The sequence below is a fragment of the Pleurodeles waltl genome, chromosome 12 (assembly GCF_031143425.1).
Source record: "Pleurodeles waltl isolate 20211129_DDA chromosome 12, aPleWal1.hap1.20221129, whole genome shotgun sequence".
NCBI lineage: Eukaryota > Metazoa > Chordata > Amphibia > Caudata > Salamandridae > Pleurodeles > Pleurodeles waltl.
Window position 1 is genome coordinate 697,770,731 of NC_090451.1, and position 118,689 is coordinate 697,889,419.

Genomic DNA, 118,689 nt, shown 5'->3' on the forward strand with positions numbered 1-118,689 from the left:
TCCCTTGAGAGGGGTGAAACATAGGCCCCTGAACTGTAACCACCCTTCAAGAGCGTCATAATGCAGACCACATGGTGGACCCACCCTTTAAGGGCACACATTGAGAGGGGTGTAAGGTAGACCCTGTGGTATACTCAACCTTGAAGGGCGCCCTATTGAGAGGGGCAATTCGCAGGTCCCTCCGGTGGACCCAACCTTCAACAGCACCTTTTGAGAGGGGCGCAACGCAGGCCCCCGCGGTGGACACACCCGTCAAGAGCGCCCAGTGACTGGGGCATAACGCAGGCCACCGCAGTGGACCTAGCCTTCAAGGCTCCCAATGATAGGCGTGTAACACAGGCCCCTGCAGCGGACCCAACCTTTAAGGGCGGCCGTTGACAGGGGCATAAAGCAGACCCTGTGGCAGACCTACCCTTCAAGGGTGCCCATTGAGAGAGGCGTAATGCAGGCCCGTGCAGCAGACCCACCCTTCAAGGGCCCCCACTGAGAGGGGCATAACCCAGGCCCAGTGGTGGACCCACCCTTCAAGAGTACCCATTGAGAGAGGCATAACACCGGCCTCGCAATGGACCCACCCTTCAGGGGTGTCCATCAAGAGAGGCGTAATGTAGGCCCCTGAAGCGGACCCACCCTTCAAGGGCCCCTACAGAGAGGGGCATAACCCAGGCCCCGCGGTGGACCCAACCTTCAAGAGTACCCATTGAGAGAGGCTTAACACAGGCCTCGCAATGAACCCACCCTTCAAGGGCGTCCATTGAGAGAGGCGTAATGCAGGCCCCTGCAGCAGGCCCACCCTTCAAGGGCCCCCACTGAGAGGTAAATAACCCAGCCCCTGCGCGCTGGACCCACCCTTCAAGAGCACCCATTGAGAGAGGTGCAGGTCCCGCGATGGACCCACCATTCACGGGCGTCTATTGAGAGAGGCGTAATGCAGGCCCCTGCAGAGGACCCACCCTTCAAGGGCCCCACTGAGAGGGGCATAACCCATGCCCATGGTGGACCCACCCTTCAAGAGCACCCATTGAGAGAGGCGTAACATAGGTCTGCGATGGACCCACCGTTCAGGGGCGTCCATCGAGAGAGGCGTAATGCAGGTCCACCTTAGCGTGCCACTGACTCTGAGACAGCTCTAGAAGCCTTTCCAAGGAAAGTGACTGTTAAGATTTTTTCTTCCCCTATCTCTGATGGCCGGTCAGGGTCTATTACAAAGGTTTAAAAGTGTCTTAGGCTGAGAGCCATGTGGGCCACCTCTCCACCCTAACAATCCAAAGCAGCCCACAGCCTTCTTCTTATCCAGACCTCTTCATGCACATAGACATTGGGGTGGAATCAGAGCACCATGCAGGTTGTGTGCATGTCCTTGCGTTTATTTTAAAAGTTAATGCAATAAATAACTCTTCTTTAGCATGTACATTCTCATAGAATGTGATAAATGTGTTATTTCATAGCTGTGCAGAAACGCAGAACGGATGGTACTGCCTCAAAGCCACGACAATAGCACTTGTAAGAATAACATTTCCCAAGAGTCAGTTTTAAGGATAAATACTTGAAATTCGGAGACACTTCTCAAAGTGTTTATTCCCAAAATATATTGAAATAGGACAATACGAATGGGGTAATGGTGTTGCACTCAGGGGCGCCCATCGAGAGAGGCGTAATGCAGGCCCCTGCAGCGGACCCACCCTTCAAGGGCCCCCACTGAGAGAGGCATAACACAGGCCCCGCGGTGGACCCACCCCTCAAGGGCATCCATCGAGAGAGGCGTAATGCAGGCCCCTGCAGCAGGCCCACCCTTCAAGGGCCCCACTGAGAGGGGAATAACCCAGCCCCTGCGCTGGACCCACCCTTCAAGAGCACCCATTGAGAGAGGCGTAATGCAGGCCCCTGCAGAGGACACACCCTTCAAGGGCCCCCACTGAGAGGGGCATAACCCAGGCCCTGCGGTGGACCCATCCTTCACGAGCACCGATCGAGAGAAGCGTAACAAGGCTTCGCAATGGACCCACCCTTGAAGGGCATCCATTGTGAGAGGCGTAATGCAGGCCCCTGCAGAGGACCTACCCTTCAAGGGCCCCACTGAGAGGGGCATAACCCATGCCTCTCGGTGGACCCACCCTTTAAGAGCACCCATTGAGAGAGGCGTTTCATAGGTTCCGTGATGGACCCACCCCCTTCAAGGGCGCCCATTGAGCCTTTGGCCTATGAATATCTGTGAGATATGCTAGCCTCAGGGGCTCCACACAACATTCTGCATGGGAGCCTCATATTTTTTTTTATGCCACTGGCAGCCGGACAGTGGAATCTTCGGGCCCAATGCTACGCTTCCATACAAAGTAATCCTGGCAGAATTATCAGAACCTGCGGATGGCTTTTTTAAATAGTTGGATTTTTAGCTTGCTGAACTTAGTTTTCTACTGTTGCAAAACTGTTGGTACAAGAATTCTTATTCTTGCTACATAAGGTTTTCAGGAGGGTGACCCCCAGTGTCCTCAACAAAGAAGGGGCAAATATGTGTCATTGGAGGAACAAGAACCTCCCGCCTTAATATAAAGTTTTAAATTACCTTCACAAGTTTTAGAGCAGCAGGACAGGTTGTTAAGACGTAACAGAAGTTATTCATAATTTTGGGAATAAATAATTTGTTAATTATAAAAATAAACATGTTGAAAGATTCAGGTTTCTTTTCTTAAAATGTTTATTAATAATAATAATAATGTAATGTTTATTTTATAACCTTTGGTACTATAACACACAAATATGAAAAAGTCACAACTGAGTCATCAAATCTTTCAGGACAAGCTTTAAACAAACATTTCTACAGCTTTTAGTAGTGCACTTTGCTAAACCACATTTAAAGCAGTTATATTTCAAAGCTCCTCATTTTTACAAAAAAACGTGTTCAGATTAAAATTTCAAAATAGAATCAGTCTGTAGTCTCAATAAAAAAGTTCTATCAGAGCTAAATACAACCCACATAACAGCTCAATCTGTTCTCTCTTGCAATTATACAAACCCCTTTACCATAAAACCAAGAAAGCAAGTCTCTGTCTTAGCCTCACTAAACGGTACCAACTTTTTAAAAGTTATTTTGTCAATTCAATCCGAGTTTTCCCCAAAATCCTAATAAACTTTATAACTTTTGCCTCTGTGATAAAGTGCAAAGCAGGAATTGTCTCCCCACTTTTGAGAATTCACACACAACAGACGTGGGAAATTTAACTTGGGTCCACCTTAGCGTGCCACTGACTCTGAGACAGCTCTAAAAGCCTTTCCAAGGAAAGTGACTGTTAAGATGTTTTCTTCCCCGTCTCTGATGGCCGGTCATGGTCTATTACAAAGGTTTAAAAGTGTCTTAGGCTGAGAGCCATGTGGGCCACGTCTCCACACAACCAATCCAAAGCAGCCCACAGCCTTCTTCTTATCCAGACCTCTTCATGCACATAGACATTTGGGTGGAATCAGAGCACCATGCAGGTTGTGGGTAATGTCCTTGCATTTATTAAGAGTTAATGCAATAAATAACTCTTCTTTAGCATGTACGTTCTCATAGAATGTGATAAATGTGTTATTTCATAGCTGTGCAGGAGCTCAGCACAGATGGTACTGCATCAAAGCCACCACAATACCACTTGTAAGAATAACATTTCCAAAGAGTCAGTTTTAAGGACAAATACTTGAAATTCGGAGACACTTCTCAAAGTGTTTATTCCCAAAATATATTGAAATAGGACAATACGAGTGGGTAATGGGGTTGCACTTAAGGGTATAAGATATAAGGCACAGGGTTTCAGAATATGGGATTAGCAAGTATGTTTTGAAATATGCAGTTAAGGAAATAGGGTTAGGGTCTTGGGGTGTAGGGGATTACGGTACAGGGTATTAGTTTAGGGTGTAGAGGACAGTGATATAGGTTCAGAAATTAAAAGTTAGGGTTTGGTGTATAGGGTTAAGGTTCAGGATTAAAGGTATAGGGTTAAAGGCACGGTGGCAAGGGGTAGGGCATACAAGTGAAGGATAAAGGGGTTAAGGTGTTAATTGTTAGGGCGTTAGGACATAGGTGTTAGGGGTAAGGAGTTACGGATTAGGGGTATGCGGTTAAGGGTACAGAGGTGAAGTTTAGGAGGTTGGGTACAGGGTTAGGCGGTTGTGGTATAGGTTAAGGGTTTTAGGGCATGGATTAAGGGTATGGGGACAACCTTGTAGGGTTATGGTTAAGGATAGAGGGTTTGGGGGTTGGGGTAAAAGGTAACCCACTATGATTAAGCTATTTCGTGTCACCGTCTGAAATGTGTTTAAGGTGTTTTGAAGAATGCTTCAGTTATTTTCAGTCTTTCTGTCCAAAATAAAAAAAAAAACAGAAAGCGTTGCGTTTTATACTATTACTACACTTAACCCATTTCAATGGGATCCACTACAGTTTTGTAGTGATGGATTAGAATTGGTAAAGAGAAATGTTATTTCTTAGTGAACATTTTGAATTAGTAAGGTACAATCAAACAGAACTTTTACCAGATGCATAACACAGAAAATGGCTTATGAATGTTTAACAGCAGATAATAGATACATTGCTGATGCACAGAAACCTGTTATCGTATTTCTTAATGAGTACATACCGGATAACATGCATATTAGTACAGAATGTGGTACATGATCATTGCATGTCTGTATAGCATCACAAAACACATCTTGTGTACAGGAGACACAGTGTGGTAAATATTTATATATCTTAATAGGATCAGAGAATAGATATGGTGAGGAAATGCAGTGTTAATTAGGACTTGTCTATTTTTATATGTGCTAAGATTGACAACTTCCATATTAGCGCAGACTATGATGAAGGCAAACTGCATACCAGTATAGAAACACAGAAACGGTATTTTGTAGAGTAGAGTAGAATATATTTCATATATGTAGATCCTGACAGCAGCCACGGATAACTATTGTGCAGATAAGCAAAGTGTGTACTAAATAAATATTGTATATACCAGATAGCTCACCTCTGGTACATAAGCAGAACATTTTGCAAATCCCTCTGGTGTGTCTGAAGAGCAGCAGAGAGGAGATATCTTGTACACTGATTTATTACATGAAAATCACATCCTATGTACAGAAGGACTATGATTTTCCTAAAAATAAAGGTATTAGACGGTTAGCGATGCGGGGAGCAACGTTTATCAGACTGTTAGTGAAATCTCAAGTGCCGTAAAGATCTCGAAGATGTGTATAAAAATCCTAAGATATCTCGAAAATATGTTTAGGAGAATGAGAGAGACCTCAAAGATATGTGCATTAGACTACTGGTGGGATCTTGAAGGTGTGTGCATGAGAGTACTGAAGAGACCTTAAACATATGGGTATTAGAGGGATGGCAAGACCTCATATTTGTGTATTACAGTGTTGAAGAGTCGCCTCATATACGTATTGTTCTGGAGAAGTTTGGCAGTCTGCATTTACAAAATGATGGGGACATCTCATAAACATGTCCACGCGTATAAGAATGATGGAGAGATTTATTTGTGTATAGGAGGGGTTCTTGGAATCCCTTGACAAGGTCTCAATTATGAGTTTCAGTGCTTCGAGGGACTTTAACTCGTAGGAAATAACTGCAGTGACAGGACCAGCTGCATGAACATGAGCAATTAGACCACAAGTTTGTAAGAACACTGAGGCCCCGACTGAGAGGCAGGAGGGGCGATATTCCAGTGTGAAAATCCACTTCTCATGGTTACGACTGGTGTTCCCACACCCGGACTCTTCTGGAAGTGTGCACAGTGGACCCAATACTAACTAATAATCAACTTTGTCCATTATATCCAGTCCTGCACAGTGAATCCCTGTACTCTAGGGTTTAACTAATAGCTGCATGGACCTGGTGAGGTGTTAACAGCACTGTACTGATTTTGATGCTGCAGGTCTGTCATCCCACCAGTACTGTACAACTCATAATCATGGCCTTAGCGGACATCAGATGGTCACAGGAGCAGAAACACATGTGTGTAGGTGTGCAAGAGAGACCTGTATGTTGATACAGGACTGCTGAAGAGGTGGGGGTTTGTGAAGGAGTGCTGATGAGACTGTGTATGTGTGCACATGTGTGTGTGTGGGGTCAGTAGAAAAACTGAAGAGATGTGTGTCTGTGATCTGTGTGGAAGGATGTGTCAAAATACTTCAGGGACCCGTGTATACGTTCATGGGAGGGTGTGGAGAGATACTGAAGAAACCTCTGTGTGTATGTCTGTGTGTAGAAATGCTGAGGAGACCTGTATATGTGTGTGTGTGTGGGGGGGAGGAGGGGGTATGCATGAGCACTGAAGAAACTTGTGTGTATGTATCCAAGTGTGGGGGTTGTGGGAAGGCAGACGAGACCTGTGTGTGTGTATACATTTGTGAGGGAGGTTTTAAAGGAGTGCTGGTGAGAATACTGGGAAGAGCCGTGTGTGTGTGTGTGTGTGTGTATACATGTGTAGGAAAGGGTGGAGGGTGTACAGGAGTGCTGAAGAAAACTGCATGTGTCCACAAAGTCACTGAGACTTTTACAGACTCCTCTCTGCTGCTGGGCCACAGGATGTCAGTCACTGAAATGGCACGGAGGAAATCAGGTCTGCGTCTTTGGCCAGAAGATAAAGTTATATCACCAAGCTCTCCAACTCTGCCTTAGGGTTGGTATTCAGCGCCCACACATATAGGAACATTTCTTGTTAGACACCTACGCCTATGGATCAGGGAGGGTAGAAGGGATGAAAGGAGGGGAAGCAAGAGTCAGTGTCTGTGGGCACCAGGATCCAGTCTTCTCCAGTCCTCGCTCCTTCCCCAAGCTAGAGAGAGCTTGGGGTCAGTTTAGTTATGGTGGTGTCGTGCGTCTCGCAACATCTTCATTCTCCGACTGTAAATTTCCGCATCCTGAGAAATAACAAGAGGAGAAGGTGAGATACAGGAGTATGCAGAGATGACAGTGGGATCCGCTCCAGCGAGTGTCTGCCTGCTGCACTCTTAGAGCTACTGTCCGGGGCTTGACATCACTGTCCTCTGATATAAGTGTGAAGCTGTGGTAAACTGAGCACACAGAAATATAAGAAGGGTTGTGTCAGTCCAGAGAAGTTTTAGGTGATGGGGGCCAGCCTGAGTGCTGTGATCAAAGTCAACTTTCCTGAAGAACCTAGTTGAAATGCTGCAGATGCTTTGCTTCTTGAAGCAGTAGTCAACCCACACAAGCAGAATTCAGAGCCACCCACATTCCATGCCAACCTAGAGGCAAGCTGAAGCATCACCTGCTGGAGAACAGAGTTTACATGCCTGAGGCCTAGTTCTTCTCCTGTGCTTGAAGCTATGGGCCACGCTGAGTCAGAAAGTGGTACTTCCTTGCCAACCATGTCATTCTCACCAGTGCAGACCATCCACATAAGTTGGGGGACAGAGGTCTAAAAGCTGAAGGGTCTCGCCATCCCTTAGTAAAGTACCGGCGTATGGGTTTTAAAGTTTCTATATGCTCAGGACCTCTTAGAGTCTGCCTTGCCAGATGCCAAAAGGCAAGCATTAAAATTAACCAGAGCTGGCACAGAAAGATGTTGACATGGAGAAGATGAGTACATCCAAAGTGCTGTTCCTAGAAGTCTGAGTCTCCTGCTGGCTGGCAGATTTCTCCCCAGACCTCACACCATATGTGAGCTTCTTGCCCTATGGAGGTTCTCTGATAGACACCATCGGTGTTACAGCAGAATTGCCTTAACTATATCAATAGCCTGGAAGAAATAATTCAGCGTTCGGCTTCTCCGCCAGCGAATAATCACCACAAAGCATAGTGGGCCAGATGTACTAAAGCTTTTAGCTCTCGCAAACACTCATATTTGCAAAATCAGAGTGTTTGTGACAGCTAAAAAGTTATTTTTATGGACTAAACTCCTTTCAGGACACAGCAAAGGTTTACACACTTCTAAAATCGCTTCAGAAATGGATAATAAATCCCAATTTAGAAGGGATGTATGGTGGGCATTCCTTCCAAATTGTGATTTGGTATCCTAAGTATCAATGGTTTGAGACTGGAATTTCGGTCACAAACCAGAGATAATTTTCTAACTCCCAAGGAAGGGTGGTAACATTCGCAAAAGAGGAAGTGGTCCTATTTGAACCCTTTAAGCATTAGTAAATTGGCGTGGCTGCTTCAGGGGGAGGAGGCAGTGGTCCAGGGGACGGCAGCAGAACTCTCACTAATGTTTTGACATATTTTTTTAAAGCAGTCCCATTTTCTTTAAGGAAACAGGGCTGCAAAAAAAAAAAAAGTTTTCAGTTTTGAAAAGCAGTCACAAGGATGGTGGTCTGCCGCCTCTTGTAAGCCACCTTTTATGTAGGTGTAGCCCGTCACAGTGGGTCAAAAATTACAGACTGCCTCGTTAATATTCACTAGGTAGATCGGTCTGCAATCCACTATGATTTTTTATTTTTCAAATCGACCTATTAGTATATAGGTAGTTCCGCACATTCAATCAATGGTTGAAAAAAAGGTCAGTGTGCAATATTCAACCAGGTTTTTAGTACACCTGGTCCAGTATTTTCTAATACCCTAAACCAACTCATTACCACTTTTAAAGGCCATTCAAGGTATTTGGACCAGGCCAGAACACGACCACATAAGTGGAAGCCATGACTTACTGTCGAGATTTTCACCTGCCTGGCATGGGGCTCTCAGCCTACATCTGAACACCCGGTGCAGAGCTCCACTGCAGACTCAATCAAACACTCAGAAGTTACCACGCTGTTTTCGCCCGCTCTGCATTTCTGTTGTTTTAACACAAACTTCCAAAGCATTTATTTTTTTGTTTAAACAGTCAATCATTGTCTCTGATGCAAGGGAGTTTTTTCCTCCTGTGCAGTGCATCTATTAGATTGCCTGGTGCTCCCAAGCAGGGGATGGTCACCCTATCCGAAGTAGTTGGAGTAGGACATACTCATGGTGAATAATAAGCTAGGTTAGTTTTTAAAAGAAATTTATAATTCTAACGAGACTTAGCCAGACATCCTTTGAAGGATCTTCAAAGGTTTCATTATTCTTTCATACTCTAAGCTGTCCCTTCACAAACCTTTCATAGAAAAGCAACGTGAGATCCATTAGAGCAGTAAAGTTGAGCAGATGGTTGCATCGGAGACACGGCTTATCCAATCGAGTTATTAATGGGTGATCTCCTCTTAGGGATGTCTACCCTCAGGGTTTTAAGCCGTAGGCCTTCTCTGACTCTTACACTATCACAGCCACCACCTATAATCATTTAGTCTCATCTCTTAGCAACCAACCATCCCTGATCTCACCACAAAGTCATATCCCTTCCCAGATGGAGGATACTCACCAAGAAGAAAGATGACCCAATGAGGACAGCCTTGATATTTACATCCAGATCAAGGGGGAAGTGGACGGTGAACTGGCCGCTCTCCCGGCGGATCATTCCCACAGTCTGGGTTTCATCGTTGGACTTCACCTGTAGGCCAACAGGGTGGAGAAGAGTCTTATCAAAAAGCAAACCTTTGCCTGTAGCGCCTACCACACCACCACCTTGTTTACATCTGACCCAAAGCAATTTCTGTACAGAACTGGTTGACTTTTGAGCTCATAGGACAAGATGGCCCTTCTAACACTGCCACTAATTTGACTGAGGAACAACATCAATTTTTCTCGAAAGCCAAGACAAATGCTCAGGAAAATGTTGTCAGCCAAGCAACAATCTCTCGTAAAGATGTAAAACAATCATAGATGTTTTTGTTGAACAGTGGCTTAGTATAAATACTTACACATCATAATATTCATGAGTTAAAGTGCCACCTTCACCTCTTGAACCCAAACTTTTCATACTAAGTCCCACCCTAGTTACAACTTGAGAACGCTTGAAAGATGATGTGTTTCAGAGACTTATTGATTATGCTTGTAAGTTTGTAAAAGGCTGCAAGGTGGTGTTGTGATGTTCTTGGAGTAACTCTGTAGAGCATTTAGCAAATGGTAGCTCTTGGGGTGAATGATAATCAGTCAGTTGGCATATGCTGGTGGGTTTGTGCTTGTATGTTGGTGACTGACTGTATGATGGTTAGTGTTTTGGGGTATAAACATGGTGCGAGTGTATGATGATGGCCCTGCAGGCATTTGGTGGTTTGTACATGAACGTATTCTTGGTGGGTGTGGGTATGTGGACGTGGCTTTATGGTAGTCTGATCAGGGATGTGTGGGCATATTCTGGTGGTTGTTTGGTCATATAATAATGGGTGTATGGTCGTATAATATTGGGTGGGTGGCCATATAATGGTGGTTGGATGCATGTACAAAAGTGGGTGTATTGGCATAACATGGTGGATTTGTTGCAATATGATGTTGGATGTGCAAACAGGTTGGTGGATGGGCTGCTTTATATTGTGTATTAATATTGTGTAGTGTGTTTTTTTTTGTTTGAAAAGTTTTGTCACACTCCAACACTGTGTGTAGGAGTTAAGGCTGGCTAAGTACGGTGGAGTTGACACACCAGGTGAACTCTGTACTTTAACAGAAAAATCTTATGACTGCTTCCTTTTTGTGATGAAGCTATTTAACAGATTAGTCAACGTATCTCCCTGGGTCAACTATAGTTGTTGTAGGGAATTTCACTGTCTTCTATTATGTTGACAACTGGTGCTGGTTGTGTGGATGTAAGATAGTTGGTATACTGGTATGCTGGTTGTGTGGAAGTTTGATGAGGAGTGTGCTGGCATGTGATATTGGGTGTGTTGGTGTATGATGTTGATTGTGTCAACACATGATTGTTGGTATATTGAAATAAGATGTTGGTTTTGTGGACATATGATAGCGACAGTGTTTGCGTATCATTATGGATGTGCTGGCATATGATGGTGGTGTGCTTGGTGTGTGTGTGTGATGTGTCGGCCCATTATTTGTGTTGTGTGAATGTGTGGTGTAAATTGTTTTGGCATATAGGGGGTTATTACAACTTTGGAGGAGGTGTTAATCCGTCCCAAAAGTGACGGATTTACCACCAGCCATATTACGAGTTCCATAGGATATAATGGACTCGTAATACGGCTGGTGGTATTTCCGTCACTTTACCGTCACTTTTGAGACGGATTAACACCTCCTCCAAAGTTGTAATAACCCCCATAATGTTGGTTGTTGTGCCATACAAGTTTGACTGTGAAAACATACGATGATGGGTGTGTTAGCTTATAATGTTGGTTGTTTAGATGCATGATGGTGAGTGTGTTGATGTGTGATACCATGTGTGGTGGTAGTGATAATGATGATAACTGCAGTATTAGTGGTGGTGATACTGGTGTGGCTGGTGGTACTGGTGGTGATAGTAGCAACAAGGTCACACTAATGATGGTGGTAACAATGGTGTTGGTGATGGGAACTGCGGTGGTAACGCTGACAGTAATAGTAGTGCTGGCGGTAATGGTGGTGGTGTTACTGGTGATAATAACAGTGGGACTTGCAGTGGTGGTGGTGCTGCATCTGGGGATGGTGCTGGTAATGTTATTGTGGGGCAATGGTGATAATGGTAATGCAGTAATTGTGGTAATAATGCTAGTGCTGGGGTAATGGTGGTTGTGGTAATAGAATTGACGTAACTGTGGTGATTGTAATATTGTTGGTAGTAATGGTGGAGGGGATGATGGTGCATCTGGTGGTAATTTTGGTGGTGCTGGTAGTGGTGGTAGTTGTAATGGTTGTGTTGTTGGTAACAGCTCAGGGATGTGGAATTCCTATCGCCCGACGCCCGGGAGGACATCTTGTTTGGGGTCAAGGGCAACAAGTTTTCATGTTTACTTTGTCCTTGGGACAAGTAGGCCCAACCCCCTGCAGCACAAACCCTTTGGCTGCCTGTTTACAGAGAGTTGAACTCTCTGCAGTTGAGGTAATGTGTTTCCAAAAGATAATGCTGTTGGAACTTGTATTTATGGTTCATTATTTGAAAGCCTTCATTATTAGGGTGCGTGCTGTAAATAAATGTTTTAAGGTCACACTTCACTACTGACGTTGGTTCCAGTACAAAAAAAAAAAACGTGTACACACGTTAAAAAAGTTTAGGCTAAGAGGCTAAGTATAATGCTCCCAGAATGCTCTCTGATTATATGCAAATGAAGTGTCATTTAGTAAAATGTGTTGATGCATGCTAGTATTTCCCAAAAATATTTCTAATGGAAAATCAGTGTAACCATTTTCAACACGATTATGGGAAGCATGAAAATAAACAAACACTGACAAAGTAAACTGATCTGACATACTTTTATAAGTCTTTTAGTTTCATCAATGCGTGTCTTGTTTTGACATGGCTTTTGTAACACTTTATTGTTGTGGGAGCTACCAGGCCCTCAACATTGTAACAAACATTGGCAAAACCCCCCCAAAAAGTTTTTGAACTCTTAAAGCACACGTTGCCACCAGCGGCATAACAAAGGCCCCGCAGCCGCCCTCAAGGGGGCCCCGTCAGCACAGCACCTGCCCTGAGTGAGTCTGGAGAGGAGGCTCCTCCATGTTCTTTGCAAAGGGGCACCCTCCAGTTTCGTTACGTCACTGATTGCCACTGTAGTTCCTGACACTGAACAAAACTACTTTGTGTGGCAATATGCTCCTTGTGGAAGAGCAGAATGCGATCACTCACAGTAAAGCCAGCCGAAAGAGAGAGAAATAGAAGTTTAATAAAAACAAAATGTCTTTGTTAACACCAGACCTAATTAGGGACCAAGACCCACATGTAGGTAGCTTTTTGCATGTCGCAAACAGCGACTTTTGCTGTTTGCGACATGCAAAAAGCACATTGCGATGCACAAACCCAGTTTTGCGATTCAGTAACCTGGTTACCGAATCACAAAACGGGTTTGCGACTCGCAATTAGTAAGGGGTGTTCCCTTCCTAATTGCAACTCGCAGTGCAATGTACCGCGAACGCGGGCGCAAACCAATCGCAGTTTGCACCCATTTCAAATGGGTGCTAACACTTTCGCAAAGGGGAAGGGATCGCCATGGGACCCCTTCCCCATTGTGAATGTCACTGTAAACATTTTTTCAGAGCAGGCAGTGGTCCTGCGGACCACTGCCTGCTCTGAAAAAATGAAACGAAAACGTTTCATTTTTCATTTTTGTTATGCATCTCGTTTTCCTTTAAGGAAAACTGGCTGCATTACAAAAAAAAACCAAAAAAACTGCTTTATTGAAAAGCAGTCACAGACATGGTGGTCTGCTGTCTCCAGCAGGCCACCATTCGTGAGGGGGTCGCAAATTGCGACCCACCTCATGATTATTCATGATGTGGGCATTTGCGAAGCCCTTGCGAATCACAGATGGTGTCAAGGACACCATCCTACATTCGGATTTGCGACTCGCAATTTGCAGGTCACAAATCTGAACCTACCTACTTGTGGCCCCAAATTCTTAAAGAAAGTCACAAAAGTGCACCCATGGTATATGTCGTACCCCTATAAAATATTTGTGAACTGTATTTTAGCGTGGGTAAATACGATGTGTAGATGTGCTCATGTGAAAATCTATTGAGCATTTGCAAGTTCATTTTGCCTCCAGCCACTTTCTTCCCAACCCTGGAAGAAGTTCTAATTCTGCCATTGTCAGGAGTAAATGTCCAACCTTTTTTATTATGGGAAAATATTAGAGAGAAGCTGGTAAAAATCTTTAAAACATGCAGGTTAGTAGGTTTGCAGACTCAAAGGTATTCCAGCCCTGGAACTATTGCTTACTGCTTCCTCCAGCCCCAGTATGCAGATCTGCAGAAAGGTGGCAAAATAAAGAAATTGCTACAGTAGGGATTGAAACTCCAAGTATTCAAGCCCTACTATGGTAGTAGCCCTGGCATAATCAGAGAGGCTATTAATTGCTGCCATAATTTGTCGCCACACTACATGGCACCAAAGGGACAAGTAGATCTTTTTACAGGACAAGTAGATTTGAGAAGCAACCTGTCCCCTGGACAAGTAGATATTTTAATAAATTCCACACCCCTGCAGCTGTCATGGTGGTAATGCAGTGCTGGTGGTAGTCATGGTAAGGAGGTAATGGTGGCTGTAATGGTAGTGCTGGTGGTGATGGCGGTGACGTTAATAGTGGCAGTACTGGTAACGGTGGTGGTGCATCTTCAGGTGATAGCTGTGGTAATAGTGCTGCTAACTTTGAAGTAATTGTGGTAATGTCATTAACTGTGCTGGTAACCTTGGTGTTTGTGGTAGTACTGGCGGTGTTAATGTTGGTGGTACTAATGGTGACAGTGTTAATAGTGTTGGTGATGGTTATTGTGGTGGTAATGATATTAGCAGTAATGGGGGTGGGGAGGTAATATATTAGCTCTACTGTTGGAATTTATGGTGGCAATGGTACTGGTGACAGCGGTAATAGCTGTTGTGGTGGCAATGGGGGTAAATAATGGTGATGGCAATGATAGCAATGGTGTGGTACTAATTGTGTCAGTGTAACAGTAGTGGTGGAACTGTTGTTACTGTGGGTCCTGGTGATGGTAATGGTGAAAATGGTGACGCGGTAACAGTGGCTGTTATGGTAATGGTGGTGGCAGTAGTAATGCTGATGGTAATGGAATTGATAGTAATAATGGTGCCTTTAAAACTGTAACCCTAACATTTTTTTATTTCTCTGGGTTTGGCCGGATGAGGGGATTCTGAGAGATAAGAACATTTTAACTTGACACCGCTTACTTTCATCTCTGCGGTATCTGAATGACATGGGAATAACTTTGCCCCCAAACTTACCGCCATACAGAGGCATCAATCAGAAATGTGACTGGCTACACAAAAGCCATTTCAGCCTTCCACGGGCACCAACTGAAAATCCAACTAAAAGTATCCCAGCCCTACCAGTAGTCCTGAGGCACTGACCCTTCGTGTGGTCTGCACATTCCCTCACTACCGAGCTCCACACATACTGGCTTCATAAACAACTGACACCATCTAGGCCCCATCAACCTTCCATAAGCAACGTGGTTCAGGTGACTGACTGACGTTAACCCTGCTGACCTTCTTTGAGTCACCATCTTGTGTGAGACTCACACTGGCCCAGCCTGACCCACCTCTTTGCGTGTCTGACATGTGGGATCCTAGCACGTAACAAATTTTGTGCCACAACTGCTGGCCTTTCAGTAGCACTGAACTGAAATGACTGATTCCACTCCAGAAAGCCTTCCAGAAGGGAAAGCAACAAGGCATCAACCTGTGTCTCTCTCTCTTTCTACCTAAACCCTCCCATCTCAGACCTCGTGCATGCCGTGAAAGGTGGAAGTTCTCAAGTGGTGCATGGAGCTCAAGCACATGATGTAAAAATTTGTTTTAACATCTTTTAGAAATGGGGTCTTTGGTTGGCAGTCAGGTTACCCCCTGTCCAAGCAAGGACCCTCACTCTAGTCAGGGTCAAGGAGAATCACCCTTAGTTTACCCCCGCTCACCTCCTTGGTAGCTTGGCACGAGCAGGGAGGCTTAACTTCAGAAGCAAGGTGTAAAGTATTTGTACCAACACACACAGTAACACAGTGAAAACACTACAAAATGACACAACACAGGTTTAGAAAAATAGATAATATTTATATAAACAAAACAAGACCAAATACAATACAAATACACAATATACAGTTAAAAATATGAATCTAGCACCTAAAAGTAAGAAAACAGTGATCTGAGGTGAAAACACTGCAAGTTGGTAAAACACGGCATCGTAACAGAGTTGTTTCCTACAATGTGACGCCAATGGCGCCGGTTCGACCCCCAGGTACAGTACCTTGAGAACAAGTAGAAAACAGGCCGGTGAACGGAGTCAGGGAAAGCGGCGTCGTGAGGTCCAATGCAGCGTCGGTTACGGTGCCCCAGGGCAGGACAGCGGTGTCGCGCAGCGGACTCAGGTCCTTACCGCAGGGCGGTGGAGGTGAAGCTGCGTCAGATACGAAGTCGGTCTCTTCGTTACGGCAGATGCGAAGTCCAGCGGAGTCACGATGCTGTGAGGCGACCTCACAGGGTTGCGATGACGTCACAGGGCCGCAGGCGCTGCAATGGCATTGGGTAGTCATGGACGTTGGACTTACGACACTCCGGTGTCAGCGAAGTCGGGTGGAATTAGCTGTTGCAGAGACGCGGGGCCTACAGGGTCGGACTTCTACGAGCTCCATGGCCTGGGCAGGCGGCGTCACGGTTCTGGGGTAGCGGTGTCAGCTCACAGGGTCGTTGGATCTGCACTCGGCGAGGTCCACGGCCTCGGGGAAAGCGGCGTCGCGGTTCCAGGCAGCGTCGTCCTTTGGGAAGTCGCATGGCATCGTCCGATATCTTTAGACTGTTTTTTCTCCAGGAATTCACTTTTGGGGGGCCAGGAACTGGAATGGCACCCACTGACACGCTAGAGTCCACAGCAAGTAGACTTAGGTATGGTTGGTGAAGCCTTTACTGTCCCTGAGGCTTCAAAACAGGAGTCAAGCTCTACTCCAAGCCCTTGGAGTTACTTCTCAAGCGGGAATGCAACAAAGTCCAGTCTCTGTCCCCTTGTACAGGCAGAAGCAGCAACTGCAGGATAGCTCCACAAAGCAGTCACATGCAGGGCAGCACTTCTCCAAGCAGAGGTTCCTCTTGAATCCTTGAAGTAATCTGATTTCTGGGATTTGAGGTGCTCTTCTTACACTCCTTACTGTCTTTGAAGTAGACCTACTTCAAAGTAAAGTCTCAAGTGTCTGTGAGATCCTTTCCTGTCCAGGCCAGGCCCCAGCCACAGACCAGGGGGTTGGAGGCTGCATTGTGTGAGGGCAGGCAAGGCCCTTTCAGGTGTAAGTGACCACTCCTCACCGCCCTCCTAGCACAGATGGCTCATCAGGATATGCAGGCTACACCCCAGCTCCCTTTGTGTCACTGTCTAGAGAGAGGTGCAAAACAGCCCAACTGTCAAACTGACCCAGACAGTCAATCCATAAACAAGCAGAGTCACAGAATGGTTTAAGCAAGAAAATACCTACTTTCTGAAAGTGGCATTTTCAAACACACAATCTAAAAACCAACTTCACTAAAAGATGTATTTTTAAATTGTGAGTTCAGAGGCCCCAAACTCCATCTGTCTATCTGCTCCCAAAGGTAATCTGCACTTTAATCGTATTTAAAGGCAGCCCATATGTTAACCTATGAGAGAGATAGGCCTTGCACCAGTGAAAACCGAATTTTTCAGTATATCACAGTCAGGACATCTAAAACACATAAGTAAATGTCCCACCTTTGACATACACTGCATCCTGCCCATGGGGTAACCTAAGACCTACCTTAGGGGTGCCTTACATGTATGAAAAAGGAAGGCTTGGGCCTGGCAAGTGGGTATACTTGCCAAGTCGAATTAGTAGTTTAAAACTGCACACCCAGACACTGCAGGGGCATGTCTGAGCCATGTTTAGAGGGCTACTAATGTGGGTGGCACAGCCAGTGCTGCAGGCCCACTAGTAGCATTTGATTTACAGGCCCTGGGCACCTCTAGTGCACTTTACCAGGGACTTACCAGTAAATCAAATATGCCAATCACGGAAAGCCAATCACATACACATTTTGTATAGGAGCATTTGCACTTTAGCACTGGATAGCAGTGGTAAACTGCCCAGAGTAATAAAAACAGCAAAAACAGAGTCCAGCACAAATCAACAACCTGGGAAACAGAGGCAAAAAGTTAGAGGAGACCACGCCAAGGATGCCAAGTCTAACAACATCTACATTGTGCACAGAGAATAAAGTGATTCTGAGACAGGCACACTGTAATATCTAGATTGTACACAGACACCAAATATGATACTATGACAAGTGCACATCTGAAAAAGAATGGAATAAATATTGCTGTTCTTTGTCCTTGTGAGCCACATTGCTCTAGGAGTTATCATCAAAATGTACCTCATTCAGAGGAATGAGGCTCTCACAAATCAATGTTAGACAGTACATGCACAGAAGAGGATCTCCTTAAGTTGAGCTGTAGTTCAGAAATGTTTCATTTAAAGCCTGCTTGAAGAAGCAACAATCAGCATGAAAGCTTGGAAACATCGTTGGGATGGTTAACCTCAGTTTGAATGGACCAGATCTCATAGTTGGGTCAGGTGACCTTTGTTTGACTAGACCAGATTTCCTATCCGTGTCATGGTTGGGTTGAGTGACCTTGACTTGACTAGACCAGATCTCCTTTTCTTCATAGTTGGGTCGGAGGACCTTGGTTTGACCAGATACGGCCTGCTATCCATGCCATGACCTTCATTTGACTAGAAAAGATCCACTGTCCATCTCATGCTTGGGTTGGTCGACCGTGGTTTGATTGGATGGAATCTACTACCAATGTCATGACTGGGCCAGAGGACCTTGGTTTTAGTAGACAATAGTCACTGTCATTGCCATGTGTGGAATGGGTGATCTCAGATTTAAGAGACCAGATCTCATATCCACGTCATGCTTGGGTGACCTTGGTTTGGCTAGATGGGATCTCTTAACCATGTCATACTTGGGTTGGGCAACCTTGGTTAGACTAGATGGGATCTTCTATCCATGCCATGATTAGCAGGTGATGGCTGAGCCGGATGACCAGAGTTAAGATACACATGATTTGTCAATAAGTTACTATTTCACCCACACAATGTACACTGCCTAGAGTTCATACATTAGGTAGTGTTTATTTAATCATTCTTATATTAAAAAAAGCAGACAGTGGGTATAGTTCTGAGTGTGAGGGATTCCTAGAAATTAACAAATGAGCTAGGAGGCTACATAGGAGGCATGCTGGGCCTGCAGTGGCCATATGAAGAAGGTGTCACGGTCAATGTAGAATACATTGTTATGGGCCTCGAGAAATGAGGTGTCCAAAAAGATTTGGACATACAAAGTACTGAAATCACTCTGGGACACTTGGCCAGACAACAAAACTAATGCCCATATTTTCATCGCGGCCATCATCAGAAACTTCACCATAGGGCCAACCCCTTTTACTGTCTATCACAAATCCAGCAAGATTTTTAAAATGGCCTACCTCTGGTATTTGAAAGTTTGGGCACATCATCCGAGAAAGAAATTTCATAACACTGAAAAGACCGTTAACCACAGGTCAGCACGGAGGCATCTGACGTTACCTTAACTGCAGAAGAAGGGAGCTATTGCAAATAAAAAACAGCTGGAACAAGAACTGGCAAAGCCAATAGATCTCTCCTATGTGAGAGTTGCCGACTTTGTTGATATGTTTTAGCCATGTTCTATAGTAGCATGGCCATTTTGCAGCATGGCTGAAAGTAAAGAAAAATGTGCTATGACGCAGTCAGCTCTGGTAGTGATATGACAGGGATGTGTCACATCACCTCTTTTTTGTTTTGTCTTGGCGTTGGCTCAAAAACCTGTGATTCTGGGCAAATCACTTGATGTCCCCGTGCCTTCAAACATACGCAAAATGAGTCTAGCAAATCTATTTCCCCCTATAATTCCCTTTGGGAGAAACTCCTGATTCCAGCAATCTCTGAACCCAAGGCTGCCACCTAGCTCTCCTGGCTGGGTGTGAAACACATGGGCGATCTGTTTATTAAAACAGAGAAGCCAAGACCACTTCAGAGGGAGTGGATATACTGAAGGAACACTGGATGGTTTTTTACAGACTACACAATGTCCTGAAAACTGTACCCTCACAGTACCTGAAAGAACTCAACATCATGCCACCCCTATCACTAGTGAGAGAAACCCATTTAATATCTCAGCTATGTAGATCGGCCATCACTGCTCAGCGATACCTCACTGCCGTGCAAAGCATTGATGGGAAATAGATTTGGAATCAACAGTGACTGATGAACACTGTGCACAAACCAGACATGTGTCCCTAAATAGCAGAGACAAACTTTTACACTTTATATGTATACTTCACTTTGCTATACACCTGCCACTTACTGGTACATGGTCTGGATGAAACAGCTGGAAAAGCCAGATGTGGCTATGAAGGGGCAGGTTCCACCCATGTGGCCTGGGAGAGCTCCAGGCTGAACGCATGCAGAGGAATGATATTCCTGGAAGTTGGAAACACAACATGCCACAGTATCTCACCCCAGAGGTGGGACCACTATTGGGGTGAGATGCTTCACCACCCTAGCCTTATCATTAGCGAAGCTGAGACTTACAATGTGCTGGACCAGTGTCCTCTCTACAAGATAGGAGACTAGGTCAAAGATCTCATTTACTGCAATGATGCTACAGGTCCTTATGTCAACCTCCTTACCCATAAGTCCCGACCTAAAGATATAGTGATTCCCCTTACACCAGTGTTTCCCAACCTGTGGCCCGGGGACCCCTGGGGGTCTGCCACTGCTTAGAAAATTAAATAATATGAACAGATTAGGTCCCCATCTTTCAGTAATGACTCAGTGGGGGGTTCCCGATTCCAATATTGATTCAGTGGGGTCCCCGAGTTCCAGTAATGATAAAGTTGGGGTCCACAGAAGTTAAAAGGTTGGGAACCACTGCCTTACACAATACTTGGCGACTCAAGCATTGTATCCTCAGGCATATCCTACGCGTTAATGTGCAACCCCTTTAATGGAAAAATACAAATTACATTAAACTATTATACACATGCTTGGTGTGTGCTGAAGAATGTTCACGTGAAGATGTACAACCTGTTCATACGTACAGCTTACAAGATCTTCTTGCTATGTCACATAAATCTGAATATGTGTGAATATTAATTGATGATGAAAAGAGAATACATTAAACACAGAAACCATCTTAAAATGTACAGATCAATAGCAGCAAGAGATCTTGATATAAACGTTCAACCTGCAATGCAATACAATGGGCAGAGCACTTGGGCGGAGCCAGAAAGGTAAGTTACAAAACACAAACTGTAAGCGGGATTCCCATCGTTATCCCTCCCAGCCAACAGGAATAAAGTGCCTTGTTAGTAGAATCTCAACCTGTGCAGATTACACAAAACATGGAGAATTACATAAAGCATATGGATTTAGCAAAGATATTCTGGGGAGGTCCTGAGTAGGACGAACAATATAATTGGGTAAATACTTCTGGGTTTCATTACTCGTTTTTTATTCCTCCCTCTGCTTCTTTTTTCTTTTATCCTTCCTCCTGCAAATATTCCTTGAATTCCTTTCTCCACCCTTCCCTTCCACCTTTTCCTCTCATTTCTTGTCCGAAAATCCCTTTTACCTCAAAGTTCACATCGCCGAAGATGTTCTGCTGGAAGCCAGGACCCACTACTACGAGAACCGTCTGCCTTGTGGCATTCTGGATGGAGAGACTGGTGACGAAGGCGCTCCAGTTCCAGACGCTGTATCCAATGATATTGCCAGGTGGGCAATGGATCTCGATCTGTAACAATGGAAACATGTAAAGATTGAAAAACACTACATGTGGTCCTTTCATGTGAGCCTGACCGGCCAGAGGGGATCTTCCAGTGGTCAGTGTTTGAGCCTTGGGACTCTGTTTCAATAGACAGGTGGAGCTGGAATCAAAGTGTACAGGAAAGATGGATTAGACATGTAACAGAGCTGTTGAGGGTACTAACATACAAGTAGGAATCATCAACTTTACAAATAGTTCAGTGTGATTAAATAGACATAGCAGAAGTCCACTATCAGCCAGAACTAGTCAACCACTATTCCCTCAGTGTTAGAACATTCTTCTACTTTGAGAGTGATGCAGTCTCTACTGGGACCAGAGACAGTCAAATTTAGAGCCTATCCTGGGTGGCCAATTGTGCTAGAATTTACCGTTGGTTGACTGTAGTGGGGGAATCCATTTTTTAGGATGTTTTAATTAATTTTGGGGCAGACCTAAATTCACTATTGGTCAATTATAAACCTATGGGTGCCCAGAGATGTTTTTCTGAAAGATGTCAGCAACAGAAATTGTTAGCAACGATGAACACCATCTTCACAAAAGAAGGGACCCTACTGCAGTTCACCGGACCACAGAGGCAACCATGAACCTTATTTCCCACTTTCAGCATTTCTTGCTATGGCCGACACTGGGCCCAGACACAGGGGGCCGCAGGTTCCCTGGAGCTTACATCAGGTGAGCAGGTGCACTTGCAGTTCTGCAGGAGTTGCATCACTTCCTTGCTGTTGTTGTCGGTCAAATGGAGGTTGTAGAGGGGACCACAGCATTGTATCTCCTGCTTGGCAAAAAAGATCCTCTGGTTCAAAACGTTGAGTAGTTCGTAATTCCGTCCCCATGTCTGTCCACTGGAAACTGAAATCACAAGTGATCAAACTTCACCTTTGGAAAGGAAATCCTCTTTAACATCACATATGCTTGTAGCAGAATCACTTGACATTAACCTCATCACAGGAAACAACACTCACAGTCTTAATCATGTAGAACAGAGGGGACAAACAGTCAAATCTTTGACGCTGCCATTAACAATGAGAGCAGAGTGAGCAACATCCAGCCGTCATCAACTAGATCAGAGCCAATATCTTCTAGTTTTGCCCATCACTTAATTGACCGGACAGAAGAACACATCATCCAATATTTTCATTAATGCACAGATAGCATTTAAGTCTTGATTGCAGTCATCATTCACCAGAGCACAGCAAACAACACCCACCTCATGTCCATCACATCATCATCCGCACGAGAATCAACAGCATTGAATGTCCTCATGAAGCAGAGAGGAGGCAACATCCAAGTCTTGCTAGTTGTCATTATCAAGCAAAGACAGTACTGAAGTATTGTCTTCATCAACCAAAGAGAAAACAGCATCAGGTCTTCAATGCTTAGGACACAGACTACAGCATCCAATTGTGACCATCATTAAACACTTTAGAAATAACAGCTTGCAGGTATCCCCAGCCATCAGCATCACAACCACCACTGGTCACAAAGACAGCAATGTGTAAGTATTTCTCATCATCAACAAATGCACCAACAATTTTTAAGTGTGTTTATTGTTGTCATGTGTACTGCCACTGCTTGGGTTAATAGTAAGGTATTTAGAACCACTGTCAGGTTTTCTGCTCGATTCCAGAAAATACCAGACCTTAAAGGAAGTTAGGAGTTTGCTATGCTAAATCCTTTATTCTTAGATAAGATGTGATTAGCTCAGCTGAAACGTGCAACTTTCGATAACTTACTATCAACGAGCATCGAACCAGGTTTGTGTTTTTATTTCCCTTACATCATAAAGCAACAAACAAGTGGCAAGTCAACCTTCTCCACCACTGATGACTCCCTCATCTCCCTCATGCGACTTCATTCAACTCCACCACAGTACATCACTCCTCTCCATCAGCAATACTGTGCTCCTCTTCACCACCCATACTTGCCTCATCTGTTCTACCGATATTCCACTCAAGGTCAGCACTGATTGCTACGCTTCAGCGGCAAAACCATGCTCATCTACACTAGGGTTTGGAGGAACTCACGGAGTTTCACTCTGCGGAATTCCACAGACTTGCATGAAAACTCAGAGAGATATTCTGAGGAGTTCCGCGAATGGGCGGAAATTGGCATGGTGTGCAGCTTGTGCTGATTTTTAGCCCCGGAAGCTTGTTCCACACTGAAAAATCAACATGAATGGCACCATGCGGCGCGCAAGAAGGCGCTGCTGCTGGAGTTGTTTTTGCAGTCACTTGAGTAGATTTTCTACTAGAGGGGCAGCTTTCTTAAAGCGAATGGTCACAACCGTCCACGACCATTCGTGGAAGAAAATCTCACCTACCGGGTCCCTGAAAATCACGATAGGGGACGTCAATTATTGCACGCGGTCCCCAACTTACCGTTGGTGAGACGCATGCAAGCAAAACTCTGCCACGCTGTGGTTGGTGGAATTTAGCCAGAACTCTGAGTTACAAGTGTAACACAGAGTGGCCAAAATTCGGCAACTCCACCGGCTGAGAGGAATTTATCGCCGTCTCCAAATCTATATCACAAATATTAATCTGCAACATAATATTCCACTCGTTTCCACCACTAATGCCAAACTTCTATATACCAGCAAAGCTAAACTCCTCTCCACCCCCTCCAAAATCATGTACGTCACCATAAGTTCATCCTGGATGGATAGTGGATTATCTAACAACTACCACAGCATGACAACAATGGCCTATTCTAGACCACCACCCCTTCACTGCTCTATGCTACTCCGTGCTGTAAGACTAACCGGTCACATGAACTGTCCATGCTACACTTGTCGAAGCAGCTAGCAAAACAAGACCAGCAAGATGCAAGGTTTGAGGTACCCCCAAAATACACAACTGCGAATCACCCCACAATTATATGCATTGATTTCTGGCATTAAATCTGTTTTCTGTAGAGGCTGGTAGTGCAACTTTAAGTCTGTCTCCCACTGTGTTATCTTCCAAGTTTAATGCACATGCACACAACCCATCCCTTTTTTGCTGATATCATCTGTTGCAAAAGGTTACACATGCTCTGGTACAAAAATACTTAGGATATCCAAAAGCAGCTTCCGTAGTGACCCTTTTTACTGAACCTTTTCATTAATTCAAAGTGCCACAGGAGGGAAGTGCTGTGAACAGAAACACAAGGAATCAGTCACAAAGATCATATCACCCAGAACAGAGACCTTCCTGGCACTGACCCTGTAGATTTTTCTAAGTTTTAATTTCATATTTTGGATGTGACTGCAATAATTATAACTACGCATTGCAGTTTGGATTTCTGTAAAGTACACAATGAACTAAAGTTGTCTCCAGCTTTGCCTTCTGTAAGGTCTGTCAGAAAGCAGCCACAGCTCACACCTCTCCCCTCTTGTCAGTTCTGGAATGTGCTGTCACAGACCATCCCACAATGTGTGATACCTGAAGTGAGCTTAATCAGTGTCAGGAGGTGCAAAGCACCATCTAAAATCCTTCATCTTTCCCCCTCCATAGGAACGTGCAGGGGCCCTTGGACTGCTTCATCTTTCGTAGCCCTTCTGGTTGCTTCCCCTTGCAGATGGTCAAGCGAGACAACGCTCCACCAAACTCACACTGAAGGTCATGGCAGTGGTTCTAGTGATGGAAAGGTATTGTGTCTGCATGCGTCTGGTTTGTCTTTGTTTCACCTGATGTAAAAAGGGCCCACAATCAAGCCAGAGCTAAACCAGGGCACAGACGACCGAGCATGTTATCTTGGGTTACGTGCTGAGTGCTATTAAATATCCCACCTCTCTCTTGCTGTCGCACCTCTTACGCCTCGCTCTTGCCAAGCCGTTCATTCAGAAGTTCAGAATGAGGAATTGGTAGCATGGTCTCAGAAAAATGGACATTCTTGACCTTACCCAATAGGATAAAGGACCAGCAGATTCCTTAGGAAGGATTTGGTAAAGTCAACTTCCTGGAGGAAGTTGAGGCACCGCTGGTGACCTTCATGGACAGAGCAACCAGCAGTCTCCACCAGAGCTGGGATTCCGTTGTCTGAAGTGAAGATATTAATGCCTGGGCTCATCACGGAAAGGAGTCTACAGTATATTCACAGCCTTCTGATAGATCCAATACACCAAAACTTATCATCAGTTTCTACAACAATGTTGGTCCTGATGACGACCCCTGTAGGCTGGATGGAGTGGCGTACTGAAACTTAAGAGGCACCCCCTGCAAAGAACCTGTAGGGGGCCCTTCCCCCCCGGACCCAGTCAGGGACTTGTCGCCCGTGCACAGTGTACTGTGCTGAGGGGGCCCTTTGGAGCACGAGGCCCACTCCGCACCACAGGGGCCTTTGTAAGGTCACTGGCTGGATGTGAGGTCGAAAAGATGGACATTGTATTTCCTTGAGGCCATGACACAATGTACTCTACTCTACGGAAGAATAAAGCAACTTTTAATGGTTACTTACTAGACACAAGTATAAACATTTTTGGAAATTATCTACTGATCCACCCAACAGTCATCCTTAGATAGATTCTAACTGCTGATCGGTCACTCCAGAAATTACCTCAGCTATTCCATAATCTGTTATTTTCCATTTGTGAACCATAAGATGTCAACTGTGACTGCTCAATTTGTGCACGCCATTTTGTCTCTTTTTTTTTATTTTGAGTAGTTATAAATACTTACTTCTGTATAGTGGGTCATAAAGAGTTTCTGCTGTGCATATGTGCTTTAACAGGTGCCGTCTTGCAATTTACCATAAAATAAATTGAGTAATCACAGAATTTACGGTCTGAGTCATATCTGGATTATTTGGTATGTTTTCTGTCACAGATTGTCTCTATTCTAACATGCTGAATTAACTCAAGGTTGCCAGAAAGAGATTTGGGACCAGATGCACAAAGCCATTTTGCACTCGCAAGACCTGCAAATGGCACAAACAACAGAGTCCGTTACTGCAAGGTGTTTTTCCTCTATTAGGTAAACTAATTGCGAAACCCATGTTGACAGAATGGCTTTTTCAACTTGCAGTCGAATCTGAATCGCAGTTAGGAAGTGGTGTGAAGGGGCGTGCCCTCCTGACTGTGAGTCACAGAGGGGTGCATCAGTGGTTTGGCACCGCAATCATTTACTGAGAACTCAAAGGAGGTGGTAACTGAGTCACATGCGGGAAGATGGCCACTGGAACACCCGCTCTCTTGGGACACCTACCAGCAGCCTGGGGCAGTAGGCAGTGCTCCAAAAAACCTCTGCCTGCTCCTCCAAATGTTTTCCAAAATCTGAATATAATGTTTTTTTAAAAGCAGCACTGCTTAATGTGAGACATGTGAGGAGTGCTTCAAAAAGGTTTCTCTTTTGGATACTAAAACAGAGGGTGATCTGCTGCTTCTTGCATGCCACCCACCATTCCTGTGTGTGCAGCCAGTCACAAAAAAATCACAAACTGTAGCCTGCTTAATTTACATAGATTAAGCAAGTTGTTCTGTGACCCCCTGTGACTGCAGATTTTGAGATGCGACTTACTGGTGCAAAGGGTTGCAAAATTAAGGACTGGTTGCAAACATTGGTACTTAATTTGCAACCACTCTCTGCGACCAGTCTTTACATACGTCTAACCCTTTTTTTTTTTAAAGGGCATTGTATATGGTGTGTATTATACCTCTTTCTCTTCGGGGTTTATAGGGCGTTCTTATCCTATATATATACTGGTGCCTTCTTACACAGACACCAAATGTGTAAATTCTTAGAAATTATGTACAAGAGTATGTTCACATCCCAGTCGGGATATGCATTTTTTCAAATGCATTTTTATGTTTTTTCAAATAATATTCAAATCTACAGTGCATGCATATGAAAATATATAAATTTCCCTTGCACGCAATGGCTACCACCTTACCTATCACGCCATGTGGGCCTCTATGCAGAGGCAGCACAGAAGTCACACATGAGTATCTATGTTTTTACCTAAACAGTACTTTTTGAAGAAGTAGTAATCACCCGGGCGGGCTGACTAGAGCTTCTGTGCCACGAGGTCAATTACTCATTAGTTAACTTGGAAGGTTGACGTTTCGACCTTTTTCCCTCTCTGGGCCTTCCTCATGACCAAGGGCCGAAAGTAATGTTAGACAGATGCCTTGTTAAGACTGCATTGATGTCAAAGGACATACTGCACTTTATAGCAGAAGCCCTGCTCTGACAAACTCTAAACAGAGGATGTAAGTCAGCATCAAACAGCATCTGCGAATAATAGCGAGTTATTGCTAGTCAGTCCTATGTATGCAAAACATAATCTGTTCTCCTAAAATCGAGGACATTTACAGCTGCAGAGGGGATACATCCCTGAACCTGAACACGCTTGAACTGTGCACTGACATAAGCATTAGAAGACGGGTTGATGAAGGGTATACGTTAATGATACAGCCAGCCCATTAAATAGTATGGGTTATGCCATACAAAGGGGTGATATGATTATCAGTCCATCATTGGGAATGTAAAGATTTTCGAAAATAACACCATCGCAAAAGTAGGAGGAAAAATGAAAACTAGAGAGGAACAGCATGCAGCAAACCTTTGTGGCTGTGCATGCTTAACAGTCTGTTAATTATGGATCAGTTTGTGATTTGAAAGTGTGGGGTGTATATAAGAATATTGTTGTTAGAAATATCATCTGAAAGATAGTGTGTCCTAAATATCGTTTACAAAGCTATCGTCCTATTGGCTGTAGATTTTCTGTCATTAATACCTATGGGTGATATTTCTGTAAAGAACATTTAAGGCATGATATTTATTTCAGACAATATACTGCCAACTATATTCTAGTGCCATACAAAAGGGCAATATGAGAAACACTATAATTAGACTTTTGGTGGGAAAAAAACATTGTGGAAGTCAGTGCTTAATTTGCGCCGGTGGTTTCTGGTGCTTGGCACCAGCACTTCATTGTCAACACCGGCTCTTATACCAGCCTGCCACATGGTGGCGCTGTTTGTCAAATTTTGCGAGGAGCACAACAGCAGTTTGTAAATAATTAAATATACATCAACAAAACTGATGCCTGCAACCTGAAGGTATAAGAATAGCTTGGGCGGCATGTATTAGTAGTTTTCAATGTATATTTAAAGTCTAAATTGTCACAATTGTATGAGTGTGATGGTTAGTTGTGATGGCACTGTCACTGGCCGTGCTAGTGGGGACAATGGGTGGTGAAAGCTGTAGCGAACTCCTGACAAGGGCCCTGGCATTTATTTTTGTTTACAAATTAAGTACTGGTGGAAGCAGAAAAGCACAAACCGTTCACCCAGAAGTATTAAGAACCCTGACCTAGGAAATAAAAAGATGCTTTTTATATGTACAGAATGATTGCCACAAACCATCAGAAAGACTCCAATGGTAAGAAGACGGTGTAGGCTTCATTACCTGGCACTTAAAACCATAGCTACGTGCGTTCTTGCAATTGTGACAGATTGCATGTGGCCATCTATTTTCATAACGGCCGGGTCAAAATTGGCAACATTTCCACAGTGCACCGTAGTACTTTTAGCAGCTGAGGCCGAGTGAGTGTTTTTAAATTCAGAGATGGCCACGACCGTCAGGTTTCACACCGTAAACTGTCAAAAAAATATCTTTACGTAGAAAAAAATGGAAATTAGCCAGCGATTGGTTGTTGAAAAAAATAGCAAAAAACAACAATTAGGAGAAGAAATGTCTTTGTTCTTTCTAATTTTCTTTTTAGAGTATGACAATATGGTTAGGGCTATTAAAGCCAACCTTACCAATATCTTGCTGAATTGCTTTTTGTTGCAGGAAGAGATTACTGGTTTCCAGATGAACTACTGTTTTTGAAAATATTACCCTACCTCGGTACAACTGTCCTGAAGAAGGCAGTCCTGCTCCTCTCTAAATTGAATGTATCACCTAGTTTCTCACCACCAGGGAGAAACTAAGGAGGGAGGGCAGCTGACTGCAAGCCACCAACCAGCACCACCGAAGAGAAGCTAAAGAAGGAGGGTGACTCACTGAGTGTCACCTACCTGCACCACCCCAGGGAAGCCAAGGTGGGAGGGTGACTGACTGCATGTCACCTAACAGCACCACCGCATAGAAGCTAACCAAGGAGGGCCACTGAAGGACTGTGAGTGAACTGGGCCCACCACAGCAGAGAAACTAACGAAAGAGGGTGACCGAGGGACTGCGTGTCACCTACCAGCACCACCGCAGAGAAGATAAGGAAGGACTACGACTCACTGAGTGTCACCTACCAGCACCACCCCAGGGAAGCCAAGGTAGGAGGGTGACTGACTGCATGTAACCTAACAGCACCACTCCACAGAAGCTACCCAAGGAGGGCCACGGAAGGACTGCGTGTCAACTTTGAGCACCACCCTAGAGAAGGTATTGAAGGAGGGCGACTGACAGACTGGTGTCACCTTCCAGCAACGCCGCAGTGAAGCTAAGAAAGGAGGGCAACTGACTGTGTGTCACCTACCACCACTACTACCACAGAGAAGCTAAAGAAGGAGGGCAACTGAAGGTCTGCATATTACTTACCATCACCACCACAGAGAAGCTAAAGAAGGAGGGTGACTGACGAAGTTTGTGTCACCTACCAGCACCACCACATAGAAGCTAAGGAAGGAGAATGACTGACAGATGCTTGTGACCTACCAGCACCACCACAGAGAAGCTAAGGAAGGACAATGACTGACAGATGCTTGTGACATACCAGCACCACCACAGAGAAGCTAAAGAAGGAGAATGACTGACAGATGCGTGTGACACCTACCAGCACCACCACAGAGAAACTAAGGAAGATGAACGACTAACTACGTATCACCTAAATGCACCACCCTGGCTAAGGTACGGAAGAAGGGCGACTGAGGGAATTGTATCACCTGCCAGCACCCCCGCAGAGAAGACGAGGAAGGATGACAGCTCGTTGTGTATCACCTTACAGCAGCATGAGAGACAAGCTAAGGCAGGAGGGTGGACGACTGCTTTTTACCTCACAGCACCACCACACAGAAGCTAAGGAGGGAGGTCGACTGCCTGTGTGTCTCCTAACAGCACCACACACTACTCTTCTCTCGAATGAGTGGCAGTCCCTTTCTCCTTGATTCTGAGCAGCTCCATCATCACTGCACTGATAAACCACCCACTAGGACACAACTATCAACTCCTGGATGCTCTCCTCGAGCTAGACTAGCCCCCTCAGTCTACAGTACAAACTCCGGTGAAGGAGACACAAAGGCGGCACAAAGAGAACTGGATGGGTTAGGAAGAGATATCTGCAGACCGACGAAGACAAGGCTCGCTGTAAAATCAAACACAATGGAAAGTCTACCGCAAGCTACAGGGGCCGGATCCACCAGACAAGCATGCAAGGTGCTCAAGACAACTAGAGAGAGCTTGGATGCAGAGATATACTTGGCATCCAAGTCTGCATTGTGGTCGAGGGTGCCTCACCTCAAGATGGTCATGCTGAGGGAGATCTTCTCATTGCGCCAAACCAACCAGCAGGGGGTGGTTTGTACCCATAGTGGCTCCTGTGAATTATGGACAGGGTGTAACAACTGTAAAATCAGGCAGTCAGAAAGGCTCAGTCCTAATCAGTGCCAGCAGGAAATCAGCACTGGAAACACTCCAATCGCTCCTTGCATCCAGAATCACATGTTAAATACTCTGGACTGTCCGCAAGGCCTCTCTTCAATCAGACACCGCACTGCCAATCACACAACGCGTTTAAGCAACACAACAGAGGGGCAGGACATATGGAGTTCACACCACAAAGACCCTCCACTTCAGAGAACCTGACGCAGAGCACAGAGGCCAAATACCTGCAATAGGAATAAGGCACAGGTCATACACATGCAGTGAAACTAGGCAGGGTTACTGGACAGCATCCAGCTGGGCGCACACTACCTTCTCAGACACTTTACCAAGGATTCCACAGGATAAACGAGACACCAGGGGCGTAGCTTGGTCAGTCTGACCGGGGGTGTGTGAGCTTCAGATTTTCCAACACCCAGGCTAGCATATAAAGTTAAAATACATTATACCACAAGCAGCGTGCATGTGAGGGGCCTAAGAGGAAGTGGAAAGGGAGAGGAATGCGGATTGGTAGTGGTACTAAAAGAGGAAACATAATATTTTGTAAAATGTAGGGGTGGGCTGAGTTCACGGAGTTAAGCTACGTGGAAATCTGCAGAGTGCCAAAAAAGACACTGCGAACTCCAACACTCTTCGTGAAGGGGTGTAGTTGTGCTTGGCCGCCTGTTCGCACTGATTGGTGCTAGTAACGTGCTCCACATTACAAAGCGGGCGCGAATGGCACAATGCATTTGCCCGTGTAGGCATTTTATTTGCATTGCACTCATGAGCGGCACTATATTGCCATTGCTGCGACTTGAAACTGCTCGAGCTTGTACAAAATCTTGTGCACGCTCGCTAGCGAATATCTTGGCGCATGCAGGCGAGCGGGCAAAGCAAATCTTGGGCTTACGACAGAAACAAAACAACTCTGTTATGTGCCATATGGCAGAATTTGGGAACTCCACACTACTTTACGAAGCGCATTGTGCCCGAATTCTGATAACTTTGTGAGCCTGATTTTGATTATCGCCAGGGCCTAAAAATAACCACCACTTTTTTAAGACTGTCAAAACAGGGATAGAGTGTGCATGTGCTATGAAAACATTACTAGTGAATCGACAGACATCTTACTATACTCGACTGACCGCACAGCACTTGTACCCAACTATTTATCAGAAAATACATTTAAGTGGGGTGTAACACCCCAACGCCCACTCCCCCCCCCGAAGCTACGCCCCTGCGAGCCACCTGAAGCCCCACTTCAGAAAACTTCTAAATAAATGAATTAACTATAGAGCTCTCTCGAGTGGCCAGACCTGGAGAGAGAGGTCTTTTTAGTCTTTAAGGGATCAGCTCTCCGGTTAGCCAGTCCGTATTAGCCAAGTGCAAGCCAATCTCCCAGGGGCTGTGTCTCATCCCACAGCTCTTCCATTCGTCACTTCCGTCTCACATGCGTTCTATGCAACCAGAAAAGAGATAGCAAAAAAGAGACTTACACTTTTCACGGACGATAACTTGGTCGATCTGACAGTGGAAAAATAAACAGAAAAAACAACATTAGGCCAGGTACTCTATGGTGCATCATTGGGGCACGGGGGAAAGCACGAAGTCAGCTGGAGTTGGTTGTAGAAGTAAGGTTTATTAGCAAGCAGTCGTGGGGCGTGGAGGGGGTGGGGTGGTGCGCGGAGGGGAGGGGAATGAACATTAATTTAAAAAAAACAAAAAAACACTTACCTTCACTCACCGCCGTGCCGCTGCGCCATCGCAGGCTGCAGGCACAGGCTCCCAGCCTGCCCTGTGGCCAATCCTGACGCTGCTCAGAGCAGCATCAGGATTGGCTGGAAGTGCCCAGGCAGACTGGGAGCAGTTGCCTGCTCTCTCCAGAGACAGCCTACTGCGCATGTGTGTTAGGCCGGCCCGAGACAGTCGGCCAAACACACATGCGCTCTGAGGGGGAGTGCTGTGCACTCCCCCCCTCACTGCTCGTCACCCCTGTGGCCCGCCCATTTACAAGAAAACAATAATAAACTGAGTTTATTATTGTTTTCTTGTAAAGGTTTTGCAGCTGCCGCTGCTGAAGGGGACAACGCTCCTCTGCCCTAACGGAGGAGCAGCCCCTGTTAGCAAGTCCAAAAGGTTACAATCCACGACAGAGAACGAGGTAGAGAGCTCAAAAACAGCAGCAGAAATGTCTGAGCAACCAATGAACTCTACCTGCAGTATCCTTTTGGGATGTGGTGATGCACAGTCACATTACAGCATACAATGAATTACAGTACAAGATGAACACAATAATGAAAACAGACACATACTACACACCTCCCCCTTTATATAAAAATAAAACAAGTGGCATACCATAAAAAAACAGAAAACACAAAATAATGAAAACAGACCCACACTACAATCATGTATGTTCGGTTCTGGATTAGCGCACCCGGAAAGTCCATAAGCAGGAGGCATTCCGGGCTCCTTCAAGCACCCCAATAAGGATTTGGCAACCAACTGAGTACACAAACACACAAAAATCACAGCACGCAAGATCGAATGTGAGGGCACAATGTGGCGAGTACAAGGTGGAACCTCACAGCATTTTATTGTGAAAGAACACGAAGGTTACACGTGTTCCCACGAAAAATACAACTTTCTCAGCAGAGATGCTCTCACATTGGGAAGCAGGACGCGCTAGAATATTGAGTGTTCACCAACTTTAGAGATGTTCAGGGGGGACAGAAGTGGGGGGCGAGGGGCACAGCCAGCAAATAGCGAGAAGTTACATGGAAGGTAGGAGGACAGGAAATGTTGTAATAGGGTAAGAAACAGATGATGGAAAGACGATAGGAAGCACTTGAGCATATTTCAGTCAGCGCTTAATTTGAGCCGGTGTTTGTAGGTGGGGTCCACCGTCACTCATTCTTGTGGACCACCCAATAGTAATGGTGGCTACGCAAATAAAGGCGTACTCCTACCCGTACCTAAAGTAATGTTGAAACAATAATTAACAACAAGTGGTGCTCAAGGGAGGAAGACAAACCAAAAAAGTTTTCATATGGAAAAGTGGTCTTAACTATCAATCAATCAAGGATTTATAAAGCACAGCGAATCACTTGCAAAGGTCTCAAGGTGCTGAAAAAACAAGAAGACAGGAGCAAGAGTAATGCACCAGCACGGGGATAGCTGGGACCTGCTCAATGGAGTCGCGCTGCGGTTTCCATGAAGTCAGCCCTGGGAGGAGTGCTGGGAGGCAGTGGGTGGGCCAATAACCGGCATTATGCAGGAGCATCAAGGAAAAGCAAGGAGAAAGCAGTCAAAATGTGGGAAAAGCAAGGAGAAAGTACACAAAAAACTGGGGAGAAGGCAAGGAGAAAGCAGTGAACACGAGGGAAGGAGAAGGTACACAAAAAAATGGGAGAAAGTCACGGAGAAGGCACACAAAAAACAGGGGAAAAGCAAGGCGAAAGTAGTGAAAACAAGGGAAAGGCAATGAGAAGGCGCACAGAAAAATAGGGGGAAAAGCAAGGAGAAAGCAGTGAGAATAACGGAAAGGCAAGGAGAAGGCACTCAAAGAACAGGGGGAAAAGCAAGAAGACAGGAGCATGAATGAATGAGACGCAGCAGCACAGGGAGAGCTGGGCCTGGACCTATAAGTACCCAGGAACTACAACTACTCATTGGCAATCACCACTGTATATATTACACTGTTGTGGTCGCCACGGAGTAGTTATGGTTCAGACTGTGTTTCCATTGAAAAGGCATTTTTTAATTGCTTATAACTTTGTTCCCATAAATGGAAGGAAATCTACTAAGTCAGTGTGTAGATCTTTCCGTAGGTTGCCTGTGAGAGTTAGTTGGTTGGATCTGAGGGTGAGGTTTCAGACTTCTTCTGTTATGTTGCTCCAGTTGCTGCTGAGTTTGATGGTCAGTTTAGGGTTGCTGGAGTGAGGTGTGTACGATGGAGTGGTCTGTCCAAGTGAGAGGGGAGATGTGACTGAAGGTGATTTTGCTGCCGACTGTGAAGCCTGAGTCGAATGTGTGTCCGGCAGCATGATTCCGGCTTTGTACAAGCTACGCGAGGCAGGTTTTGTTAAGGCTATCTAGATCGGGGGCGCTGCAGTTAGTGGGGTCATCAAAATGAATGCCAACGTCACCGAGTAGGATGAAGTGGGTGGATCTGGTGGAGAGGGAGGTGATGAAGTTGGCGAGGAAGGTGCTGAAGGTGGTTCTTAAGGTGACAGTCAGTAAACGTGAGTACCTGAGATGGTCATGGCGTAGCTGATCTGCAGTTGGAAGTGCAGGTGTGCCATGAGCGTGCTGGTTCATTCCAAGAGGTGATGCAGGTGATGGTATCCTTGTGGATGATTTTGTTCCTTATGGCCTGTCACGGCGGATGATCCTGAATCCAGGAGGGATGGCCCTGGCGATGGCGAGGGTGGAAGACAGGCTGAGCCAGGTCTCAGTGAGGAAAAGGATGCCCGGGAAGTGACTGTCGATGAGATCCCAGATCTCGGTGGCGTGCTTGCAGAGGGGTCTGGTGTTGAGAAGCAAGGTGTGTGTTGAGGGTTGTGTGGAGGAGTATGCTGCAGGTGAAGTGGCAGTGAGAGCATGAGAAAGGACCTACATTGTGATGCAATGTGGCACGGGGGCAGTGGCGTTCAGTGTTGAGTGCTGGCAGGTTGGCTGAGCTGTAGTGGTTAGACGGACGGGATCCATGGCGCTGGGCGCGGACCAGGCACACAGTTGTGCAGCGGCCACCATTAAGTAGGTCCTCAGAGGGGAAGGGAAGAGCGCGGGTCTTGGGAGGAGTAGGAAAGCAGTGGGAGAAGCAGGTAAAGAGAGTGGGGGAGGTGGGACGAGTGCGGGCAATGAGGTGAGAGAGCACAATTGCGGGCACCAAGACTGGGCAAGGCAAAAATGGCACAAAAGCACAAAGGCACAAAAAACTGGCAAAACGAGCACATAGGATCAAGGCACCAAAGACAAAACGGGCACAGAGAAAAAGACAAGTGCAAAATACCAAAGCACAAAAGGTAAAATGAGCCCAGAGGCAAAACAAGTACAAGAGACCAGGCACAAAAGATAAAAGGACTGGGTAGAGCAACAAAAAGGGTACACACGACAATGGGCACAGAAGGCCAAACGCAGGGACAGACAGGCACGAAGGAAGAGCACAGAGAGGCGGGGGTCTCAAGGCAAGACGGCCGGGTCCGGAAAGGGCCTTAGACTGGTCAAAGGACCAGTCGAAGGCGAGTGGGAGCTGGGCCCTACACACCTAGATAAAAAAATACAATGCTCATAAGCTTGGAGTGCTGCTTCTCAGTAGCTGTCAATGCCAGGTTGGACAAGTGGCAAAGCCTTTTGCTTATTCAATATAAAGATACTGGATTAGTATGAAGGCAGAAAGAGAGAAACATAAATATGGCGAGATTCCACTGATAAAAGGTAGATGACCAAAGTAAGAAGATTAAGAAGGAGTGATAAGGTCAATAAAGATAGTTGTACAACAATAGGGCAACCCAGAGGAAAGGTGGGCTACAAGGACAAATAGTGACTACACAGGCATAAGAATAAAGACAGAGATATGTAAAAGTACAGAGATATGTATGAAGGTACACAAAATACACAGAGAAATATGTGGATGTAAGTAAGAAGATAGAAAGCTATAAAGGAGATATAACAGAGGAATACAATACAGAAAGATATATGTAGAAATAAGGTTGAGAAAATTAAATAAAGACAGTAAAACAAACATGACAGGATAAAGAGAAAAAGGGAAAACCCATCATGAAAGAGAGAATTAATTAAACATAATCCAGTTTAGGAGAGACAACATACATAAGTATCAAGGTACCGTTAGCAGGAAAACAGAACAGATAGTACAGTTAGTAATAACGAGACAGAAATGGGCAAAGATGGAGAGATATAGATAGTTGAATTGAAAAATAATGAGGCGAAGAAAAATAAAAGTTGAAAAACAATACAGTTAAAAATGGACACAAGAGTATACAGTGATAATGATGAAAGTATGCAGCAGGGAGAATATACTTCACCTGTGTCAAGTACTCCAGCCCCGGGGGGACTCCAGGAATCTCTGCCATGTATGGCACAATAGCAGTTTGTTGGGGTGCCGGGAACCCCTGAGTTTGAAGTGGGACGTTGGTTGGCACAGGAGGATTTGTAGAACTGTAGCTTGGCGGAAAGGGCTCCGTGCCTTTAATAGGTTCACTGGGGACATGAGAATAGTCTGAAAATAAAAAAGAATGTTTTTCCCATGTAAAGAGGTTCTGTACACTTGCACAAATGGGGTGCTGTAGGCACTTTCCAATACTTTTTGCTCCCTTGACCATGCTCCATTTAGGTGTAAGTTTGAAAGTGGAAAAAGTCGTCGGGGAATTTGTATTGCAAATGTGAGTGAGTACCCATGTAGCTTTATGGCTTTTGATACCATTTACATGACCCGCTTACCTTATCCACCGCTGGGAGCACCCGCTTCCCCGGCTTGCTCCATTTGATAATAAATAAATACATCCAGAATTTGTAAAGCATAGGAAAACACCTGGGAGGGTTTCAAGGCGCGGAATTATAGGCAAGGGGAGATTAGGGGCCGGATTACGACCTTGGTGGATAGGCTACTCCGTCTCAAATGTGACGGATATCCCTTCTGCTGTATTACCAGTTCCATTACATCCTATGGAAGTTGTAAAACGGCGGGCGGGATATCCGTCCCGTTTGTGAAGGAGTATCCCTTCCGCCAAGGTTGTAATCAGGCACTAAGGCACTCATTATGACATTGGCGGCAAATGCCGCCTATCGCCACAGCAACGGCCGCCAACATACCGTCGCCGTGGCTACCAGCCGCCAACCGCATTATGACCATAGGCAGAATTCAGCCGGAAGGCTGGCGGAATTCCGTCGACAGTCATGGCGGAGGACGGCAGTAAGGTGGTGCTGCCGCTAGCAGCAGCGCCACGCCAGCAAAATACCGCGACTGTATCATGACACATGATACGGCCTGGCGGTGTTCCGCTGGCGGACGCTGCTGCTGCAAGCAGCGCCGCGTCCCGTCTCCTGCCGGAGGACCCCCTGCAAGCAGGTAAGTCGGGTTCTCCGACAGGAGAGGGGGTGTTGTGTGCGTGTGGGGGGGGTTGTGTGTCTGTTTTTGTATGCGTGCATGCGAGTGTGAGTCGCGTGGAATGCGTGCGTGAATTACAATGTGAGTGTATGTTGTGTGTTGTGAATGCGTGTGTGCGACAATGTATGTTAGTGTGTTGCGGTGTGCGGGTATGTATGTGTGCATGCGTGGGTGGATGTGGGTATGCGTGTGTGTATGTGTGCACGTGTGGGTAGATGTTGGGGGGGTCGGGAGGGGGAGGACACTGGGGAGGGGGAGGGAGGCGATGGAGACCCCTATCAGTGCCAGGGAAGGAATTCCCTGGCACTTATAGTGCCTACTGCCATGGTTTTCGTGGCAGTAAGATTGTCACGCAAGCCATGGCGGTAGGCGGGGTCATAATCCCGAGGGTGGGATTGTGACGGCTGCCTGGCTGGAGACCGAAGTCTCCAGCCCGGCAGCTGTTACCACCCTGGCAGACGGAGTAGTACATTGGCGGTTTGGCTTGAGCCAAACCGCCAATGTCATAATTTGGGGAAAGATACCGCCAGCCTGTTGGCAGTACCTTTCCCCAAATTAGCGCCGTCCGCCAGGGTCGTAATGACCCCCTAAGTGCCTATAACCACAGGATGTTGAGCAGACGCAGAGACTTGAACTTGGTTCTCCAGCCGGCCTTAATACCACATGCTCTCCATCTGATGTGCAATTTAAGTAACCTCTGCCCACCTGGCAGAAGTTCATTAGTAACAGTTGTATGTCAGAATATCGGTAACAAAAATATGGTCCGACAGAAATGTTGTGGTCAAAATATGGTTTAGAAAAATATCACTCACAATGGTATCCATTTTCTAATAATAATTCCAATCGGCCAATCGAGTTGTAACAATACTTAGGACATCACATTTTTGTCAGATGATATTTAGGCCCCAATATGCTGTTACCAAACCCAAGTGACATTGCTGCATAAATACCTTCTGAGCCTGTATTGGGGGCTCAGGGGCTTGTATTCTGAAGCAGAAATGCAACTTTTCTGGATGCAACTATCACTTTTGCTCGGAAACAGTGCAGAGAATAAAGCTCAGCAAATATTACACAGATTCTGCCAAAAATCACAAAAATGTTTGCATCCTTTGGTAGAATATGGCTGACTGTGAGGCCTATGCTAGGTGGTGTGAGGAAAAGGGTTAACATTCGTACAATCTGAAACCAGTTAAAAGCACATGATGAAATGTCCTGACAGATATAGTGAATCCAAATAAAATAAAATGTACCAAGTAGCTGGAAATGTTTAGAGAGTACTTAACTTATTAAGTCCAGCTAGAAGAGAACCAACTCGAAATACAGTTGCAGGATAAATGGCTACTTATTAAACAAAGTTTAATAACCTAAACAAGAGCTCTGTTAATCAGCTAATAAGAATTAGATAATAAAACATTATGAGACACCAAAGCAAATCTGGTTACCAGCAAAAATATCTGCTGTGGCAAATACCACAATATAAAGCAACTTAGGATCTTCTGAAAAGCAAATCACTACCAGATTTGGTGGCTTTACGGCTGGCTGGTTGGAGGTTTTACTGAAGCCATAATGACAACAGAAAGTCAGGGTCTGCTTTTGTAAACACCATGCTTGTTCTGATGTAGTGCATGGAGGATTGCTTCTGTGTCTGTTGTTTATTGACTAGAAGTCAGGGCAAACATTTGATTGCTCTCGCTGTTCTGATTTAAAGGAAAACTTTACTTACCCTCTTAGCATCTGTTTAAAGCCGTGTAGTGCTGTAGATAGATTCACATGCTCTACATAACCCTGCCATCTAGTGAATCTTGACAGCTAGTGTTGGGCTTGGACGTTGCAGCTTGTTTTCGTTGGAAGAACTTGGAGTCCCAAGAACTGTTGTAACCCCTCTCATAGCCCACAATGCATAAGGAAACAGGCTCCACCTCAGACCGTTTTCCATCCAGTGGGTGATTAGCGTAAGTGGAGTGTAATGTCATAGACAAGTGTACAATGCATTGTTATATCTAAATATCTAAGTGGAATAAAAAGTGAGAAAAACCTATGTGATCATCGAGCTTCTTGTGGGGGGGGCATGTGAATCTACAGCACTACACATTGTGATCATATGTTTTATGTTTGTAGCATATTTGGGGCTGTAGATACACATGCTCTGCATTAACAAGCTGTGTCCCTAAAAGTGGTGGCTAGCGGGCAGATGATGCAGATGTTTGGAACAGAGTTTGGCCAACCACTGGCTGTTGATGGATAGAATGTCCACATGGTACTGTAAAGTGAATGTGTTGATCAGGTGGCAGCTTTGCAGAAGCCAGTTAGCAGGATATCACAGGGGAAAGCCACAGTGCCACCTTTTTGCGTGTGCTCTGGGGGACACTGGAAGTGATCGCTTCACCTTAGCAACAATCCTGGATAAACAACAGTCCATGGTGTAATGCTGGGTTCAGAGATCAAGTGTCCCTTGCATGGTTTGGCAAAAGCCACAAAAAGTTGATTTGTTTTACAAAAGGGTTTGGTCCTGTCTATACAAAACATAAGGGGCATTTTAACAATTGGAGTGTATAAGGCTTTCCATTGCAAAGTCTCGTACTGGGAAGAGGACGAGCAGTTCAATAGTCTGACTTAAGTGGAAGTGCAAAACTACCTTAAGAAGAAATCTGGCGTTGGTCCTGCAGACTTTATTAAGAATGGCTTCCCTCGGATGAACTTGAAGAAGGCTCGGAGGACTAGATGTACCACCAATCTGACCCAACAGAAGTTTGATGTGAAGTCCATGGAGCTGAGGAGTCAATGTGCCTTGGACAGTAGTGTGACTCAGTTGCACACTCAGAAGCTGAGGTATCAGTCGCAATAGTCAATTGTAGAAGAGGTTTGAGGAAAGGCCTGCAGAGCAGCTGGTTGTTACTGTCACAGCACTGGAGGGAGCAGAGAGCATGGGCCTTTACCACCACTAAAACGTCCCTTTGACCCTCTGCTTTTGACCACTGTCACGCAAGGCAGTCTTGGAGGGGGCACATCTGGAGTCCTGAGTGTGGCACAATTGTAATGCATGAGGCCATCATTCCCACTGCAATGGGACATCCTGTCTGAAAAAGAGGCGGCAGCTGTTGGAATGCCATCGACCTCTGCTCAATGGAGTATGCTTTCCCTGTAAGAGCATTTATGATGGAGCCAAGGAATGTTGGAATTTGTTGTGGTTGAAGGTCAAACATTTTACATTGATTGTGAACCCTAAAGTATGGAATGGGGACAAAGTCATCTGAAGGAATGATAGGCAATGTTGCCTACTGTTCCTGCTCCTTTTCACTCAGTTGAACAAGTTACTTACCTTCGGTAATGCTCTCTCTAATCTCTACCTAACCGCAGATGGTTCACCTTCTGAATATTCCCCAGGTGTCAGACTGGATCCAGAAATCTTTCAGCAGTACCTCTGTGTTGGAAGAAGGTGGTGCCTTACAGCTCAGCACTGAAGCCATTCCTGCTCCGGAAGCGACATACAGGGCCTATATAGGCACCACTCCCGCGCACTGGAGTCAGTTGCTTTTTAGGCTGTCCGTACCCTCAGATGCAGAGTCTCAAAAGCAAATTGGTCACAACCAGTGTGCATATCCATAGACCTGGGATCTTATTAATGGGTAGGGCCCAATCACAGAAGAGGAAGGATGGGAGTGTCAGTGAGGAACCTGCGACTAGATAGAGTCTCTATCAGAAAGAGCATACTTGTTCTTCTGATAGAGACTGCTAGCCACTGAATCTTCACCTTTCAAACAGATACAAAAGCAATACCTAATTAGGGGGGGGGGTGGGTGTCTTTTAATCATCTCACACCAGAAAGTCACACACAAGCACGCGGGCAAAATGCCCCTCCCGGCTAACCTGTCTGTCCAGGCGCTTCATGAAGGTGTGGAGCGATGCCCACATAGCTGATTGACAAATGTCCAGGACAGGGACTCTGCATGACAATGCAGTGATAGCAGCTTTGGCAGTGGCAGTAGGAACATGCACACCTTCAGGAGGCTTTTTTGCCATTGCGCAGCAGAGATTAATGCAGACCACGATCCAGTGGGAGATGGTTCTCTTCTGAACTGCCTCACCTTTTTTCACTCCAGAGAAGTCTGCAAAAAGCTGATCGTCCATCTGGTACTCTTTGGTATGATTTACGTACAGCCCAGGAGTTCTGGATAATATACTCTCAGTGCTCAATACGGAGCCACTAGGATGACTAGGTGTAGGAAGCTGGCCTGGTGTGTGGTGGGTACCTAAGGTACTTTCACCGAATACCAGGTCCAGGAATCCCCTATTAGTGTAGTGTAGGCAGTGTCTAGAAGCCTTTGTGGAAGCGTGCAGCAGTCATTAGACAGGTATGGAAACTTGGACCTGAGAACAGAAACTGTACATACAGGTAATGACACTCCTGCCGCACTGGAGAACTGCATCATCATTTAACTGTAGGTCTAACTTAGCAGCTGATACAATTGGGTTTGAAGGAAACATCGTAGATTGTCCCTCAACTGTTCTGTAGACCTTGATTGATGGAAAGATCTTGATTGATCTCAAAGTGAAAGGCAAGGTGTCCACCCATTTCAGTTGTGTTTCAAAACAGATTTTTTCAGTCTTGTTCTTAAGCGCAGTTATTTATTTCTACCATTCATGCTGACTTGATGGGATGGGCACAATTAAAGTGCTCATTGTTCTCTAAAGCTCTACAAATCTCCTGTACCACTCCTGAAATAAAGTGTGTTCCTCGATCACACGAGAAGGGACGTGGGATCCTGACGAGAGGGATGAACACTGCAAGTAACCGCTTGGCTACAAAAATGGCATCTGCTCTTGCACATGGGTACGCTTCTACCCATCTCGGAAACATACAATCACAAATAATCCCAAACATAGGATATTTGTAGGCATAAATCAAAGCACAGGAGAGGGGTACAAACTACAGGGAAGCAAGGAATAACCACATTATTTATTGCCCTTAAATCTTGGACAAATCTCCACACATTGGTCTTCCCCAATTTTATATATACATTAGGAGTATTAAATTTGCTAACAATTCGCACCAAAAATGGTTGCTTGATAGGATCTGCAATGACTGGTCAAATTCTTTGGCTTCAGGTTTTAGAGGATGCTGCGGAATACAAGGCGTTTTTTTTATTGGGTTGATCTTTGACTTTACAGGTTGTATGGATAAGATAAACCCCACATAGCAGGGCCCGGTCGACCATAACGTGGAGGGTAGCTGAGCAGGCAATTCTGACAAATCTTTAGAGATCTCAGTTTTATCAGTAACAGGTTGACTGTTTCTTTCGCACAACAAGACAGGAACCTCGTCTTCTTTACTCTGTAGCATCTTTAGGAAGACTCAGGCAGGTGGCCAAATACTGTAGAATTCAACTTACATAAAATATTATGGCTAAATAGGTTAGCTGGTGAGATGGGGCTTAAAAGTGAAATATGCTTGTAGTAATGGTACCAAGAGTTATGGAAACAGGATCAGAAACCTGGTGTGGAAATGGAAACACCAAATGCATCTTTGGACAACCCCGAGAGAGGTAATGAAGGGAATGCAGAGGTTTTCAGGGCAGAACAGCTTGTGCTACCAATAATAAGTGCTAGGCTTTCAGTTTATCATGCAGTAAATTTAGGGATCTTTCTGATTTAGAGGAAACAAGGTGCTCAGGATACAGCTGGCATCTTTCAAGCACTCCTAGTTTTCAGGATATTAATTTTGTGTAACTTGATTACGTTTTGGTGGGTCGGAAAGGTGAAACACATTTGAAACATTAATACAAGGTATCTTCCAGTGCCCCAACTGCCCGTAAACAAACCATGACCCTTCCACTCCTGAGGCTTCTACCCTTCCTCTCCCCACTTTCCCTCCACAATGGGTTCCTCCTGAACCAGGTTCCTGTCCCCTCCCCTCCAAATTATGTTGCAATTTCTGTTACTTAAAAGGCATAATTTTAGATTCAACAGATTCTTTTGCTCCTGGACCGCAATGCAATGGTTGGCGACTGTTCCGCATTCGGCCAACTTTATAGTTTGCCATGCAATACAAATGGACATCAATTGATTTCACACATTCGCTAATGCCCCCTGCACAAAAGCAGAACCTAGAGCTTCTTGAGCCATCTCCATCTGACATGTGATGCCCAAATGCATCATCCCCATCTGACATGTAATGCCCAAATGCATCATCCCCATCTGACATGTAATGCCCAACTACATTTCAAACACACCCTGGAACCTGTACAGGTAATCTACTAGCAATTCTTCTTTATTTTGCTTAAAATTTTCAATCTTAGTCCAATCAGTCTTCACTTACCACGCATCTGTAACTACATTCAATAAGACATCCTTTGCCGTGATCAGGGTTCCATCACTCCTGGGATCCTGCCTCGGCCGTCTTGGCTCAACCAGTCAATGGCTCACATCACTCGGCAACACCAAATACAACTGATTCATATCAGCCCTTTTGGGTCTATACATTTGAAACACACTTTGTAATTATTGAACCGTGTAGAGTTTTCTTTAATATTAGGTAATCTGTTTACTAATGTTCATTAAATTAGAAGGGATCCAAGGAAGATGAACAGTGACTCAATTGCCCAGGACATGGAAATCTCTTGAAGACGGGTACCGGTAGCCAGTAAAGTGGGATCTTCATCATCCGTATAGCTAGAATGAAGAGAGTGCTCTGCCCGCACACTTTGAATCCTGTTCCTAGCCAGTCTATCCGTCCCTCATCTTAAACTATCTCAGGTAATAGTAGGGCTGCATGTACAGGGACTCCCTCTGCCCTGCTGGTACGGAATACGCAATCGGTGCAGACTGCTACGGAGTAACGGAGTCTGCGTATCGCCCAGCTACCTATGTGTTCTCTTCGAGTTGCTTGCAGTGCAGCTATTCCATGTTACCTTCTTCTGCTCCATCTGCCGGCAGCCCCGCAGATGCCGCCCTGCTTCCTGCAGTATCATCAGCCAGGATGGGTCACCAAATAAATGATTCCCTCCTTCCTTCTCACACGCCTCTTTTTCTTGTTGTGCAGTGATCTGGGAAATAGACAGGAAGGCGGTGGGGCAGTAGGAACACAAGCCCTGGCCATGCCCTGTGTTGGATTACTTGGTTTTCTAGTCTCTGCAGAGTCTGTTTCATACCACAGACATGGGATTCATGTGTGCTTCCTCATAACAATTCAGAAACGCAGGCCATTGTCAGCATCTAGCTTATTTTTAGGATCCTTCAATGTCTTTTTCAAATTAATCAAATGATCTAGGTCAAGAGTACTGCTATCAGGAAAGGACTTCTGCCATCGTCATTAGTGGGGCCAACCCACTGCTTCAGAAACATGCATGTGCCTTTACCTCACTAGTGGGACATAGCGCAGGCAGGAGTCCCTTTCAGTGTTAAATCGTTATGCTTAGATTTTTCCCCACCCATTACTTGTACTTCATTGATTCGCGGATAGCAAGAAGTTATCTGTCAGCTATGAGTTGCAGCTCGTTAGTTGCCTAAAAAGTGCCTGTTATCTTTGTAAATTATCTTGTAGAAGGAGGGGGGGAAATTACTGTAAATTCACACTCAAAGATCCCCTTGCATTTGGCCTTTGTTTGGCTATAGACCCAGAGGCGCTAGCAAAGGGGCAGGTGCGATTGGATCAGAGAGCTGCTTCCTCAAACACACTGTAATGGGTTTATGTTTCAAGTCCTGGTTCTCCGGTCCACCTTCCTCGTTCCCGCACTAACCTCTAGAGTCTTCTTGATCTATATCGATCTATACGCAGTCAGACTCCTCCCATTCTCACCTACCCAACCAGTCTAGTATCCCACCATCTCTTATCCCAACAACAATTTTGTTTACTTTTAACACATCACATACATTACAAAATAGCAGATGCAATGCAAAGCAAAGCAACAAGTAATAAACATGATCAGACTTCACCTTAATTTAGTTCAGTGTGCTTACACTGTCCGGACGAATCACTGGGTCGAGCACTGGGCCGTGCTCCACCCCAGTCCCCCTGGAAAAATGTCTCCCTTACCTCCAGCACCTGGGGCCGTCGTGCGGAGTACGGTCCAGTGCTTGTCCCCCTTTGGTCTCCGAGTGTATGCTTTCCCAGCCATTGGACCAGGTTCTATGGAAGAAACCAGACACTCTGGAAAACTCATAGAAGTCTAACACATGTTTAATGCTAAAACAGGAAAGCAAACATCAAAAATATTCTATGTGCAATTCACAGTTTCAAAGGACCGGTGCTTCACCATCTGTTCAGCTGAAGCACTCAATGCTAAATTCTGGACATTTTCACACTACTTTTAAGCCTGCAGATTCTCACAAGCCTCTGGGACCTTCGAAGCCAAGGGACCCTCTCAGCAACGGCACCAAAACCCACACTGAAACAAGACCTATGTCGGTGCTGAAACCAGTCTTGATGTTTAGAACTCCTTCAGCTCCAAAAGCACAGAGGGCGCCGAAAACACCCTCGACGACAGCTCTGAAGATTCGGAACATCTAATCCTCCGGCAGCTGCAGGAGGACCTGGGTGCACGGCAGAACTTCTGTTCATACATCTGCAAACAGGCAAGAGCTTCACCAAGCTTCCCCTTAAGCCAACAGAAACTCTTCCATGGAAGAGGAAGTTTACATTCGGGGAGAAAAAAGCTCTGAAAACTCCTCCAGCTCCCGAGCACAAAAGATGCAAAGACAGGGGCACCTCCACCTCTTCCTCCTCCACATACACTGCCTCTTCCATATTCACCTGAGGGATCACCCCACTCCTCTTAGGCAGAAGGCAGACCATTTCACCCTGCTGACCCCTACGATTCACCTCATGACCCAGTGCCTACTGACAACCTGTAGGATAGCTACAGTATCGATCCTGTGGGTGCTACAGAATGAGATCTGTATCCAGCTAGGCCTCCACCTCAGGTGAAACAACAGCGTATTGTGAAGTGATACAGGGGGCGGCCACATATCACAGGGTGGACGCGCGTGTCCTCCAGGAGGATGATACTTTCTAGTGAAGGCGCTGTCTAGGATCCCTCTCACAGTGCAGTTCCTCCCTATGCTCAAAGATATGCCCCACACCGCGACACATCAAAAAGCCTATCAAAGCAAAGATAGTAACACCCCGGGTGCACAAAAAATAGAAGCCCTCCCCCAAAGACCCACCTTACATACGTAGTCATGTGACTGCCTCTTCGTCTACACTGCAAGTAAACACGCAAACACCCAGGTCAAAGGAGATGCTTCCCCCGCAGACAAAGAGAGCAAGAAAATAGATGCAGAAGCGGAAAATGTTGCAGTGCAGCTAGCCACACAACGAAGAGTTGCAAACTCCTCTGGCCCACTATCCTGATACAACAGGGTTCATTATGACGAGATGTAGGACCTCCTTAAGCACCTCCCAGTGGAGTATAGGTAAAGAAGAGAGGAATGGATGGCGGAAAGGAAGACCACCATTGCCTGTACCCTGGACAATGCGGACACTGTGGCACATGGGGATAACTCTAGCATCTCAAGACACCATGCCTGGCTCTGTGCCTCGGGTTTTAAACTGGAAATGTAATAGCATCTGCCCTACCTGCCCTTCGCTGGTGAACATCTCCTCTGCTCGCCGGTTGATCGGATGCTGTAAAAACGTACAAATGACACCGGCACTGCCAAGGCCATGGGTGCCCTCCAAACATCCACCCCTAGTGGATCCTTTTAGAGGCAACAATACAGGAAGGGTTGCAAGACTACTTCCTCAGTTCCTCCTCCCTCCTATAATTGACAGCAGCAGGCCTACTATCAGCTGTCTCAGCAGAGATACTCCAGGGATGCCTACAGGGGCAACAGTAACAGGGGCAGGGGTAACACAGGCTCGGGCACAGGGGCCTACAACTCCAAACAGCGACTCCCCACACCCCACCCTGATCACATGACACCTGCTGGCAGTAAATCACATCAGATGAGTGGATATTAGTGGTAGTTCTGCGCAGCTACAGCTTGGAGCTTCTTGCACCTGTTCCCAACATTCTATCCAACAGGCACGTTCTCAGCAGGGAACATCTTCATCTTACAGAGGAAGATGTCCAAGCGCTCCTTCGAAAGTGCAGCTATCAAGCCGGCACCCATGCACCACCAGGGCAAAAGGGTAACATTACGTTACTTCCATTAATTCCAAAAAAGGACAGCTCCGTCAGACTCATTCAGAACATTTCCAGATGGCGACGCTGCAGGATGTGATATTGGTTTCCTCAAGGCCATTACAAGGCAACATAAGACCTCAAGGACGCCTACTTCCACAGCCCCATCCATCCCACCCTCCGAGCCTACCCATGTTTCATGGTAAGTGGTCAGCACTGTCAGTTTAAAGTAGTTCCCAGGATCACTGCTGCCCAAAGGGCCTTCACCAAGAGTGTGCTAGTGTTTGCTGCCCACTTAAGGAGAGTTGACATCTATATTTTCCCACCATCTCGACGACTGGCTGATCAACAGTGCAGGCAGCCACAGTGTCTACGGGACACACAGGCAAGCTTCTTGCTTCTCCACAGCCTTGGGTTTACCGTAAATGTATCCAAGTATTATCTACAATCCCTCCAAATCCAACCTTTCTAGGAGCGGTACTGAAATCAGTTACACATCAGTTACCCAAGTCAAACATCCCCTCACAGTCTGAATTGCAATGTGCCTGGGCATGTTGGCCTTGTGCATCACTACTGTACCTCAAGCCTGGCTAAACATGCATCCAGCGGCAACAGCATCTTTTAGCACAATGGTCACAGGTAGAGGGTCAGATGGTGAGTCTATTGTCGGTAGAGGCCAGCGTCCATCCCTCTCTGCATTAGTGGAACAGCAATAACCTGTTGCAGGGCTGACCTTTCCTAGACCCCACTCCGCAAGTTACTATCACCACAGATGCTTCTCGAGCTGGGTCAGGAGCTCATGTTAATCAGAACACAGTGCAGGGTCTATGGACTCCCAGCAACAGAGCTACCACTTCAACTCTCTTGAGCAGCTGCAGGTAAGCCTCACACTGAAGGCTTTCTAGACCGCTCATCCAAGGAAAGGTAGTTCTGGCCAGGACAGACAACATAACCACCACGTACTACCCGCAAAAGCAGTGGGGCACTCCTCAGTCTCCTTTTCCCTTCTAGCTCAGGTAGCCTGGCATTGGGCGCTCCAACACCGTATTCATTTGGTGGCAGAGTACATGCCAGGGATGAACAATAATCTGGCGGACATGCCAAGCAGGATTCATCAACAAGTCCACGAGTGGAACTCCAACTTGCAGGTCCTGCACCAGTATTTCCAGCATTGGGGCACTCTGGACATAAACCTCTTTGGCTCGTCAGAGAATGCAAAATGCCCAAACTTTGCCCCAAAGTAAACACACCCACACTCTATCGGCAATGCACTAAGGATCAACTGGTTATGCTTTTCCACCTCTCCCGCTCCTTCCATTGGTGGTATGGATGATGTGCCAAACATCACAGACCCTCATCCGTAGCCCCTATTTAGGGCAGGCAGACCTGGTAGTCTGCCCTACTCAAGATGGTGGCAGGCCCACATGAGAACCTCCCCACAAGGCTAAACCATCTCACCAAGAACCAACGGCCAATCAGGCACCCAGATCCCAAGCAACTCCATCGAATGATCTGTCACCGTAGGCCTTAGATTTCCGTTATCAGAGTCTCTCTCGGGAATGCATGGACATCCTGCGGGAGTCCCGTAGGCTTACCATACATGCATGCTATACAGCTAACTTGAAAAGATTTGTCCACTACTGCATTGCCAACAAGCTAGGATCCTGAAGCCTGCAGTCGAAGATAAAATTGGCTACTTGGTCCGCCTCCAGATGACTTGTCTATGCTACGGCTCCATACGGATCCATCTACCAGCTATAACCGCATACGTACAAAACGGGGATCATTCCTCCCTCTTCCACAGACCTGTAATTAAGGCAATCATGGAAGGACTGAAAGGGGTCATGCCTCCCAGGGTTCCTCCAGCACCATTGTGAAACCTTAATTCCGCCCTTTGCGACGCATGAGCAGAAGCCCTCACACTGCAAGAGCACTTCATTCAAGTTCAAAGGGACAGAGCATTGCCAGGACAAACCCTATGTTCCTTCCTAAGGTGGTTACCCCTTTCCACCTTAACCAAATCATAGAGCTCCCAGTCTTCTTCTCCCAACCAGACATAGTAATGGAGAGAACTAAGGGGGTGATTCTGACTATGGCGGACGGCGGAGGCCGTCCGCCATAGTACCGCCGCCAAATGACCGCACCGCGGTCAAAAGACCGCGGCGGCCATTCAGACATTTCCTCTGGGCCGGCGGGCGCTCTCCAAAAGAGCGCCCGCCGGCCCAGAGGAAATGCCCCTGCAACGAGGACGCCGGCTCAGAATTGAGCCGGCGTAGTTGCAGGGGTGCGACGGGTGCAGTTGCACCCGTCGCGTATTTCAGTGTCTGCAAGGCAGACACTGAAATACTTTGCGGGGCCCTCTTACGGGGGCCCCTGCCGTGCCCATGCCATTGGCATGGGCACGGCAGGGGCCCCGCGGCACCCCCTACCGCCATCCTGTTCATGGCGGGTTTCCCGCCATGAACAGGATGGCGGTAGGGGCTGTCAGAATCCTCATGGCGGCGGAGCGCGCTCCGCCGCCATGAAGGATTCCCCCGAGCAGCGGTAAGTCGGTGGGAGCCCGCCGACTTGCCGCTTCGGACCGTGGCTGAACCGCCGCGGTCAGAATGCTTGTGGGAGCACCGCCAGCCTGTTGGCGGTGCTCCCGTGGTCGGTGGCCCTGGCGGCCACCGGCCGCCAGGGTCAGAATGACCCCCTAAGTGTTAAGTGCAGTGCTTAATTTGAGCCAGTGGTTGCCAGTGGAGGGCACCAGCACTTGTTTTTGGGGACTATCACAAATTTCTCCAAATCTGACATTGCCAGAGACCAATAGAGGGAAAAACATGCAAAACAAAAAAGACGGAGAAAGAGAAATACAGCAAATCCATCACCAAGGGAGAAAGCATAAACCTGTAGAAGTGAGATAATTGGGAAGGGAGAGCCTGGCAGTGAATTAAAGAGGCCTGAGGTGTATTGAGGACTGCGTGCCATTGCTATTCACGCTCTGACATTTTATAGTGCCAGCCGTGGTTGTCTGAGCAGCGCTGTGGGCACTGGCACTTAATATTTTACAAATAAAGCACTGGTTTAGCGTGTACTCATGTATTACACAGACAGAACAAAACCCTTTTGCAAAGCAAATCAGCTTTTGTAGAGTTTGCAAAACCTCACAAGGGACAACCAATATCTAAAGCAGGAATTGCTTGGTGGACAGTTAAGTGTAACTAAACTTGCCATCAAAAAGCTAAGAGAACACTCCCCATTATCCCCAGGGCACCTTCTACTCGCAAGAATGCTGCAACAATGGCCTTCTTAGGAAACATTCCCCTAGCTGACATATGTAAGGCAGCTACTTGGTCAACCCCACACACATGTATCTTTTGTGGATGTTGTAGCCAGAAAGCGGCTATGGTTGGCCAGACGGTATTAAGGACCTTATTTCAGACGTGTGCATCATTAACACACTAGCCACCAATTATGGAAGGGTACTCATGTGTTTCTACTGCAACAAATACTACGAATAGAACATGTTAGGGCTTTGTAAGCCTCTATTAGTAGTGTGTAGTGCTGTAGATTCACATGTGCTCACCCTCCTCCCAGGACGTGTGTGCCTCTGATCACAGATTGCTTCTCTCTTTCAGTCACTGGCTTTTGTGTGCAATACACATGTGCATCATATTGTTTTCACTCACTACCCTATACTACTCACAGTCGCTGCGCAGAAAACAACCTAACATGGAGTAGATGCCCATGCACTCTGCCAGCCAAACGGAGGAGTCGCCATAGCTTGTGATTTGAAAGACTTCTTGGAAGAAAAACAAGTTGCACACGTCCGAGCCTAGTACTATGTGGCAGGAGTATACAGAGCATGTGAATCTACAGCACTACTTACTGCAAACAGATGCTCACTGGGTAAATTACATTTTCCTTTTCTTTTACCACAAACATATTAGCAGATTTAAATGTTAACAAGAAAGGAAGCATGGGAATTACTTCAAAAAGACTATTACTCAAGAGCAAACACGTTTGATAAAATGGGAATTTTGTAACTGTGCAAACTTCTGCCATTTAATTGCTGTGCATGTACAATTATGTGGAATTAATTTTTTCAAATAAATAAAACGTACAAAAAACGAATAAATACAGATAGAATTGCTTTGTTTTCATCTAGTGTTTTCAGTCTAAAACATTACAATAGGAACATGTGAGCCTTTTACATTTTAGATAGACAGACATAGATAGATAGATAGATAGATAGATAGATAGATAGATAGATAGATAGATGGATAGATGGATGGATAGATAGATAGACAGGCTTAAGATGTAAGTTGTGGCCTGCTTACCTGGAGCCGACATGTTGCTGTGTGTCTCAGGTCAGGTCCAGGCTCTTCTGTGAGCTTCTTGGGTGAGTGGGAGGCGACACGTCCTACCTCTCTGGTTTAAAGAAAAAGACACATTCCCCGGATCAGGTACACAGCACAAATACCTGAAAAGGCACAAAACCGGTGGGGCAGGAAAAGCAGAATTGTAGGATGAAAAGACACCTTTCATGGAGAGAGGCAGGGCCGGGGCAGAGTTTGCACGGGGAGTGGTCAGGATCGGGTGAGTCAACAAAGAAAAATATACATCTACTGAAGGGCGCCTAGTGCTTCTCCAATACATCAAGGGCCAGATGTAGCAAAGGGTTTTTCCCATTCTGTGTCAATGGGAAAATGTGTTCGTACATATGGCCCCAAGAGAGCGCTTTCTGCGGTGCGATTTTAAGTCGGTGGATATAATGAGAAAAGAACTACACCTCCCAGAATGCAAAGTGCTTACTAATTATGAAGTGAAATGCCTCAAATAAGGCTTCAACGCTGTTTATTTGTTTGGATATTCTGGTCAGCCCCGCACGTCTGGCTTCAAAGCACTACTCATGGTTCTTTTCTACTGTGAGGTACACACACTCGTAAACCTGGGTGCACGGGAGAAGCGAAACCATGTACATTTTTATTACAACAAAATGGAATTTGCTGGTATTTCATGACTTTTTAATTCCAAGCAAGGGGCATATTTTGAAAAATAAAAAACACAAAACCTCGCATGGAGCCTGGTTCAAGCAGAAAAAAATCCTGTGCGTCACTTTCTGTTAAAACTAGTCTTCCGCGACCAAAAAGTAAACAAAATGTTAGGAAATGTTTTGAATTCCACTTTATAAATTACACCACCGTAATTTAAAGTGGGCCCTCGTTGGCACTGCACGTGCACTATTTTAGGGTATTGGGTGACTCCGTGGTTGGTACTGCACGTGCACTATTCTGGGTTACTGGGAGACTCCTTGGTTTGCACTGCACACAAACTATTTCTGGTTACTGGGTGACTCCTTGGTTGGAACTGCACGTGCACTATTTTGTGTTACTGGTGAGTTCATAGTTGGCACTGCACGTGCACTATTTCTGGTTACTGAGTGGTGCCATGGTACAAAGGAGGCAGTTTTCAAGCCCTGGCTTTTCCTTTACAAATCAATGTTCTATTTTGTCCTAAGTTCAGTTTGTGCTTCTAAAGTGACCCAGGACTACATCTCCCAGAATGCATTGGATTTTCAGACTAAACCGCAGGAATGGCGCACAGCAGGCTTGATGACATGCCACTGTCCGGTAACTTTAGCACTAGTGGAAAAGTGAAGGGGGAAAGGCCTAGGAGTGACCAGATCAGAGGTGGTGGTGGTGTGAATGCTGAACTTATTACTAATGAATTTTATGTATTATGAGTTATGAATTTGCATAGAATTTAGTTAACACAGAAAATAATGTGCAACTTGGAAAATTTGCCACTTGAGCTGCCGCCGTAAAATATGTAATGTTTTAATAAGTGCATACTAATGTTCATTCACAAGCATACACATATAATTTTTTTGTAGTAGTAGGTTATATTAATGATTTGATGCTATGTACTTGCTTATTAATTGTAAACCTTAAGCTAGTGAGATCTGGGCCTAAGTATTGCACAGCCTCATATTAAACTGCAATGTCTGAATAAAATTGTGAATTCATGTCTAGAAAATAAAGATGGATTGTTCAAGCTGAAGTTGACCCAACATGTAGCAGTAGCCTTTAACTTTCTCATGGGAACGGCCTTAGAATCATGTTCTACTCAAAAGGATACACGTGTAGACTTGATGCGTGAGACTGCGATGTTCCCAGGAACTACCAATGGACGCCCTGACTAGAGTATGGGTGGATACGAGAAAGTTACCTGACGAGTCGTACGACGGGAACAGAAGAGCCAATCATCAATGTGTGAAAGATAGTTTAGTTATATCATAGATTTGAACTTAAGCTCTAATTAGATTGACTGTAAACGTATGATTTTCTGTACGATGGTAATGTGGGAAGTTCTTTAGGTGATTTCGACTTAACCCGACTACACAGAGGAAAATACTCTCTACTTTTTGGGTTGTTCTTATTGCCATTCTCATTCTATTCTGTTTGAGAGCTGAACAGTTCCTGATTACCTTATTCTTAACTTTAAGTTTGAAGCTTGATGGCTAACTAATTTGCTGCTGCCCTCGGAGATTGCTTATTCTGGTTCAGACTGCGTAGATACCCCCGTGTCTGAGCCGTCCCCTTTCATTGCCCTTTGTGAAGAAGACAAGACGGTTGCCCAACTAATGAAGAGAATTGCAGCTTGCCGATCCACATTGAGGACAGGTATAACGAAATGCTATTGTTTTGGTTGTAGATATAATTTTTGTTCTATTTACTAACCGCTATTTGATTGAGCCGTAGTTAGATGTTTTCCAAATTATTTTTTACTAAAACTGTTTTGCATGAAGCCGAAACATGCTATTCCAATCTGAAGAACAGACAGACACTGTGGATGCTGACAACTTATTACTAAAATCATTTGTATTTGTTTATTTACTGAACTAAATGTATGCTATCTCTAATGCACAGTTATTCCTGTTATTGATTTGTACCGTGATTCTAGAATGCTTGGCGGTCAATGTGCTAATTAAATTGAGATTGTTTCGAAGATTTGGTCAACCAATGCTATTTGTGTTTGTTTATGAGCTGATTTTGAGATTGACGTATGTGATTTTAGACTGTTAAGCTGGGGAAATAAACATTCTAAATTTTACTAACTGGTGTGGTTATTCATGACCAAATGGGTCATGGTGCGTGAGGATTATTGAGTCCTGAGATATTTGATGATGTTCATTGATTATGATGCTGAAATTGTTTTGAGTTTAGGGACTTATGGTGGAATTACTCTAAGCGTAGTCAAAAGATTCATCGAACTGTAACACGTCCCCTTAACTATTAACATATAAGGACCAAATAAGGACCGACGTGCTAACAGTGGCCCTGAGAGACGGTCTGCCCTCTTTTCACAGAAAGGTACAGACATTTGCTTCATTTGCCGGAGCAGGTGTTGAATCGAGTGACAAGCGCACCTTAAACTACATCGGTAAAGTTTGTGGTCAACAGTGCCAAGAGACATCCAGAGGTAATGTGCACTATGAAAAAACAGTCAGTCGTATAGGCGAACAGGTTTGACAGAATCACCACTTTGGGCCTGTGGTTAATATGTAAATAACAATGTGCCTGTGCTCAAAGCTCGCCTCTGAAACTCACGGCTGCTGTAATTAAATCTGCAAGTACAGAATACTGAGGCAGTGTAATCCTAAATCCCTCTTGTGTCTCCATAATCCATTTACATCCACTTTCTGCCCCATCAGCGCACTCTTGCAGCTTTCTGCTTTCTCCCCTTGTGACGCTTTTTCATTTTTCTCTTCATCCATCTTTCCCATAAGTGTCTTTTGCTTGCAGTAAATGCCAGATGCACAATCATAAGTGCTGGCGCCACGTACTTGCAACCACTGGCTCAAACTAAACACGGTTTGGGCACAAAACACCCTGCACACTGGTTTCACGGAGGGATGCATCTGGGAATTTGTGCATCACAGAGAGAGTCAAGTGCAGGGCCTGCATTCAGGGCAGACATGTGTACACTGTGCAATGGTCTGGGGGCACGGGATAGTTTTTTTCCTTTCATCACTTTTTTATTTTAGGTCTGGTGTTAGCCAAGATCTTTTGATTTTACTAAAATATGTATAATATATTTACTTGAAGGGACTTATAGCCACCTCTCTTGACCCACTGGTCTGCTGTTGTGTCATTCACATTTTCCTCCCGCCCAATACAGCATGAGGCAATGGGTCAGCCTATTTTTTCCTCTCTCACAAGGAGCACATCTGCACACAAGGCAGTTCCCTTCAGTGCCAGTATTTCTGTTTTTGATTTATAATTACTATAGTGTTCCCTTTGTGGTTAGAGCCTGATGTGACAGCAGGAGGCTTCTAAAGCACTTTGTTTTCTTTATCAGATCCCATTTCCTGCCAATGTAGTTGTAAATTCCCTTTTGAGTGCTTCGGTTTTCTGATTGTTGTTATTTATTTCACAGCATATCAGATAAGATTGTGTCTACCTGAAAATGTTCTGTATTAAGTAATCCTCTTTTTACTTTTTCCTTCCCCCTTATTTCTTTCCTTACTTCTAGTCTTTCCTTCTTTCTTTGTTTCTTTCCTCTTCCTTCGTTCTCTCCTCTGTTGCCTTCTTTCATTATTTCTCTTTCTAACCTGTTGTCTTTCTTTCTTTTTCTTGCCTTCTTTCATTCATTCCTTATTTATTTTTTCTTTCCCCCTTCATTCCTTCTTCCATTCTTTCTTTCTTGTTTGTTCTCTTTTTTCCCCTTCATTAATTCTTTCATTCTCTTTTTTTTCCTCTTTACTTTCTTTTTTCTTCCTCATCTTGCCTTCTTTCATTCGTGCCTTGTTTTTTTCTGTCTTCTTCCTTTAAGACAAGAAGCTTGCAGCCAATGCCAGATTGATTGACTTTTTAGGTCTGTGTTAGCCAAGACGTATTGATTTTTCTAAAATAATGAGTATAACATAGCTACCTATAGGGGTTTCTACCAGACGTCACCCATTAATCTGTGGCTGATGTCACGAACATTTTTCCCACCTACTCAAACATGCATTAAGGGGCAATATATGAGCCCACATCAGCCACTTCCTGACATCAGTACCAACAGCACTTTGAATGGAGTTGTGGCATGTCACCCTTTAACAAGGCACACATCCACACACAAGGTAGTTCCCTTCCGTGCCAAGGAGGACTGTGGAAATGTGTGTGTTTTTTTTAACACCCAAAAAAAACTTATTTGCCTTTAGAATTATTTTTTTTACATTGATGAGTGTTCGGCCTATACCCAAAATTTTACAAAAACCATGACACAACAAGAATTGCCAGAAGGCTGGTGGCCAAAGCCAGACCTATTGGCTTTGCCAGTGCTTGTGATTACACATCTATATTCTTAATGCCATTTACAGAAATGCATTTATCGTCCCGAGGGGGGGGGTGCAAAGCCCTGTTCTAACTCATGCATTGGTACCCAGCACCCTCTGCTGACATAAGAAGATGGCAGTCGGTGCCAAATACATTTTGTCTACAAAGCAGTGGGTACCCACAAGTGTAGAAATCAAGCAGTGCTGCAGTGGGCAGGGATGACCCTCGCACAACCGTGTGCACCGTGAACAAACGCACACAGGAGTGCAAAGTGGAGGATTCATTTCCTGAGAGGTGTAATCACCAAATTTGCAAGGATATTCAGAGCTCCATGTACATGTTTCTGCCCAAGGTGTCCCTGTTCTGTGAAGAAGAGGTATTTGCACTGCTGTTGCTCTGTCATGTGGAAAAAAAAAAAAAAAAAGGATATACTGAATGCACCTGATCTTCCAGGTTTTAATCTTGTGCTGATCAGGCACCAGTGTTAATATTTGTAGCTCACCAACACAACTTCAATATCAGTCTAACAAAGGGAGACCAATAATATCAATATAAGGAACTTAACCCCACCACCCAAAGTATGGAACCCATCAGAAACTGTGCAGCCATTGAAGGGGATCATCGCTGGATACTTCCCGGTGTGCGATGTGGAACCCACAGATGCAGTGTAGCACACTGGGAAGGTGAGGGTTTGTCACACTGTGTGAGTACATGGATGTAAGGTCATTCTATAAGAGGTTTGGCTGTCTCTTCCAGGAGTTTACAACTTCTTGTTATGTTTAGGACTGTTTACCGAGAGCATCCTTTAACTGTTCATACTCTCTCTTTACTCTGCTGGCCACCTGTGTTGTACCTCTCCAGTATGTGCAGTGCTTAATTTGCAAAAGACTGAGTGCCGGTGCTCAAAGCTCTGCTCCGGCAGTACTAATAAGCATCGGAGTGTGGTATACCAAGGCTGCGTCCTGTTGAATTCACCTCAGGCCTCTGTAATCCACTGCCAGACACTGCTGCCCCTTTAACTCACTGTTGAAGATTCCTGCTTTCTCCCTTTGTACCTGCCTTTTTTCATCTACTTTTCCATCCTCTTTCCTGGTTGTGTGTTATTCTCTCTCTTGCTTGCTGGGATTACCTGATAAGGAAAAATAAGTGCCGGTCCCCAAAAATGAGTGTTGGTGGGACCTACCGACAACAACCGGCAAAAAATTAAGCACAGTGTATGTGAAAGAATTGTGTGATGTCCATCCTGCTACTCATCTGTCCTTTGCTTACTGAGATACAGGGGGAGGCTGCCCCGCTGCTGTCCATGTTGTACCTTTTGTTGTGTAGCTCATATAAAATTTTACTCTATAGAAAAGATAAAATGATTCACACAGGCAATGCTTATTTTAATACATGATGTGAATGAAAGAGTGAACCCTCACAAAATATGCAAGCACAGTTTACTTTTGGTTTTACATGTGAAACAAGCTATTTTTTTAAACAGACTTGAACACTTTGTAAAAAGTTAAATGTCTCAATGTCACATATAATGCATTTGGCCTACTCTGGCATTTTAGCCAACAGCACTTTGAATTCTAGAGTTTAGAGCCATAATGAAAGTGTTAAAAGCAAACTACAAGTCTCACAATGCAGCACGTTGCCGATGACCGAGCGGTGATGGACAGTATCATAGGTCATAGTGCCCTGTGGCAGAATTGTGAAATACAAAATCAAATTCAGACCCTGACAGTCTGCCTTTTTAGGGTCGAGAGCGCACGCGCTCTGTCCTGTTGCAATCTCTTTGTGGGCTTTTAACCACACCCACTGTTGCTATGCATTCTTTGTTGTTTCCGTCTTTAATGCTTCATTTTATTGGTGCATTTTGTAAAATGTCCCTCCTTTGTGTGCTGAGTTCCCTCCGAGGCGATATCACTATGTGAACATTTTTTATTGACCATCACACTACATCACGCTTCCTCCTGTAACAGCGTGTGATGGCCCCTCCTCCGGTTTCGGTTTGCCTTTCATCCCAGCCGCTATCCTTTCTAGACATTCACGCAGGGAGCCAATAACGTTAGCTCATACTCATAGCGGCCGTGGCACTTTGAATTGACTTGCTTATGTCACCTGTTTTACCTTTCATTTTCAATTTATGTTGCAAAAAAAGTCCAGTTAGGAATTTAAAACGCTAATAGCTCTAACTTGAGCTAACGCAAGACCCATTGCATTGCAAATGCTTGTTTCTTGTAGGCAATCAAGGGTTAAACAGCCCAGAGAGTGAGAGGACAGAGACTGCCTTTTAACTGCAGATGCAAGCATTTCACTGCCAATGGGTGAACATTAGCACTCCTTGGCATGGCATGATAAAAAAGCATTATTTACCACAAAGAAGCCAGCAACAGCAGCTGAAACAACCCCAAGAGAAGCAGAGAAGAGATAAACAATGTGCAACAATGTCCCTCTTTCTGAGGCCATCCCCAGCCTAGAGGTTGGTGGCATTAAGGTGGAGTGCCTGTAGTAACACCATGATGCGTCCTGTCTCGAACAGATGCAGCCCGTGCTGCAGCTGCTGCCCCGCACGACCCGCCAGTGTTTCTTTGCATTCTGGTACTTGTAGTCTTGAATTTTTATTGCGCTAAACAAAAGTGTAAATACCAAAAGCAAATAAAATACTGCCCTGGATGAGCACATGCATGGGATCATGGGTGGTAGGCACCTTGTTTTAACATCCCCTGTTCTCTTTCTGGTTTCCCCCCAATAAAGCTGCTTATTTCACCATTCATCCTTCAAAGAGGATAGGCGTTGCCACCTGACTGGTATTCGACCGGCCTGCCCTGTCTTTTCATGATCATGCCAGTTTTAAAAAAAATAGTAAAAGCTGGAACATGTGCTGTTTCCCCTTTAAAATATACAACTAAAGCAGAAAACACATGAAGAAATCACTTTAAAAGTGAGTGCAGTCTATGTATAAATGATTTTTAAAACAAAGAAAGAATAATTGCCAAGTTACAAAAAATACAGATAGTTTTACACAAATTATTTTTCCCATACTAATACTCAGCCCTTAAAAAACAAAGAACAATAAACAAATGGCTGGTAATTTTTTCTGAAAAAGATGGCAGCCCATTATACAAATGTAAATTTCAGTAGCCCAAATTATTTTATTTGAATGAGTTATGCTCACTGTAGGTGATCATGTGATACACATTTGTTCACATTGTGCTTCAAATCAACTTTAACAAATATTTTGACCTAGTTTCTGCTTGGTGTCAAATTAGTTTTAACACCAGGTTGGGTGTAAAATTTAAATTATGCCGGAGTAATAAGTGTAATTTTGGGAATTTCGTCTTCCGGCAATTTCCGTATTTACGCCATAATGCCGTTCACAGCAAAATTTTATTGTGAGCGCACATGAATTCCACAAATGGCCAAAATACGACCGGCTGTTGGTCAAGGCACTTGGGCATTTTGTGCTATTTTTCACCATGAAATGCATTCTCACAACAAAAAACAACATGGTAACGCTCTTTGTGCTAAACTACAGCTCGAAACGACAGATCTGCATTACCTGTAATTTTGCTTAATTTTCTCCAAATTTTGTATAATTACACAAAAGCTAATTACATAAATGTTTCACATTCCCTAACACCAGGTTATAAACAACCGAATATTCTAATAGTATGGGACGTATAGGCAACCTAAGAAAATACCAATAAGTGCTGCAAAGAGATATTTCCCCCAGACCATCACTGCCAGCTCACAGAGGTCTAAAAAGTACAAAACAAATAACGCCTACACCCACAATGCATTGGGAGAGAAAGAAAACTGGAAGGGAAATAAAGTAAAAAAACACACCTTAAGGCAGCGATACTCCAAGTACACGTGACCTTCTAGTGGCCACCCAGTCAACAGCAGCACTGGGCTGATGCTTACTTAACTGAGCACGAATATAACCCAATTAAAAAAAATAGAGCGTTCCAACTGGCCAGGGAGCTATTTTTTCCTTGTGCCAATTCGCTCCCATAGGAGTCAGACTTTTGCTGGAGCGAGCGCTCTGACTGGCTGCCAGCAATAAGAGAAAAATGTTGGTGGCAGCCATTACACAACTCGGGGTATTAGTACCTTGCCCTGAAGTTTAAAAAATAAATAAAAAATAGGGAGCAGGGGAGTCAGAGGGGCGACCCATTGAAACTTCCTACTGGGGATAAAATTAAAAAAAAAAAAAAAAAAAACAATAAAAAAAAAATGTTTGCTGCGATCCTCGCAGCAAAAACAAAACAAAAAACAGTGAGAAGAGCTTTAGTTGGCCCTTCTTCAAGAGACCATTTTCAGCTCAGGGGACTCCCTCCCCCGAGGCCACATTTTTTTAATTAAGGGGAGGAGGCATGCAGCCCATTCCCCGAGCCATTATAGGCCCGGGGAGCCTAAGGTCATGTGTGCAGCATGGAGTTGGTTGCCTGCGGGGAGTCGGACGCAGGGTCAGGATGCAAGCCAGGCCCTGTGGTCAACCCCACTCATGAACAAAGGCCGAGCGCGGTTGTCTGTCTCCGGGTGGTGGCCTGTGTGGGGCTGGATGCAGCACCTGGCTGCAAGCCATATAGACATCTCTGACCACAAAGTGAGAGGATGTTGTAAAACTGAGTTAGGTGACAAACGTGCTGGGGTACAGGAAGTGAAAGGAAAGACTGCAGGTTGCAAGTTTTTTTTATAGCACACAACATTTAAATGCCTGTAAATGAACTACAGACATATTTCAAAATGTATTACCAATTAGGAACGTATTATTGAACACTTTTTTTGCAATTTTGAAGAGTAATGGAAGCAAAGATTTTAATATGATCAAAACAGATCAAGCCACTTTACTTGGTGATGCACTAAATATTCACTGAAACTCGATTACCATCCATTAGTATGATTTCCTTTGTTGTTTTTCCAGTAAAACTGCTTGACTATGCACATTTAGTGCCAATTCAAGGAAAATGTGCTGTCTGTAAATGACAGTGCACTACCACACCAGTGCTTCAAAATGCACCACCAGCTGCTGCCAATACTAAGTGATGGGGCAGCGCAGGGGAAAAAAATAAATTAAAGTACTTACCTGCAGTTCGCCGCCTAGGTGCTCCTCTGCAGTCCATGGGTCACTCTGCACAGGCTCCACACCCAATCCAGACGCTGCTCTCATGCTGGTAATGCTAGTACCCAGCATAAGAGAAGCGCCGGGATTGGTCTGAGCGAGCTGTTTTGCAGATTGCATGCCTCTTCTCCAACTGGTTGAGTAACACAGCTAGGACTGGAGAAATCTAAGTGTGCATGTCGGTTTGGCTGTGCTCAGCAGACCAAACTGACATGCGCACTTACGGTGCCCACCACTCCTTCTCCACAGAGAATAGCCCAGCCTACACACGGGACAGCGAAAAATAAAAATTACAATAAAACAGTTTTATTATCATTTTTTTACATCTGCTGACTCTTGGCAGTGGGGCGAGCCTCATCCGCAATAAAGGAGGTCCCGTCACTACATATTACACCATTACCACTCTCCTGATAAATGGGCGCAGTTCACTTGCGCAGCCCTGCTGCCCCGCCCCCCCTGCTCTCCCATTTGACGATCCCTCCAACCTCCCCTCCTATGGCGGCCGCAGCGCGGTGAAAGAAGCGAACTCTGACCCTGCTTCTGTCAGGCAGGTCACTTCCTCCTCACCGCTGCTCCACTCAGGTGCCATTTCTATTTTGGTGTTTTGCCCTGTTTTTCATCTCTGTCTCGCTGCTGCGTCCCCGCCCCCCTCCCTCCACCTCAATTCTCCGCTCCCTTTTCCCACCTCAGAGCCCTGCTGCCCCACCCCCCCTCTGCTCTCCCATTTCACGATCCCTCCCTCCTCCCAGCTGCCACTCCCTCCCACCTCCCCTCTTATGGTGGCTGCAGCGCGGACGCGTGCAGCGGACGCGCCGCTGGCGCGCCAAAGGCAAGCCCGTCTGCGCCAAGACCGCCCAGCGCCAGACCCCCTGGCCAACACGCCCCCTTTACCACCAATCACCACTACACTGCCGATGACCTCCACGCCCTCAATCCAGGACGCTTCTCTAGCTGCTTCCAGTCCACTCCGATGCGCACCAAAGGACCCTTCTCCTGCAAAGTCTGCAATTTCACCTGCAACCTAACCTCCAAGCTCCAACCCAAAGCCTCAGACAACCGCCTAAGATGCATCCTGCTTAACACCTGCTCCGTCCACAAGCATGCAATCGAACTCTGGGACCTACTGACCACATCCTCGCCCGACGTCGTATTCCTCACCGAAACTTGGATGAATTCGGCCTCGGAACCAGACATAGCCATAGCCATACCAGAAAACTACAAGATCACCAGAAGGCAAGAAAACCAGGAGGAGGAATCGCCGTAGTCCACAAAAACACCATAAGAGTCTCCACCAGCTCCCACAACACCATCAAATGTGCTGAGCACCTCCATTTCAAAATCCACATCAACGCCAACACCACCCTCCGAGGAACACTGGTCTATAGACCCCCAGGCCCCAGTTCTGCAAAGACATCGCCGACGTCATCAGCTCCCAAGCCCTCACCTCAACGGACTACATCCTCCTCGGCGACCTGAACTTCCACCTAGAAAACAACAACGATATCAACACCACCAACCTCATCGCCAACCTCGGCCTCAAGCAACTCGTCATGTCACCCAACCACACCGCAGGACACAAACTCAACCCCATCTTCTCAGCCAGCAACCACGTCTCCTTCAGCCACACCACCGAACTCCTCTGGACCGACCATCGCTGCATTCATTTCTCCTTTCAGAAGCCGGTCACTCACCACCTCACCACTAAAAGCCCCCGCCGCTACTGGAACAGAATCTCAACAGAACAGCTGATCTTCACCCTCACCCAGGCACGCCCTCCCAGGACCCCAGCACAGCCGCCACCTACCTGCACAAATGGTTAGAAGACTGCGCCAACACCCTCGCACCACTCAAACAACCCTCAGACTTCCACCACAGACCAAAGGCCAGCTGGTTCACCCCCGACCTGCAGGCCTCCAAACGGGAATGTCGAAGAATGGAGAAGACCTGGCGCCTTGCACCCACCAAATCCAACCACACCGCCCTCAAGACTGCCATCCGCAAACATCACCAGCTGATCTGCACTACCAAAAGGACCAACTACAAAAGTCGAATAGACACCAACGCCCACAACAACAAAGAGCTCTTCGGCATCATCAAAGAACTCTCCAACCACAGGACCAGCTCCCACGAACCCTCGCCATCACAGGAACTCTGCAACTCCCTCGCCACTCACTTCCGTCGAAAGATCGAAGACAGCCACCTTCCCGGAGAGATGGAAACATGCCGACGTCAACGCCCTGTAGAAGAAACCCAAAGCAGATCCAGATAGGCCGGTAGATAATGGGGTTATCTCCCTCCTCCCCTTTCCAGCGAAGGTCATTGAAAAAATCGTGAACAGCCAACTTTCCCGCTACATGGAAGACAGCAAAGCGCTCGATACCTCCCAATCTGGATCCGGATTTCGCAAGAACCACAGCACGGAGACTGCACTTATTGCTGCCACAGATGACATCAGGACCATGCTCGACAAAGGCGAAACCTCAGCGCTCATCCTCTTAGACCTTGCCGCAGCTTTCGACACCGTCTGTCACCACACCCTTCAAACACACCTCCACAACACTGGGATCTGCGGCAAGGCCCTCGACTGGATCTCCTCTTTACTCTCCGGCAGAACCCAGAGAGTCCGCCTTCCGCCCTACCTGTCCAAATCCTCCAAAACCGTTTGTGGCGTCCCTCATGGATCCTCCCTCAGCCCAACACTTTTCAACGTTTACATGGCTCCCCTCGCCAACATCACACGATCCCACCAGATCAACATAGTATCCTACACAGACGACACCCAGCTGATCATCTCCCTCACGAAAGACCCCACAACAGCAAGAAACAACCTCCATAAGGGACTTCACGCCATCGCCAACTGGATGGAATCAAGCCGCCTCAAGCTAAACACAGACAAAACAGAGGTCCTCATCCTCGGCAGCAACCTCTCCGCCTGGAACGACCCCTGGTGGACTACCTCCCTCGGAGCTGCCCCCACCACCCAAGTACGGAACCTGGACATCATCCTTGACTCAGCATGACTCAGCAGGTCAACGCAGTCTCCTCTTCCTGCTACAACACCCTCTGCATGCTCCGCAAGATCTTCAAGTGGATTCCAGTTGAAACCAGAAAAACAGTCACCCACGCCCTAGTCAGCAGCCGACTGGACTTCGGCAACGCACTCTATGCAGGAACCATGGCCAAACTACAAAAGAAAATGCATTGTATCCAAAACGCCTCCGCCCGACTCATCCTTGACGTCCCACGTCGCAACCACATATCTGCCCACCTCAGAGAGCTACACTGGCTACCCGTATCGAAGATTACGTTCAAACTACTCACCCACACACACAAAGCCCTCCACAACACAGGTCCGGCCCACCTCAACGCCAGACTCACCTTCAACACCCCTGCCCGCCAGCTCCGCTCCGCCAGCCTCGCCCTCGCCTCCGTCCCCCGCATTCACCGCACCACCACCGGAGGAAGATCCTTCTCATACCTTGCCGCCAAGACCTGGAACTCCCAACCGCTCCAGCTACGCCAGACCCAAGACCTCCTGGCCTTCAGAAAACGCCTCAAGACATGGCTTTTCGACCATTAGCTCCCCCCCCCCAGCACCTTGAGACCCTGACAGGTGAGTAGCGCGCTTTATAAATTGATTGATTGATTGACTTGCTCACTAGTTTTTTGAGTGACGTTTGGATTTTTCATAATACCTATGATTTCAGTGCTATAACATTAATGACAGCACCCCCACTCAAAATTGTTACAGCGCAACTGATTACATGGCCCAAAAACCTGTCATTTCGGGTGGAAACAGACTCCCAGGGTTCAATCAACTCTACAAACTGAAACCTCTAAACACAAAAAAGTATCCAGGATGAATGTCTCTGTTTCCAAACAGGTCTAGGAGTCATTTCAGATAAAACCTACAATAAGCACAAACCTTAATGCACCACGTCACATCACTAATAATTGCCTTTTATTTCACAGGTCAACCTTGACATCGACCTGAGGAGTTAAAAATATAACCATCTTCGAGATTCACATGGAATCTCTGCATTGCTCGATTTAGGTTTAGTTGAAGGACAGATATGTATGTTTTAAAAACAAAATCTTAATAGGAAATTTATTAAATGTTTATATTTCAATATATTATTATTCTTTAAACATAGGTCTGCGTACTGACACACATTCATATATCCTGTAGAATAAAACTGCATGTAAAAGGTGTCAAGCCGCTTTTAGGGGATGCATATGATAGGACAGTAACTTCACTCCCTGTGATGTCACATCACTCCTGGTGACGTCATTGTCCACTGACTATGCTACTACCCTCCCCACTATTTTCTTTTAGGACTTGCATGTCACATTCACAACACCCTAGCTTGCGGGCAAGAGGCCACCCCTGTGAGCAAAAAAGCCATCCCTGGTCCAGGATAGGGCACCTCAGGAAGAAGCCTGGGGGTAGGACGTGGAGAAGGAAAGTACTTCATAGAGCCAACAACTATGCATTTTTTTGTTTTTGCAGACATAAAAACAAGGGCTCACAACACATCTCTCAAAGTGCACGTGGTTTAATCCTAAAATGTATTTTGTGGCTGAACTTCAACAAGCAGGATTAATGAGTACTGGCTAAGCATCTTGGCTCACATCCTGGAGAGTGAAAACTGAAGTGTAGGCCTGAAATTAAGGCGCACACATTCCAATAATGCATTTATGATGGAAACCGCCAAGAAACAGGTCGCTTGAGATTTGTAGGGCATGAGGAGGAGATGTGCAGGAAGAAAACGATTTCACAGCAGGGCTGTGTGTGCGCAACACTTCTGATGCCCGTAGCCATGAGAAAACAAGCATTGGCATGGCCAATAGTCTGACTTTGGCATGGTGGTGCGAAGGGTTCACTTTTTTCCATTGTAAGCATATCGCACAAAATGAAAAACAAGAAATACATTCCACTGCCTAAACGCTGCAGCATATGCTTGCAATTTGTTTTTCATATATATATATATATATATATATATATATATATATATATATATATATATATATATATATATATAGAGAGAGAGAGAGAGAGAGATTGGGAGACAGCGATAGAGGGGGAGAGAGAGATATGTTTACATATAGCACATCAGTACAATAGAACAGTATGAGTGCTTCCTAGGCAAAAAAAATATTTATATATATATATATATATATATATATATATATAAAATAAAGTACCACCTGCTGTACATTATAAGGATAGTGCAAGTGACCAAGAAGTTCCAAAACAATACAGAGGAATGAGGCAGAAGGCCGACCTCCTTTATAAGATTGTGGAAGTCCAAGGTGACTTGTAATAAATTATCATGTACGCCAGGGATATTTTATCTCATATAATATATGGTCACATCATCACTTTTCCACAAACCACTTCAAACTTTGGTGTGTGGGTCTTTTTTTGTATATGAAAAAGTGAGCATGTTTCATACATGAAAATAAAACTAAAACCTGTAGTGCAAAATGAAACACACCAGAAACCTTTCCTCTATTTAAGGAGTGCAAAATAAACATGTGCTCTCTGGTCGCCATTGTAGATGAAAAATAGAACAAAAGAAAGAAAAGCAAAATTTTATTTTTGTAGCTTTAAACTGCTGCTCCGTGTCCTTACCTGCCTTTCACCTTGCCATTGTGACATCAGAACTCATCTGTAATAACTTCTAATAGTCAAATTCTGGCGTCTTTTAATAATCAGTGACTAAGTGCATCACTATAAAGAAACCAGAGACTGAAGTTTATACATGGATTGAAGAATATATATATATATATATATATATATCTTACCTAGTGGCGGTCGACACTTAGGGCTTCTTTTTACTATAGACTTTTTGTTTTTCTTACCATATATGGTGCGTTTTTTTTTGCGTTGCCAATAACTTTGGCACTCCTTGACGAAACTTCACAACATTTTCAAAACCTACTCCTTTGTCAGTTCAGCTGCTTTCTAGAAAGTTTCAGGGCGATCTGTCAAATGGTATCCTAACACATGGCAGCGGGCTAGTAATTAATGCACCTAACCCCTACTTCTCCTTTATATCAATTATTAAATTAAAAACTGTGTGCACTCATACCGCATCTGCTGCCAAGGTGCATTCCTAGAGAAGGAAAACATTGAGAACACGATGCTCATTTTACAGAAACTAAACCAATAACAATAAAATACACACACACTCCTTTAAACCTGTCTGACTAAGTATTTTTTACCCATGATTCTAATTATGTATTGTATGTGCATATGTGTGTGTATTCATGTGTGTGTGTATATAAATATATATATATATATATGTGTATGTATGTGTATATGTTGTTTCTGTGCCTGGCATGTTTGTGGATCATTGCATGGCTCCATTTCTCACTCGGACTCATCCCAAATCCCTTCGACCATTTTCATCTCCTAAATATCTCTGCCTAAGCTCTTCCCTCCACCTCCACATCTAACTCACCAAACCTCACTCTACCTCTGTGACCTCCCACACAACCCCACTAAATTCTCCTGCATTCATCTCACCCTGCTACTATGCTCTCCCTAACCCTTCCACATCCTCTTTCCCCTCCGCTCCCCTTTTATTCATCTCAAGCCTTTGGATTGAGTAAATGAAGGATAAACTCCCAATTAACACTTCTGGATTTCTTTCCTCCTCCACCCCTCCATTACTCCAGTCAATCTAACTAACAAACTCTCATATCCGCAACTCAAATTAACTCATAATAATACTAAAACTGTACTCCTTATAAAATTATACTAATCCATCACTAATTCTTGTTGGGTACCGGAGTAGCGTGCTACTCATCGAAAAGCGCTTCGACGCCTCGTCAGGGGTAGTAAGCGCTATATAAATACGATTACAATACAATACAATGATGATGCACCACAGGACACTAAATTCAAGAGTCCAATTTTTTAATTGAGTCCATAGAAATGTTCTTTTTATTATTCTTGCAGCACACAGACACCTGTTATGGGGGAACGTGGAGTACTCGAGTTTTGGTGTTGGTAGTGGAGGTGTTTGACATTGTTACTGGATGGATTACAGTGGTTGGACATGATGAACCGAAATTATAGCCCTGAAGAAGTCCTATTTTAAAGGACGAAATGTGTTGGCTGTGCTATGCTATGAATATGGGCTGTGTTCAAAAAGAATAAAAATAAAATAAAAAGAAGATTTCTATGGACTCAATTTAAAAAATTGGACTCTTTAATTTAGTGTCCTGTGGTGCATCATCATTTGCATGTTCTGATCTGTCAAGTGGGGACCAAGAGAAAGGGGGTTCCAAAACACTTTTTACCAAGTCTATGTCAATGGGATTTAAACATTTTTGTACATGATTACAGGCCGAACCGCTGAATGGAATGGCAGCAAATTTGGCAGAAAGCTAGACCTTGGTCCCGAAAGCACGCCTTTTGTGACTTGGAGTAAATCTGTTCAGTAGTTTTGGAGAAATTAGAGTTTAAAAAAAAAAAAAAATATATATATATATATATATATATATATATATATATATATATAAAGTGTTGCAGCCATCTTGGGACTTTGGTTCTGTCAGATCCCAGGAAAAAAGTAAAAAACATGAAAAGAAAAGGGGCCTAGTTGTGACACTCTGACCCCTTAGCACTGGTGCTAGGGTCTCAGAGGGACCCCGCAAGGGAATAAAAGCATTTTTTTTTTAAATGTCGGAAAAATTCAGGTATCTGGATCGGCGGATTTTCAAAACAAATGGGTGGTCTGCAACCCCTTCATGAAGCCTCTGGGTGGGCCAAGTGAAAAATAGGGAGTCGGGGTACACGGGACCACCCTCCTGTGCATGCCAAAGCCCCGGGGACCACCACCCCTGGGGCGAAGGTTTAGATGTGTGCGGGCTGCCACAAAGCTCCCCTCCCCCCCCCCCCCCCCCCCCCCCCCCACAGCCCTGGGGTCCACCATCTCCACTGAGCAAAGATTTTGTGCCCAGGGCCAATGTAATATGGCCCACCTGCAGCCCTGCGGACGTTCACCTCCCCGTGGCACATTCTAAAAAACAGATATGGGGCCCATTTTGGACCCTCAGGCCACGGGGACCACCACCTCCCTGGGGCTATTTTAGTTCGAGGGGGGCTGCACGGCCTCCCTGGAGGAGCCACGGATTGCCCTGGGGAGCACCACCCCCCAGGGCCAGCTCCTGTTATGTTCCGAGGTGCCCAACCCTGGGATGTAGCTATTTGCTCTGACTTGTCAGGAGCTTTGACAGCTCCCACCAAGTCAAAGCAAACACTCCGCTCGCAGTGAGGGAGAGCTGTCAAACAGTAAAGAATGGGTGCACTACTGAGGACATAATTCTGTATGTTTATATACACACACACACATATGCTTGTAATAATGTATGTTAATTTGTTTCCCTGTCTGACTAAAACACTACCAAAGCCCTTGCCTTGTTGCACATTGGCATGCATTTTAAATATAAGTCCATGTTGGTTTTCAGTGTTGTACGTTGTGTGTTTAGCTTGACTATTCTAGTAAGTGGCATTGTCCTGAAGTTGGCATTACCATGTGAGAACTGGAGACTTAGGGAAGTCAGCTTTTCTACTGTAGAATGTATTTCAAACGTGTATATGTTTAAAGCAGAAAATTAAGGGCCAACAGTGGCGCATCCTTAAATTAAATTATAAAGTGGTGACCATATTGTGCAGCAGTGTGGGAGTGAGTGGCAATACATTTGTTCGTGTTTGAGGGAACATGACACAGATTTTTACTGAGCTACATCAGTCCCTGATAAGGGAAGCTTGCACAGCTGATGTCGGCCCTTTACTTGTTTGGTATGGGAGGGAACATTGCTGGCCTGTACCGGTTTTGTGCTGCAGTGTGTGTGTGTGTGTCAGAGAAGCTTGCACCGGTGCCATCGGTCCTTTACTTATTCTGTATGTGAGGGAACATTGCTGGCCTGTACCGGTTTTGTGCTGCAGTAAGTGAGGGAGTGTACGAGAAGCTTGCACCACTGCGGTCGGACATTTACCTGTTCTGTATGCGAGGGAACATTGCTGGCCTGTTGTGCAGCAGTGTGTGAGGGGGGGCAAGCAATTGCAATGTAATTGTTCCTGTGTGAGGGAACATCACACAGCGTCTTGCTGTACTACACCTATCCTATGTTTAAGACAAGCTTGCACTGTTACTCCAAGGATTGTCCTGGTGCTCTCCGAACTGCTGCTGCTACTGAACCTATACGTGTTCTCTATGTGGGTGGGGGAACAGTGCTGTACCTGCCTTAGTGCAGCAGTGAGTGAGAGATGCATGCACAACCGTTAGCAATGGATCTGTTCCTGAATTAGGAAAGCTCACACAACCTTTTCCGGTGCACTACCTGGTCTGTACACAAGTGAAGCTTGCACTGCTGCTGCCTGCATTCAGGGCTGAAGTCCTAAAAAAAAATGAGGTAGGGTGACTCACCAAGTTAGGCAGAATGGGCGTGACACCACCAAGCGTGACACCGCCGGAAGTGACATCACAGGAAGTGACATGCATGTGCAGTTTGTCCATCATGAGCACACTTGAATTTATTAAGAGATTTAAGTATTATGCTGATCAATACTTTAGTCTGTGTTATACTAAACTTGGCACCAAGCACAAAGCAGTTAACACACTGCAATAAAGATGCTTGAAACTGCAATTACCCCCTTTCGTATACACATGACTTAGGGCCGGTTTTAGATCTGGGCGGAGGGGTATACTCCAACACAAACGTGACGGATACCCCATCCGCCGAATTACGATCCCGTCATATCACATGGGGATCGTAACAAGGTGAACGAGACATCGGTAACGTTTGTGACAAAGTATTCCCTCCGCCCAGAGCTAAATCAGGCTCTTAGCTGCGATCACGTAGGCAAAAGGTTGTCACTTATTCCAGGAAATCCTACTTCACCTTCAGTTTTAAAACTTGCAAAACACGTGCACAACAGTAGCATTTCGTGCAATTGGAGGCACCAATTATGGCACTTGGAGTGGCTTTTGGAGAAAAGCCTGCCTGTCAAGAGTTTCAAAGAGCTCGGAGCCAAACCCCCCAATTTTTTTAACCTCAGTGAGGCATTTTACCACTAGGTGTATTTCACACAAGCTGGATAAACCTGAATGGAATTTAACAAAGTGATGGATGACTAGCCCAGTGTGTTAATCCAGCAACACTTTCATGCGTAACAGCTCATGAGTTCCAGTGCCAGCAATGTAAAGGATTTTAAAATGGGTCATAGGGACATGCTAGCGCTCTGTGTGAACTGTTCATCATTAACCTGAGAATCCTTCAAAGAAGCTTCTGCAATGCAGGTGAATAACGGAGGCCGGTTAGTGTGAAAATGTGCGTGAGAAACCTGCTCTTTTAAGTGCTTCGGTCATACCACACAGTGCGGCTCTGAGCTGACTGAGAAAGTTGCCAACAAAAACTTCTAACTCAATACCCTGAAAATAGCACAAAGCTATTTAAAAAATATTCCAGTATTTGGCAACCCGCACAAATTAACATTTCCTGTCAGGGCACAAGTCCTAAAAAAATGAGAAGTGAGGGAACTAACCAAGTTAGGCAGTTTGCCAAGGACATCATGGCACGTGACATCATGGTGCGTGACATCACAGTGCTTCTCACCACTCAGTATGACATCACATGTGGCAACACAGGAAGTGGCATCATAACCAGTAACCTCACAGGATGTGACATCAGAGCTTAAGAACTTTCATATGTTTAGTAGGTCTGTTATTAGTACATTTGAGAGCATTACAATATTTAAGAAATTAGATTTTTCTTTGGGGTTGTGCCACAATATTGATGCAATCCTGAGCGAAAATCCGGGCCTCAATTATACATTCACTTTTTTTTTAACCCTCCCACAAAGAAATTAGCAACAAGGAGAAATGTGGCAGTAAATCTGTTCAGCTTAAACGTTTGGGATGTCTGTATTTTAAAATATCTCATGGGGTTACTGCACTCGCTGCAGAGATCCTTGTGTGACAACTAAATCTCAGGGAATGATAATAATGGTAAGCTAACTCAGAAGGATAAAGTATTTGCTGGAGAGATCCATGTTTTGCCTAGTCCTACTTTTGAATCAAAGTAGCATAGAGGGTTAATATGTCCCCTGCAAAGCACATTATGCAACACACAGGTGACAGATTTTTGTTTTTATTTTATTAAGATGAGTAAAGTGAGTTACTGCTTTTAAGAGAGAGATGCTTTTGTTGCTTGTATTTCATAAATAGTAATCCTTCTAATGTAGCACAGTGAGCTATGAAGGACATGTTGCTCCTACACCCTGTATCTCTCCCGGTCTTATGCAACACATCCTGTATAATGATGTGCACACATATACTGTATGTGTGATGGAAAGCGCTCTGAAACCCTGCATTAGGATGAGTAGTGGCACTACTCATGAAGGTGAGGGTGTCACAGCGCTTTACATCACACGTACACAAATAACAATTTAAATACCACTGTTTTATTTCTTTTATAGCGCTTTACCACTACAGTAGTGCTAAAGCACCATAAAAGAAATAAAACAGAATAGTGGTATTTAAGTTGGTATTTGTTCAAATACTGGGACAGACCAACACATCTGACATATGCCCATCTCTCATATACAGGGCCTGAACAAATTCAAAAGCGTATCTCTCTTAAGTACCTGTGAAGTGATAAGATGTGAGACTTTGTTTTCCCTCCATTGCATCTAGGCGTGAGGCTCTGTAGCTCCCTGCCAAAAAAAGGAGGCCTAGTGGCCCTTTAACTTCAGCTTTTGTTATGGGCCCAGCAGGAATCTGATAAGCCTCCTCCCTGCCTGCACGCTGCTGCTCGAAACAAAAGCAGACAATGCGCATGCGCTGCGGAAAATGTTCCGGAGTAAAAAAAAAATGTGTCACTGCTGAAAGCGGCCAGCTTTGCAGCAGGATAGACAGCATCTACCCTCTGAAAATAGTGGGCAGACGGCGTCTACCTGCGTCTACCCTCGACTCAAGCCCTGCCTGCTCCGTACAAAGTCTAAATAACCTGAGACAAATTCAGTATTGTGGTGAGAGCTCTTGCTCCTATCAGAAGCAGAGCTTCAAAAATAAAACAAATAAAACCATTGAAAAATAACAACACAAAAGATTTCCTTAGAGCAGTTTTTTACCAGTTGAGTGCTCCGTTTATTGCCCTGATGAAGCAGGAAGAAGAAGGGAACAAAAGTGGCGCAGCAGGGGCACCACAGGCCCCGATACCAGCAGACTAGCATTATCCAGTACATTCACTGCTGGTGAAAACAAAGGTGTTGCATGCATTTACTGTGAACTTGGGCTGGATGTACCAAAGGATTTTGCATCTCTTAATGGGCCGAATCGCAATTTCTGTGTGTTCTAAGGCCTTTAGGGAATCGAAAAATACCAATTCTACCCAGTATAAATTGCATTTTGCAATACTCAAATCTTAAGCACATGTACAAGGCATTTCCTAAATGTGAAATCGGCAATTAGAAATGCCATTACCATCGACTCCAAGTCGATGGTAACCATATGCAATTTTATAAAATGCATTTTTTAAAGTTGCATGTAGTATGCACATGCCCTTAGGGCATTTGCGCGCATAACATGTACACCACCTGTTTTTGGGGTGCATCAAGGGGGGGGGGGAGGTGCTTTAGGGACATAGTCACCCTGGATATTGCATTTTCTAATTTGTGATTTATTATTTGTAATTTGCAAATTAGGAAATCCAAAACCACTTGTTCCAATGGCCCTTAGGGGCCACTGGAGCGTGTGGCCTAGCATTTCTTAAATAGTGATTTCCTAATAGCAATCTCTACTCTTTAGGAATCACTATTAAGGGAATTGCTATTTTTGTACATTCCATTTTGCATTTCCTAAATAACGATTTCTAAGGAAATGAAAAATAAGAATTTAGCACTTCTGGCCCACTGTGCTTTTTGCGGTAACAGTTTAACTACCACTTTCATGGAAGTAGCAGAGTCGTCAGTGGTTATGTTGAGCACTGCACACGTATACAGGCACCTGGTGAATAGATTATGGAGAATATGTGGGAATAAAGGCCAAAGTGGGAAAGGACGATGCATCCTAGAGTTGGAAAAGTAAGGTCCTAAGTAGGTGAGGGGAAAGGGGTGTTGTGGTTGTGCCCTACCAGAGATCCACAATCAAATGAAGAACTGTGTGCCGACCCACACCCTGATTGCCACTCCCACTGCTACAAGCTCAAAGTTTATCCTTCTTCACAACTTCCCCCTCCCTTCACTGCCACCCCCTCCTTCGCCCTGCTCTTCCCCAGCTCTCCTGTCCTCTGCTCCATAGCCGCCAGGTTTCCCAGGTCCAAGCGTGATGTGCTGCTCCAGTCCAGGTTTTTTTCCTTTGAATTCTGGGGCTTGAAGTCATGTTTTCTAATGGGATAAACAGGACTACAAGTACCACAATCCCAATAAAAACCCTGGACTAGAGAAGCACATCACGGATGGACCAGGGAAACTTGGCAGATCTGCTGCTCCACGTCTCACTTTCCTCACGCTGCTATAACTAGTCCTTCCCTGTGATCCACTTACGTATCATCTAGTTAAGTTACCTGTTTGACCACTCATCTTCCAGGTTATGTTGCCATTAGGACCACTGCATCATTGCTATTCTGTGTACAGCGCTCTGATACCTCGGTCCTCAACGCTGCCTAAAACTGTTAAATAAATAAACACATAAATAAAATGTTACATTAAGAGATGTGCACACATGCCCCTGTCCCTTGTGGTCTTGGGTGCAGAGATCACCCACCCCAGAGTGAAATGCAGGTCATCAGGCGATTGCTCAGTGAGATGAAAGCCCGATCTGCAGTGCGGTCGCCCACCAACGCCGGCTGCACGTTGTTAAAAAGCCCTGGTGTTTGCCAAGGGAGAAGATGCCACAGAATATATTTTAAACACTTTTCCGGAAACTGATGCAGGGTGATGGAAGAGCATAAACTGGGCAACGCCCAAGGTACTTCCAGGCAGGCTGTGGTCTGGCTGCTTTCATGGGCGTCGGTCCCTTGGGTGCCCTCTGGCACTCCTGGCATGACCCTAGCTACTACCGGTATCAAAGGTCACGAAGGCAGAGGCAGGACAGAAATATTCAAGAGCCACTATACACTGCTTTAGACTCCAATCCCTCTCCCGCCCATCAGCAGCACACACGAGACTGTCCAGGGCTAAAGAGGTCAGGGGTCAACCCTGTGATGTAACAGGAGGTTAAAGGGTATGTGAGGTCACTAACTTGACCCTGGCATTTTGCTGAATTCAGAGACATTTTAAGGCATGGGAAAAGTGGCCTCTGGGCCAGGGACCCTACCAGGGCACACCTGGTAGAGCCAGGTGTGCTCACCACACAGTCCTGCCCTCATGACCTTGAATGATTCTTCAATTTAGATTGTTTAAAATAAAATTTTCCCTTAATTTATTTTTAATACAAGTGATGTGTGAGAGTCTATTACAGACATTTTGCAGAGAAGTGTTATTTGTTTTTCAACATCAATAAAAAAAGTTCCTTTTAGATAAAATCAGGACCACACTTATGAGAAATGGGGGGTGTCACATGGATTTTTTGCAGTAATATTAGTGAGCTGCTGTGTTGCAATATTGAAAACACACGTCGCTATCCCTGAATATTAGATGGAAACACATTTATAATTTGGACCAGTGTGCCCCGTCAGTGTCGGTGACCAGACCAAAGAGGACATGAAAAAGCTGAAAATGGATCATAAATTCAAAGCTGTTTCGAACAGGGGGCCCCAAAACATATGTGCCCATGGGCCCCAAAATCCTTAAAATGTCCCTGGCTGACCTGACATCACTGTTGGGTTGCTATCTCTTAGATAATCTCCACTACAGTGGCGCCCAATTTGCAGGGTCGGGGAGGGAGTTGACCTCAAGATTTATCAGGTAACATGTCCCTAGAGACAACATTTAAACAGGGTATTTAAGAATAAAATTCAAAAAGAAAGGATTGGCTCAAAAAGGGAGTTAGAGATCTGAAATTTTGAAAAAAAAAACATGAAGGTTTATTAAAATTAAAAGTGCAATACAGAAAATAGAAAAATGAAATGCAGCAGCGATTCTCATTAAATCAGTCAAAAGACCTAGAAATCAATTACGATAAAGACATTTAGAGTTCAAATAAAATACAGCATTAAGCAAAATCTGGGAAATAGACTAAGCTCAGATTGTGCAACAAATCAATAGAGAATCAAACAGCACCTCGAGTAGAAACTCAAAAGTCACCAAAGAGTTTCTGGCTGAACCTCAAGTTAAAGAGTTTATATAGCAAATTTCAGAAATGATGGAAACAGCAAAGTGAGAAGGGTTTGAGAAAAAGCATAATTATAACAAATCATGTTGCAATATTCTAAAACGTGATCTAACTTTACCATCTAGCACTATTCCACTCCATGAATATTGAATCGCCCCTTCCGACCTAATGTCATCTGGATATGTCAGAAGAAACACGTTACATAAACAACTGAGAACAGTTGTGAATGAATACAATACAGTGTGCTAGCAGGAAGTGCCTTGGAGAGTAGCAAAAGGCTTCCTCCGGCGAGTCCTTAGAAAAAAGTCATACAAAATAAGCAGTGCACGCCTTGATGCGTGTGGTGCCAAGTGAGAAACAAAAGAAGAAAAGAACAAAGAACATAATGAAACAGCAGCCATATTTACAAAGATGGAGCCGAGGCCTTAAAGGGGCCTAGTTTAGTGTAAACCACAAAAACATATCAAAGTACATTATAACAATTTGTTTCAATTGTAATATTTCCATGTTAATACTCACTTATAATTCAAACATGAAATATATTCCACATCTGTGTCTGCACGTAAGAGCCTTTCAGACTGTGAGATCAACAGCCAGTGAGACACACTAAGCAGATAATAGGCAAATATAAAACAGAACAGCAAGCGAAACCACCCTGTTTCAACACCTCTAGAACACCTCTAGAATGCTTGATTAGCTGCCCTCCAGACATCAAACTGAAACCATACATAATTAAGCAAAAACAAGCAGCAATCCAGCAGTGGTCTTTGAACTATTTAAGGCTGCCTCTACCCCTCAGTGGGTAAAAAGATTGTCAGGCCACCCTCAGAATATTTCATAATTATTCTATTATGTTGGCAATATGTTTATATATGTCTCGACGTATTTAAACATTTTTAAAAATGAAATCATATCCATGATTGCCAAACATACTATTCTGGTCAGGCTTTCCTAGTGTGCAAACGTATCCACTGAGTCATTATTAGAACTGGGGGTGGGCTTTTGAAGAATATTTGGAGTCCCTTCCCTTTTGACACATACTCCCAGCTACGTTATAAATGACACCATATTGCTTCTTTTTGGCCAGAGTATGCCTGTAGGATCATGGTGACATACAGAGTTACGGGTTGGCAGCTGGGACAATATTCATACAGTTACACTCCACTAACTTCACAACAATGCCTGCTTAAAGAGCACCCTCTTTAATGCTTTCCTGAAAGGAATCAATTCGATGATCAAGCGAATCTTTATTGAGAGAGCATTCCATACTTTGAACAGCAAGTTTTAGGAAGTTTCTCCCTCCCACCCTTGTTTTCTTGAATCTGGGCACCACCAAGAGATCTGAAGATATAAGATTCTGGGACTGGGAGTGCCTCATAACTACAGCAGCACACGGAGGCATCAAAGGCAGCAGTGAAATCCAGTCTCAGGAAATACCCGAAGAACCACTTTCCAATTAATGGAAACATTGCATTACAAACAAAACCGATAAAATGCCCGGTTGATGCAACTAAAGGAAACTGCATCACATCACTAGAAACGTGCTGCTAAGGGTTATTTCAAAGCTGTTACGTTATAGTTAGGAGAACATTTCAGTGACAATGACATTTTTAAAACATACAGAACCACTGAGATTCACCAGTTATAGTTATCTCAAATAACTATAACTTGCGTCCCTGCATCCACAGTTTTCTCACTGAATAATTTCATTGCAATGTTGCAGTGATATTATCAATGATTTCAGAGATGCCATGAGTGAAGATTTGAATGTTTAGAACGTAAGGTTGACACTGAAGTTTTCACCCAACTATAACGTTACCTTAATCTTTATTTTTTCAGTGACTTTCTAGTTTTTTTTTAACCTAAAACCAGCCTTCAGCTGTGTGTGGTGAGCCCAGTGGACAACCCTGACAGGCAGACAAACCCACACCGTGCACCGCCTTCGGCCAGGCCTTGTATCTAACACACTGGCGCAGCTCCCCCGCCTCAAGCCACTTTGGGCCCCAAGGACCCCATCCCCTGGGCTGAATTACATTCAAAAGGGGAGGGGGGTCACATGGACCCCTTTCCTGAGCCTTAATAGGCCCCAAGGACCCCATCCAGGACCGGCTTTAGCGCTGGCGGTACCCTGTGCGACAGTCTTTTTTGGCCCCCCCAACCCATGACCACCTTCTCGGATTCCCTCACTAACACCCGGCAAATGTGGCCCTCATCTCCCATAGCCCCCCCCTTTCACATATCTTCATTTGTTTTAAAGCCCTTGTAAAGGCTGGCTTTACTAATCCACTCACTTATGCAAATAAAAAATATTTTTGTTCTTGGCAGCAGGCATATAAACCTTCTACGCTACTTTATCGGGAGTCAAAGCTGGCAAAAACTTCAGTCTCTCTCCCTTGCAGGAACATTAATCACAAGAGGTATTTTGACATTTTTATTGTTTCCTGAATGCTGGACACACACAGAACTTTTCAGCAGGTGCTTTTAAATGGCAAGTTTCATAAGTCACTGCTAAACACAGTGCCCCCCCCCCTGCGATCAGCACCCCACAGCCCAGGGCCACACCGCTCGCACCGCCCTAAAGCAGGCCCTGACCCCATCCCCTGGGGCCTGTGTTCGTTCTTGGTGGGTGCCCAGGGGCCCAACCAAACAACAAGCTAGGCTCTGGGGGAGCCCCAGGGCCCCCACAGGCCCATCTCGCATACACCCATCCTGGGTTCTGTAGGTGCCAGCATTGCTCCTGCCTGGCGGGAGAAGCTGTTTCTGTTTGCTCCTTCTGGGTTTGAGCAGACGTTTGTTTCCCTACCCAGAAGAGCGCAGGTAGGGAAACAAAAGTCTGCTCCCACCTGGCAGGGGCATTTTTAATGCTCCTGCCAAACGAGAGCAGCTATGCCTTCCTGGCCCGTGCTAGTGGGCTCCCCAGTACACAGTAATTGAGCCAGCCCCGGGAGGTGGGGTCCCTGGGGCCGTGACAGGCTAAGGGAAGGGGGCATGTGTCCCCCACTCCCTTTGAAGTTCATTTCAGCCCACGGAATGGGATGTTCGGGCCTGTTAAGGCTCAGGGAGGGGGCGGCATGCCCCCTCCCCCTTTATAGTGGAATCTGACTCCAGCAGATGGTGTCCCCGAGTCCTATTAAGGCTCACCCACCCCCCTTACCTTATATTACATAGCAGCCCTGCAGAATGTGGAGGGGTGGCCACCCACCTACCGCCTGTAAAGCAATATTCTGTGCGGCCCTCAGGGGCCTGGCCCGCCTCAGGGGGCAGGAGGGGTTTGATAGTAGTGTGTGTGTGTGGGGGGGGGGTTTGGAGAAAAAAATTGCTGTGGATTTGTGGATCCTTTGTGAATTTGTGGCAACATTTTTTTTGAAAGTTACAATTCCTTTGAAACAATTAATGAGGAAAACACGTTTTGAGACCTCCCTCCTTTTTCTCTGCCCTTGCTTGGTGGCTCACCCTGAAACTTTTGAAGAAGGAGCTGTAAAGGAGCTTGTAAAGTTTTATGAAGATCCGTCAAATGACGCCAAAGCTGTTAGGAAACAAAAATACTTTTCCTATGAAAATGTGGTCATAACTATAATTACCCCGTGGCAACCATCACTGGGTATTGTTACACACACGCACTTTTATCAGCTTACTTTTAGAGGCTTCTGGGACGGCACACTCTTGTGCCAGGTGTGTGTGTGTGTGACTTACCTGAAGGGCCATTCAATGCCAGCTGTTGAGTGAGGAATTTTGGAGCCCTTGCCAAAATAGGCTTGTGCCTCTTGGACACTCTCTTTTCACACAGCAATAAATCCATTACTTTATATAATTTGTTGCAAGGAGGTGCCCCCTTGCGGCACATGCTGTGGCCACTGCCTACAATGTCTTTAATGTAATACTGGCCCTCTGCTTGGTAGGGACTGAAAATTTGAGTTGTATTAGACAAAATAACTTTGCTAACAAGAAATACTCCCTTGTAAACTCATGATAAAATGAACCTTCCTTCACTTTAAAACGAAAGTACAATAACTCAGACTATATTAACTTAGTACCTCTAGTTTGCTTCTTCTCTTTGAGGTAAAAAACACACAAATCCTCCTACAAATATAAACCTCACTGACCACAACAGGTGGAAGTAACACCTTAAAACAAAGCGTGATGTAGCCCAGCGGTAAGAATGACCGCCTCAGGTGCTAGAGATGCGGGTTCGAGCCTTGGCATCCGCGTAACTTCCTGTGATTCTGGGCAAATCACTTAGGGCCAGATGTAACAAAGGTTTTTACCCATTCTGTGTCTATGGGAAAAAGTTTTCGTACATATGGCCCTTAATCTCTCCGTGCCCAAGGACAGCGCCTTGAGACCCTCATGGGTGATAAGCATTTACATATATTTACAAGCACGTAAAAAATATAGTAAAAACTGTTGGACATGGCTGACATAGGAAGTAAACTGCAAGCTATTACTAAAAGAGACTTGGATATGTTATGTGAGCATATGCTTTCCTGTCTTGTGCCTGCTCTCTCGGCCAAAAGTTTGTTAACGCTTAATTTATTTCCCTGATTGGCAACGTCATCTTAAGCATGTGTGGGGCCCGTGGCAATATATTTTGTGGCCCTTTTTTGAGTGACTTTGGATGTTTTATCCCCTTGGAGCATATTCAAATCCTCATGATGTCGCACAGTGTCAAGTTATATGTTAAAACTTCAGAAATGTTAGCACTCAAAAACAGCCAAAAGCTCAAGCTACCTGGTGCTCGCCAGTCCGATGGTAACTAAACAACCATGAATAAGAATTTATAAAACAATTGCTGTTTAATTTGTCGCTAGTTAAATTTAATTGCAACATTTTATGTGGAGTTCAGTGCCTAACCATCTTGTTACTCCCATTGTAGGAACAACATGTTAAGAGTGAACTGTTAAATGTTTCTTGATTAGAGCATGATATTAAAGTAAGACATATGCACACAGCACATTAAATTGTAGCTTTAGTTGCTGAATATGTGTAATTACAAATATAACCCCCTTCACTACAGACATTCCTGCTGCAACAGTGAAAATTAAAGAGCTGCTCTGAGGATTTTCTCAATTCCATTGGTTAAAATCTCATAACTTTCTCTTAATTTCTCTACCACTGTCTTATTCCTCTTTATATGTTTACACCTCCCCGACAAGGCAGTTACTTGTGACCAAGAGTAAAAAACAAAATTCAAGAGATGGGCAGAGACATAAAGCAAACAGTACAACAAGAGACATAAAGTAGAGGGAGAAGTGGATAGAGGTGTATATTCTATAGGTACGGTAGGAAAAAGAAGTTAAACAAGCATTTACAATGCAACGGGTCTCGCGTTTGCTCATGTTAGAGCTGATCGCGTTGTAAACTCCTAACCCGACTTTTCACCTATTGGGCAAAAGTGCATTTATGTACATAACCCGAAAAAGTTAAATTAACTATGTAAGCGCTCGACTTCTGCAAGCGAGATTGCGCTCGTAAATTAGAGAAAAAGAAGTCCACGAGCCCGATGGAAAACAGGGAGCCTCGCATGTTTTCTGTACGTGGTCGCTGCGCTCGAGGAGGGCTAGCCACCAGAAAAGGCATGAGGTATGCTTGCCTTCGACTAATGAAAGCAAGCAGATTTTATTAGGCAAGCCCATGAACCAATAAAAAACACTGATGTGAAGTTGACAGGGCTCCGAGCCCTTTTCTAAATACAAAAGCGTCTTGCTGCGATACGCATGCGCGAGCGCATGCAACGCAGGCTCGACCCTAAAAAGCGTCTCGCTGCGATATGCATGCGTGAGCGCATGCAACGCAGACTCGACCCTAAAAACGGAGAAAGGGGGGACGAGAAGAACAAGTCATAAGAGGAAGGTTTAGGTAGTGGAAGAGAGGCTTCAACAAGTTGATCACCAACTGCGCTGACAGTCTGGGCCCCATGAAACGAAGGAACACAGCAAAAACTAGAGGGTAAGTCAGCTGAAATGCAGAAGACCTCAAACTGACCATGTGAGACTGTAAACAACTGGAACGGAAATGGAGAACCATCAAAGGGGAAGTGAGAAAGATGCTTCCAAAGCCGCTCCGAGGAGGTAAACCCAGCTCATGTGAGAAGCCAACATGAAGGTCCTAGTTGAACGAATAAACGCCAGCTCCAATGGCAGCAAAGATATCTTGGCAATCGTCAAAGAATGCACCACACCAACAGCTGCCACAGGAAACATCAACCCACACATCACAGAGGCCCGGGCACCAAAAATTTAAGGGAGCTCTGTTTGGAACAACTTTTAATTTTATTTACCTGTTGTTTCCTACATTAAGCCTCATGATGCTAATTAGTTAAAGGCTGAGATAGAAAAATATAAAAAAGTAGGAAAGAGCAAAAGTTATTTTTACCAGGGACCCTTTGAATGGTAGAGGATTTGGGCAATTGCCCACTTTTCCCGTGCCTTAAAGCGTCTCTATCTCAATTTACTTCTGCAGCAAAATCTCAACCACATATAGTGACCCCCCCCCCCCCCCCCCCCTCAACTGGAGCCCCTGGGCCTCTCCAGGAGACTCCTAGTACAGAAAGAAACCAATACAATTAATAAATGCGAAACCATTAGCAAGGAGGAAACCACAACAATCACAAAGACCATTCACTCTGGGGCCCCAGTGGACCCCGGTTTCCAACACGTCTTTGACAAAGGAGTAAACCCTATCAGCAAGACCATCAACACCTCAATCAGTACCGCCATCTACCCGGAACCATAGAAACAGACAGGCGACAATACCCTTCTAAAGAAACACACGGCTGATGGGAGCAAACTTGCAAATTACTGACAGATATCCCTCCTTCCCTACCCAGCAACAGTCCTAGAATAAGCTATCAACAAGCGCCTCCCTGACCACCTCACCAAACACCACCTTCTGAACCCAATACAATCATCATTCAGATCCAACCACAGCATGGAATCCATCCTTATAGTTGCAACAGAGGACATTGGGATAATCCTCAGCAGGGGGGAAATGCAGCCGTCATCCTTCAAGAACTATCAAGAGCCTTCTACTAAACCGCCCACCCCATTCTAAACTGACCCCTTCACAAAGCAGGCAACCAGGGACAAGCCGTCGAATGGATCTGTTCCTTCCTCACAGTAAAAAACTCAAACTGTCAAAATGCTCCCTACTGCTCGGAAGCACGAGATCTTATTTGTGGAATCCCATAGGGCACATCACTCAGCGTAACGTTCTTCAACATCTGCATAATGTCATGTGAGCTCACAACTTAAACATGCTCACCTACACAAACAACACACCGCTGATACTCTCCCTCTTGGAAAAAAAACACCTAATACCAGAAACAAGTTCACCACATGCATGACAGAAGTGGCCACCTGGATGAAATCTAACTACCTCAAATTGAACTCGGAGAACACCGAAGTGGTAACCTTTGGGAGGAATGCCTCGCCATGGAACTCCTCCTGGTGGCCCACGCACCTTGGACCCACGTCTTACTCACAAGAGAGTAACCTCAGAATCATCACAGGCAACAAACTGGACATGACTGCCAAAGTCAATGCAGTGGTCTTGGCCTCCTTCAACAACCTAAGGAAGCTGAAGAATATCTTCAAGGGGAACCAGACAACACCAGGAAAGCAATCACCCAAGCCTTCACCACCAGCAGACTAGACTATGAAAACACCCTGTATGTCTGGACAACCAACCAACTCACAAGAAGACTGCAGAGCACCCCAAACGTAGCAGCCAGACTACTCCCCAACCTCCCACACAGGCCCTACAACACACCACACCTTGGGAAACTCAACTGGCTCCCAATACACAAGTGAGCACTCTTTGACCTCCTCACCCACACCTACAAAGCTCTCTAGAACGCTGGCCCTGCCTATAGAAACAGCTGTGTTCACTTCCAACCAACCTTCCAAAAACCACGCTCTGCAGCTCTCTCACGTCACACAACCCAAGCATGTACAAACGCAGAGAAGGGGGCCGCGCGTTCTTGCACCTGGCAAGTAAAACCGAGAACTACCGTTCACAACCCATCAGAGACTTCTCTCTTCTTGACTTTTGCAGGAAGCTGAAGACCTGGCTTTTTCGAGAAGGGCCCCCAGGGCTGGATGCACACACCTGCTACGTAGCGATACAGAGAGGTAATGTAGCTAAGGAAGTGAATAAGAGAGCGGGAGAGGCAGTGAGAGGTAGATATAGATAGAGACGAGAAAAAACAAAGAGATGCAAGGCAGAGAAAGAGCAAAATGAGAAGAGGCATAGAAGAACGAATAGGAAAAGAGGAATGGGGAAGAGAAAAAGGAGTCAAAGGTAGGAAGAGAAATATGGTATAGAACGAAAAGCAGAATTGAGAAAAGGTGAGCTTTATACACAAAGAGTTGTGAGACTGGTGAAAAGGAAGAGACGGCGAGGTAGAGAGATTTATCAAGAAAGTGGTTGAGAGAGACATTTGAGGCAGAGATAGAAGTGGAGGTCCAAAGAGAGATGTGTAAGTGTAAGAGCGATGAGGAGAGAGAGAGAGAAAGACTGAAAGAGATAGAGGTAGTGGTAAAGAAATAAATGAAGCCAGAAAAGAGTGAAATATTTAGAGAGGTGGAGGAAAGGGGACAGAGGATGAACAAGAGAAAGATGAGGTAGAGAGGTGAGGTAGAGAACTAATGGTGGAAATGTAGAGGTTAGGAAGTGAGAGAGAAAACGGTGGGGTACAGAGAAGTGAGGGTAGTGAAGGAGATGTGAGAGAAGTGAGTGGAGAGTTTGAGAAAGGGTTAAGAGAGATGAAGAAAGGTAGGGTAGTAGAGAGATGGAGAGAAGTACAGAGAGGTGAGGTAAAGATTGAGATGAGGCTGAGTGGATGGTGAAGTGGGTGTAGGACAGTTACAGTGAGTTCAGATGGAAAACGTGCATTGAGGTACTGAGAAAGGTATGAGGTAGCGAGAGGTGAGGGGAGATCGAGAGTGACCGATGCAGATGTAGGCACAGAGAATGATAGAGAGAGTGACGCGGTCATGGGAGAGAGAGGTAAAGAGAGATAAAGCAGGGAGGTGTCTTGGGTATATAGAGAAACAGATGCAAAGTGGACCTGGGTGAGGCAGAGAAAGCTGAACTACAGAGAGAGGATGAAGGCAAGAGAGAAGCAGAGCTAGAGAGAGAGAAAGGGGAAGAGAGAGGGTTAAAGTAGAAGTGGTTGAATTATTTTAGGAAAGAGAAATGATTATATTTCAATGTAATCGCCACCAACTGCCTGCGAATGTGAGGGTTCAGGCTGTGAAATCGAGGCCTGCCCTCTAAGGGGCATATTTATTTTTTAAAACAAAGCACTGCAGCATCCAAGGTTGCATCACTGAGTTGCACAAGGGGGAGAAGCACAGAGCCGCATTTATTAAAAAAACATCTGCTGCTGCTTGCTACCCCTGTGCTGGTGCAGACCATACTGACTAGCCACGCACAACCTTTGCACCATAGTGCAGACATCTTTCTGTTCTGTTTTGCATAGGATTTGTTTTGGAAACATCCCTGTGTATGCAAAATCCTATGACTAGACAATTTCCTAAAGATTCCGCACATTGTGCATATGCTGGTCAGTGCACCACACATGCAGTGACTAGAACATTTGCAGAAATTAAAAGATTTCTCTAGGTACGCTCCCGCTTTAAGAAGGCATTTTTTGAAGCAAAACCATCTGTCTTAGTAGATGAGGCTTTGCGTAAAAAAATATACATTCTTATGCTAATCCACCAACTTTACCTTCAAGTAATGCTCTCTTCATACAAAGTGGCGCAAAGCTCTAGCAGCGATGAGAAAATAACACCTTTCCAGCTCAAAGTAACTTTCTTACTGCAATGTAAACACCCTTGCAAGAATTTGGTGTGCTTTGAGTCACTTTTCGTGACTGCAGAGCTTATGTGGCCCCACGTTTCTGTTAGGCATACTTGGCTGCCAAATTAGACAAGCATTTTCAATGCAACGGGTCTCGCATTTGTTCGAGTTAGAGCTATTAGCGTTGTAAAGCACAAAAAAAAACCGCAGCGCGATCGCGCTATGTAAAATGCAGAGCAATCGCGCTGCGTGGAAAATAAACAGATAGAATAGTCCGGACTCCAGGCTGAAAACATGGAGCCTCGTATGTTTTTGGTACATTACTGGTGCTGTGTAGGTGGGCTAAACACCGGAAAAAGCATGATGTATGCATGCCTTTCACAAACGAAAGCAAGCGGATTTTAAAAGGCAAGCCCACGAACCAATGTAAGTGACTGACGTGGCATGGGCGTGGTTTCAAGCCCAAAGAGGGATTACAGAATGGACGGAGCACTTAGTGCTCGCCCATAAAAAAGAAGCCATTTTTATGGGCAACGTTATTATTGTAGGAATTTCAATTGTCCCAATCACTTTACCATGAGACCAGCGGCAGCCGCCGCATAACTCGAGTACTGGGGGGAAAGGAGATATTATAAATATATTTTTTTTTAAAGCACTTACCTTGCCTCTGTCCCTGCCGCCTTTGCTCTTCTTCCGGTATCCCGGCATTCACTGCTGGGACACCAGCACAGGCTCCGCAGCAATCCTGGTGCTGCTTTCATGCAAAACCTATCATTTTAGTTATCTTCTTCTGGCACAGCCAGTGGGGCGACGCTCCTTCGACATAGCGAAGGAGAAGCCCCTGCATGAGACCCCCTTGGTCTGTGGGGGTTATGGGCACTTGCCCACTTTCGTGTACCTTAAAACGGGTCTGCTTGGTGTCAAACATTTTTTGTACTTTATTTTGAGAGAAAGTAAGAAAGTGTTAATGGCCCAGGGCCACATAATTTAAAAGCTAGGATTTCTAGACAAGTCTACTAGTATTGACGCAGGAATCCTAGTCACCGCACCACATTCACCCTGTTATGCCAACTCTCCACGCGTTCCTTTCCCAGAGTTAATATGTAGGGCGACTCGAATTATGTGATTATGCGGCCACAGCGACTATTGCATATTTATAGATTACCTGTTTTTGCCACATACTCTATCTTCTGCCACATAATCTGCAGATTTTAACTAAAAAATGTTTCTAGCTCAAACGGTTCAAATGTTACTAAAAATGCAGCGAGACGTGTTGTAGAACAGAAGAATGCTGTTTGCAAAGCTGGATTGATCAAATTGTAGTTGCTTATTGCTATATTTGGGTATTAAATTGGTACTAATGAGGTGCAACCAATGCCCCGACAGTGTTACCAAGTTTAAAAATGAAGAAATAATGAAGTAATATGATTACAAAAATGTGCTGGATTATGCTGCATAATTTGCCTTTTCTTGCCACATAATGTACTCTACCCTGCTGCATGGGTTGGCCCTCTCCTGCTGCATAATTCCAATGGCCCTGCTAATTTGGTAAGGCACAAGCGAGCAGGCAGCAGTCATTAAACAGTCCTGCTAGAGCATTCTGAGGTCCTCTTCCGCTCCAAAGATAATGCTTACTTTTATGTTTTTTCAGACATCTCCTATTATTTTCGTAATATGTATACACCTTGCTTGGAAATATAAACAAGTCTTGAAAACATATATATATACGTGCAGGTGCAACTGATTAATGTTCTCCGAGCCTGAAGAACACTGCCTATGTTTTCACCCACCCATACACATGCTTCTGTATGCTCAATTTTAACTTAAAAAATAAATAAATAATAATAATAATAATGAGGGAACCCCGCGTAATTTCCACAAGTGCCAAGAAGTGGTTTAACCCTCACACTCCACTGGATTTTGTGGCATCAAGGCAGGCCTTAGCGCTGGCGGTACCCTGTGCGACAATCTTTATTTGGTGCTCCCTCCCCAAGGCCTCTTCCTCAGATTCCCTCACTACCACCCGACAAAAGTGCCCCTCATCTCTCCATAGCGTCTCTGTCACATACATTTCATTTGTTTTAAAGCACTCATAAAGGTTGGCTTTACTAATCCACTGAGGTATCCACACAAAATACAAATCTGTTCTTTCCAACAGGCGTATTAACATTTTGCGCAGCTTTATGACGAGTCGAAACTGCCACTAGGCAAAACTAAGATCTCTCGCTTTAGCAGGAACATTATTCACAAGAGTTTTCTTTACATTTTTATTGCTGCCTGAAAGCTCGACCCACAAGGAACTCTGCAGCAGGTGCTTTTAAAACGTAAGTTATTGCTCCACACAGCGTCCCCTCCTTCGGCCAGTGCCCCTCCTTCCAGGTCTGCATCCAGTGCGGCCACACTGCCCTAAAGCAGGCCCTAAGTGGCATTACTCACAGACACTGGTGATCTGCAGCTTACAGTTTGAGGTTTTGCTACTCATGTGTCACAATACCTTGGGCGTATGTAAACACCTCTTTTGTTTGTGCTCTTGGCACACCCACAAGCACAACAGAAACGTTTTTATCATAGCCTGGGGGAGCCCGAAGGTTGTCTAATACAAATACAGGGGCAAGTAAAAAATATAATATAATTAAAAAAAATATATATAAAAAAAAAAGTACCTCTTCCCGTCGCTGTCGCCTCGCTCCTCTTTTTGTGGTGTCCCAGCATTCACTGGGACACCAGAACAGGCTCCCCAGCAAACCTGCCACTGCTTTCATGCTAAACCTAGCATGAAAGCAGTGTCAGGATTGGTCTGAACAACTTGGACTGCCATTCAGACACAGCCCTGGGGTCGGGCAGTGGAGAAACCCAAGTGCACATGCGTGTTTGGCCAGCCTGAGACAGCCGGCCAAACAAACATGCAAACTTAGGTGCACTCTCTCATCATCCCACCTCCAGTGGCCCAGCCTTCACATCCTGCCCTTCACATGCTGCTGACTGAGCCAACAGCTGAAAGATGAAACAATAAAAAACTATTGTTTTATTTTTCAGCTCCTGGCTCAGCCAGGTGGGCGACATCGCTCCTGCCTATTTTACTTGGGACCCCCACAACCGCCTACGTTCCTTAAAATAACTTAGGGGGCCTTGCCTAGAGACGACAGGGGGAGGGGGAGGGTCACAGCTGCCAGGTGGGCCCCCTCTGATGAATCAGCCTGGCTTCTTAGTCAATAGAACATTGCATTCTGGGACTTGTAGTTTCTATTTTAACACCTTAAGTAAGGGTTAAAAAAAACTCAGAGTGAAACCATTTAAAGATCCAGGAATCGAGGACTCTTGGCTGGTATCAGCATTTACTACGCAGGCCCTTTAAAGTTACTTCTAAAACTCAGATCTTCCCACCCACTTAATTAAAAAACACAAAGTAAAAAAAAATTAATAACAAAAATAATTCTTGCTCCTACCCAGATTGCACAATACTTGCGGCCTCGCCCGCTCCCCCCAGCACCGTGTCAGGGGCCAGATGTGCCCGGAGGTGCTTTGGAAAGAGGTGGGGTGCCTCGCGCCGCCGGCCACGCCCCTCTCCCCGGGATCCCAGCACTCACCCGAGCCTCAGCACCGTCCGCGAGCCCACCTGTGGGTAAACAACCCGGCTCCGCCCACACAACGACGCGGACGGGTTACACTGGCGACCCTGGGGAGGGGTCTCGCCGCTGTGTCGCAGGGCGCCCTCGAGACGTCTGCAGCGTAAGTCAGCAGCTGTTGTGATAAATTCAGGTTCCCGTGGGAATGGGCGTCTCACGCATGCGCAGTGGCAGAATCGTGACGACGAGGGGGCTGACTTGATCTTTACAGGTCCTGTTGCCCGCGTGTAGTGTCACTGATGTTTTTATTATTATTTTATTTTTTGTTGCAGTTTTTATACAAAGCTTACTCGACCCGAAGGTATTGGAGCGTTGTACATGAACACCAGTTACATTACAAAAGGACACATTTATTTTTTGGGTAGTCACGGGGATATTAAGTGACTTGGGCAGAATCACAAGATGTTGAGCCCACGCCCAGGCTTGAACCTAGTTCTCCAGCTCCGGGCAGCTCTGGCCCTCACGCCACATCCATTCCCCCAATTTGTTGTTCCTCTGCCAGCTCATGGCTGTTTCCCCTCTCAAGTGGCACATAGAAACATGGAGGGAAATGTATTAAAATGAGAAACAAAGCAGGGAGGAAATAGTGAACAGCCGCCTTTCCTCTACTATGATGTTACGCTGCTTCTTTCTATTATGTTGCCGCGCTTTAGGCTGCCATGCATCCACCCATCAGCTCTTCCAAGTTTCCCAGGTCCATGTGTTGATGTGCTACTCCTGTCCAGTTTTTTTTTCTTTGAATTCTAGGTCTTGTAGTCTTGTGTATTCCATTATAAAACAGAAAGAAAAGTCCCAGAATTCAAACGTAAAAATGTGGACTGAAGCAGAACATCATGCATGGACTTCCGAAACTTAGCTGCTATGACCAACACACACACACACACCTTTCCACCACAGTGCTAGGGTGTATATGTTCTGTCAAGTACTGGAAGGCTTGAACTGGAAGGGGATCCTTCCTGTTCAAAAAAAGGGCTTTCACCCATTTCCCTCTTTTTGTACGCGCTAAACAATGCATCACACATGCAACCTTTAAAAATCACGGAGAAGTGAAAACACTTTTGCCTCTATTACACCTGCCTTGTGGAGGTATTAGGTTTTGGCACAAATCCTTGTCTACATTTGTTAGCAGATAAGGATTTGTGTCAAAATGAATGAGTGGTTGCATGGGTGCACCCACATAACACCCATCAAAAGTCCCCTTGATGCATAGTACTAGTATTATTTTGGCCAAATCCTGATTTGCGTTAGAAAGTAAATACCACCACAACACTTTGCCCAGGGTTTGTGTTACAAAAGTAAAATGTAACACAGAGCAAAGTGTTAGTAAACCTTGTCCACAATATTTCAATTAAGCTCTTTAGGGAAAGTTTTAAAACTTTAACCCTGAAAAGATTAAATCACAAGTGTATACATTACACTGTATTTAAATTATGACGTATGCAAACAAAAGCCTAGAAGTTGCTGTTAAACTGGTTCATTACTAGATTTGTCTCTGTGTAAACTCTGCAGGCTTCCACATAACCAAGCATCTCACCCTCTTGTGATAGGGCAGGATGTGACTAAAAGGACAGAATGTAAATTGCAGCAGCAAACTTGTGGACTGTGAACAATCGCGGGACATGGCAGCGAGCTCACATTACACCATCCCTGAACAGTCCTTACAGATGAGGGTTAACTCTGCTCAACACTGGCAAATTGCAAAAATATAGCACTCAAATAAGACCTCCTGCCATTAGGCAAGACTATCAGATGACATTGTGTCGCCAGGGCCAATTTGCCAGACCGAGGCATTAAACAACCTAATGCTTTCTAGGATTTACAGCCTTGGTTCATTTCATTTGGACCAATTGGACTCACACACCTGACAACAATGATTTGGGAAAGAGAAGCTCAGGACAGGATATGGAGTCATCTGGTAACCTTACACATCTGGTGTTGCTCATGTTTGCCATTTTGGTAAATGGACAATTAGTTTTCACCCCTTCCCATTTGGTGGGAGCTTTTGGTGGCAGACAAGCAATGTGATGTGAGGAATAAAATGCAGAGAGCTAGTGCTCAGTACTTACTGTCCCGGCTGCTACAGATCCAAGTGTCTGATTGTTTTTCCATACAGCCGGGACCTGCAACAGTACAGCTGCCTCCCTACAAATATATTCAATATACTGAGAAACATCTGACTACAGCAAGCCAAAGTGACCAAATATAAGCTCGCAACCCTCTCAGGGAGGGAGGAGCAAACAACTGCGACAAATAAGAGTAGAACTATGAGTTATGAAGTTTACTAGTAAGTAATTAGGAAAGTAGATGTGCTTTTGATTTTTTTTTGTTTCTGCAGGAATTTATCTGTAAAAGCCTGATGGATTGGCCCCACCACCACTTTGGGGTGCTCAGGTGACAATCGGAATCTCAGGTCATTGGGCATTACTGTTAGTCATCAAGCCGGCTCAGGAATGACGGTGCCACACTCACTCTCTTCATTAAAGCATAATAGTGCTTCACATTATGAGCTTGAGTGACTTTGACTGGGCTGCAGTCCTGGCTGTAGTTTGACATGTTGAGGGTACAGGGGGGATCAGATTGTCGGTTCCAGGTCACAGGGGAGGCTTGTGGATGGGAATACATATCAACACTGAGCCTGTGGAAAGAGGGTAAGTCTGTTTACTCCTGTGTGTTCCATGTATCTTTCATTACCTACTGTTTAATGACAGCTGCAAGCCTGTAACACCCACGCTCCAAAATTAGTGGGCTCCTCAATCTTCAACCTCCTCTGTGATGATGACGCGATCTTAGTCCGTCATACCCAGGTGGGGCTACAGGAGCTTCTTAACACCACAAGAGCTATTCTCTGACCAACAGCTTGACCATCAACCTTGGGACCACCAAAACTACGATGTTTAACTGCAGGAAAAACAGAGCCCCTGCATGGTTTTGGGGAGATACCCAGATCGAAAACACAAATAAGTAAAATTACCTGGGGGTCATAATTGACAAAAATGTCTCTTGTCTACCCAAAAAGAAGTAATTAAAAGGAAGGGCCTGGCTGTTACACTAAAAATCTTGAAAAGGAAAAGGGAAGGGCCATCATAATGTCCTTCTTTTGGGTATTGCAAGCAAAACTGATCCCAACAATCATCTATGAGAGTGAGCTATTTAGGGGCGGTGGCGCCAGAGTCCTGGATAACTCAACGGCTCGCTGCTACAGAATTATCTTCTGCCTCCTTTGCTTCACTTCACCCAGCACAGATTCACTTAGAGTTTGGGCTGCCTAAACAGTCCTTGGCCAGAAGGGGAGTGTTGGAAATGGCCCTTTTTGCAAAGTTATCCCCAAACATTTTGCATTCTTCCTCCTATTTTTGAAGGTCTGTTTTTGCTGGTTTATTGTCTCTGCGCACTTTACCACTGCTAATCAGTGCTAAAGTGCAAGTGCTCCCTATAGAAATTGTACTGTTGATTGGTTTATCCATGACTGACATATTTGATTTACTGGTAAGTGCCTAGTAAAGTGGACTAGAGGTGCCCAGGGCCTGTAAATCAAATGCTACTAGTGGGCCTGCAGCACTGGTTGTGCCACACACATTAGTAGCCATGTAAACCTGGCTCAGACCTGCCACTGCAGTGTCCGTGTGTGCAGTTTTAAACTGCCAAATCGACTTGGCAAGTGTACCCACTCGCCAGGCCTCAACCTTTCCTTTTACTACATGTAAGGCACCCCTAAGTTAGGCCCTAGGTAGCCCCAGGGGCAGGGTGCAGTGTATGTTTAAGGTAGAACATATACTAGTGTGTTTTATAAACTAAAGAAAAGGTAGGGTCAGTGGCGTAGCGTGGGTTGTCAGCACCCGGGGCAAGGCAAGTAATTTGCGCCCCCTAACCCGTGGATTTTAGCACTTGCGAGTGCGAGCGCGCCCCCCCCCAGATGTTGCGCCCGGTGCGGCCGGCCCCCCCTGCACCCTCCACGCTACGCCACTGGGTAGGGTTAGTTGGTGCCATGAAAGGGGGCTGTTTCTCAATGAATAAAACACATTTTCTGCTTGTAATGTGGTAATGATATGGTAATAACGCTCCGGAACATAACGGATGGCGTGCAAATAAATCAACCAATCAATCAAACTGGGTTTGTAAAGCACAACTACTCACCCTCGAGGGTATCCTGGTGCTTGCAGGTTCCGGAAGCTCATTCAAACAGCCAGGTCTCGAGGGCTCCATGGAATTCTGGAAGTGAGGTGATGGTCCGGAGGTGCGTTGAGAGGCTGCTCCAGGCTTTTGCTGCTATGTGGGAGAAAGAGGGGCTTCCACTTCTGCGTCAGTAGATGCGGGGAGTATGGGCAACCGATTGGGAGGTGGAGCTTATTCTTCTTGACTGTGGGTGGAAATTCAGACAGTGGTTAATATACGTAGGTTCTTGTTTGTGTATGGCTTTGTGTGCATGGGTGAGCAGCTTGAATATGCACTTGCTTTGCAAAGGGAGGAAGTAGAATTGCCTGAGATGTGATGTGATGTGGGATCATTGGGGAAAGTTGAGGGTGAATCTGGCTGCAGCGATCTGCATGCAGTCCAATGTGTGTTTCCGGCTCCCTGCAGCATCCTTTAGATATGCAACTCCTTTAACACCAGGTGTACAGACGACAGACACCCTGCAGTACAGCGAACTGGAGATACCTCGCCCCATTCTCTGCTCTCAGTGCGTTCTCCTTCAGCCATGTCTGACCACTGACCAGGATAAGCAACGTGAAAGGTCCTGACTGGGCTCTGGTGCCCCTGTGATAACATATTGGTGGGGCCCTTATAGCCTGAAGCCTTTGACCGATGATATGGGTCCACTTTTGTACAGCCGCTCATCTCTGGCATGCTTTGAAAACGTTGTTTGTCATAACTTAAACAGTTGTTTTATAAAAGAAAGTTGTACTAGGTCTACAGTGCTCACACAGTATGTTCGCTTACACAGCTGCGAGAATACTTATATGGGCGACATTATGTTCATTGTGTCTATTCACAGGGCCCATCAATGGCTAATGTAGCTGTTGTTTGTAATATTGAATATCAAGGCTTTGAATATTGTGGTACAAAATTAGTGTGGACAAAATATCGAATGGTAAGTGCATATAGAGGAGGTATAGATGAAAACTCCTCATTCCACATCAGCATACCTTGAAGATATATATATATATCTTTAAGGTAGATATATGTGAAGTTAGGTATTTAACATCTAGACTTACATGTCAATATTTTGGATTTTATATTTTGTCCTCGATATTTACTTCCATCTGTATTCTGACCTTGATATTCAGGTGCACACTGTTGATTTCCTTTTACTCATTTGTATTTTCATTGTATTTAATGATGCTTTATGTGCACCATATCTCTACTTATTGTTTTGTATCTCTTCTTGACTATACTGATTGTAAGGGTGAATTAATTGCTCTGTTTATTGCTTTAGAGGAAATGCTTTTATGCAGAATAAACTTAGCAAGGTGTTGATGATAGACGGCAACTCAGTATTTGCTGCTCAACTTAACAGGAAATCAAGACAGATAATCTTGTAGCCAAATGCTACACGGCTCAACAGGGGCTCCTGTTCACTGTACTCGCCTCCGATGGCCCATGCTCTTTTGCCACGATTAGTGAGTCCTCTTGTGTTAATCCTCTTCCACGTCTGGAGCCTGTCTGGTTGTTCATCACCACAGGGCAGTCAGGCACTGGTAGGTGAACAGCAACAAACTCCTTAACCCCCCAGTAACATCTCCCTTCACAAGAGAGCTCGCCACCCTCCCCACATTGTCCAGTGTCTCTGGAAGACTGCCTGTTGCTCTGAGCATCATTCCAACAAGATCGGTCCATCAGGGCCGCCCAAGCTCCAATTTAATGAAGAGCTGAAGACACTTCTCTATAAACACACTAAAGCATGAAAATATAACAGTCTATTGCCCTCCAATCACCTTTGGACTGTACCCTTGTCTGTACGTGGTATTTATAGAGAGGGAACATAGCCGAAAGGCAGTGAAGCCTTGTACACAGGCTAAAGCAAAAATCAGTCAACGTCTGATAGGCGGGGCAGCTGATTTGTAGACTTTTACTGCATCGTGATGCAGTGTTCTATAAAGAGGTCATTGTCAGTTATTTCCTCAATTGAGACAGGGTATCACTAGTCCCGATAGATATGGTTATTTCATTTCAGATCCTACGTGCATAGAGGGAGAAGCCCTCTACACTGCTTGACCTCCAGAATAATGGTGTCCTGGCTGTAGGTCTGTCAAGAGCCACAGGAGAGAGTGAGCTTGTCAGCCAGGTCGACAGGGTTTGCTTTCTGTCCGGCAGGGGAAGCCAGTGCATGTACATCAGGGTAGGGGTGATGTGGTCATATTCCTTGAGACACTTCATGAGGACTCCTGGCACATGTAGGATGCCATTAAAGGTTGCCATTGTGGACTCAGCAGTTGCCCTGTCACCAGCACTTTCCTTATCAGCACCCCTGCCCCCATTCACACAGTTGGGGGAGAAGAAAAATCCAACTTGTGCCAGTTAAAATGTCATCCCTACATCTCCACCAACATAATATAGGCCACAGTGAATTCTCCTCCCTCTGTAGAGCACTGTCCCGTGCCAGCTAATCTCTTCCCCATCTGGGCATCCCATGCTGTGATGACCAGTTCGCTCTGGTTATGCCGAACTCCACTGCACGCTTCTAGAGACCGCACTGTGCTCTATACTCAACCACAAGCATCTCACCACCTGCACCCTGGATCTGCTGGTCACTAGCTGCCTGGGGAGACAGATTTGTGCCATTTGAAGGCCCCATCCAGCAGACATCTCTCAACCAGTGATGCCATCCCACTTACTACGTTGATTGGGGTAGAGCATTTTATTTAGCTGCACCACAAGATTATTGGGCAACAAAAAAAAAATTGATGGTACTAGGTGTCCCACCTTTCCCCAGTCTCATCTCTCTAGTGTAGCAGGATCAAGACTGCTTTGCATATGGCTGGGTTCAAACTCAGGTGGTATGGTGGACAAAAGAGAGTTGGGTTGGAATGCTACACTGGACTGTTGCCAATCGTTAGACTTATTACAAGCAATCCTCCTATCAACTTTTGTGTGTTTTATGTACTGTCCTAAGTGGCACGAGTATGCACAGACGTGGGCCCCATGCTCAGTGTGCCACTGGAATCAAGTTATAAGTGGCTGATAAGCCCTAATTTGGGTGAAAAAACAGTCACAGGTTGCTTGTGTTCTGGTTCAGGGAGGACCTGGCCTGTCATTTTGGGCTGTACTGTTCCCATTGGTGCAGGGTCACGACTGATTTGTATATCGCTGAGTCCAAACTGGGGTGGCATGGTGGGCAAAAGAACAATGAGTTGTAATGATACCCCACCTATTACAATCATCATTCCATCACTTTTTGTGTGTTTTGTAAGTAATTATCAGCCAGATTAACAAAGTATTGTCCCTGGTTTGAAACAATACTAAGGCTTTTAAGCCAGAAAATATGGGCCTGACTTCTAATAGGATTATTTGGTTTACGGTGTCTTCAGCTAGGGAAGATCCTTCCAAAATCAGTCTTGATAGTCTTCATAAATTTGTAATCCATGATGAATTTTTGCAAAGCAGGTCCAACTTTCCTAATATAAGAATGTCCTAAGGAACATTCTGCCGTAAATCAAGCACCTAAATAATTCCATCACATTCTCTGCTTTTCCTCTGCCGACTGGGTCCCTGCCACCATTGCCACAAGATAAACCATGGCCAACTAGGTCATCCAGTAGATGGCACCAAAAATGGTTCTAGCGCTCGCATACACTTGTTGCTAAAGTTACCAAAAGTCTTGCCTGTCAAAGCCTTCAACCATTGTGTAATCATAGGCATTTGGCTGGTACATCTCAGGACACCTCCATCGACATTTTTTTTTTCCAGGTGACTTTAGTGTAACCACCTGTCTGTAATTTTCACAGACTGTCCGTGAATTAACCCTAATGTCCGTTGTCCCTGAAGGAGGGTTCATTAGACGGCATTTGTCTGTAATTTAAGTATTCGTGCTACAAGACCAGTGTTACAGTTTAAATGCCTCAGCCGAAGTAGAATGTCTCCTGTTCTGCGATCCCAAGGGACGGGTCAGAAACATATACAAGAGACAAGCCTTCTCGCCATGGTACTTGCTACCCAGTGCTTCATTTGTGCTTGTTTCCGGTGCTGAGCACCGGCACTTATTTTTGAGGGCTGGGGCTTATTTTTCTGCCTCTAGCATTTGCTGTGAGCAAAAGACACATATGGGAAAGACGGTGGAAGGGACAAACGAAAAAGCGTCAAAGAGGGAGAAAGCAGAAAGGTGCAAGAGTGAGCTGAAGGGGCAGGGAGTGGCTGTAAATGGATTAAAGAGGCCCGAAATGGCTTCAAGATTACACTGCCTCAGTATTCCGTGTTCACACATTTAATTGCAGCAGCTGTGTGTTTAAGAAGAGGGCTTTGGGCACCGGCACCTTTTTATTTACAAATTAAGCAGTGCTGCTACCTGAAATGTAGATCACTGCATTTGGTTAATCGGTAAATGTAAAGGCTGCTTAGGAGCAGGCAGAGGTGGCGTTAATTGATGGAGTCACTTTAAGCTACCTGAACACAAAGATGTATTCATTTTGAGAGGTGCCGTAGGAGTGTTCCAAGGTGCTCTGTGAAGTGTGTGCTTTTAATAGACAATTGTAAAACTTTGCACTTGGTATAATCTGCATTGTACTAAATTCTACACGTTGAAAACAGTTTTCTTTCTTTAACCTAAATTTATGTCCACATTTTGTGGCAGCCTTTCTTATACTGTGTGTAATGGAAATTCAAAATAATGACTTACACATTCACAGTGCTTTCTGTGACTTGCAGGAACTCGTAGCACTAAAAATACACAAGTTACTATTCCCTGCAGAACCAAACAGAATTCAGTGCTATGGGCTTCGGGTTGCACACACATACATTCGCAGCAATCACATTAACCAACAAAAGTTTTGTAACATAAAATAGTGCATTTCCTACTGACTTTTCTAACTTGCATTTATTTTTCATTTAAGATCTGCATTATTTTACATGCATTCACCTGATGGTGAAAGATCTAAATGTAGTCACAGAATATTTTGTTCTTTTTAGCCAAGTCCTTGATTCTGCCTTCACGTTCACATTCACTGAGCTCATACTCATCGCACTCAGGATTGCAGTAGCCATACTTTTTTAATGCCCTTCGACCGTTGAGAAAGCCAGTGATGTTAGCATATGGTGTCCTGCAGTCCCTCCCCTTCACTATGTACCTTTTTTTTTTAGACTTTGTGTCACACCAACCTGTGATCTGTATTTACTTAGCACAGTGTACTATTAATTTGACAGAAGTGTACTAAAACACTGTCCCCTGGAGCTAAAGGGGATTGAGAAAAAGAAAGAAATCTTGTCAGTTGCTTAATTGCACTATGTGTGACCAGGAAACCTGGGTCCAAATCCTGGCTCACCTGCATGACTAAATGATGTGATTTAAGTCAAATCAACTTACTTCATGTATCTAGGTTACTTGAAAGTGCCATTTAAGAGTGCATTCAAGTAATTCATTTCAAGATGGATCCTGTGTAAAAACCTCACTCATATAAGCTTTAATGGCCTGTACCATCCATAAAAATAATACTTGCCAAGACATAAGGGGCACCTGACAGTTCATACTGTTTGCTCATTCATGACTTTGTCAGGAAGAAAATGTTTTAAAGTTCATGTTTAGAATTTTCCAATTTGAACAAATGTCAATGCAATGTTGTGATCTAATGCACTAAATGAAAACACTTCCATGTGTTAAAGAAACACTTTTTACATTTTAAAGTCTTTGTGATGTTCTTTTATTTTGTTTGTTGTGTAGTTTGCATCCCAAATATTTTGAAGGTTCTGTGTGTTTTTTGGCACTTAGGGATGAGCTGGACTACTGGTTTGGCTTTGGCTCAACCACCGAGCCATTCTAAGACATGAACAGAGTGGCAATTGCCAAGGGCCCAAAATTCCAATAGGGGCCGTCGCCTGCCCGCCCTCCACAAGCACTACCAGTGGACTATCGCACCAGCAGAGTTTGTCAGGGTGAGAGGGTGCTGCTTATTCAACTCTTGACAATGTCTCTTCTGCTTCTGGCTGCTCTGCTCAGACTACTCTGTATGTGCGCAAAACTTTCTAGTGCTCATGGTTAGACTATCAGACTTAAGGAATTTTCCTGCTTTGTTCTTCTCGTTCTTATTTGTCTGGTTCTAAGCAATGACCCTTTGAATCAGTTGCTGCGGAGGCCCCATCTGACCTTGACTTCATCCTGCTCTTTAATTCTCTGTCTGGTGGTCAGGCTACCAGTTCTGAGATAAATATAGAGCCCCTGACGCACACTCTAATTCTGACATTTGGTATGAGATTGTCACCCAAATTATTTGCCTCTTTAATTGTTTCAAGTATGACATCTAGTGGAAGGTCATATGAGCAAGATGTGTTTGTTAAATTTGTCTAAACTAGCAGAAGGTGAAAATGCCACTTACCTTATTGTTTCCCAAACAGTTTTCCATGGAAATTTAAGCCCGGATTTATATTTTTTGACACTAAACTGCGCTAACGCAGTTTAGCGTCAAAAAGTATACCGCCGGCTAACGCCATTCCAAGAGGCCTGCTGGGTGTCTTATTTATGGAATGTGCAATCCAGCGCAAAGGGTGGGCTAACGTCATGGAGAATTACGTTAGCCGGGTGGCGGTGGCGTATGGGAGAAGGAGGTTTTGCACCAAAAAATAACATTAGGCTGGTTAGAGTAAAAAATTATGACTTTAACCAGCCTAGCGTCATTTCTTGACGCTAAACCTACCATACCACGACTCTTGTCCTAGAAAAGACAGGAGTCATGCCCGCCACCCCAATGGCCAGCACAGGGGACAAGGGTCCCCTGGGCATGGTCACTGCACCCAGTGCCATGTATGGGGGTTCATTTCAGGGCCCCCAATGGCACGTTTAAAAAAATCCAAAAATACTTACCTGGGATGGGGTCCCCCATCCTCCGCTGTCCCTCTGGTTTGGGTGAGAGTGTCCTTAGGGGTCTGGGGAGGGCACCTGTGGACCTATTGCATGGTGTTCCACCATGGAAACAGGCTCACAGGTCCCCTAACACCTTTCCTAACCCAGGTGTTAAATAATGGTGCTAAGCAAGGTCAGCGCAATTATTTATGCCCGCCTCCCTCCCGTGCACCATTTTGCATAGGAAGCTAAATAAGGCACATGGGCCTTAGAGTGATTTCTTGCCCGGAAATGCCTACCTTGCATTTTATTGACGCAAGGAAGTTTTCTGCAGGTAAAACATTACTTTAACTAACTCCATTATTTTGATGCTGACAGATGTAGCGTCAAAATATAAATATGGAGTTAAGTTTGCCCTGAAATAGCTTAAACAAATGATGCTATTTCAGCGCTAACAGAGTATAAATATGCCCTTAAATGTTTAAAAACATAATCAAAATGTTGCTGATGCTTTCTCTTCCCAGAAAGTTTGGGTATATTCAGGAAGGAGTGATGCCCTTGACTCCATGGTAGAGGCATTCTCATACGCAGCATAGAGAAGTGCTATATATAAAATAATCTCATACGCGGTACTGTGAAGTGCTATATATAAAATAAACTCATACGCAGTACAGTGAAGTGCTATATATCAAATAAACTCATACGCAGTACAGTGAAGTGCTCTATATCAAATAATCTCATACTCAGCACAGTGAAGTGCAATATATCAAACAAACTCATACCCAGAACAGTGAAGTGCTACATATCAAATAATCCCACACGAAGCACAGTGAGGTGTTATATATAAAATATTATCATACAAAGCACTGTGAAGTGCTATATTTACAATAACCTCATACACATGACAGTGAAGTGCAATATATCAAATAATCACATATGCAGAACAGTGAAGTGCTATATATCAAATAATCTCATACGTAGAACAGTGAAGTGCTACAAATCAAATAATCTCATACGAAGCACAGTGAAGTGCTATATTTTAAATAATCCCATACGCAGCACAGTGAGGTTTATGTATATATATAAAACACTGTAAACTGCTTAATAAACACATTCTGTCTGTGGAAAGGAAGTGTTATGAAACTGCTCTCTCCAAAATTCAGTTAAACAGTAGTTCAATTACCCCAAACAAAATGTTCTGGTTTTGTTTTCCTTTCTTGGCGAGATTGCAGACTGTAAATAGGGCAATAATGAGACTAAACAGTGTGTTTTGATGATATCATTACTTAAATAAGGTGTCATGCTTACAGAATTAGCTAGGAAAACTAATTTTCTAGATCTATAAACCTGTAATTCAATCACAAAGTAATGCTTGCAAAATGTTAACAATAATCCATGTCCAAAGTCATTTCTGTGTACAGTGGGTTTGAAACATGCACCAAGACTCCTAAAAGACTAGATTTTTCAGTGTACGAAGCCTCTAGGGAAGATAAGCCACAATTTAAGAATTGAGGCATATCAGCATGCCACAGTGGTTTAATTCCATAAGTTTCCATGGAAAGGACTGCAAAGGAATAGGGCAGTCAGGGGCGTAGCTTTATCAGTAAGATAGGGAAGGAGGTGAGTTTCAAATTTACCAACAAATACAACAAGCAGGGCATATGAGAGGAGCTAAAGGGGTAGTGCAAAGGGAGATGAATGAGGATTGTCATGGGAAGTAAGAGGAAACCCAATATTTTGTAAAAAAAAAAAAAAAACATTTTTAAGACTTTCAACCCAGAAAGGGAGAAGGTGTGTGTGCACTTTTTTTTATCTTTGTTTATGTAAACATTCCTGGTAAAATGCAACAGACACTTCGCCATACTTGACTCAAAGCACCGGTACCAAACTATTTGCCAGAAAATACATTTATTGGCGGATGCAACACCCAAAACACCCCCCTTAAGCTACGCCCCTGAGAGCAGCTTCTCACCAGATATGGCACTGGAGAAAATACCAACAGTGAATTCAAAGCTTAGTGGAGTACTGCATTGAGTAAGTGAGAGTAAAGCTGGAGACCTCGTAGGGTAGGTCATCAAAGCACAGGCACAATATGGGTTGAATGGACACACTGGGATTTTCTTACCAGCAATCTGTGGATGTCATCCAGGGGGTCACCACGTGACATTTGCCAACTCTAGCACTGCATTTGCAACAAGTGGCCTCAGAGATGGCAAAATCAGTGCCAAGAACATAAAGGCAGCTCCGCGCTCATTTTCTGTTGTTCTTCAGTATAGTAATAATGAATAATATTTTGTTATTTATTACTAGTGTAATAAAACTTGGAGCGCACTTAGCTGGAACAGGACCTTTGGTGCCATCTGTGGTAGGTAAAAATGGTTTTAAATGTATATTGTGTGTTTACTTGTGGGAGAGTGTGTGAGTAAGTGTGTCTGTATGTGTAAGCATGTTGGTTTTATTGAAAGTGAGTGGGAGTCAGTGACAGAAAGTTAGTGGGATGGTATGATACTGAGACCCAGATTTACTATTCTTAGATGCAAGCCAAGCAGCACCAAATCTGTTTTCACTGCCCTGCGTTAAAGGAAGAGAGAAATAAATGCACTATATCTTTGCACTGTAGTGCAAGGGTGTGTGCAGTCTCTGAAGCATAGGTTCTATACTGGAAGAAGTCCCTTCTGGTACAAAAACTACCCTTAAAGGCTTTTCATACTGTGTATGCTTGATGTACAATGTAGCACACTTGTTATTCATGCCTCAAGGATGTGCAAGATTTTGGTGCAAATTCCGGTTTATAAATGTTTGTAGATAGGGATTTGAGGGAAAATCCATGCATGGCTGCATGAGAATTCCCATGCATTCCTCCATGGAACCTCCCATGGAAGCAAAATAATTGTGTAATACTTTTGGATACTATCCGGTGCAACTCAAGATTTGCGTTCTTACTGTAATTTCTGCAAACCGCATCTTGCCACTAAATGGCCCCCTGAGAGCGCCGCTGACTATCGAGAGAGATTATGTGTTTCTCTTTCTTTGTTATTGCAAAGTATCGAAATACTCAGCGCACACATTCTTACAAACTGCAGTACTTCCAATAAATGGCCATTAGAGGACGCCACAGGCTGACAAACGAGATAATATGGTTCTAAATCTCAGGGCACAAATTATTGCAAACTGCAGTGTTTCCAATAAATGACCATTAGAGGGCGCCCCAGGATAACAAAAGAGATTATGTGGTTCTACTTCTCAGGACACACATTATAGCAACTGCAGTGTTTCCAATAAATAGCCTTTAGAGGGCGCCACAGGCTAACGAACGAGATTATGTGGTTTTACATCTCAGGGCACACATTACAGCAAACTGCAGTGTTTCCAATAAATAGCCATCAGAGGGCGCCACAGGCTAACGAAAGAGATTATGTGGTTCTATGTCTCAGGACACACATTATAGCAAACTGCAGTGTTTCCAATAAATGGCCGTTAGAGGGCGCCATAGGCTAGCGAAAGAGATTAAATGGGTCCCTTTCTTTGTGATCGTAAAGGTATCGAAGTACTCTGGACTCAAATTAGTTTTTGAAAGGTCCATTCTGCGTACAGAAAATTTATATAATTTGATGGCATTAGGTGGTGACGAACCTGCTACATTTATCGTTTGACAACGACCCGTGATCGTATCATAAATTCCGACGGTAAATTCAGGGCAAGCTGCACATCAGTTTTCTGGTGGTAGATTGTACCAGACCACGTAGCAGTTTACAACGCTGTTCCATGTTTATATTAAAATGCTTCTTTAAAGACTGATTTATTTCTCAGGGTAATACACTGGATCCCCTTGAACATTTATTATGTGTAGCGCGCCATCTGGTGCTCATTGTGTACCATGAAAAAATTAAGGCAACTCAGTAGTTTGATGCACATGACAACTAGGCGCAACTTCCTGGATAACATTAGGATAGTTTCTTAACACTGCTGTGTCCCTATGTGCAGAGTTATAGAAAATTACGCGATCAGGAGAGAGAGAGAGAGAGAGAGAGAATGTATATATATATATATATATATGTATTGATAGGCTTCTTAGATAAGCTGCCACTTCTTCTAGACATTGTGTAAACATTCTTGGACCAGACTTTATCCCAAAAGGGTTTACTTTCATTTAATGTGCTTTCCCAGTTACAAACCTGAGGTACTTCCTGTAATGCTCGTTCAGCATCATGGGAAAGTAGGAATCTTCTAAGCGTATCGTTGCCAGGTAGTATCCTTCTTCCTCAATGGAAGTAACCTCCCGGAGTGTTGTCATCTTGAAATTATGTCAAACCTGGTCAAGAGCCAGGAGTCTAGGAATGGTGTAGGAAAGTACCCCCTTTTTGTTGACATGGCTACCCCCATTTTCTGCCTGTTGTCAGTATGTTTTACTGTATCTACTGGGATACTGCTAACCAGCACCCCAGTAGTTTTGATCGCTCCTCTAAACTGTACCCTTTTCTTCCCACAATTGGCATACTGGTCCCCACATATATACTAGGGACTTACATGTGGGGACCAGTATGCCAATTGTGGGAAGAAAAGGGTACAGTTTAGAGGAGGGATCAAAACTACTGGGGTCCTGGTTAGCAGTATCCCAGAGCCAGAGGCAAGCCGGTCTGCGCCCGTCTGCGCTTGGCCCGTGCCCAGCGCCACGACCCCTGGTGCCCAGCTCTCCCAAACCCCGCTGCTCCGCTACGACCCCACCACCCTCCACGCCCTCAACCCAGGGCGCTCCAACACCTGCTTCCAAGCTCACCCCAAACGCACCCATGGACCCTTCGCCTGCAACTCCTGCAAACGCATCTTCCACCACGCAACTACCACGACCACCAGCCCACGCTACAAGATTTCCAGAAAAGACCGCACCAACCAAGTAGGAGGAGGTATCACCATCGTCTTCAAAGACTCCATCAGCGTCACCACCTCCACCGAAGACACCCCTCTCGCCGCTGAACATCTGCATTTTCAGATTTGCACCGACCCCAGGACCACCCTCAGAGGATCCCTCGTCTACCGTCCCCCTGGACCGCGCACCCCTTTCAGCGACTCCATCGCCGACTTAGTCTTCCAGCACACCCTCGCCTCGCCGGACTACATCCTCCTAGGCGACCTCAACTTCCATCTGGAACAAAACAACGACCCAAACACCACCGCCCTGCTCGACAACCTCGACAACCTTGGCCTCAAGCAACTGGTGAACACCACCACCCACATCGCCGGACACATGCTTGACCCTATCTTCTCCGCCAGCAAACACGTCTTCTTCAGCCACACCTCCGCTCTACACTGGACCGACCACAGCTGTGTCCATTTCACATTCCGACGCAAGACGCGCCACTTTCGCACTCAACCCATCCCTCGTCGACAGTGGAACAAAATCCCCGAAGAGCAACTCTTCTCCGCACTCGCCGTCAACCAACCTACCCTCACCACCGACCCCAACGACGCAGCCCTCAGCCTCTCGAACTGGATCTCCAACTGCCCAGACAACCTCGCTCCCCTCAGACGCACGCATCAACAGGCCATCACCAAAAAACCTCTCTGGTTCTCTGACACCCTCAAAGAATCGAAGAAAACATGTCGTGCCGTCGAGAAGGCCTGGCGCAAGGACCACACCACCGACATGACCGCCCTCAAAAACTCAACCTGCGCACACCACCACCTGATCCGCGCAGCCAAAAGGCACTTTTTCACCGACAGACTGGACAAAAACAGCCACAACAGCAGAGAACTTTTCAGCATCGTCAAAGAGTTCTCCAACCCCAACGCCAACGCCGGCACGCCCTCACAAGACTTGTGCAACTCCCTCGCCACCTTCTTCAATCGCAAGATCAGCGACCTCCACGACAGCTTCGGACACAAGACCCAACCAAGCATCACCCAACCAAGCATCACCGAACCCACACCCCCGGCCATCACCCTCAACGACTGGACCCACATCAACACTGAAGAAACCAAAACCACCATGAACTCTATCCACTCCGGCGCCCCATCGGACCCCTGCCCTCACTTCATCTTCAATAAAGCCGACGACATCATCGCCCCGCACCTCCAGGCCGTCATCAACTCTTCTTTTTCTTCTGCTACCTTCCCCGAAAGCTGGAAACACGCCGAAGTCAACGCCCTACTAAAGAAACCTACAGCTGACCTTAGCGACCTGAAAAACTTCCGCCCCATCTCGCTCCTCCCCTTCCCTGCCAAGGTAATAGAGAAGACCGTCAACAAACAGCTTACCACCTTCCTGGAAGACAACAACCGGCTTGACCCTTCACAAACCGGATTCCGAACCAACCACAGCACTGAAACCGCCCTCATCTCAGTCACAGACGTCATCAGAACCCTGATGGACAACGGTGAAACAGTCGCCCTCATCCTCCTCGACCTCTTGGCTGCCTTCGACACCGTCTGTCACCGCACCCTAATAACCTGCCTCCGCTCCACCGGGATCCAAGGCCAGGCCCTGGACTGGATTGCCTCCTTCCTCTCAAACTGATCTCAAAGAGTTTACCTCCCACCGTTTCGCTCAGACCCCACCGAGATCATCTGCGGCGTACCTCAAGGCTCATCGCTCAGCCCGACACTCTTCAATGTCTACATGAGCCCCCTCGCCGACATCGTACGCAAGCACGACATCATCATCACCTCCTACGCCGACGACACCCAACTTAATCTCTCCCTCACCAAGGACCCCGCCAGCGCCAAGACCAACCTACAAGAGGGCATGAAGGACGCCGCAGATTGGATGAGGCTCAGCCGCCTAAAGCTGAACTCTGACAAAACGGAAGTCCTCATCCTCAGCAACACCCCGTCCACTTGGGACGACTCATGGTGGCCCACGGCCCTCGGCACCGCACCGACCCCCTCTGACCACGCCCGCAACCTCGGCTTCATCTTGGACCCTCTTCTCACCATGACCAAGCAAGTCAACGCCGTGTCCTCCGCCTGCTTCCTCACCCTCCGCATGCTCCGCAAGATCTTCCGCTGGAACCCCGCCGACACTAGAAAAACCGTGACCCACGCCCTCGTCACGAGCCGCCTGGACTACGGCAACACCCTCTATGCTGGGACCACCGCTAAACTCCAAAAACGCCTGCAACGTATTCAAAACGCCTCGGCCCGCCTCATCCTCGACGTACCCCGCAACAGCCACATCTCCGCACACCTGAGACACCTGCATTGGCTCCCAGTCAGCAAAAGGATCACCTTCCGACTTCTCACCCACGCACACAAAGCCCTCCACAACAAGGGACCGGAATACCTCAACCGTCGGCTCAGCTTCTACGCCCCCACCTGTCTCCTCCGTTCCTCTGGCCTCGCGCTCGCTGCCGTCCCTCGCATCCGCCGCTCCACGGCGGGTGGGAGGTCCTTCTCCTTCCTGGCAGCCAAGACCTGGAACACCCTCCCCACCAGCCTCAGGACCACCCAGGACCACTCTGCATTCCAGAGACTCCTCAAAACCTGGCTTTTTGAGCAGCAGTAACCCCCCCTTCCCCCTAGCGCCTTGAGACCCACACGGGTGAGTAGCTTGCTTTATAAATGTTAATGATTTGATTTGATTTGATTTACCCCTGTTCAGTGGCTCCCTATGGGCTGCAGCAGTTATTCTACCACCCATAGGGAGCCCATGCAAAGGGTTCTGCAGTCCTGCCATTGCAGTCTGCATGAAACAGGTGCATGCACCGTTTTCACTACAGGTCACTGCACCAGGTCACTGTAAGTCACCCGAATAGTAGGCTGTCTCAGCACAGAGGGTAGGGTGAAGGTACCTGTGTGTGAGGGCACCCCTGCAATAGCAGAGGCGACCCCCATAAACTCCAGTTCCATTTTCCTGGACTTTGTGAGTGCAGAGATGGCCTTTTACTTGTGTGCTGGACATAGTTCACTACCTATGTCCAGCTCCATAATGGTAATTCAGAACCTGGGTATCAAACATGTCGGAATCATATCCCCATACTGTTGCAAGTATTGGAAGTATGATTCCATGCACTCTAGGGGCTCCTTAGAGGACCCCAGGATTGATCCCACCAGTCTTACAGGGTTTTCCGGGCAGCCAAGCTGCTGTCACCCCTCAGACAGGTTTCTGCTCTCCTGCTGGTTGATCTGATCAAGCCCCAGAAGGCAGAACAAAGGATTTCCTTTGGGAGAGGGGGGGGGGGGGTAACACCCTCTCCCTTTGGAAATAGGTGTGACTGGCTTGGGCGGGGTAACCTCCATGCAAAAACCAGTCCACACCCTTTCAGGAACCCCAGTCCCTTCTCTGGCATGAAACTGGACAATGGAAAGGGGAGTGATCACTCCCCTGTCCATCACAACCCCGGGGGTGGTGCTCAGAGCCCCTCCAAAGGGTCCCTGGGTTCTGCCATCTGGTTTCCAAGAGCCCCCTCCTGATAGGTGCTTACCTAGTTACGTGACCAATCCTCCTTTCCGGGCTACTTAGGCTCTCTCTCTTGGGTGGGTCGTAAGATTCGGCTTGCAAGATTCCATCAGGAACCCTCTGCAACTTCCACTTTGACTTCTGGCCACTGGAACTGCGACTGGACCCTCAAGGAACCAACAACACTGCTACAAAAAGGAAGACTCTTCTGCAGCTTTGCTTCTACATCTCCTGCCAGCTTTGCAACATTTTCCTGGCTCTGCATCCTCAGAAGACTGCAACTCTTCAGCCTGCACAAGAAGAAGAAGAAGGAATCTCCCTTGGAGTGAAGGAATCACTCGCCTGCAATGGCATGCACCTACAATAAGCTACGACTGGCTGTGTGAATCTCCCCTCATCTTGAGCTGCGTGGATCCTGCATCATGGGTGGTGGTCCCGAATAGTCCTCTTGGTCTTCTCTGCCAGCGTTCCAACTTTGGTGGAGGTAAGCCTTTGCCTTCCAACGCAGGAGAGTACCCCCATGCACTGCATCTCTTGCAGCTGCCAAGGCTTGTTTGCTTCTCCTCCAAGGGATCTTTATGCACCGTGTAGCTCCAGCCCCCAGCACTCCGTCTTGCAAAACACAGCCTCCTGCGTGGTTCTCCGGCGGTGTGGGATCCTCTTTTGTAGTGCTACATTGGCTTCTTCGGCAACTCCTGTGTCCCCATCCTATGGGACTCCTGCGGGTGCTGCCTCTGCTCTTGTGGACTCTCTGCAATGCTGAGGGTCCCCTGTGACTCCCCCTCCAGGGTTGAGTCCTCCTGGGCCTTGCTGCTCTCTGGCAGCACCTCTTTTTCACTAACCGCGAGTTTGCCTTTGCCAAAGCTTGTTGGTGGAATTCCTGCACCGACACCCATCTGCAATCTTCCTTCCAGTGTGGGACGTCATCTGCATCCATCAGGAACTCTTCTTCGGCTCCAGGGCTGCAGTGCTGACCTGTTCTTCAGCACCTTTGACTAACTCATAAAACTACAGCGGGGTGGGTAGTAGCTCCTACTCCTCCTGGACCCCACTGTAACTCTTGGACTTGGTCCCCTCTCTCCACAGGTCTTCATTCTTCAGGAATCCACAGCTGGTTTTCTTGCAGTCTTGTATGGGTGTCTTCTTTTACTTTTTTTCCTCCTTTTGGGTGGTTTGGGGAAAATCTAGTGACTTACTACTGCATTCCTGGTCACTGGGGGGTTCTGTGTAACTTACCTTTGTGGTTTTCTGGTATTCCAAACTCCCCTCTATACATTTTACTTACCTAGGTTAAGCTCCTGTGTTCGCATTCCATTCTTTTAGTGTATGGTTTTTGCTACCCATAGGGTCACTATAGGTTATTGTTAGGTGTCATCTTGTTCGGGTGTCTGCCATGCCGCAAGTGCATATGAATGCGGAAATACATCTCCTTCAGTTTCATTGTTGCAAGGTAGCCTATGTCGACTAGCATTAGTAGGACTTCCTGCAATTTACTATATTTATTTTTTGTGTGCTGTTTTAGTTCAGAGAATTAATAAAAAATGTGCCTCCTCTGTGGTTCCTGTTTAGGGCAGTTTCAGTATGCCTTCCAATGATAAAGTAAACTAATTAATTTTCATTTTCACCAGCTGTGAATTTTCTTCTATAGTTGGTCTATTAATTCTCTGCAATATCTGCCACTGATGACTGCAGGAACCCACTGGTCTGAAGTTATTACCTCCGAGGAATACGGGGGATTCTGTAGTTGGATAACTAGTGGGGGGGGGGGGGAACACAGGCCCAGATTACCAAATAGTCACACAGCCCATTGCAGTAACGAAAAAAGCTGCGCTGCGTGAGCAAGACAGCACCATATTTACAGAACTATGGCTCCCTCCTCCCATCTCCCTAGCACTGGTGCAGATTGCAGCTGCTGTGTGCCACACAGACACACCCTTGTGCCACAGTGCCAGGGTGTGTGCGTCAGTCTAGCATAGGTTTCATACTGGAATGGTACCCTTTCATTACAAAGTACTATGCTAGACACACTTAAAAAAATTCCTACTTTGTATGTGTGCGTGCTGCACAGTGCAGCACGCATGTATAGTCGGAAAAGAAAGGAGACATAAAAACATTTCTCCTTTTAAAGCATTTAAAATGGTGTAAATTTTGGCACAAAAGCCTGTATACCATTGTTAATAGATAGGGTTTTGCTTCAAAAGGCATGGGTGGTTGCATGGGAACACCTATATACCACCCACGTAACGCTCCTTTGGCGCTAAGTAACGCAAGGCAGTGCTTTGCACTTCTTTGCGTTACATTTAGGGTACTTTCCAGCACATAATATGTTTTGAACTGGAAAGTAAATTGGGAAAAAAACATTTTGTGCGGGTTAGCGTCAATTCTGTGATGCTAACCAAAAACAAACTGTTTGTAAATCTATCCCATGATTCGCAGAGGTGGCAGACACTCTCGGACAGATGCTGTTACAAGGGTGTGGAGGCACTCTTTTCCACAGACCCAGGATACCCAAAACCCCACCTTCTTCTAGAAAATGTGTAATATAAAAAACAAGTTTGGCTTTTCACTCATGATGATGCACCAAACATAGGTGCCTTGGCGAGTGAACCTCTTTCGATAGAAAACATTTGCTTCTGCTTAGAATGAGTTGCCTGCTTCTTGTATGTAAACCAGAGTGGGGAACTGCATGACGCGAATGACCCAGCCCCCACAAAAGTGTTAGACAGGATTTGTTATCAATCGATCATCTATCCCTCCATGAAAGGGTTGACAAGAGATTATGGGAACTTTGTTGCCATGACGCCTGTTTGTCGGAAAACTTGGGGCCTGATTTAGATATTGGTGGATGAGTTACTCCATGACAACAGTGACTGATATCCCATCCACCAACATCTAAAACCCAATATATCATGTGGGATTTAGATTTCGGCGGACAGGATATCCGTCACCATTGTGATGGAGTGACTTGTCGGCCAATATCTAAATTAGGCCCTTGGTTCTGTGGTTATGTACACCGCCACCATCTGTACTCCTACCTTTCTAAAGATCACTATTGTGCAGTTGTCACACTCCTATCGGTCCCATTCTATGTGGAGCTCCTATTGGCTTTGACGCCTCATTGGCATTTTTAATCTTTTCCAACTATGGCCTATTGACAGATAATGTTTTGGTTTTATACCCAGGCACTCACAACCAGGCACGACATCTACTACTCAACCTATGCTTAGTTATCAGCTAGCTGGCATCATCAGCTCTACGGCTGCAATATGTGTAATATCATATTACCTTTTTGAATGATGGTCTTTTGCCTTTTCTTGGGTTCTTTAGGCAAGGGCTGCATACGGTCTCCAGCTCCACCCAGTACAGATGTGCTTACCTACCCTGTGACCCCAGTAAAGTTGGAAATGTACTGCTGTGCCGTTGCTGATCAGGGACGGCTCTACGGCAGTGCGACCGGTGACACCGCAACGGGTGCTGACTTCGGGTGGATACACTGTGTTCGCAAGTATATTATGGTTTAAAATCATCTGCTGCCTCCAGCAATTTTCAGGCATCAATAAAAAAGTCAAGATAACTCCAGTGATTAATGTTCTTCTGGGGAGGACAACTATTGTCCAGTGTGAGTTTAGACTCAGCCTACGGTGGCGCAGAGGGTCAATATGCCTGCTCCATGGAGCATGTACCATGCAGAAATCCAAAGTGCATAAAATGTAAATAGGTCAGTGGGTTACTGCTTTTGGCAGAGATCCTTTTATTACTTGCAGTTTGTAAGTTAAAATCCTAATATAGACCGGTAAGCTAAAAGCTGTCATCAAAGCTGCATGCAAACTGCAAGGTACAAAGCGTTATCATTTTTGTGCTTCTTCAGACCAAGCACTCAAATTATGCTGCCCGCCAGTTTTGATGGCAAGTGATTCCTACACCTTGTAGTCCTCTTGTCTTACGTAACATTGTCTTTACAGTGATTTACACACGTATGGTTGTCTCTGTGTAATGTGTGTGATGTAAGCTGGTATGAGAGGCGCTATGAAACAACTTGAATACACCGGACAGGGAGTGGTTATGGAGATATGAGTGGCACTGTGGAAGGCTGGTCGTGAGGGAATCCGTGGCGGGGGTGATAATTGGGGGGGCCATCAAACATTGCTGCACCAGAGAGAAACCATTGCTAAAGCCAGCCCCGTTGTTATCCCTCCACCTTTTGAAGAGATAGCACATCTTACTCAATAATAATTATTGTACATTTGAGAAGCTGCATCCGGGCATTTTGCTGCTGTTCCTGAGCCCTTGTAGGAAGAGTATCAACAAGCGTGAAGCACAGCGGTTTGTGGCCGGACTCCCTAGTGGGTTTGCGTTCACGATCTGCTAGTAAGCTGGTCTGCTGCTTGTGTTGGGGTGAGGAGTAGGTGTTGAGTCTTCTCTGTTTTAGTTTGAGGAAGTAGTGTCTTGTTTGCATTTCTGGCTTCCTGTCCTTGGGAGGATTTTAGACAGAGCTGAGTCCTGTCGGTGTTCTGTGAATAGTTGGGACTAATTCTCTCATCGCTCACTTGGATAAATCTACTTAGGGTGAAAAGCATGGGGGGCTGGTATGAAACCTTGAGGCATCCCAGGTAAGGAAGGTAGAGATGAGAAGAAGACCTGTACATCTTTATGTTCCACGTCTCAAGTTTCATTGATATTTTATTAGCCTAGGATACGAATCAGTTAAAAATTAATTTCGTCCTTCTAGCACTGTCTGTCTTTGTGAGGTATTGAAAAGAGCCAGGTGAAACACAGTACTGAATGCATCGGTCAGGTCTAGAAGTCCCACAATTCACGATATACCCCTGTTGAGGAATTTACATACATCATCAATTACTGTTAAGAGAAGACATTTCTGTGGTGCATCCTTCTCTGAAACCGGATCGGCTAGTGCCTGGTAGGTTATTTTTCCTTCAGTTGACTATTAAATGTTTTCAAGGGTTGTGCCTAGTAGTGGTTTAGCTGTCACACATCTAACAAGTTAGTATCTTAAGGAGAGGCTTGGGACTTTCTTGATCATCTCATATATTATTTGCTCTGTTCTGAGTCAAGTTCATTTTGAAACAATGCGGCTTTGGGCTGCAAGATATTCTGATTTTTAGTTTTTCTTTGCTAGTTTTAAGGTGTTTACAATTGAAATAGAGGTTCTTAGTCTCCATATCCTTTCAGATGCTTTAATCAAGTTTTTTTCTTTATTGAGGTCCTCTAAGACCGATGCCGAAGACTCCTTTGTTTCTATTTGCTTTTTTGAGAAGGGGAACACTCCTTTAAGGGAGGGAAAAGCATCAAGGTTGTGGTATCGTATGGCATTTGATTTACATTATTTGTGTTCATCTGGGAGAAGTTTGGCTGAAATGTTTTCACTCGGCTTTCACACTTTCAAGTTTCTGCTGATGGAGAGCTCACGCCAAATAATTAGAAGGGCATTTTAAATGGTCAAACCAATATACCATTATAGGGTCTTTGATTGTGAGCTGGACTTCTTTGGTAAGAAGCTTAGAGAGGAGCCTTTGCTGTGAGTGAGCTTCAAGCACTATTGTTTAAAATTGGTATTATCAAAGAATGGTGTCAAAGTAATTGTGTCAATATCACATTCCCCTCCATGGTGAATATGGAGATCTCGAGCATAGACTGGAGTGCACAAAGTTCTTGGAGCTTGTATCTTCTATAGTTCATCCGAAAACTATTGTTAGTGTTTGAACAGAGATAACAAAATAGTTTATTTCCTGTAGTTGTAGTTTTGCAGCTTAAAAATGTTCTGGATTCACATGGTGTGCAATATCCCGCTATCTAGTTTTTGGGACCAGAATTCTTCAAAGTAGTAATAGTCCTTCCTCTCTTTCCTCCACTTTTGTTGTTGTTGTTGGGCGTTGACAACCTCCACCAATTGGTTTTTAAAACATCCTCTTGTGACATCATATTTCCTCTTGTGAAGCCCTTCTGTTGGTCGCCATCCTCGGATTCTTTTTTTCCCGACTTTGGGACTGGAAGCATTGGATAATGCTAATGAGAAGGCTGGTGTCTTAAAGGTCTTCTTACTCTGCTGCATCTGAGGATCTTCACGGCTGTTGTAGAACAGGCCAGAACTCTCCCTGTTCCCCTTGTATTGTACATGAGCAGAGCCTGCTGCCCTCTTCAAGGTGGCACGTTGTATAGCAATACCATCTGGAGTGATGGTATTGTAGGAGATTGGCCCTGACCTTCCACGGTCTCATCTTTCTGTGGAGTCTCATTTGCTTTGGGTTGCGGCGTATCCTTCAGATCTTTGGTGTCGTAGAGGATATGGAGTGCACGATAAAAAGATCCTAAAGGGGCCATTCCGATCCCTTCCTTTTCAGGATCTGGATCCGGTCTCTGCCTTCCACGCTCCCTTTTTGAGAATGGCTCTTTCTGTGTCTTTTTTGAGCCTTCCAAGAGCATCATCAATCTCTTGGCTGAACAGATTTCACCATTAAATGTTGATAATCTTCATGTGTCTCGAGCACCACAGCTGAAACCCGCTGACACGTATTCCGCCTGAAGACCAGGCCTGTCGCAGACTAGTGGCTGTGTCAGATGCATTGAGAGATACCTTGAAGAAGGTGTTTGCAATCTTGTTTCCCTTCTCTACAATGCCAGTAGCCCTCTTCCAGTATTTCTCTACAAGATACCGCAGAATGTCCACCACATGTTCTTGCTGCTAGCCAGGCACCTAGCAATATACCACACCATGGCTGCCCCCGGCTGGACCTTCTTCCACACCACCTCTGATTCTCCTCATCAAGCAGGCCCAGGCTTAATAGACCTCTTCTCTGCTGTAATGACATTTGACAGTGGCAGTCAGACCACCAGGTCAGATGAGACTCTGGCCTCCGTTCCCTTGAAGGAGGACCGCCAGCCACTTAAGAGGCCCCTTCCAGGCAGATGGGGACATCTGTGCCTTGAATGAAGCCAGTGCAATGGCAGATCCACTGAACGCACTGATACTTGCTCCTCCGGTTCATGCCCTGCATTCCTCACAATGATGCTGTAATCGAGTTCGAGGTCATCGGTACACATTTCAACTCGTATTGGGTCATCATCATTGTGCAACCTGTAAGAATGGCGGTGGATGTTATTAATCTGTAATGCTAGACTGCAATTTATTCCCTGGCTGTGTGTTTTAGGGGTGCTACAGGTTTCTAATTCTTTGAAAGATGTGTGTGCTGGTTTTTGCACAGTGTCCAAATCTGCTTAACCTCTTGCACCTCTCATTTTGGTTTCAAATACAAAAAGGTGATGCATCTCAACACCGATGGTGATCAAATGGCACGTAGTGCTTTTCAATCACTTGCGTGCATCATTGACTATGGATTGACTTTTAAAAGTGCATTGTCTGGGGTGATCATTTCAGTAATGGAAAAATGGCAGATGGAGCTGTGTGGTTGTCACTAAAGAATATAGGCATCTCTATCTTTTACTTATTCATCCAAAATATTAGTTGGGGACTTTATGCCAAGTCGTTTTCCTCCACATCAGACTTTCGCTTCAGGTTTGGTGGTCCAATTGTGTTCTAGAGTTGATAGAAACTGGCTACACCTTGGGACCAGTTCAAACACAAATTCAAATAATTTCCAGCATTTTTCCCTGGCTTATCGATGGTGTTCGAATGAAAAACATGCGAGCCTGATCGCACATCGTTATGGTATCCTGTAACCTGGGAACCAAATTACACACCCTGAACAAATCTATGTTGCAACATATCAGAAAGGCTTAAAATGTCTTTTGCCATACTCCCTTGTGTAAACTGTCAAAAATTAGGAAAAATTTTCATATAACCTAAACCGATACGAATGGAGGTCCAAAATACTCATCTAGAAGGGCTCCATCCTTGGTAATACGCAAATATTTTTTGCTTTCTTCTCTGATCAATTGTTAAAAAAAAAAAAAAAAAAACACCCGACAATAGCATCTGTAGTGCGAGGCATTCTGGGTTTTGGAAAGGTCAAGACAGGTCATTC

The 118,689-nt window shown here is 45.2% G+C and overlaps 1 protein-coding gene across 4 annotated transcripts; it reads right to left on the reverse strand.

Annotated features, from left to right (window-relative positions):
* Positions 1–2,677: 2,677 nt before the first annotated feature.
* LOC138266884 (phospholipid scramblase 3-like) lies at positions 2,678–91,448 on the reverse strand. 4 transcript variants are annotated; one of them, XM_069215606.1, is made up of 9 exons: positions 91,272–91,448; positions 52,492–52,582; positions 46,081–46,173; positions 36,967–37,160; positions 32,419–32,446; positions 22,030–22,211; positions 21,168–21,329; positions 9,339–9,467; positions 2,678–6,900 (listed from the first exon to the last, which is right to left on the reverse strand). In XM_069215606.1, exons 2-9 carry the CDS (start codon positions 52,502–52,504, stop codon positions 6,838–6,840), a joined length of 864 nt encoding a protein of 287 aa, XP_069071707.1. In that variant the 5' UTR covers positions 52,505–52,582; positions 91,272–91,448; the 3' UTR covers positions 2,678–6,837. The 4 variants fall into 4 exon arrangements, with proteins under 4 accessions (XP_069071707.1, XP_069071708.1, XP_069071709.1 ...); XM_069215607.1 differs by lacking the exon at positions 91,272–91,448 and adding an exon at positions 91,131–91,258; XM_069215608.1 differs by lacking the exon at positions 46,081–46,173 and having other exon boundaries at positions 91,272–91,444.
* Between the last annotated feature and the right edge of the window lie 27,241 nt (positions 91,449–118,689).

Coding starts and splice junctions, on each gene's coding strand:
- LOC138266884 (XM_069215606.1), bottom strand. Junction 37,161..46,080: donor GACGGCCCCAGGTGCTGGAG/GTAAGGGAGACA, acceptor TTTTATTTTCAG/ACTATTCTCATGTCCCCAGT. Junction 6,901..9,338: donor TTGGGTCATCTTTCTTCTTG/GTGAGTATCCTC, acceptor GTTATTTCTCAG/GATGCGGAAATTTACAGTCG.